We start from the raw sequence: 144,179 nt of genomic DNA, 5'->3' as shown, positions 1-144,179 counted from the left end.
CCTAGATCTCATTAGTGCCGAGTGGATCCATGAGAGAATGACCAAAGCAAAGGCATGCGAAGAGGACATCACCGACAAAGAATGGGAGTATGCACGAGGTTTAGTACTCATACACTTCAACCATAGTGCATAGTTTTTTCTTGATTTTATCTTTGTAATTGATTGCATAATTAATTCTATTCTATAGTGTCTTTCCTTTAACTCTATGTGGTCAAACTGTCGACACTTTTGTACATGCCACCATGGATTGTGGCATCATGGGTAACTTTGACACATATGGTGATGAAGCCAAGTATTATAGAACTATTGAAAGGATACTAAAGATCAATTTAGAACCTTTCATACCTTCATCTTTGAGTGCAAGTGGTTTGCATATGTGTTTAGATGACATGAGAATGGGCCCTACATGGTAGACTCTAATGTGTATCACACAGTGAGGTATGACAACTTGGTTTTGCCACGTGGTTGTGAGCAAGTGAGTATAAATCTTATTTACCCTTATTTACTTGTAACAAAATACCAATGTCACTCTCTTTGAACTTCTCTTCTATAGGTCGTCCATATCCCATCAATCCATCAACCAAAACTTTTTGCCCATAGTTCCCACAACACCTCGGGGAAGAACCATTTTTTCCATCAATGAAGTGGAGACCGTCTTTGACTCTCTCCCACCTATTACTTTGGATGAGGGGGAGACAGAAGAGAGAGATGTAGAAGGTGAAGACAGTCCCAACAGGTGGAATTGTCTCCTGGAAAGCCGAACTGTGGATCAATCACACAACAGAATTACCACGATAGTTAACACATTAACTTCTAGAAGGCTATAAATAGGACACATTACATGGTAATTGGGCTTCTTGCTTCTTACTTATTAGCTCTCTTAGTTTTAGCCTTCCAAGTATTTCCTGAGCTACAATCTCTTCGCCTGTAACTTCACCTTGTAATTATTACTGATGATGTTGTCATTTGAGCTTCAATCCATTATACCTTGTACTGGTTGTTCCTGAACTATGAATCTGAAACTACAAACACTTTTTCAGTTGTCCAGTTTGTCTCTCATTTCAATATACTATTTTAGTTTAGATAACAATTTGAGTCCAGTCTCTAGTCTCTATTCCAGTTTCACTGACTAAACTGACAACTCACCAGTAGCTCTAAATTCTAACACTGGAATCAGTTATCTGAAGAGATCAGCTCCAATTCCATTTTGGTGATAATGGTGGTTAGAGTTGTTTGCTTGTTGACCAGAAAACTCTTGTCCCAGTTAGAATTTTCAGTTGTAGTGATGGCGCCCAAAACCAGTCGTGGTTGTAAACCATCACACCGCATTGACCTTGTTCCTAAGGAAGCAGAACAAGACTCTGATCCTAAGAAGGACCCGATGACTGAGACTAAGGCTCAGGAGGAGCACAGTCATGCTGATGAGGCAAAGGACTCTTAGCACTCTAGTCAGTCCAGAAGGAGAATGGCTGAGAGAGAAGAACGCAAGGCCAGGAGTTCTCGAACCACACATAGGAATAGTGGCGCCAAAGGCAGCAAGGATTGTCGTCACAGTTCCAGTAGAAAAGCCAGAGAAGAGATAGAAACTAAGACTGACAAAGAAATTGATTGGGATTCTAATACGGACCATTATAAAAAGTCCTCAAGACGGAGTCAAGTTCAGAAGGTCAGAAGAGTCAAAGAAGATGCTGACCGGCATGATTATACCTCTTCATTGAAAATTTCTTTCCCAGTGTTCAAAGGTGGGAAGAAAGATGATCCAGATGTTCATATCCAAGCTTTTGAATAGTATGCTTAGTTGAAAATTATTAATGAAGATGACTGAGGTGAATACTTTCCTCAGACAGTAAAGGATGCAGCAAGGAAATGGTACCACCATTACCTAGCTTGCCAACTCGGATCATACAACACTGGAATATTCAGACAACAGAGGAGATGAGGGCATCCTCTATGAACTGGATAAGATAAAGCAGGGAAAATTATTAGTCAGAAGTTATGTTGAGAAGATCAAGGAGCTAACCAGGCAGCTACAGGAGCCACCATCAAAAAATAGGTTGTGAGCATGGTTTTTAAATGGGTTCCACAGTAAAAAGCTTAGGGAACAGGAGGTGTCCACACCAATAAATGATTTGGTGCAGCACGCCTTGAAGCTTGAACAGCAGGAAAAGAGAGGAGAGGAGTCACAAGAAGAGGAGGTCCAGTAGTAGCAGTTCTTCCACTGAGAATTTTGATCCCAGTAATACCTCTAGTAGCTCTAAAAGCAGCTGAGATGAAAAGAGCAAACACAAGGCCAAGAAGGGGTCTTGGTCCAAAAAGATTGATGAGATGGCTCGGCAGATTGCTGAAATCAGCCAGCAGACTAGGCAACCAGCTAGAAGAATGGAAACTTGGTGTTCAAAGTGTAAATCTAAAGATCATGTTTCCAATGAATATCCACAGTGTACCTATTACAAAGCATATGGTCATTTATGGAACAATTGTGGCATTTGCATTCATCACTTCAAGAAGGAAAAAAGATTTGTCTGTAGTGGCATTTACCAATGTTGAACCAGACAGAGTGGAGACTACCAGTGTACCCCAAGAAGAGAAATCAGGTACCAATGGTACTGGTACTGGGCGCGACATGTACCAGGGGGTACTAGCCACCGGGTCGTGGTAATTTCCAGAACCGAAGTCTGAACTGTTATACTTGTGGCAAGCACGGGCATTTTGCAGCTCAATGTCCAGAAACACCTACTATTGCAGCTACTGAGGCGAAGGCCCCAAAGCCAATTCTTGTATGAGCAGTTACATGCAGCAAAGGGGTGGTTATTGAGGAAATTCCAAATGAGCTGACAAAACCAGTCAGTCCTGAAAGTAGCAAATGGGCTTAGCAGAGAGAGGTGGAAGGAAAAGGGTAAAGAAAAGGTAGTTGATGAATGCCAGGAGCAGAGAGAACCGGCGGCTAAGATCATAGAAGATTTAGCCAAGAAGCTGTCAGAGCAGCCAGAAAGTTTTGATGCTCGGGTCATTCAAAAGATACCAGTCCAATCTTCTAAGAAGGCACAACAAGATCAGTCAGGGTCTGGGATTCCTAAGACTATGTTGGTTGCAGTTCAGGGACTGATGGAGGAATTAGGGAGCGTTAAATCAGATATAACTACAACAAAAAACACTGAAAGAGACACTGAAGGCACCAGAATAGAGGAATGGCACTGTGCAGATACTCCTGATTCTTCAAGTTCTGATAACAACTCTGATCAAGAGAGGGAAGAAATTCATGTCAAAATCTGTGACAGGATTTAGAAACTCACAGTTGAACTAGATGATATTAGAAAAACTTTGCCTGAAGTAGCGAAATTCATCACACAGCGAAGGAAGGCTGAAGCGGAAGCCAGAGCAGTTGACTTGGTTGATGTTAGAGATGATGAAGTGCCGCTGATCCAGGTAGACTAGAAGGTTAGTAAATAGTGGGAGCCATTGTCAGGTGTCATACTGGATGGAGGAGCAGGAGTAAATATCCTGGGGACACACCTTCAGCAAAGAATGGGTATCACAAATTTGAAACCAACACCTTTCAAAGTTCAAATGGTAGATCATCGAGTTGTGCAGGCAATTGGGATGATAGAGAGTATGAAGATAAGGGTAGGCAAGGAAAATTTCAAGACCAGTTTCCTAGTACTAGATGTGCAAGGCGCATATGGGATGCTACTGGGGCGCCCATGGTTGGGAACAGCACATGTTGTTCACGATTATGCCAATCAAACTCTGACAATACAAGGTGACAGTAGCAGAATTTAGATTCAGACAAACAGCACTAGGAGTTGGAGAAAGGAGTTGCGATCAGAAGAACTTTGCCAGAAGTATAAGGTGAAGAAAATTGAGAGGATGCTGGTGGCAATGAATATTTGTCCACTAACCGACATAGATCTCAATGTAGTATTATTGGATAAAGATCAGGCTAAAAAGCAAAAGAAGCAATTCCCAGATCAGTTCACTATTCTAAGGAACGACCAGTTCAACTAACTGGAAGGCCGGAAGAACCAGTTGATTCCAATATGCCAGTGGTTTCTGAACAAGCACACTCTAGAGAAGTTACTGAAAATCAAAATAACAGTTCAGAGCTCAGAGGACCGTCATGGGATTATGCTAAGAATTCAATCAAACGAAAGGGTGTTGGGCCTAACTGGTTGCTTCCAGATGATCAAGAAATAGAGGAATGGAATCTGGGATCTGAGGAAAATCCTCGATTGATCAAAGTCAACAAGCGTTTGAATCCAGTTATGAAAGAGAAGGCCCGACACATGTTCCAGCAGTACAAAGATGTGTTCGCATGGGAATATACTGATCTCAAGGGAGTAGATCCAGAGGTATGTCAACATCGCATACCATTGAAGCCAGATGCCAGAAAAGTGAGGTTGCAAAGATACAAAATAATCCAAATTATGCTAAGAAGGTCAAGGAAGATATTGATAACCTTCTGAAGGCTGGGTTCATTATTGAAGTAGCCAGTAGTGATGACTGGTTATTTCCTATTGTGGTAGTACCCAAGAAGAATGGAAAGCTTAGGGTCTGTGTGGATTATCAAAAGCTAAATGCTCATACCATCAAGGATCCCTTTCCATTACCATTTACAGACATGCTACTTGATGAAATTGCACGTTATGAGATGTATAGGTTTATGGATGGTTATAGTGGTTATAACCAGTTACAAATTGCTCCTGAGGACCGGAGTAAAACTACTTTTATTACTGAGTGGGGATCATTTATGTATCTGGTTATGCCATTTGGTCTTTGCAATGCTCCAGCGACTTTCCAACGATGTATGATGGAAATATTCAGTGAATTTCTCCACCAATTCCTTGCCATATTCGTGGATGACTTCACTGTATATTCAAAGGAGGATAAGCATTTACTTTTTTTGGAAATGGTTTTCCAGCGTTGTCAGGAAAAGCGGATCTGTTTAAACTCATTCAAATCTCTTTTCTTGGTCTAAAAAGGACAACTATCGGGACATGTAGTGTCCAGAAATGGTATAGAAATGGCTTATGACAAGATTCAGTGTGTCCAACAGGCCAAGGCGCCCCGCAATGCATTAGAGCTAAGTTCTTTCTTGGGATATATCAATTTCTATAGAAGATTTGTGCGTCAGTTTTCTTCCCAAACATCACAAAGAAGAACAGCAAGTTCAATTGGACTACTGAATGTGAGGAGAGCTTTAAGAATTTGAAGAATGTCATTATTAGTAACTCAGTACTTCGACAACCGAATCGGGATGTCATTTTTCATGTACATGTAGATGCTTCAGTACTGGCGATGGGAGCAATATTAGCTTAGTTGGAAGGGAGGACTGATTATCCAGTGTGTTTTACCAATCGGAGATTCAGTCAGACTGAACAAGGATATACCACTACTAAAAGAGAAGCCTTAACAATGGTTTTTAGTGCTACTAAATATCGACACTATTTGTTGGGCAAGCTATTTCATTTTTATCTGGATCATCATGCATTATTATTCTTGATTAACAAGGTCATTATTCAAAGCAGACTGATAAGATGGATGATGTTCCTGACGGAATTTTAGTTTCGCATTTTTCATAAGCCTGGTAAAACCCACTGTGGTGTTGATTTCCTATCCAGGAGTATGGATGGCTACTCTGAAGCATCCTTGAGAAATGAGCCAGTGGATGCAGAACTATTTCAGATAACAACTGAAGAAACAACTGATCCAGAGTTGTATGATGTATATCAGTTTCTTTCTAAGGGAGGAGTCCCATACAACTAGACTCAGAATCAGAAGAAGGCTCTGATTATTAAGAGTCTGAAGTTCACCATCCTTGGCGGATCACTTTACAAACCGAGAGTAGATGGGGTTCTTTGAAGATGTGTACCTATGCAAGGGAGAATGCAAGTTATTTCGGAGGCACATGATGGGGATTATGGAGGACATTTCTCTACTGATATCACTTACAAGAAGATTTTGTAGGCTGGATTGTGGTGGCAAACTTTAATATCCGATGTCAGAAGCTATTGCAAGACATGTGATATATGCCAGAGGATGGGTAGACCCACAACAGAAGATATGACTCCTCTAACTCCAGTCCAACCACTAAGAGTGTTTATGAAATGGGGTCTGGATTTCATGGGTCCATTCAAGAAAATTACTCCAAGGAAGAATAGGTATATATTGATGGCCACTTGTTATGTCACCAAATGGGTGGAAGCTAAGGCTCTTTCCGACAACACCGTGAAGTCCATTGTTGTATTCTTATTTGAAAATATTATATGCCATTATGGATGTCCTGTGGAGATTGTGTCTAATCAAAGAACATACTTTATAAATGATACTATGGACATTCTAATGGAAATGCTCCCAGTAAAGCATCAAAAATCAACACCATATGATCCCAGATGCAATGGGCAAGCAGAGAGCAGTAACAAAACTATCAAGACCATTCTCACTAAGATTGTGCAGAAGGAGCCACACTAATGGGATCTGAAGCTCCAGACTGCTCTCTGGGAATATAGGACAGCCTATAAGGTCACCACTGGACTAACACCATTCAGAATGGTGTATGGCATTGAAGCTATGTAGATTGTGATCATTTTTGGTCTCAATATGCCTCGTAATATGCTTTTAGTTTAAGCACAAATGTTGTTTTGTATAAAGCTTGAGCATGAGGTCCATCCTGGTCTGTAGCCTGTCGGCGTGTGCCGAGAGAGAGAGAGAGAGAGAGAGAGAGAGAGAGAGAGAGAGAGAGAGAGAGAGAGAGAGAGAGAGAGAGAGAGAGAGAGAGAGTCCCATCTTTGTGTGCTCAAGAGTGAGAGCTCATTTGTTGTAAGGGTTTTCTTCTATAAGAGCCGCCCAGTGTACGCGCTTAGGTTATGGGAAAGAGTGTGAGTGTTGTGTCTGGGTGTGTTTTCCCGAGCTCCATCAACATCAATCATTATTGTTGTACTCTATGATAATGATCTACTTAATATCACAGATGGTAAACCAACAAAAATTGAGTCCTTTAGAAAGGACATCAAGGCTACAGTTGACGTCAGAGATATAGGGTTACTCACCTACTACTTAGACATTCAATTCAAGCAAAGACAAGATGGAACCCAACTTCTTCAAATCAAGTGTATGCACCAACATCCTCAACAAGTATGTGATTAAGGTCCTTAAGCCTCTTCATATTGATGGTCGCAATGTTGGTTGAGGGCTATTGAGGATAGGGTAAAACCCCCAATAGAAAATCGGGTCCCTGTGTTGGGACCCGTCTACCCTCTTAATAAGTTGGTTTCATTCCAGTAATGGGACACATCAACCCCGATGGTGGACTGGTTACAGCAAGCTGCGATGAGACTCTCACCGTCGGATCTTGGATTCGAGGCGTGTTGCCACATTTTCTTGAATTAGGCCCCTCGATGTCTTCTTGCTGGTGGCCAAATTTTTTACACGCGAAATTTTGTTCCGCGGCCTGTTGCTGTGCGTCTCATCGCTCCTGATATCCTCTCTACCATAGATAGCCATAGCATTCAACTCTCGAACGCGCCATTCCAAGGTGAAAACAGTGCGGAGCAATGGCGGCAATTTGTGAGCTCTCTTAAATTGGGTGTTTTACCCTAGATTGAGTGGTGCCCTCATCATCATCTAACCCTATAGGAGGAGGATCATTGGCACAACTAGAGCACGGGCAAACTTGTTGCAGAGTGGACAAGTCTAGCAAACAAAGGAGTAGGAGTGGGAGGAGTTTCTCTCTCTCTCTCTCTCTCTCTCTCTCTCTCTCTCTCTCTCTCTCTCTCTCTCTCTCTCTCTCTCTCTCTCTCTCTCTCTCTCTCTCTCTCTCTCTCTCTCTCTCTCTCTCTCTCTCTCTCTCTCTCTCTCTCTCTCTCTCTCTCTCTCTCTCTCTCTCTCTCTCTCTCTCTCTCTCTGTGTGTGTGTGTGTGTGTGTGTGTGTGTGTGTGTGTGTGTGTGTGTGTGTGTGTGTGTGTGTGTGTGTGTGTGTGTGCGTGTGCGTGCAATCGTAGCCGTTCGAGCTTCCGCCCTCTCTATTCTATCAGCCTCCCTAGGGCCCTGTGGGGGGGGTTAGTGAGTAGGGCACCGAAGCAAGACAAAATGATGAAACATTGGAGCGTTGAAGCATTGGCGGACACTGTCTATGGTACAGCCTGTGAGACTAGAATGTCGCTAGGGTAGACTAACCCCCCCCCACCACAGGGCCGTGGGGAGGCTGATAGAACAGAGAGGGCAGAAGCTCGAACGGCTAGGGTTGCACACACACACACACACACACACACACACATACACACACACACAGAGAACGTCCTCCCACTCCTACTCCTTTGTTTGCTAGACTTGTCCACTCTACAACAAGTTTGCCCATGCTCTAGTTGTGCCAATGATCCTCCTCCTATAGGGTTAGATGATGATGAGGGCACCACTCAATCTAGGGTAAAACACCCAATTTAAGAGAGCTCACAAATTGCCGCCATTGCTCCGCACTGTTTTCACCTTGGAATGGCGCGTTCGAGAGTTGAATGCTATGGCTATCTGTGGTAGAGAGGATATCAGGAGCGATGAGACGCACAGCAACAGGCCGCGGAACAAAATTTCGCGTGTAAAAAATTTGGCCACCAGCAAGAAGACATCGAGGGGCCTAATTCAAGAAAATGTGGCAACACGCCTCGAACCCAAGATCCGACGACGAGAGTCTCATCGCAGCTTGCTGTAACCAGTCCACCATCAGGGTTGATGTGTCCCATTACTGGAATGAAACCAACTTATTAAGAGGGCAGACGGGTCCCAGCACAGGGACCCGGTTTTCTATTGGGGGTTTTACCCTATCCTCAATATCCCTCAACCAACATTGCGACCATCAATATGAAGAGGCTTAAGGACCTTAATCACATACTTGTTGAGGATGTAGGTGCATACACTTGATTTGAAGAAGTTGGGTTCCATCTTGTCTTTGCTTGAATTGAATGTCTAAGTAGTAGGTGAGTAACCCTATATTTGTGACGTCAACTGTAGCCTTGATGTTCTTTCTGAAGGACTCAATTTTTGTTGGTTTACCATCTGTGATATTAAGTAGATCATTATCATAGAGTACAACAATAATGATTGATGTTGATGGAGCTCGGGAAAACACACCCAGACACAACACTCACACTCTTTCCCATAACCTAAGCGCGTACACTGGGCGGCTCTTATAGAAGAAAACCCTTACAACAAATGAGCTCTCACTCTTGAGCACACAAAGATGGGACTCTCTCTCTCTCTCTCTCTCTCTCTCTCTCTCTCTCTCTCTCTCTCTCTCTCTCTCTCTCTCTCTCTCTCTCTCTCTCTCTCTCTCTCTCTCTCTCTCTCTCTCTCTCTCTCTCTCTCTCTCTCTCTCTCTCTCTCTCTCTCTCTCTCTCTCTCTCTCTCTCTCTCTCTCTCTCTCTCTCTCCAGGCTACAGACCAGGATGGACCTCATGCTCAAGCTTTATACAAAACAGCATTTGTGCTTAAACTGAAAGCATATTATGAGGCATATTGAGACCAGAAATGATCACAATTTACATAGAAAGCATTAAAAATCAACACCATATGATCCCAGATGCAATGGGCAAGCAGAGAGCATTAGCAAAACTATCAAGACCATTCTCACTAAGATTGTGCAGAAGGAGCCACACTAGTGGGATCTGAAGCTCCATACTGCTCTCTGGGAATATAGGACAGCCTATAAGGTCACCATTGGACTAACACCATTCAGAATGGTGTATGGCATTGAAGCTGTCGTGCCTATGGAATTTGTAATTCCCAATCTCAGGATGGCAGTAGAATATGGATTGGATTTTAACCACAATCTTAAACAGAGACTGGAGGAGTTAACATAGTTGGATGAGTTAAGACAGAGGGCTATGCTAGAACAAGAAATTGTTTAGCAAAGAAGAAAACACTAGCATGATAGACATATCAAAGTTAGGGAGTTTCAAAACGGAGATTTGGTTCTGCTCTATCAATCTAAACTGGGTCCTAGGAAACCAAACTTAAAGATAGCTTGGGCTGGTCCATATGAAGTCGACTAGGTGTTTTCCAATGGCACAGTAAGGCTGAAATATTTATCTGGATTATTGCTGCCAAATATGTATAATGGGGCCAAGATCAAGCTATATTATTCAGATGACAAAGAGACTTCCAAGGCTAACGATACTGGTATTCTGAGAACTGAAGGCCACGAAAATTCAGATCAGTTATTTTAAGCCTTTTTCATGTACAACCAGTACCAGAGCCAGAACGGGTCAAAAAAGTCTCAGCAAGACAAAACCGTGTCAATAGCAGAATCAGTAAAGTGTCAGAGCCAGTATCAATTTTTATGGGAAAAAGGGCCAGTCGGACTATCTGTGATAATCCTTTCAAAGAACATGGAGAGTATTAGCCAACGCATGTATGCCACATCATTGGCGGTGCACAGAACTCTAGGAACAGTAAGTAGTGGAGCTTTTATGGTGCAAAAACGTATAACAGTAAGGCGAGTGGGTATTTTTCCTCAGAAGTCTCCTGCACGATGTCTGCCTACTGTTACACATTCGCCATTGCCAAGCTCTGAAGCCTCTTCCCTACAACCACAAACTTCTTCATCAAAAGCAACTGTCGATTGTTGTTTGTCTATACCAGACACACCTGGATACGGATTTGAATATTCGGGTAAGTCTTCTTCTTCTTCTACAGTGTCATCGTCTTCACCTTGTATGGAAAAAAGAAAAATGTCGGAGAAGATGCAGGACACTATAGATGAAACTTTGGCACTTATCACCTCTATGAAAGCTTCTCTACCACTTATTCCTCATAGTAAGATACAGCGGTATGTGTTTACCGAGCAAGCAGAAGCATTGCTGCGACTATGGGATTTGCATGTAGTTGTGCAAGCCACAAGAATCGAGTTTGACATAGCTATCATTAGGCAGGTTCGTGATTCCTTCAATGTTGATGATGGCAGCGCTGTAGTATATGGGAAGAAAGTCTCAGCAACTCTAGATGGCATTGCTTATGCTTTCAAGATGCCAAATGAGCCAAAGCCGACTGTTGCAACTGCAAAACAGATAAATGCAGCTTTGAAGGAAGATGAAGCAGCCAAGAAAAAATGCAAGGCCAGTGCACAAGGGGTTCTAGTAGCAGGTATGGACATCCCCATTGCTTACCGGTTTGTAGTTGAAGCTGTGAGTCTGAAAAATAACCCCACATATATCTCAGAGAAATTGTTTGCTATGTTACTGGCAAAGAGATTAGATGCCACATCTTCAATCAACTTATGTCAAATTCTATCGCATAATGTGCTTCAGCAGACTTCCAAGTTGAAGTCTCAGAGTGTTTTCAAAGCCTGGTATGTCTGGCAATTTCTTTATTGGGCAACTTCTCCTGATGCTCATGACCATGTATGGATGGCTTGGAGTCCAAAACCCATCCCAACAACTAACAATGTTGATTTATCCTCAGATGAAGAAACCCGGGGTACTCAGTTGTCTCTCACTGGATAGAAGAGAAAGGCCACACAGGTGGAAGCTGGTAGTTCCAAAAGATCGAAAACTACATTGGCCAAGAGTAGTGCTTTCCTGAAGCAACTAGAAAGTCAAGTCAAAATTGTGTCTACTGAAAAATCTTCAACAGGAAAGACTTCAGAAGACCAGACATAACTGCTTCTAGTAAAGATTACTATTGGGACCAACTAGCAAGAGGGGTAGAGTCCAGCAAACACTAGTGGTGGAAAAGACCAGCCAGACAAGACCAGTGTTGATCAGTCGGCAGGCCACACTAATAAGAGAAAAGGTCCAGCACCTACTAGTCCAGTTAGTAAAATTATTATCCCTTTCAGTGAATTGGCTTTAGCCTTACCAAAGAAGTACATATTACAACAGCTGCAGACTCATCCTCTCGCAGGACGATTAGTCCTGCATAAACCTGACTTTACCACATTACCATATATAGCTCCTGTTTACAGTTTATGAGCTAGTTGCCTCTGACCCAATGACGGTCAATGATGGCTGCTCAGTGCTTATCCTATCATCTTGGAATATGATTGTCTATGCTTTATGCTTTGGGACAAATGTTGGATGCCTCAGCGTCTATTGATGAAGTGACCAAGTTAAAAGCTGACCTGAGGAACATTGAGCAACAAGTCAAGAAGTTGAAACAGGATATAGGGGCACAATCCTTGCGGCATAGTGTTCTTGAAAATCAATCAGCCAGGACAATTTAGACATTGAAAAGTAAGTTGTCAAAGCTTGAGTTTGAGATGAGGCAATTAAATGAAGAAAAGGTAGAGGCTGAGAGAGTTGTTGATAGATTCAAAACTATGTTGAGGATGAAGAGAGTTGATTTCAACTCATTACTGACCACCCACACTGCATTGAAAGCCTCTTTAATAGAAAGATACATATACAATAATTTGGCTAATATACTGAATCCAGAAGGCAATTCCATTTTCAATATAGATAATATGAAGGCGCTCATGAAAAAAATACAGAGTGATTTGCAGGATAAGCTTTTTTAATATAATAGTGCTTTGGCAAATCAAGCTATTCTTGACTATATTGATAAGCAAAATGACCTCAATGAGGATTCTGAGAAATCAAAAGAGAAGGATGAAGAGAGGAAGGATGAACTAGCAGATAAACATGATGATGATAATGACTCTCCTCCATCTCCGCCTTCAGGATCTGGTGCTGGTGGATCAGCTGCCACCCACAGGGGGCAGTCAGCCCAACACAGACCAGCCAAACCAGTATAAGTATCAGCAGTCAGGATACCAAGGGGCTAATGATCAGCAACCATGCAATACTAAAGATTCCCCAGTACACCAGTCCAGATGTGAAAGGGAAAGCTAAAGCTGTGACTGAGATTTTAAAAGGTGATGAGCAACATTCATTACAGCTCATCACATTGAACAAGAGGTGAAGACATCAGCAAGCTCCTATAACTAAGATGTTTCTAGAGGATGATGTTCTTCTTTCTGATCAGGAACGTTTTTAGAGACTATATGTCAATGTTGAGAAATGATCCAGCATTGGAAATTAGCCGCTTTCCATGATCAGGAGTTGTGCCAATTACCTGAGCATCCTAGCAGAATTCAGCTGCTAGAGAGAGTACCTGAATGGGCACTTACCTCTGAGGATAAGCTGGTCAATCCACACTAGCAGCGGTAGTCTATTGCAAATTGTCATTCCCCAGCCATTGAATTAGAGCTCCTGCTTGGGAACAGACCTACATATAAATGTATGAAAGAGGTCAGAAATCAATTAAAAGAAGTCCTACTGCAAATGCAAATTGCCAGAGGAGTTATGGGCTAGAAGGTACAAGCTATTATTGAAGATCAGACTTCCAGTAGTAAAGGACCGCAAACTCAAATGACAGTAGGGGAACAGACAACTGCTCTTCGCAGATTGTTTCAGCTGGTTCGAGTCACCGGGAAGATGATGCAGCAGGAGAACCAAGCTGTTCTCAACTTTTTAGAGTTTGTACCTAATTCCCAGTTCTCCTGTATGCATTGCCTGCTAGAGAGACTGAGCTACCTAGGTTTTTCCCAGCTTTGTATCCTCAACATCTAGAACCAGTGGATCAGCTCACATACTATAACATCACCGATGATCTTTAGGATTGGTATGAGCAAGCCACTGTAGAATGGAAAACCTGGCAAACACTGATCAATGATGCTCTCCAATTAAATGATGTTTTGGAACTGCAAGGAGAAGTACAGAGGATCAAGCTCTGTATGGGACAATGGAAAATCCAGCTTAAAGGTTTCACCAAGATCACAAATCAGCTGCTTCAACTTAATATGGAGTCCTCTAAGATTCTTGAAAAGGATATTACAGCTAAACCAGGCCAAGGGCCACAGTACAGAGAAATGGCTGAGATACTCTTTGAGCTAGGATTAGAACCAATCAGCCTCTCCCAGAAGGATGGATTCACACAGCTTCACATTGTCATAAATTGGCCAGATGCCGTCTGACAAAGGGTAGACGCACACTATATGATCCCAACACCAAAACATATAATCCTCTCATGCCTTATGAATTGGAGATGTCCACAGTAAGGAGGGATCAGCTTGAGTAGGAGGCCATTTATCAACTTATCCAAAAGGACAACGCTGGCACTGGAACTTCTGAAGCACTAGTACAGAAGAAGGGCAAGAGGAAGCGGGTTCAGTGGAAGGATACTGGGTAGTTCCATCTCAGAATCAGACGGAGGATTTTCCCAGTGAGGTGCTGGAATTTCTTTGGTTGGGCACCCTTGGAATTACAATTATAGGGGTGTCAAGCACTCAACAAGCATGAAATATGGCATAAAGCTAGCAATGCAGAAACAGCTAGCGACTCCAGAGGAGTACTATCATGAGGAACATAGGCCAAATCATGAGGAACATCGGCCAACTCAGCAAACAGACAAATGGGTTTAGGGTTTAGGGTTTGGACCTCAACCAAAAACCTAGATGGGTTCCTCAACACCATTTCAGAATCAGGCGGTGGATTTTTCAAAAAAATTGGAGTTATACCAAAATTCAAGAAAGGAGGGAAGGATGTAGAAGGTGAAGACAGTCCCAACAGACGAGAATTGTCTCCTGGAAAGCCGAACAGTGGATCAATCACACATCAAAGTAATTACCACAACAGTTACCACACTAACTTCTAGAAGGCTATAAATAGGAGCCATTACATGGTAATCGGACTTCTTGCTTCTTACTTCTTAGTTCTCTTAGTTTTAGCCTTCCAAGTATTTCCTGAGCTACAATCTCTTCCCCTATAACTTCACCTTGTAATTATTAGATTGTCTCCTGGAAGCCGAACAGTGGATCAATCACACATCAAAGTAATTACCACAACAGTTACCGCACTAACTTCTAGAAGGCTATAAATAGGAGCCATTACATGGTAATCGGGCTTCTTGCTTCTTACTTCTTACTTCTCTTAGTTTTAGCCTTCCAAGTATTTACTGAGCTACAATCTCTTCCCTTATAACTTCACCTTGTAATTATTAGTGATGTTGTTGTCATTTGAGCTTCAATCCGTTATACCTTGTACTGGTTGTTCCTAAACTATGAATCTGAAACTACACACACTTTTCCAATTGTCCAGTCTGTCTCTCATTTCAGTATACTATTTCAGTTCAGATAACTATTTTAGTCCAGTCTCTAGTCTCTATTCCAGTTTCACTGATTGAAGTGACGGCTCACCAGTAGCTCTAAATTCTAACATTGTAATCGGCTATTTGAAGAGATCACCTCCAATTCCAAGAGAGATCAATGATTCAAGTCCCATCGCCAACCAATCTCAGTGAGGATGATTTCCATGATGACTATGATGAGATGGAAGATAACAAGTTCGAAGAAGATGAAGTCAGCACATCCAAAAATGAAAATTCAATTTCTCTCTTTATTGATTTAGGATCCGTGGGTTTAGATTTAGATCAAACTCCTTGTAGAGATCTTTTGGAAGATGATTTATAAACATTTTGTATATTTTATTCTATGAAAAGTTTTTGTTGTGTCGCCCATTCATAGCTTTCTCTCACTCTCTAATTTTGTCAAGCATGATAGTTTATGTTAGTAAAATGGATGTGATTAATTTAATAATAAAATAACTATCATTTTTTGATACATTTTTTGTGAAAAATAACAAATTTGCATATTTTGGCTCTATATCATTGCGTAGTCATGCTAGAGGCAATAAGGCAGTTATAACCTCTCTCTCTTTCTAACAACCACCTTCACACAACTTTTTATGTTGTGCTCTAAAGAGTTATGGGTACAAGTAGCATTTTATTATGTGCGCAGTGCACGAGTGCCTCCGCTATTGAAAATTTCTTTGAAAAAGCACTCCTTTATTGTGCTCCTTGCTCAACACCTCTACATAGCAAGAGAGCTCGTCACCACCACTATGTAAAGCCTTTTAGAATATGCAACAAATGCATGGATGTAGTCACTCTGGTGAAATCGTGCATTGTATTTAGTGTAAGACTGTGAGCCTCTTCTATTTTGTATATGATGCGTGTTTTACTTGCGGCCCAACATTTATAACAAAGCAGTCATGTGCCTTGTGCAACCTAATTTATCTAAATAGCCATTGTTTCATGTTTTAATATCATTTTTGCCAATTTTTTTGAAATCTCTAATAAGAGAGTAGAGCTTGAGAAGGGACATAAATGTTGTTAGATGTTCGAAGGGATAGCTACTCCTATAGCAAAGATACATGCACAATAAAAAAAGCTCAAGGCGGAGCAAATTGTTTTGAAGAAAACATTACGTGTCAGCCGAGGATATCAACACTTCTATTGCTAGGATAACAACCCTAAAAGATTCCTTTGAATCACATGAGGTGGATGTGACCATGAGATATACATAGAATAATTCGGACATCTAGGGGTATGTGGCTCTAAAGTATCCCTTAGTAGCACATACCCTTACCTATTATGTACCTAAATTGCACAAATGATATTTACTTGGATATAAAATCCATGTCTAAGTTTCATTGTATGTTATCAAGGTACGTATAATATGTCAAGAATATTATAACACACCCTCAATTAAATGGACATATAATACGGTGCCACATCAGCAAAACCACCGTTTTGTTTCTTGGTAGTTCGATCGAACTATATTTTGATTGAAGTATATTGTTTTATATTGCAATGATCTATGAGCCTTTTATCATTGTGGGCTTCTTTATTGAAAAGGTTGCCTAGTGTTCAGTCTAATAGTGAACTCCCAAAACCCCCCCAAAAAAAAAGGTTTTGTTGAATGAGCTTTTAGCTAGAAATAAAGTTCATTTTAGTAAAAATGTAAAATTAAGTTTAAACTTTGATATTTAAATATATTGGCTATTTTATTTTTAGAACAAATTAGTCAAAGTAAATTTAGTGAATACCATGTGTAGAAAAAATCCACATTTGAAAGTAATATAATTTAACTTAAATTAGTGCTTACTTCTTTGTGTAGAGCCATGCTCACACTTAAAAGTAAGTTATATAAACTTAGTTCATGGTCGTCTGCCAAGTGTAGAGCAATCCTCACACTGGGAGTGATTTATGGAAGTATAGTGATCGCTTGCCTTGTGTAGAGTTTGACTCACATTTGGAAATGATTTGAGTAGAAATAAATAAAAATTACCTCTCACGTGTAGAGATTGAGGCACACTTGAAGGTCATTTAAATAGATTTAGGAGATTGCCTACCATGTGTAGGGTCTACTCACATTTGAAGGTTATATAGATGTAAACTAGGTGATTTTTCATCATTGTAAAGTAAAATCTCACGTTGAAGATGAATTTTTAAGATTTAATTAAAAATATATTATGAAATGTTAATGCTTATGTTTGTGGACATTGTAAATTTTTAAATAAGAAAGCAATGGTAATGATTTGATTTTCAAATAGAGTAGCAATGATATGTATAGATTGAAACTAATTTGACGTATAATGTTGATAGATAGTTTTTTTCATGTTCATAGACCCCTCTACACTATGGTGAAAGGATATGATTCGAGCTACGTAGATGAATTGATAGTAGGAAAGACCTCATCGAGGTTGAGGTGTAAGTGTCGTGGCCACAAATTTATTAGGAATGCACACAAGATAAAAAGAACATGTGTTCAAAATATTTGGAAAGGTGTGTTAGCCATGCCCACGAAGTTTCCAAGGCTACTATGTGGGTTTGTAGCAATTTTGGTGCTGAGGGGTACAATTGATCTGGGGGTTGTGAAATGGCATAAGAAGACTCCACCAAGATGATGCAAGAGCACAAAAATTGTATGCATCTGTGGTTTAGAATATTTGGAGATTTGCAGGTTACACAAAATTTGAATTGGGTGTGGTGAAGTAAATCTTCCCTATGACTGATTAAGATCCTATCCTTGATATCATTAGCAGTGCAACCAACACAACTAGCCATTATAGCCCTCCATTGTATCATGAATCCAATCAGATTATAGATGATAACTCCAATTATCAAGTTGGGGAGGAGGCTTTGATGATGCGGGGGGATAAAGGTAAAGAATAGATGGTCGTATGTTGTACAGGATGAGGAAGAGGATCTATCTAGGATCATCACAATCTCTGTCTCTCATCCCTCAAACTCTTATGTTTCAGTCCTTGTTCAAAGTTCATCTATACATGGATCTAGCTCAGATATCATTGCACCAAAAGATAAATTGGATATGCGTGGTCTAAGATCATTTGATGTAGCCACATTACCTAAGAATATCCCAGAGAATGATTTGAATTCTTTGTTACTTACCTTATCTGACCTGTTTGGTGGACATTAGACTAGTCCAAAGCTATTGGAGGTGTGGTCATGCCCATGGCAGACAACACCAATCACATTTTTTGAAGCTGACACCATCAAGGCATGTGAGGAATTGTTGAATCCTAGTCATCCAACTTTTCTACACAATAGGGACGTGTTTTCCATCTTACAAAACTAATTTTTTTCTATGAGAGTGGATGGAATAATTACCAATTCAAATTCCCCTCATACCTGTGATGTCTTCTACTGCTGTGGCATGCATTGTCGTTCAGATTTCACCATATGATCTATGATTCTTGTGAGCTACAAGGTTCAAGTTCCAAATTAAATCTATATTGAACTCTTATGCAGCACAGATGATTGGATGAGTGAACCTCACCACGTCCACAGTCACTTATATTGTTGGTAGTAGGTCTACAGTAGCTGCAAACCTTACGTCCGTGACCTACATCTTCTGAATCCATTTGGCAGGGGATCCAAACCTGGTTGAGAGCAAGGTCATGGATCCTAAGGAGGAGGAAGAAGTAGAGTTTGAAAGAGAGAGCTAAATGATACTTGCAGCATTGTGCCAAAAATCTCAGATTGGGAAAATCAGGGGTGTGCTCGCACAAAGCACATTGAGGTGCATTACCACTATGTCGGGGAGAGGCTCTCAACAGAAGAGATCAGCTTGGCTTATGTGCTAACACAAGACAACCTTGCAGGTCTTTTCACAAAGGCATTGTCTTGTGATGAGAAGTTCAAAGCTTTCCGCAAAGCTTTGGGCTTACTCCCCTTTGTGGAGTGATCATGTCCTCACAAGGCATGTCACTTCCCTTTGCTTTACATACTCTATGAGAAATGTGAGACAAAGGAGTAGGCAATGAGTACCCATATACAATTTGAAATGGTGATTTTCTTGTGAATGAATGAGGAGTGTTGTGGTATCCAATCAATGGATACCAAGAAGAACATATAAAAGTCCCAAGTGGTAGCAAAATTCGCGAGCATGGAGAGGGATTTTTTGCTTCAAAATTTTGTGTATGTGCCAACCATTATCAAGTAGTGGATTAATGTTTGTCTTGATCCTTGATTGAGTGTGGTGGATCCCTTTGGTTATCATGCTAGCATACTTGAAATTTTTTGTAGCATCTACAAAGGCCTTAGTTGTACTATACAACCACTTTGCTATAGATACACAAATCTTGAAATTGGGAGCTTACATCAGTGCATCATTCAAGACCTATTTTTGCAAAGGCAAACCGGTCAAGGCATGCAAATTTTTTGACACTGCTAGTCTGATGTGCCCTTCATGTTGCACCAGGAAGCAAGAAGTAGGAGATGCTCAAAGTGGGCTGGGTGAAGAAGGTCTAGATTGTAGTCACCTAATCTTGCATCTTGAAGGCATCCAAAGGCATGTGGTATTATGCATGTCCATGGGCTTTTGGTTGTTTTCATTGAATGTGAAGTGAGGGACTCTCTCCAAATAAGATTGCCTATGCTTCCATCTTGAAGGCATGTGGCATGTCACATCATGCAACACAATGTGGACAAATAATTAATGATGAGCTTGTTGCTCAAGGGTTGATAAGTTCTTTCCAATTTCCTGGGTTCTGAAGGTTGCATGTGGCAAAACACAGGAAGTCGGCATGGGTAAACAAACTCATTATGAGAATAATACTCAGATGGCTGTTGGAAAACAAAATTATGCTTGATAATGCTTTCATTGATTACAAATCAAGGATGTGCATACATGTGTGAGAGTGGGGACTCAATGCTTCTTTTTTCACTGCTTTCATATCTATCCCAAGAACGAGTCACACACTCAGAGCGTGAAACTACTTTATTGAGCAGTGATTTAAGACTATATTTGAATTTGATGATGCAGGCCAAAACATCTTGGAAAGCATTATCAAATAAGAATGTTGATGAAAAGAGTGTTACAAGCAGCTAGGAAAGAGCTGGCACTTTGTTGATGTAAGAAACATAGGCATTGATAACCTCAATGACGTGGGTGATATCCAGATTTTGCCTGCATCCGGCTATGCCAGAAGCTAAGCAAGGTGAACAATGTTTCAAATTTGGTGGCCATTGAAATGATGGTGGAGGAGGGCATCATAGGTGACATTGCAAATGCCAACACAAAGAAGTTGTACCCACCAAAAATCGTGATGCTAGGAATCCTCCAATGCTAAGTAGAAAATGACCAACGTGATGTGTGATAAGATGGCGTCATTAAGATTGTCGCCCAATTGGTAGTGAGGAACATGACTCCGCAGTGATACTTAAACACCCAGAGAAAGACTCCAATCAATAGGTCCCTCCTCTGTAAGTACGTATCCACCTCATCCAACAAAAGGATCGCATGCCAATTATATGCAATTTGTATTATTTGGATGAGCCTTGCTTCCCTAATCTGCTTCCTTTTCCCAGCTCGAAGGCACTTATAGACCACAATGCACATTGTGGACTCTCTGCTAGGGCCTCCACTATCAGAGCCTTGCCTATCCCTGGTGGTCCATGGCACATCACTAAAGATTCACGATGATATTGTTGATCAGAGGTTGCTGAAAAAGATGTCGTGCTTGTTGGCAATGCCTTGGTTTACATGTTTGCTAAATATGGTTCACTTCAAAGAGCACTAGAACTTCTCGAAAAGATTCTTGTCTTTAGTGTGGCCTCTTGGAATGCATTGATTGCGGGATTTGACCCATAGGGACAGTGTAGTTTGTTTTCAACCCATGCAAAGCATTGGCCTCTATCTTCATTGCAAGATTTTCTCCACAAAGGTAGCACTCGAAAGCTCTAGGCTGCTTCAGCAGATGCGAATTAAGGGCTCTAGGAGAAAGATGTCATGCTTAGGGGCTCTTGGAGAAAGATGCCATGCTTGGCCATGTTTTGATTGATATGTATCCAGATGGGGTGCCCCAAAGATTGCAAGTTTGTGTGTGTGTGTGTGTGTGTGTGTGTGTGTGTGTGTGTGTGTGTGTGTGTGTGTGTGTGTGTGTGTGTGTGTGTGTGTGTGTGTGTGTGTGTGTGTGTGTGTGTGTGTGTGTGTGTGTGTGTAGCAGTTCTAAATCTATATATATATATATATATATATACACGCACACGAACACTAACTGTTCACAGACCAACAATTCTATAAAAGTACAGTGGATTTGTACAATAATCTATTTGCAATTGAAAATAAATTTTGTACAAGGTAATGAAGATAACAGAATATAGCTCAAGAATCCTTAAACCCAAAGTCTGGGAAATTTTGCATCACAATAAGAGATCCACCATTTGTTAAGAACAGGACGTTTTAATCAAGGAAGGTAGCCCTCACCTGCACCCATAGCCACAAGAAAATAGTTCGTTAGCACGTGACTGTACACAGGTGATGTTGGCCATCCCAGTTGTTATCCATGTCACCATTAAAAAAACATAGTTCTTAACTTGTAATTTGTTCTTTTAGATAAAAAGGTTTTTTTTTTTAAACGAAGATCCTTGGCTTTTCTACCAATCTGATATAGAAGGTACTCAACCCCATAGAGCAGCCATAAATTCTAATTTTATTGTTTTTTTTATAAAAGGCATTTTTTACCAATCTTAAGATTTAAAGGAGTTAAGGAGAAATTCAAATTTTGACCAGAACTTTATCCCTAACTAGATAAGAGCAACTTATATTCCATTGATTTATGTATAAGCAATCTCAAGCCATACCTAAACTTACCACTTCCTTGTATATAAACAACATTTGGAATAGATCCTATTGTTTGGAACTAGTTTTATAATCAAGCTGGGATATCCCAAAAAAATTCAGTATTTACCACTTTTTTACCTACCTGAGATACCCCTTTCTTAGAAAAATTCATAACCATTATTCCCAAATATCCTAACTATTATGTTATGTCAATCATATTGCTGCCACATGCCAGCTAACAAATGTATACTACAATACATTGGACGACTCAGTCACACAAAGAGCCCACTCAGACTCAGTCCGAGAAATATAAAAAAGCCTTCGGCTAGCCTCAGATAAAGGGAACTATATGACATACTCTGCATAACAAGCACCACACCTTTTTTTTAACATACAAGAAGCATTTTGAGTTATATACTGTAAGATGTTTAGAAAAAGACCAGTTACCATATACTTTGAGAGGAAAAAATAAAAATAAAAATAAAAAACCAACAGTCACTGCCAACAAATATTATTGATTACTGGCAAATATTATTGACTATTCGAGGTGCCACCAAACTAAGGCTAGTTAAAATCAATGTGTATGTTGACTAGGTGAGCAGTCATAGGAAACATTTATTAATATTCTCCTTTAATGAAGTAATATGGTAAAAAAATCAAGGTATATTTGAAACCAGCTATCTACCATATTCCAGTATGATGCATTCATTCCCTATCAAATATCTGAAACTAGGGCAAAACCCCCGAAGTATTCAGTAAATCAGAGTATCCTTTTAGTTAAATCAGTAAATTAAATCGTCTGTTCTAAAAAATTCAGAGTAACCAGCCAAGATCCACTTAAGGACACTAGATGATTTACCCTATAGTATTGAGATCCTTTTAAACCAACCCACTAGAGGCGTTTTTTTTTTTTATACTGCAAGATGGTAGGTAAGGACCAGTGCCTATATACTTAAATGAGAATAAGAAGCCAGCAGAAGATGGTAAGCAAATTAAATTGAGTAGCCAAGGTTCAACCTAACCTTGGCCATCAGAAATCAGTCAACCCATTGAATTAGTGATAGGTTTACCGGAAAATACAACTACTCTTCCTAGCATATGATGAAAAAAACCAGTAGATTAAAAACCTGCTTTTATTCAACCTCGGTCCAGTATGTTCTGCCACACTAGTGTAAAAAACCCCGTTCTACACTGTGAGAGTATAACAAATTTTGGGTAAACTTTCCTATTCCTAATTTGTCTTAGAAGTCAATAAACTGGGTTTATTCTAAATGGTTGGTCATATATAAAACCCAAGTCGAGAGTATCATTTCCAGATTTAGTGGTCTTCAACTATTTTGTTTAAGTTAAATGTAAAGCCCGGTCAAACAGTCTACATCACCACAAGGTAAAATTAGATAGCATCAATTCCATAGTTACAGCCTGGTCTATAGACTCGTAGCTAGTAAGCTGTATCAGGCCTCGGGTATACATACACAGTAGGTATTTACACTTGCTATCCCAGCACTATATTAAGCTTCAGCATGTTGGAATTAGGGTTGCATAGAAACACACACAACTTGGAGAAGACGAAGGAAGCTCAAGGCACACAATAGAGAGTGTGTTACTTAGTGTGCAATGGAAAGATAGATAGCCCTAGAGTGATGGGCGTATATACAATGCACGGGGGAAAAAACCTCCTAAAGAGGGAAAAAATGCCCCGGCGGTCCTAGTGTGTTCACACACATCACTACCACATGTATATGGTAACAAATCCCCCCTGGAGCGATGCGGTGAACGAGAGCTGGCACATGAGTAAAGGGAAGTGCCATGCCCTGAGGACAGGATCAGTCCACAAAGGGGAGTAAGCCCAAAGCTTTGCGGAAAGCTTCAAGCTTCTCACAAGACAATGCCTTTGTGAAAAGATCTGCAAGGTTGTCCTGTGTTGGCACATAAGCCAAGCTGATCTCTCCTGCTGAGAGCATCTCCTTGACATAGTGGTAATGCACCTCAATGTGCTTTGTGCAAGCATGAAAAACTGGGTTCCTCGCAACTGCCAATGCGCTCTGACTATTAGTGTAGATAGTGTTGGCAGTGTCCTGTCCAACACCCAAATCAGCCATAAGGCATTTGAGCCATACACACTCAACCGTAGCTGTGAAGACTGCCCTGTACTCAGCCTCACAACTCGAAGTGGCCACGGTAGGTTGCTTCTTGCTCAACCATGATATACATGAACTGCCAAGCATGAAACAAAAACCACTTGTGGACACTCGCATGTCAAAACAACCAGCCCAATCTGAGTCCAAAAAAGCATGTAAGTCTGTCGGCAATGATCCCCTCTTGGGATAAAACAAGCCAAGATGCAAAGTGCCACTAAGGTAGCGGAAAATCCTCTTGACAGCTTGCCAATGCTTAGACCCTGGGCTATGCATAAATCTGCTGACCTTTGAGACTGCAAACTGAATATCCGCCCTCGTGTTGCATACATAAATGAGGCAGCCAACACCAGTTTGATAAAGAGTGACATCAGCAGGATCGCCAGCATCATGTAGACTCCACTTCAAACGTGTTTCCATGGGAGTGGCAATAGGTTTGCAATCCTCAAGTCCAAACTTACATAGAAATGTCTCTATGTAACTTTTCTGACACAAGGCAATACCACCATCACACTGCTTAAACTTTATACCCAAGTAATGATGCAACAGTCCCAAATCTTTCATCTTGAAAGTAGCATTCAAATCAGCCTTAAATTCAGCAATATGTCTCTCATTTGGTCCAGTGATTAGCAAATCATCGACATAAAGAACCACAATGAGAAATACATCATCATCACGCTTTACATACAATGTGCTTTCTGTTGGACTGTTACGAAAGCCTCGTTTAACCAAATGAGTGTCAGCTTTCTCATACCAAGCACGAGGAGATTGCTTCAACCCATACAAAGCCTTCTTACATCTGCACACTTTGGCCTCTTGTCCTTTTATGACAAAACTGTGAGGCTGCGTTACATAAACTTCCTCAAATATGTCACCATTCAAGAAAGCAGTAACAATGTCTGATTGATGTACATCCCAACCAAAATGAGCTGCCAATGCACATAGAAAACGCACAGTAGTCATACGAAAAGTGGGAGCAAAAGTCTCTTCATAATCTATGCCTTTTTGCTGTGCATAACCCTTTGCAACAAGTCGAGCCTTATGGCAATCGATCTCACCATCCGGCTTGCGTTTCAACTTGTAAACCCATTTCATACCAATCGCCTTTTGCCAGGAGGCAAATCACATAAAGTCCATGTGTCATTTTCTATAAGTGCATCATATTCTGATTGCATGGCAGCCATCCAATTTTTTGAATTCTGTGCTTCATCAAAAGACAGAGGCTCCTCAACATCATGTAAACTAGACACAGCCAAAGCATAACAATCCGATGCATAAGATGCATGGTGAGAGCCTGAACGAGTACGACTAGACAAAGGTGCATCCAATTTACTGTCACTCAAAGTGTGCACCAGCCATTTTGGCATACCTCTAGCCTGCTCATTTTCAGCCCTTTCCTCATCAAGTACATCATGTACATCTGCATCAGTAATAGGCTGATCTAAAACATTTTCAGAAATCCCCATAGGCTGTACATTTGCCTCATTGGAACCTACATTCGTATTTCCACCACTGAAAAGAGGCAACAAAGTGTCATAAATGTCCTGTGAGCTTACATTACTGTCTCTAGTACATGACAGCAAGGGCTGAACTGAATCTTCCACAAACACTACATCCCGAGAAACCAGAATATGTTTTGTTTGCGGATGATACAACCTGTAACCTTTGCTTTCAGCACTATAACCAACAAAAATACATTTGACAGCCTTATCATCCAATTTTCTGCGCTGCACTTGTGGCACCAAAGCATATGCCAAACAGCCAAAAACACGCATGTACTCAATAGAAGGCTTTCTATCATGCCATGCTTCATATGGAGTAATAGACTGCAAAGCTTTCGTAGGACACCTGTTAAGTACATAAGTGGCACACATGATGGCCTCAAGCCAAAAAGAATGCGGTAAAGCTTGAATTTTGACCATACATCGTGCCATTTCCGTCAGTGACCTGTTTTTCCTCTCAGCAACACCATTTTGCTGAGGCATATAAGGCATTGTACATTGGTGTTTTATCCCACGACTAGCCAGAAATGCATTAAATTCATGAGACATATACTCCCCCCCTCGATCGGAATGGAGGGTGCCCATAATACATTTCGAGACATTTTCAGCCATATCCAGAAATTGTTTGAAGCACATAAAAACTTTGGACTTCGCTTTAAGCGGAAATACCCATGCATGCCTGGAGTAATCATCAATGAAAGTCACGAAGTACAGGTAATTGCCCAAGGACGGAGTTTGCATGGGCCCACAAACATCACTATGCACAAGCTGCAACCTGCATGTGGCCCGAACTAAACCATCCTTTGGAAACTTAGAATGCTGCATCTTACCCAAAATACAGCCTTCACAAACATGTTTGACAGGTGCTTCAAGAGGTGGCAAAGAAGCAACCATATCAGATTTCTGCAAACGCAGCAAACTTTCAAAATTCAGATGACCAAAACGTGCATGCCAAAGTTTTGCATCTGAAATAGCCCTTGAATCTGCAACAGCATTTGCAAAATTTTGTCCACACTTGTCATACAAAGTGAGCTTATACAGCCCACGGCACAAAAGCCCAGATGCAACAATTTCATCACCAAAACTGAGATCATGAATTGTACATCTGTCATCCACAAATTTGACTACAAGTCCAAGTCTAGCAAGTACGGATATAGACAAGAGATTCTTCTTGATCCCAGGTACATAAAGTGCATCAACAAGTGTGAAGGAACTGCCATTAGCAGCAGTGAGCACAATCTTTCCAACTCCTTGAACTGGATAAGAGGCGTTGTTGGCACAAGTGACTAAATTCCCATGAGGGACAGACTCGAGAGAGATAAACAATTCATGATGTGAGGTAATGTACTTTGTAGCACCACTGTCAAAATACCACACATGTGAATCTGCAGCAACTGACAAGCATGCATCATGGACAGCAGGATTGTAAGTGCACTCTACGCTAAAAGTCCATTCTGCATCAACATCAGCAACACAGTCTCCTTTCACAGAAGACTCAACAATGGCTGCATTTGTAGTGGAACCAGCATTTGCAGCGGAACCACCCTCTTTCTTCTTAGCCTCTTTGGCCTTCAACTTAGGACACGACTTGATCAAGTGATCATTGGCTTTACAATAATGGCAACGCATCTTCTTTTTGCCCTTATCACCAGAATTTCCAGACGAATTGCTGCCAGCAAAAGCATTAGGAACAGAATTTTTTCCACTCGCAGCAAAACCATAAGTAGTGGCTGCATTGCTGTTACCACCCTTTCTTTGAGAAGCAATAAAAGCATGTTCAACTGCACGCTGTCTAGTCCTGTTTTTTCTGGAAAGTGACTCTTGCAACAGCAATGTGCATAATGCATCAAACTTGACAACTTCTGGAGCAGCTGGCGACTAAGCCCGGGAGGACGTGACCTGCTCCGATATCAATTGTTGGAATTAGTGTTGCAGAGAAACACACACAGCTTGGAGAAGATGAAGGAAGCTCAAGGCACACAATAGAGAGTGTGTTACTTAGTGTGCAATGGAAAGATAGATAGCCCTAGAGTGATGGGCGTATATACAATGCACGGGGGAAAAAACCTCCTAAAGAGGGGAAAAATGCCCCGACGGTCCTAGTGTGTTCACACACATCACTACCACATGTATATGGTAACACAGCACTCCCAATAGTGTAAAAAAAGCCCCTAGTTACAATGTGAGAGTAAACTCAATTCAGGCACACTTTCCTATTTCCAAATTGGTTTAGGAGTCAAAAAATGGTTTTATTCAAGATGGTTGGTCAAATATAAAGCCCGAGTACAGAGTATCATTTCCAGAGTTAGCATTCTTCAACTATTTTGCATCCTCGATGTATTATGGCCTACAATCATGACCATGTTTTTTTCATAGCAACTGTACATCTCTTTATGTCAAATGAATCTATACGTCAAGCAACATTACTCCGTTATGAACTTCATCTATTCCCGCAGTTAGAGCCTCTGTTTCCCAAACAAAGTGGTGGACATATCAGGACCGAGTGACACGAGTGACACTTTGGGGTCGTGAACATTTCAAGAATAATATCCGATTGGCGATGGTTACTGAAGCAATGGGCCTAGGGCCAAAGTATTATTACATCGAGCATTCAATAAAGCCTGGTTTTTCAGATCGGCTATATCTGCTAGCCCAGTTTCTACCTCTTCATAATATTTTCTTATACCGTAGTTATGGTCATCAACTACGAGGATATTTTAATTGTACTTACCACACTCGGGAGTATGGGGTAGCCTTGGCGACTCGTATCGTACCTTTGGCTGAGCGTCCAAACACTTGCTTCTACTGTGATAGATGTTTGTGTGATCATGTAATGGGCGGCATAATAGAGATGTAGATGCAGGGCTCCTGAAATAATCATCAGCTAAGCTATTTTGTCCCGTGACAGCTTTTGTGTGTGTGTGTGTGTGTGTGTGTGTGTGTGTGTGTGTGTGTGTGTGTGTGTGTGTGTGTGTGTGTGTGTGTGTGTGTGTGTGTGTGTGTGTGTGTGTGTGTGTGTGTGTGTGTGTGTGTGTGTGTGTGTGTGTGTGTGTGTGTGTGTGTGTGTGTGTGTGTGTGTGTGTGTGTGTGTGTGTGCCCACCCTTTCCCAGGCACCTTATCCTATGAGGTAGTAGACCCCATAGAATAGGGGCCTACCACCTCATGAAGTGTTTGTATTAGTTTGCAACATGCTATGCTGTGGTTAGATTCATTCTGATTTCAGTAGACTTATCAGATTTTGTAAGTCAAACTTAAGGTAGGTCCATTTGTGTTTTTCTAGGGATTTGCAGATGCATGCAACAAGGTCTATTTTTGTAAACCTGTTATTAATAAACTTGGTAATCAAAGTTTTGATCTCTTCATATGCTCTAAAACAGTCGGAAGAGGCATACATTATAAGAAAAAGCATTCCTAGACAGGTGTGTAGAGAATTTTTGTAAGGTCTATTGCTTTTTTTCTTTGTAAATTCAGAGGACACAAGCTTAAGCTTTTCTCTTTTCCAAAAAAAACGAGTATAAAAGTTTCCCAAAAATGGGGAAGTTAAAGTAAACTCAATATTCAGGAAGTGTGTTCTAGATATGATCCATTTATCTTGCCAGAGCACTCTCTCAGAGAATGTAGGTTCAATACTTAAGCAAGGTGGATATATATCATTAAGAGTAATCTCAAACATGGGGTTGTTGAGGCTACATAGGTCATCCATAAATCTGAATGAATGTGTAAAGTGTGTGAGTAACGAATTACTTGTTGGGTTATTTAATATTTTTAGGAGCCATTGATATTCGAAGTAACAGAGATATAGATTACACATAATCGGAGAGCATGCAAAACCCATTGGGATCCCTAGTGTTTGTTTGTAGCAGGCATTACCTAATTGGATACAACTGTTATTCAATAGCCAAAAGATATACTTATATAGATCTTCCTCTTTAAAGATGAAAGATGCATATTTATTCGATTTTTTTACCCATCCTTTATTCCCTTTTTGTGAGATGCATGTATACCCAAGCTCCTTTCTGTGGGCAATGGCAATCTTTATAAGACACGATAAGGTATAAACAAGCCCATATGGTCCATCTACAGGGATATTTTCATAGCATTGGTTATGTCTGCTGTGAAGATAGAGTAAATGCTTTCTGGGAGATTGATAAACACCTCAGGTGCGTTTTTTATGACCCAAAAAGGGCAATAATCTATATTTCTGAATCTCTTTATATCTCTGTGTTTGATGGCACAGATATCTTCGATTTCTAGTAGAACAAATTTAAGCAGTGGGTGATATCATTCATAACACAAGAGAACACGCTTTTGGAAGCGTCGGAAATCCATCTAAATTTATACTTATGATTCTTATATGTTGGGAAAAGTACATGAATTTTCAGAGAGTCGGGACTATAACCGAGTCCTGATAATTCATTGTTCAATGTTGTAGCTACGCAAAGCGGAGAGTACTCAAGTTTAAGAAATTCATTACTATTAAGTCTTGAATTGGCAGCCTCAAATGCCAATTTTTCACATATAAAGGATGCCGTATTTGAGGCTTTATCTAGGCCAACAATGAGCCATTTCTTTTTAGTATCAAAAATAGAGGTCTTCATTTTCGGCGTAAGCCAGGTAGTATCAGTGCTTAGCCATACTTGTAGCATACGACTGATCTTTTTCCAAAAAATTCTTTTGAGTGTTGAAGTAAGTTGGAAGTGAACTTCCTCCTCCAGTTGGAGTTTTAAGGCCAAGTCGGCCAGGCATTCAAGTAGTGCCAATAAGGCACTTTGAGGATTTAGTGGAAAAGGAGGAATATGATTCAAGCCTTTACTCAAGAGACTCCTTACTTGAGGATCTAAAATGATTTCTAAGTTAGATGTACAAACATGTAAACCAAAGTCAGTGAAGTTTTTACAGAATTTTTGAAATAGATGACAAGAGCAGATAGGTATCTCATTATTATGGAGAAACTCATTGGAATAAAAAAGATTCTTAATAGGCGGCGAGTATTTCCATCCAATCATCACATCTTTTAGTACTAAATTCGATCCAAAAATATGTCCAAAACATTCTGCAAAGATAGCTTGGGGAGTAAAGGAATCCAAAATCTTGCTCGTAAACAAGCAATGTGAGATAATCTTTTTACATACTTCTTCCTTTGGAGGTAGGTAACGTCTTCCGCAAGCAATCCTTTGATCCTGTATATTACATATCCAAAAGGTTTCTGATTGGTAGGTTTCTTCCCCTACCTCTAACATAACTTCTACCTCTCTCTCTTCCAAACACAGATTCACTCGAGGAGGGAGTTAAGAAAGAGGTGTAAGACGCCGCCGGAGAGACAAGAGTATTAGGACGTTTGGAAACTTGAGATTCATCCTCTTCAATATTCGGTTTGATTTGCCCAACCATACTTTTGATACCTTTAAAGCCCTTCAAGTGTGTCACGCATAATTGATATGTACTGAATAAAGGCAATTTGAGCTAAGAACAAATCCTTCACTTGTCCACCAAGCCAAGAGCAAAAGAGGGAAAGGTGAAATCCTTCTGCTTTATCACAAAAGATACTAGGCAGATTGTTGAGGGCATACCAAATAGCATGGTCAAACCAAATTGTGCTTGACTCGCAAGCAGCTTTGGGGTCTAAGAATCTGCAAGCACACTTAAGGTAAGGCCTGAACACATTCCACACTGTCTCGGTGTAGTAATCAGCATTGCTTTTACTAAAGGTCATCACTCCTTTAGTTCTTGCATATAAACCTGTATTCGAACTACTTTTTTTATCATCAAGGAAACTCATATTGAAAGGAGATTTAATCAGATCCCCTTTGTCCAAGAGCTCGATCCCTTTCAGAACTTTAAGTTTGCATTCCTCAATAGTAGCAGGGGCCAAGTTGGCAAGGAAGACCCAGGTTTCCATGGATATGGGTGCAAGAAATCCTTTATTCGGAAACATCCACAGCCTGTGCTCTACTCCCAAGGATTCTACTTGAACTTGTCATGACGGTAAAAAAGGAAAGTCCCTAGAGACTTTCGGTACCATGTCCAAAAGCAAAGCTTCACTGAGTGAACAAAGGTCTTTCTGAAATTCTGTTACTGCTTCTAATGCAGCTACATCTCTACAGAAGAGGCTATTCGGTGGAGGGACAATAGGCGTAGAGGGAGCTGTAACAAAGATCGGACTAAGCTGGCAAAATTTTCTAAGAAGATTGGACACTTCAGAACCTTTGGAAGATAAAGATGCTAAGTCCTAAATATGTGCTTTGGAAAGTCCAGCCAAATTCGAAGTAAATTCCATCAAAAGGTTGATACCATCAGATTTATTTTTAACAAGGATATCTAGTACTTTAACCCATAGGTCAAATGAAATCAGCTGGACAAGAGATAGACCAGACTCCTTTGATGCATCATAAAGTAGGGTAGAAGCTTCTCTATCTTGTATACATTTTAGTACAAGAAGAGAGGCAAGGGAAAGGGGTTCCACAGGAAGAGCCAGCCCTTGGGAAAGGGAAACAATCTGCAAAATTATCATTAGTTAGAACTCCATAGTCTTGGAAGAGGAGTATAGACCTGAAGATCTAACACAAAGAGTTACATCTTTTTGAATTTTACAGCCCTATGAAGATAAGGCCTAGTCCTAAGTGAGATACAAGGGAAGGTCTTTTCTATTTCTTTAGCTAGTCGTAATTTCTCTGAAATAAGAGCTCTTTTTTCTGGGTCAGAGCAAACTTTCATTCTTGCAGTGAGCTTTCCCACGACCTGGTTAACAGAAGTATTAGATCATGTAAATGATAGTATTTAAAGTAAAGTGAGAAACATGAATATAAAGTGGAATGGTAGTGCTAGCAACCTTTCACCAGTCAGGTTAAAAAAACCACAGAGACTGTGTGATAGCACCCCAGCCTATTAGAGTATAAACATTATACTATAATAGGCGAAAGTTTCTAGAGTCATTGTCTGAGAGAGAACAACTGTCAAGTCAATCTCTCTTTTGCGTTTATTGTGTGTGTAGCAGTTCTAAATCTATATATATATATATATATATATATATATATATATATATATATATATATATATATATATATATATATATATATATATATATATATATATATATATATATATATATATATATATATATATATATATATATATATATACACACACACACACACACAAACGAAGACTAACTGTTCACAGACCAACAATTCTAGAAAAGTACAGTGGATTTGTACAATAATCTATTTGCAGTTGAAAATAAATTTTGTACAAGGTAATGAAGATAACAGAATATAGCTCAAGAATCCTTAAACCCAAAGTCTGGGAAATTTTGCATCACAATAAGAGATCCACCATTTGTTAAGAACGGGACGTTTTAATCAAGGAAGGTAGCCCTCACCTGCACCCATAGCCACAAGAAAACAGTTCGTTAGCACGTGACTATACACAGGTGATGCTGGGCATCCCAGTTGTTATCCATGTCACCATTAAAAAAAACATAGTTCTTAACTTGTAATTTGTTCTCTTAGATAAAAAGGTTTTTTGTTTAAAAATGAAGATGCTTGGCTTTTCTGCCAATCTGATACAGAAGGTACTCAACCCCATAGAGCAGCCATAAATTCTTATTTTATTGTTTTTTTATATAAGGCATTTTTTTACCAATCTTAAGATTTAAAGGAGTTAAGGAGAAATTCAAATTTTTACCAGAACTTCATCCCTAACTAGATAAGAGCAACTTATATTCCATTGATTTATGTATAAGCAGTCTCAAGCCATACCTAAACTTACCACTTCCTTGTATATAAACAACATTTGGAATAGATCCTATTATTTGGAACTAGTTTTATAATCAAGCTGGGATATCCCAAAAAAAATCAGTATTTACCACTTTTTTACCTACCTGAGATACCCCTTTCTTAGAAAAATTCATAACCATTATTCCCAAATATCCTTACTATTATGTTATGTCAATCATACTGCTGCCACATGCCAACTAACAAATGTTTACTACAATACATTGGACGACTCAGTCACACAGAGAGCCCACTCAGACTCTGTCCGAGAAATATAAAAAAGTCTCCGATCAGCCTCAGATAAAGGGAACTATATGACATACTCTGCATAACAAGCACCACCCCTTTTTTTTAACATACAAGAAGCATTTTGAGTTATATAGTGTAAGATGTTCAGAAAAAGACCAGTTACCATATACTTTGAGAGGAAAAAATAAAAATAAAAATAAAAAACCAGCAGTCACTGCCAGCAAATATTATTGACTACTGGCAAATATTATTGACTATTCGAGGTGCCACCAAACTAAGGCTAGTTAAAATCAATGTGTATGTTGACTAGGTGAGCAGTCATAATAAACATTTATTAATATTCTCCTTTAATGAAGTAATATGGTAAAAAAATCAAGGTATATTTGAAACTAGCTATCTACCATATTCCAGTATGATGCACTCATTCCCTATCAAATATCAGAAACTAGGGCAAAACCCCCGAAGTATTCAGTAAATTCAGAGTATCCTTTTAGTTAAATCAGTAAATTAAATCGTCTGTTCTAAAAAATTCAGAGTAACCAACCAGGATCCGCTTAAGGACACTATATGATTTACCCTATAGTATCGAGATCCTTTTAAACCAGCCCACTAGAGGTGTTTTTTTTAAATATACTGCAAGATGGTAGGTAAGGACCAGTGCCTATATACTTAAATGAGAATAAGAAGCCGGCAGAAGATGGTAAGCAAATTAAATTGAGTAGCCAAGGTTCAACCTAACCTTGGCCATCAGAAATCAGTCAACCCATTGAATTAGTGATAGGTTTACCGGAAACTACCACTACTCTTCCTAGCATATGATGAAAAAAACCAGTAAATTAGAAACCTGCTTTTATTCAACCTCAGTCTAGTATGTGCTACCACCTTATTTCTATAGAATTTCCGAGATAAGGCAACATATCAGAAGCCAGTACTCAGTACATACAAAATAATATTTTAGCCAATTCAGTACAATAGGCAACCGGTAAAAAACTCAATCTTACTTGTAGGTGATGTATTATGGTAAAAATGGTCGATTCAATTTGCAAAACATTATTTACTCCTACAATCGGGTATGCGAAGCCATACATAACCTACTGTAATATCAGAAGCCTGGCCAACAATTCCGAAACCTGTATTCAATGACCTCTGAATAATCTTAAGTAGATTTAATAAAATAGGCCCCAGAACTAGTAACCGATTCAGTCCCGGGTCAGTCCTTTTGCCCAAAATACCTCAGCAATGTAACCAAACTATCCAACAAATCATATACATCTCATTTTTTGCGAACTTCTGGTTATTTTCAGATCTGCAATACCCCTTTCATAAGTACATTACCCAATTGAGTAGCAATATTACCAGAGTCAACCGTATATACATACCATTTCCTTTAAATACCCCACCATCCTCTTTTCCATGCAGCCATAAGATAAGAAATCATTCAAACCTGGCAATTTGCCTTTTTTCAAAAAAGTATAAAGGACAAATTTTACTCAAAACAACCAGTTTTACAACCCCTTTTACGGAAACCAGATTTATTACTTCCATCAAAAATTACTTGGTAGTTCCTCGTTTTTCATGAGCTTTTCACATAACCAGGAAGAGCCAGGTTCCTGAGCATGGCTACATATACTTTATACAGCAATATACATCATTAGTCGAAGCGAACCCCAATTCCCATCTGTCCCAAAGTAACCATACATTACCACATGCTTTTCGCCCCATAAACCATTAAGAACAGTCTCTGAAACAAGTTAATAATAAAGAAAACAATCTATTAACTGGGTTTTTTTCACAATTTCAGTCTTTGAGAGCACGAAAACATTTCCTTTTTATATATTCAAGAATTTTAAAAAAATAGATTTCTGTTAACCTCTAGATTAGGAGACGACGACGCCTCCACAATGGTTTTCTTCGATTTTTTCGGCATGTTGAGCCACAGCAACCAGTAGATAAATACACACAGTTTTGAACTAACACACGCAGAGAGGTGATAACAGAGCACGTAGCTATGTGAGTATGATTACTCACCTTATGAGCCTTATTTATACATTTGATGCTCCTCTGCAGAATACGCGACACCTTGAGTTGGACAGGTTAAGCCCACAACCGAGGATGTCAGCACAGGCACATACCACGGGATCCCTCACAGCCCAAGATCCGGAGGATTACAGACGAGATTCCGCCATATCTGCATCTTATACTCAAGGGAAAAGGGCGGGGAAGAGAGAGATAGCAAACCCACACCCCAAAACCTAAGCGGTGGCGTGCAATAGAGGCAAGAAGGACTCCATACCACGCTTACAGAGTAAAGATTATTACTATGACCAGAAAATGTAAAGCCAAGTAGGACAGTCCACCTCACCACATGGTAACTTAAGATAGCATTAATTCCCATACTCAAAGCCCGGCTTTTTCAACTAGAAGCGAGTAAACTGTATTAGGCCACGGATATACATACCCAATAGTAGGTATTTACATCTGGTATCCCAGCCCGACTTTAAGTTTTAGCAATCCACTAGTGTAAAAAACCCCGTTCTACACTGTGAGAGTATAATAAATTTTGGGTAAAATTTCCTATTCCCAATTTGGCTTAGGAGTCAATAAAATGGGTTTATTCTAAATGGTTGGTCATATATAAAACCCAAGTCCAGAGTATCATTTCTAGAGTTAGTGGTCTTCAACTATTTTGTTTAAGTTAAATGTAAAGCTCGGTCAAACAGTCTACATCACCACAAGGTAAAATTAGATAGCATCAATTCCATAGTTACAGCCTGGTCTATAGACTCGTAGCTAGTAAGCTGTATCATGCCTCGGGTATACATACACAGTAGGTATTTACACCTGCTATCCCAGCACTATATTAAGCTTCAGCCCTCCCAATAGTGTAAAAAAAGCCCCCATCTACAATGTGAGAGTAAACTCAATTCAGGCACACTTTCCTATTTCCAATTTTGTTTAGGAGTCAAAAAATGGTTTTATTCAAGATGGTTGGTCAAATATAAAGCCCGAGTACAGAGTATCATTTCCAGAGTTAGCATTCTTCAACTATTTTGCATCCTCGATGTATTATGGCCTACAGTCATGACCAGGTTTTTTTCATAGCAATTGCACATCTCTTTATGTCAAATGAATCTATACGTCGGCAACATTACTCCGTTATGAACTTCATCTATTCCCGCAATTAGGAACCTCTGTTTCCCAAACAAAGTGGTGAACATATCAGGACCGAGTGACACGAGTGACACTTTGGGGTCATGAACATTTCAAGAATAATATCCGATTGGCGATGGTTACTGAAGCAGTGGGCCTAGGGCCAAAGTATTATTACATCGAGCATTCAATAAAGCCTGGTTTTTCAGATCGGCTATATCTGCTAGCCCAGTTTCTACCTCCTCAGAAGATTTTCTTATACCGTAGTTATGGTCATCAACTACGAGGATATTTTAACTGTACTCACCGCACTCGGGAGTATGGGGTAGCCTTGGCGACTCGTATCGTACCTTTGGTTGAGCATCCAAACACTTGCTTCTACTGTGATAGTCGTTTGTGTGATCATGTAATGGGCGGCATAATAGAGATGTAGATGCAAGGCTCCTAAAATAATCATCAGCTAAGCTTTTTTGTCCCGTGACAGCTTTGTGTGTGTGTGTGTGTGTGTGTGTGTGTGTGTGTGTGTGTGTGTGTGTGTGTGTGTGTGTGTGTGTGTGTGTGTGTGTGTGTGTGTGTGTGTGTGTGTGTGTGTGTGTGTGTGTGTGTGTGTGTGTGAGAGAGAGAGAGAGAGAGAGATGGACGGAAAATATGGCATATTCAACCTACCTAAAGACCATGAACATCAGAAGTAGTGCATGTAATGATAGGCATGATAGTAAAAGTGATTCTGACATTTGACATGCTGGCAGAAATCATTGAAGGGATGATGATGACAGAATACATACTAGTCGGAAGGTAGTGGAACATTGTAAGGAAGGTTTAGGAGCCGATCCATCCAAGACTGTGCTTTGATACAGACGACCAATACCAAAGGTACACTTATATTCCATATTTGATTTCCTCTATGTGAACTCAAAAGCATTTAGATTACATCATGTACACATTAAAGCAATGAATTTACATAATTTTTTATTTGAAAGTATTATTGATCAAGGTGGCAAGGACTGAAGAATTTTTCTTATGCTCGACAAAGGGACACGTGTGCAATACACCTCAACATGGCAACATGGAATGATACATGTCTTGATAAAACATCAGTAATGATTTCTTCCTTGTACAACTCCAGTATTTTTACAATAAAAAAGTCCCTCCAACATTGGAGAAGAAGCATAAGTCCCCTTTCAGCATTGGAGGGGATAAAAGTGGCAGGGGAAGGGCACTTTCCCTACAGTATTGTTATAAATGTGGAGAACACTGCCAACTCCATTCCATACATATGTACGGTTTTCTTTTTATGGGCACAAGCATCACACTGCACAAAATGCATCTCTCTCCATCTTTAAATACTATAATGTGTTATTTTTGCCTCCATACATCTTTCAACGCAAAATCTCATTTGTGATGCAAGGTCATAGAGCTTTTGACAAAATCTTTGAGGATAGATGCTATGGAGCCATCATCACAAACTATGCCATGAGGTAAAATCCACATCACTATCACTTTTCTACTTCTTACCATATGCATAGTGAAGCAATCAAGGCAAACTAGTTCCCTTTAATGTAATCCGTAATCCTATCTTCAAGGATGCTTTGATGAGCACAACGAAGAGAGGATTTGTGGCACATGATTACAAGATGCATACAAAACATCTAGATAAAGTCAAAGCTTCATCAGAGAGCATTTTGAAGCTCACAATTCTTGAGTACATGCCATTGTATGGATATACAAGTGCTCTTGATGGATGGAAAAATCGTTAAAAAACCCTTGATGTGATGTTGATTTGTCTAAGGGGATCCATTTTCATTGAAGCAATTGATACATCCTTGAAAAAAAAAACAAGCAATTTTCTAGTAGGCATCTATGAGCATGCAATTCAAAAAGCTAGTGGACTCAAATTACTGCCATTGTCACAAACAATACATCTAACTACAAAGGTATAGGGGGAACAATTGAAATCAAGTATCCTAAGCTTACCTAGGCTCCATGTGTTACCCACACTTTGAATTTTCTTCTGAAAGACTTCGTAAAAGTGTCGTCAGTGAGACAAACTTCAATAGATGCTAATCATGTCGTCAAGTTCATTAGAGAGCATGCTTTTACTTACACTCTTTCTAGAACTAAATCACCTAGAAAGAATCTGTAGATCTTTTGTGAGATGCAATTTGCAATTCCATACTACGTTCTTGAAACATTGCAACAAGTTAAGCCAACCCTTTGTGAAATAGCTTTAGACATAAGATGGAATATTTGAATTGACAAGTATCTCCGCTATGCTCGTGGCCATTAAGTGCTTTCAACTTGTGAACTCTCTTGTACTTTGGAGAAATGTGGAGAAAAAAATCAATGATACAGAGTCTTTTGCGCATCTAGTATGCTTGGTTGATAAAGATGCGTGCCATATTTGGGCGGTCCTATTGGTACATGCATGAGGCTGTTTGCAAGCTAAAAGAGAGCGCGTTCTTTGCTATCTAAGAGAAAAACATGATAGTCTCTTTTGTTGAGAAACATTGGGATCAATTACACACCCACTTATATGAAGCAAGCTTTGTGTTGGATTCAAAGTTTCAAATGCACAATCAATAATGAGGTCATCAATAATGTAAGAAAGTGTTTGCAAAGTTATTGGGTGATGCAGATGGTAGGATAGCTTACATGTAGTAGAATACAGCTTACAACAACAGAGAAGGAATGTTCAACGATCCATGGCACATAGATGCAATCAAGAGAATGAGTGCACATGTTTGATGGAAGAAATATGGTGGGGAGAAAGTGGAGTTATAGCATGTGGCTGTCAAAGGCTTGTTAGTGGATTGACTCCTAAACGGGCTGCAAATTAAGTGTACGTCTTTTGCAATATGTGACTAATGCACAAGCTGGCAAGGATAGCTACACGAGCTACATTGCAAATCTTTGGATGTTTTCAAGCCCACAAAGCAGTTGCAAATGAATCCCAATCTGATGATGAAATTGAGTGGGATCTTGAGTATGTGGACCTCGACTATTCAGATGTGGAGGAAGTGGATGATATGGTGCTTGTGATTGATGCTCTAGATGTTGTTAAGCAACATATCCTTAATCAACTAAAGCCCTTGAGTGTCAGTCGTCTCTCTCTCTCTCTCTCTCTCTCTCTCTCTCTCTCTCTCTCTCTCTCTCTCTCTCTCTCTCTCTCTCTCTCTCTCTCTCTCTCTCTCTCTCTCTCTCTCTCTCTCTCTGTGACATCAAGTAACTTCATTATTTTGGTTATTATAAACGTGTGGGTTTTTACAAAAAGGGTAGTTACAAAAAAGATGGGCTTTGCATAAAGAAGATCTAGCTTAGATCATGGGTGTAATCTCTCATGATCTCCAATAAGTGAAACTCATCCATTCCCATGGATCAACTTGTCACTGCTTCCAATATCTCCTCTTCCAAGGGACCAAATTTTGGTTTGTGTCTTGCTATTTTTTGCTTCAATCCAACATTCTCAACTGCATCGAGCGTGCAATGATTGTGCAGTCTCTCCTTAGCTGGAATGTTCTATGCCTTGGTAGTCAATTGCTCAAGGATTCCTATTTTCTCGCAGAGGTAGGTGAAGCCTACCCAAGATTTTGACAAATAAGTAAAATAAATACCTAAATCCAAAATAAATATTGGGATCACAATGGGCTACACTTGAGATGCTATAACTTTAACGGGGCCACCCTTACATAAGTAGTTATTCTCATAACCACATCTCATAGCTGAACAGTACCCATGTTCTACACCAATTAAAAATTAGTTGAGAATGGTAATAAAAAATACTTCATTCTCTAAACTACTAAAATTAAGCCAGAATAGTTCATACTCTAATCTACCAAACTTATGATAGAAGGGACTTCACATGTCGATGCAAGCCCTCGGATCCACAATGGGGCCTGAATAATGAGTGTGTATGCTAGCATCCATCCACAACCATTTTGTGAATGTATAGGCAATAAAAACGATCCTTATCTAGCCTAACAAGAAGATAACATCAATCAATAATCTTCTAAAGAGAGAAAACCTGCTATGTCTAATGAGAATGGACTACTACGAATTCAATGAGAAATAGAAAACATGCACAATTGACATATGTCATATTTGAATACACACACACAAACAGGCTTGAAGGACACAATTTTCTATGCAATAGTTTACGTAGATGTGTGTACGTCAATATGGTAGATGTGACGATAGTGCAACACTCTTATTTCTTATTGAGTTTGTATCATTGCATTGTATTGAACAAGTAATCAATTACTTCCTTACAGCACTAATAAGTGTATCATTCCTCACGCCATCTCTATAGTGTGAGGTGGTGGTCTACATAGCTAGAAACACAGTGATTATTGAACCCTAAACCCTCTCTACGACGGAGACATGATGGTCTCCATAGCTAGAGATGAGGTATCTAACACTCCCTATACTCTCCCTACAGTACGCCCAACGGTCTGCATAGTCAGGGACAATGCTTGTAGTTTTCTAACCCCCTTGTAGTGTGACACGAAGATCTACACAACCAAGAGAAGGTACCTAAGCTAAACCGTCCCTTCAATGTGACGCTTTGGTCTACAAAGTCAGAGATAGCGTACTAACTTGCAAACTAGCCCCAAAGTGAGACTATGCTCTACAACAGAAGGGGTAGCAAAAAAAAAAAAGTTAATTTTAAATAATAAAAATTTAGAAAAAGTTTAATGATCACCTCAAGTAGCTAGCAAATGCTCTCTTAAGGGCTCTCCAAGTACTCTGACTAGTCAAAAATTGCGGTAAAAGGAGTTCGATCAAATTATAGTTCAATCAAAATATATTTTGATTGAGCTATACTTTAAACGTATGAATGCATATAATATGGGTATACAAAAGTTTATTGCCTTTTGTACGTATAAAAATGATTATACATGTGTATAAATGCAACTTAGATCCCTATGAGCTACATAGAGTACAAAAAACAAGTATGGTCAAGTGATCCTCTGTTACTGGCAAAGAAACCCGAGGGGTATTTATGATAATTGTATATGTACTTGTAAGGTTATCATAATATAGATGCACCTCACATAAGGTTCATATTGTTTAATCCTAATCTAAAATCAAGTGTATGTGCTATCAAAGTACTTGTGAAGAGAGTGTAGGTAAAGTACTTGCAAGACAATTAGTAATGGTAACATCAGCACTACATAAGTATACCAAGTAGTTTGAGAGTGCCTACATTCGGCACACAAGGTACACACTTTGAGCATTTAGCATGACGTGTGTGACTTTGTACATTTGACTACCTACACAAATCTTGTGAGTATTCAACATTTACGCCTATATAATTATCCTACATATTATAAAGTCCTTTGTGCATATGTTCATGAACTTAGTATATATGGCATAGTAACTCATGTAATCACCCCCAAAATACAACATCCACCTACACTATTTTCTCAAAATTAATGGTCCAAGAAGGGCCATAAAGACTATTTATAGGCATAAAGAATACTCACGAGAGTTGTGTAGGTAAATTCCAAAGTCACACACATCATGCCAAATGCTCATAATGTGTACCTTGTGTGCCTAGTGTAGGCACTTTCAAACTATTTGGTGTACGTATGCAGGTGCATAATGAGTACCTATCACCTTAGGAGCAAGGTGATAGGGACTTGACAAGTACGTACATGACTATCACAATACTTTAGAAGCACCACCTAATGCTAAGAATGAAAGGTACTCGTCATCATTTGTACTTTTCTAGTTGTACCTATATTCCTATCATAGGTACTCCAATCAGTATTTAATATGATGTAGCAACATTTTGTGCTTTGTGGTAAGTAGATGCAAAATATAGATGCATATGAAGTACGTATAGGTACATATGACATATGCATGTATATCTATGCTCTAGTCTACAACTAAAATTTTTTCCTAGCATGATTAACCTTGGAAACCCTCAAAATTCTTTTAGAAAATAAAAATCCCCTTCTACCTTAAAAAGCCCTGCAATGATCACATATATAATGGAATTCCTTACAGGGCAACCTTGTGTCAATTATTTATTTCCAAGTCAATCCAAAGAATGCTTCTTAAATGCAGTAATATGTTGTTCATGTCCCTCGCTACGTAGCATGTAAGTTGGCTTCAAATCTAAGCTCCCAGCTAGACCAACACCAAGCAACAAAGATGAAGCTACTCCTATTACAAAGTTTGCAAAGCCCCCAGTTCATGTACATTGGAGAAATCAAGCCAATGTGGCCTTGGAGGAAAAGGAAACTCTCAAGGATGAAAGATACACCACGTCACTCATTCCTCGAAAGAAACTCCAAGGATGCAAGATACAACCACAACATTTTCCAGAGGTGATGCCTCTAGGAGTAAGGTGCCTTTGCAAAGCTATAATTGGTGAGAGTATCTACAACCAAAAACAAGAGAGCAACGTTTTATGTAAGACTAGCTGGGAAAGTAGGTCTAGATGTCATGGAATGTTTAATGTCACTCAAAGGATGATCTTGCATGGTTAGACTCTTCAAGTGAAATATTTACGACATGCAAGAAACATTGTGGAGAGGTGGAGAATGAGATCCCATTAATGCTATTGTTTAATGCTTTGTTAGCCTTAGGCAATGTTATTTTTATTTTTCCTTTTCTAAGGAGCATCTCCAAAGAAAGTGTTGACTGATCCTTTTGAAGATGCACCCAGGAACCATCATGGTAATTTTTTCCCTCGATCAATGTTACCTTTGACAATGTCCTCCAGAACCTTTATTGTAATCTAAAACTTTTCATTGACACCTCCTTTGGACATAGCTGCAACTTTTTTATACCACGCTTCTTGCATTCTCCTATCAAACAGATTTTAGAATGAAACATAGCATCAAAGACTTTCAACAAAGTAGTTCTTTCCATAGCATGGTAGTTCCAATATAGCAACCATTGGAAACTCTAGACATTTTCTTCCCTTGCAGCAAAACCTTGTTTGCTCAAGCCTAAACACTCGCTGGAACCAGAAATAAATCTAGCTGACCTTCACGAAAAACCTCCTTGAAGTGCAGAACTGTTGAGGACAACCACCACCGATCTGGGTATAATACCAACGAAACAAAGGCAACAGAAGCACAAGAGCAGCCATTGAGAGATTTTTACCACAACTACAAGTCACAGACAGTCAATACAAATCAAAACCCTCACAAAAGTTTCATAAAACTTTGAAACATATGGATTCACCAAAAAGGCCCAATATTCCTCCCACATCCCATCACATTGATCACCTCAATAAACTGGTCCAAAATACAAAGACAACCATCACATTAATCGCCTACTCAGAGCAGTACATAGTCGGAGTTGGTCACACGCAAAGCAAAACCAATAATCCTAGTCGTAATTCTCAAAACAAGTCTTGCAATCAAGCACCGTTCCTCTGGTAAGCTTCCACAAAACATGACCTTGGCAGTCCGAAGACAAATGCAAGCAGAGCACAATGAGGGATACTAAACAACTTTTCTTTGCGCCTCAAAACAACATCTTATGGATACAATCACTAGACTAGAGCAAAAAAGCACAAACCAAACATCTCAGTACATCCCTGACATATTTTAATGGCAAAGATAAATAATGACCTTCATGTGGCAACACCATCTTTCTCCATAGGCACTATGAACCCATAAATTTTGAACGAGCACAGTTATTGACATTCGGACAGTATGGTTTAATAATCTTGATATCAAGGGAAGTCACTAGAGTAACCCTTCACAATAATATATGCAAATGCATAGTTCATGGACCTTGTTGTACCGAAGACCTGTTCAGCAAAGCAAAGTTGAAAATCAGTGTCATGCATAGTGCACATAAGGTTTTTTTCATAATATGCATATAACTACACAACAAAGTAAGAGAATGCAGGCCTGTATATTAGCTGAATACACAGGTCTTCTAAGAATAAAATTCTCTCAGATCTCCTAAAATATATATTCTTTGAGACCGAGAGTTCTTCTCATACTGTGCCATACTCATAGCAAGAGGATCATCGTCACGATCAAAAATTCCTGAAGGCCTGTGTATTAGCTGAATACACAGGTCTTCTAAGAATAAAATTCTCTCAGATCTCCTAAAATATACATTCTTTGAAACCGAGGTGTGGGAAAGTTCTTCTCATACTGTGCCATACTCATAGCAAGAGGAACATCGTCACGATCAAAAATCCCTTAAGGCACAGTAGAATCCCCAAGAACCCTAATGGGTTCAGAAGATACTGGTGATATCTCTACAGGAGGAGCTGGCACAGTAGAGTTCAAAAGATGCAGGTGGAATCTCGTCAAAAAAATGAAGCCTATAGGAGTGGATCCTGTGGTGGGTCCCTGCATCTATAAACTAGAGGCACCTCTCTCTCTCTCTCTCTCTCTCTCTCTCTCTCTCTCTCTCTCTCTCTCTCTCTCTCTCTCTGTTTCAGTTACATGGCTTTAGTATGGATCAGCTACCCCCATTTCAGTACTCTCTGGATGCACCCTCCATCTCCCTCACTAGGGCAGAGAATACCAGGCTTATCAGATAGGACTTGATTCGGTTGGATACGAAGAGGACATGGATATAGCCTACACATGAGTTGGGTACGAATATGGCTTTCTATAGAGAGCATCTTCTCGAGCTTCAGAGGATGGATTTGTGATCAAACCAGGATCCATGGATACTCATCTATCCGACGGGATACATTGTGCTATTGGTCAGATACGCATATCCTCACATGTCACGTGACACATCCAACCCGATGTGTCCGTGGACAAGCTACAGCATAACACGGTTCAGTCAGTCCAGTCAGTCTAGATTAGAAGTGATCTGGCACTTTTTGTGAGTCTAGGCGTAGACCGTGCATGCCCAGTCACTTAGCATAGATGCATATCCTCTGGTTGCACACAGCATGATCATCAGTATTCCCATCACAATCCATCAGATTCTATCAGGGGAATTTTCCAGTGCATTTAGCCTATTTTCCCTATTTTTGACAGTTTTCACTTATTAATTCAAGTGACTTTTCAACAAAAGTAGGTAGGGCAATTTGGGTAAGAAAATATATAAGCAAACCAAAGCTAGCACTATTTGGCAGAAGAGGCAACAGGAGCCAAGCTCAGCAGGCAACTTCTCACAAGAACCTTGGTGGACTTTCCCCTCCAAGCAGGGGATTTCCTTCCCTAAAGTTTTTAGAAGCATCTCCAAGCTGGCGTTTTCTGCATCATCACACCATCGCCATCATCCCCAGAGCTAGCGGTTTGCAACAGTTGTCATCGCCAGAAGACCACAGTTACTAGCGTTTTTGCAAGGACCCAGCCCTAGCGTTTTCTGACATCAGCAAGCCCTAGCATTTTTGACACTTCCTGGCATTTGCAAATTTCAGCCTCGGCCAGTTTTAAGCAGCGATTTCAGCCATGAAATAGTTGCAAATTCAAGCCGCGAAGAGTAGCAAATTCAGCCCCAGAAGGACCATCAGTTTTCAACCATGAAGAACCTCAGTTTTCAGCCCTAAACCTGCAGATTTTCAACGTCAAAGACCCACAGAAAAGAGCCCCCGAATCAGCGTTTTTGACTCAATCGCAGATTTCAGCCCATAGCGTTTTTGGACAGCAGAAGCAAGATTGCAGATTTCAGCCCTTAGGTCGACTTCGTCATTCCCGTCGTCATCGTCAACATAGCCTAGACTTGCATCAGTCTCATGCATTCTATTTGTACCAGATTGTGCAATCAATAGTAGACCACTCTCACCGACGAGAGTGGGGCCTTCGGAGGGTGTCGTATCTCTCTTCTCTCTCTATCTCTCAGTCTCATACACTTGCACGCAGAGTGTCCATTCACTTTGTTTGTGATCATAGCATTCTCTCATTAAGAACGGAAGGCTCTTACCTTCCATAAGAACAAAAGGAACCTTGAGCACAGTTCGGAGCACTTATCTTGAGCAAAGCGCAAACATTCATTCCGCTGCACCTAACATTGGTATCAAAGCTTTGGTAATGTTCTGTATCACTCAAGGAAAGAACCACAAGAATCACAAGAATTTTTTTTGCTTGTAGCGATCGCACGAACCCAAGTTCGCTTGGGCGTGTCGATTCCTAATCGTGTTTTTGAAGAGTGACAGGAATCCCAAGAAAGAAGAGCTTGTCCAACCTCCCCTTGTCTCTTTTCACTCGTTGAGAGCGGACCGTGCACTTAACGGCCGGCCAATCGACGTGAGGTGGGAAAAAGCAACCTTGTTGTGAGCGCAAGGCCGCCAAGAGGTGCGCCCACGGAAAGGAGTAGAACTCGGGTGAAGAGAAGATCCTTCTCAAACACGGTTTGCAAGCGAAAGAAACCCTCAAGAACCTCTAAGACCCTCAAGAACCCAAGTTCCTCGTGGACTTAAGAACCAAAGACCATAGTGCATGGTCGTCACCCAAAGCGGAATGGATACTTTGCATACAAGTGATGAGCATGAGAGAGGCGACGAAAAATTTTCCCCACCAGGAGATTTTTTCGACCCTCCCCCTTCGCCATCTACGCCACCAAGTGTACCAAACCCTATGGAGGCAATGATCAAGCAGATGATGGACATGATGGGCCAAACAAGAAGCGAATCGCCTTGCTTTAGAACGAGAGCACGACGAACGAAAAGAAAGAAAAGCACAACGAAAGGAGGAAGCGCCAGCACGAAGCGCGGCCTTGGAGGCCGAGCGTGAAGCTCAAAGAGTGGCCTTGGAGATTGAGCGTGAGGCCCAACGAGAACTACGCACTCGAGAATTGATTCGACAAGTACTTGCCTCGAAGTCCGAACCAGCCAAAGATCGTGGGAGTTCATCAAGTGGTGCAAGCCATGATGCAGATTCCAACCATCCAGTCACAAAGAAGTTGACTTTTAGTAAGTATGATGGTAAGATGGATGCTACGGTTATTCATTCTTGGTTGCATCAATTTAATGCTTATTTTGCGACAACTAAGAAGACAGGAAATAGCAAAGTTTTGACGGCAGTTATGTACCTTGCCGGTGATGCCATCAATTGGTACCACGCATGGCAAGAGGCATAGCTAGCCGCGCACCTAGAGGAAGCCGACGAACTCACGCCCCTTTCCTTCAAATGGGCTGATTTCCAAGACAAGCTCAAGGCGCGGTTTATGCCACCTCAGTACCTCGCACGATTGAAGGACAATTGGCGCGCTCTCAAGCAAAATGGTATGCCGGTTATGTCTTCTTCTAGTCGTGTTTTGCAACTAGGTACCCAATTACGCAAGTCGGATGATGAACGCAAAGAGGCATCCCTTTATGGATTGGACGAGTATATCAAGTACGGTGCTCGATCCAATCGATCTCAACAAGGCGGTAGCGATTGCTCTCGCACAGGAGATGAAGCACAACAAGGGAAAGCCTAAGGAGAACAAGACGTCCACAAGTACCTCGCAGACTTCTCAGAACCCTCAGAACGGTAAGAACGGTAGCTATGGTAACTCTTCTAACCAATCTTCCAACAGTCTCTCAGAAAAGAATCTTCCAATGAATCTAAGGGTAAGGCTAACACAATTGCTAAACCTAAGCTTACTCCAGATGAAAAGGTAGCACAAGGAATTGTAGGAGGATACATCACGTCGGAAGAGCAAAGCACTTATTCTAAGGAAGGTCGTTGTTTTCATAGTCACATTAAGGGTCACATGAAAAGAACATGTCCTAAGCTTGAATCGAATGAATCTAAAGAATCCACAGAATCCACTTCCTCTATTCAAGCAATTAATGATAACACGAGTGTGCCCCAAGTTTCTCATGACCCTTCCATTGATGATTCTCTCATTAAATGTTATGGTTGTATGACGGGGCAGCGTTTTGTCATATTGTTTGACCCAGGTAGTATGCATGATGTGATCAGTCCCTCTCTTGTTGAGAGAGCCCGCCTAGAAGTTAGTCAGAGATCTCCTATCGAGGTCTCTGGCTTTCTTCCCGGTATGGACGCTCTCATCACGGAGGAGTGCCTTGATGTGTTGTTTGCAATTCAAAAAGCTGCCTTCACTAGAAGATCTGTTGTCTCTTCTCTCTCAGGATGTGATATGATTTTGGGCATTCGATGGTTTCGTGATGCTAACCCTCTCATTGATTGGGAGGCTAACACTTTCACTCTCACTGCCAAAAGTGATTCTCCCATTGTCAGTCATGGAGAGGACATTGTTCATTCTCCCTCTCTCATTGCTTATATGCAGGACAAGATTGAAAGGATTCGGGAAAAGGAGACTCTTTCGGTCTCTTCTTCTCCAAAGCATGATACACAGGATTTGCATGATTGTGAAAAGCATGATGATTTGAATGATAATGATGAGCATGATGATTTGGATGCCAATGACAAGTATGATGATTTGCATGAAGAAGATGTGATTGTTCACAAGGATAATGTGTTAGTTGATGCTTTTGCTAGCGAAGCTAACCTCGTTGCAGATTCGATCAATCACGAAGGATCGATCTTGGCTCTCGAGCCTAGGTCCAAAGAACCCTCACAGGAAGTATTATGTGTTCGCATGATTGATACGCCCGCATTGTTCGAGTGTTTCATTCGTGATCGTTTCCTGTATTTTATTTAGCATCTTTATGTGATCCCTTTTCCTAGGCATGACATATTGTATGTTAAGCACGTTTCTCTCATGGATGAGCACGAATGTATGCGGATTTTTCATGAAAAGCTGAAAAGTATGTATGTAAGGAAGTCACATTCCATGTCTCTTCCTTGGCATGACATAGTTGTAGAAAGAGCACATGAAAGTATGAGCCCCAAGCATGGGCATTTCCGTTGTGAAATGCCACAGTTGATTGCTCTAGATCCAAAGAGAAAGATTCGATCTCATTGTTTGCGTGTGTGTGGTGAACGGTTTAGCACTCCATCTGTTTGTTCATCTACATTGCATGCACAGTCTTTGAGGAAGACAAGATTTTTTCCACTCACTTAACATGGAATGGGTATGTTCATGGTTTTGTGTTAGAAATGGTTTCAGGAATTTTCAGCCATGGAGATTCTTGAAGAAGAAAGAAGCATGACTCTCAACGAAGTTGAAGCATCGAAGGAGCCACAAAAGACTTTGTGTCGCTTTCGGTGCGGCCCAAAGAAGCAAGCGTTGCAGACCTTTATGAAGTTCAAGTACCGCACGACCCACACATCCGAGTGGGCCAGCGAAGAGTCCCTTCTAGGATTCCGGATGCTATTGGCGATCTCCCTCGATGCCATACAGTTCGGTACCAGTACCTCACTTTGAAAAGGAGGGGATGTCACGTGACATCCAACCCGATGTGTCCGTGGACAAGCTACAGCATAACAGGGTTCAGTCAGTCCAGTCAGTCTAGCTTAGAAGTGATCTGGCACTTTTTGTGAGTCTATTCGTAAACTGTGCATGCCCAGTCACTTAGCATAGATGCATATCCTCTGGTTGCACACAGTATGATCATCAATATTCCCATCAGAATACTATCAGATTCTATCAAGGGAATTCTCCAATACATTTAGCCTATTTTCCCTATTTTTGACATTTTTCACTTATTAATTTAAGTTACTTTCCAACAACAGTAGGTAGGGCAATTTGGGTAAGAAACCCACAGAAAAGAGCCCTCGAATCAATGTTTTTGACTCAATTGCAGATTTCAGCCCATAGCGTTTTTGGACAACTGTAGCAAGATTGCAGATTTCAGCCCTTAGGTCGACTTCGTCATTCCCGTCGTCATCGTCAACATAGCCTAGACTTGCATCAGTCTCATGCATTCCATTTGTACCAGATTGTGCAATCAATAGTAGACCACTCTCGCCGACGAGAGTGGGGCCTTCGGAGGGTGTCGTATCTCTCTTCTCTCTCTATCTCTCAGTCTCATACACTTGCACGCACAGTGTCCATTCACTTTGTTTGTGATCATAGCATTCTCTCATTAAGAACGGAAGGCTCTAACTTCCATAAGAACAAAAGGAACCTTGAGCACAGTTCGTAGCACTCATCTTGAGCAAAGCGCAAACATTCATTCCGCTGCACCTAACATCACATAAGCTAGAGATCGAGACAAGCAGATTTAGAGAAGTACTCGTTGAGTCCAGGATTTGTCAGGTGAGCCAGATAGGCCAGAGACAGAGCTACATTACATATGTCACTGCCCAGTATACTACGAGATATGAGGCCGCTTTCACTGTCTATTTAAAGAGGATTTTGGACCACTTTCTAGAGTCAATAGATACCAAGATCAGAGATGCCTCGGATTATACTTACTCTGGAGATTCGCAGACACTCAGAGGACCTCTTGAAGAGAGGCACAATGAGAGAGATCCAGCGACAACGGTAGATTACAGATTTCTTTGAGTCACAGACAGAGGAGTTCGAGCAGCCCCCACAGCATAGCAGCACCAAAGGCACCAGAGGCATACTGCTTGATTGGGCGATAGAGTTGGGGCGGTCCCGCCGCCCACGGATGAGAGGACCCTCTCGACATCGACGCACATTGCGACAAAGGATCCATACCATACTGGCGCGATATAGGAGCCGTCCCGACAAGAGTGCTTACCTTGGAGGACATTGAACCTCTATAGCCTTTTGGATACTGATGTGTATATATATGATGCCTCTACTATCAGAGAGCTCCATTGTATCAACTCACCCTTTGTATCCCCTTTGTATCATCTTTCAGCCCACCCCTACCCACTATTTTCTTTTCAATTCTTTGTACTTTCTGTACCTTGACCTGAAATTAGATTCACCACATGTAACCTTTTGGTCTCATAGGTCATTTTGGCCTTTTTGAAGACGTTAATATTACATTTCATCACACATCTCTCTCTCTCTCTCTCTCTCTCTCTCTCTCTCTCTCTCTCTCTCTCTCTCTCTCTCTCTCTCTCTCTCTCTCTCTCTCTCTCTCTCTCTCTCTCTCTCTCCATAAAGCAATGCAGAAGCCACCAAAGTGTCAAAGAGCCAGAGCTTCGTCCGAGGCTCCTGAAACTGAACCTGTGAACACATCCTTTCCAATCTACCCAATTGGCTCTGGTCAATCTAGTCTCTGCTGCCCTCCTCAATGAAAATGCTGGCCCACTAAAAACCACTCCAAGGTAAGTATAAGCATCTGTATACTCCATTTTCTCCTGGCCGTATGTGAATGCGGGCGCTGACCTCCTGATCCACTGTGATGTGGTATTAAATACCATGACCTTGGTTTTACCAAGGTTGACGGACAAACCACTTTCCTGGGCAAACCTATGCAAAGCATCCAAGTGACGTTGCATCCCTTCCGGAGAGTCGGAGATCAACACAATATCATCAGCATATAACAATAGTGGAATCCATGTCCCTGCCAGCTGTGCACCTCTATCACCATCTCTCTCAATGTAGTCAGAAACCTCATCCACATACATACCAAATAGAGTAGGAGAGAGCAGGCAGCCCTGCTTCACCCCAATAGTGGATAGACCCTCTGAGGTGCGTACATGGCCCACTACTGACCTGTATAATGCCATGACCCCCCAAATGAGCTCTGTGGGTACTCCCATCTGCTGTAATCTGCGCATCAATCTAGCTTTGGGCATTGTGTCAAATGCTTTGCGGAAATCCACAAAGCTACAATAGATCCGTCTCCCACGCAATCTGCCCTTCTCAATGATGGCTCTAAGTGTCAAGATATGGTCAAGAGTAGAAAAACCCCTCCTAAACCCTGCCTGCCCGGCTGCGCGTATCCCCTCTCTCTCTGCCCATCTACTCAGTTGTTGCTCAAGAATAGATGCGTACAACCTGCCAATGTGTGTCCAATCATGATAGTGCGATAATTCCCAGGCTCCATAGGGTCTCCCGACTTGAAGATAGGTACAGTAGTAGATAGGCTCCCAATATCAGGCAAGCCCTCACACATGGCACGGTTAAACATAATTGCTAGAAGCTCTGCTAGTAGATCTCTGGCATGCGTGAAATGCTCAGCCACTAAGCCATCATGATCATATGCTCTCCCAATCCTCATCCTGTCAATGACCTTCCTCACCATCTCAACAGTGAAAAAAGCACATGTGTGTGGGCATGGATCGGGGGGGTCGGGAAGGGAGGGCTGCTCAGGAACTGTGTACAGAGATGATGCGTGCTGGCCCCACGCCTCTGTAGAAGTGATGTCCGGGGGGGGGGGGGGGGGGGGGGGAGAGAGTGCTCATGAAAGAGCCGCCATGCCTCATGTGAGTCCTGACTCGAGAATAGTTGGTATAGATCCTGCTCTAGGTGAGCCAAAAATGCCCTCTTCTTCCGCCGGACTAGGCGTCGGAAGTCAATCTGTGACTGTCTGTGAGTGATGTCCCCCAAAAGCACCTCCCTCTGAAGTCTAGCTCTAGTGTCTCGGCATTCCTCATCATACCAACTGTTCTGGGGCATGCTCCTCGACCAGCGTCTCTGCTCAGGCTGGGTATGTGCGTATGCCTCTGCTGCTGCATCATGTAGTGTTTGTGTCAGTATAGTAGTAAGCTCCTCCAGAGGTCGCCCTGGCTCCTCTGTGCACAGGCGTCTGTAGATCCCATCTATGTATACAGAGTCCGTCTCCCGCGTGAAGGTGTAGCGAGTAGAGGCTGCTGCCCGTGGCTTGTGTGCTACACTAAACTGAAAAGAGGTGGTCAATGACACGAGCATAATCCACTGCCACACCAACAGGTCTCTGGGTCCAACCGTGAGATCCTGGATACTAGAGATGAGGCTCGGCTGTGCCATGACATAATCCATTGTGCTGGCTCCATGTCTGTGTGGAAAGCATGTAAAACCCCCCGTAGCGGGAAATCTTTGTAGGCCATTCAAGATGGCCAATCCATGTGCAGTCCCCATGTCTATCAAGTGTAGTCCATAGTGTGTTCCCCATTTTGTGATAATCTGGATAGGCCCGTCTCTGCAACATCCAGCTCTCTCAGCATCTCCTCTGAAGTATCATAAAATACTGTCTGATGATGGGCAGTCCTAGCATTGAAATCCCCTAGAATGATGATGTCACCATCTATAGACAACTCCCATATGTCATCATCCAAAATAGAAAGGGGGGACTGTCCTTTGGGTGGTGCATAAACTGACGTACTGGGGGAAGTAGCAAATAGCAATGTAAAGATATCAACCTGTCTCTGCTCTCAATCTCACCCACATGTACCTAGCTTGCTCATCCCTGCGGGCTATATGTTATCAATGGCTGCAACTCCTCCCTGAATAACACTGCCACTCCTCTTGAGCCCCGCCCTCTGTGCTCTGATCGTGTCTCCTATCTACAGGCTGTCTCCCATCTATATCCACTAATGTGAGGCATAGACTGCCCAGGGGCCTGATGTGTCTCAGAGTAGAAGACGATGTCTCTTCCTGTAAAACTATCCTCAAAAGAACCCACATCAAGGCACATAGATCCATTACAATTCCAGGTGGCAACTTTGAGTGTGGTCCCATAGGTCTCGCACCGTCATGTAGAGTGTCGCTCTACAATCACCACCCGACCATCTCTGTAGAAGGCCATCTTTCCCTTCTCCCTTGCCGCTTGAATCTCTCGCATTACCTCTCTCATATGCGCAAGCTGTGTGAGAGTGAGGTCATCTCCAAGGAATATGCCCGTTTTCTTTAGTGTAGACGCCTCTTCAAGAAGTCCTTCTTTACCTCCATGGATGGGAAACGGATGATTAAAGCTCTCCCTATTGAAGTCTCCCCATTGCCTTGTGTCTTCTTCCCTACCCTCCATGCCTTTGTATGAGTAGCCTCACTACCCATCATGTGGAGAAGTTCTTCGACTTCCCCTTCCACATCATCTCGGTCTTTTAGACCGGTTACTCTTATATGCAAAGCTCTAGTTTTCCTTCGTTGCTCTTCTTCTAGAGTCAGGTTGATGATTGTAGGAGTGGGGACAGATGTGGTTTCTTTCCCTTTCCCTTTCTTAGCGACTTCTATCCATTTCTCGGCCTCATCCGCCTTCTTCTGCGTCTTCGTGATCACATCCATCCACGAAGAGGTCTTTACCACCTTCTGTTTCTCTTCCTCTTTGATCATCCGTACCTGCTCCTCGATGACCTTGATTTCCTCTATCACCGAGGGCTAGAATTCCCCTTCCTCTAGTCCATTGCTTGCTCTATCAGCAAGCTCTCGCTTGAGAGCTGCCACTGGACACCCGGAAGAGTTACTACCACAGCAGAGCTCGTCACCTCACACCAGAGGCACACTGGTCGACCGAGCGACTAAGCTGGGGAGATCCAGACGCCCACGACTGCGGAGGACTACACAGCATCGACGGAGGCTGCATCAGAGGATTTGGATCACTTTGGCCCCGCATGCACGACGCCCGGTTAGACTACTGACCATGGAGAAGATTGATGAGATCCGCCAGCGACCGATGCTGGTCTCTTGTGATCTAGCTATCCTGGCTAGCTACTTAGTTCACACCTAGCAGTTTAGGATTCCATAGTATTTTATTTTGTCATTATGTCATTTTGTCATCTTGTTACTCTGACTTTGTATCAAATCCACCACATTGTAACTTTTTGGTCTCATAGGTCACTTTGGCCTTTTAAAGACGTTAATATAACATTTCATGTCATTTCATCTCTCTCTCTCTCTCTCTCTCTCTCTCTCTCTCTCTCTCTCTCTCTCTCTCTCTCTCTCTCTCTCTCTCTCTCTCTCTCTCTCTCTCTCTCTCTCTCTCTCTCTCTCTCTCTCTCTCTCTCTAACCGTCCAAAGACAAAGTACAAGGCTGCCTGAAGGGATAGAATCTTTGAAGAAGTAAGGCCTATATGGAGATTGAAAAACCTGAACACCCGTAGGCTGGAACATCGATATAACTGAAAAAACCATGGGGAAAAGTTAAAACCCCTCCTAATGAGGGTAAAAGTGCCCTGGGAACTAGGTGGAGAGCCAGGAGGAGAAGATATCCACAGATGCCTCTGGAAGATGGGCACCTCGTAATTGTCAAGCAAAGAGTCCTCCAACTAAGTGGTAAGGGGGCAGCGATGCTACCCAAGACAGCCAGGAAGAAACTAAACCAGCAAGGAGGATGATGGGCGGGAAGAAGCACCAACAGACACCCGAGAGAGCTGCTACCATTTCACAGTCCAAAAACACATCGAGGAAGTGAACGTCTTGGGGAAACTCTAGCTTGAAGAAGCAGCAGCACCGCAAAGCCAAGCAGGCACACACAACACACGAACATAGCAACAAACGCCCACACCCCCAAACCGAAACACACGCAGATAGACATGCCTGACACACACGCAAAGACAGCGACCTGCAAGCACACAAAGCACAGGCCCAACCCACGCACGAAACCCAAACACACAACAGACACACACGCACACATAACAAGCAAGCTCGCAGAAACACACACACAAACTCGAGGGCAGCAAGTCAGTGCCGAGAGATAAAGCTAAGCGAGGGAGGCAGAATGGCATGGCGAGGCTCAATGTTGGGGGCGGCGGCAGCGAGAAGGAGCAAGGAAGGCAACGGCAAGGGTGGCCAATTGATGAGAATAGGCAGTAATCGGGCGACGAGGCTGGGGGCATGAGGGCGAAGGGAGATGCCAACGAGGTGTGAGCAATGCAAGGGCACAGCAGGCAGCTAGAGAGGAGAGGGCGGGGCCATAACCCTCATGCACAGGAGCAGACGGGACACGGAGCATGTCACAAAGTGAAGACGTAGCGTGCCCAGCTGGAATAGAAATGGCCAAGTGGACTGAAAAGAATTAAGGATTTTTAAATCCTAGTCTTGCCAACTTATAGAGCACCGGCCAAGAGGCCTAAAGCCCTAAAAAAGTCAAAAGCTTGAACTCTAGGTAGGTTCTCGTAAACTGTGTTGATTGATGACGTGGTAGGCCATATAGAAGTACTGGCGGGGCAAGTTGTACGGAATTCTGTAAAACGCGTTGATAGTGCCGATGGCAGGCTGTACAGATTTCCGTAATTTGCACTGGCAAATTTGGCAGCTTTTATGTGAGGCTTTTTGGTACCAAAGCTTTTGGGGATAGTGATTTTGGAATCTGATGCTTTTGGACTCTGCTTTTGTGCATCCCTTGTACTGTTTATAAGTCCCCCCAGGGTCACTCTCCGAGAGCATCTAGACGCAGAGTCTCGAAGAGAGTTGACCCTCAGGGAGTTGTACTTTGTGAGCATAATAATAAAGAAGGAGCGAGATGGAACATTGATTTCTCCCGGTTTGTCACTCTCCGATTCCATCTCCGTGGTCCATACTTCTTTCAAAGTCTGTCTCAACTCTTTTCTTCATTGCGTTCCATTTTTGACATCAGAGGTTCTTTTCCTTTGGTCTTATCAGCCTTACACAACTTTGGTTTCATTCGGTTTTGTTGCTTTGAATGTTTCGTGCATGGATATCTTCCAATTATCTCGTCTTTTATGCAATTTGCACTTTTGTACCATCCACAACCTCAAATCTTCCAATAAAGATATTTTCTGGTATCTTTGTCATCTCCTCCTTTGATATGTGGGCTCTCTCATTCAATGAGATCTCCACCACTTGGTGGGGGAGCCTCGGGCCAGTGTATCTTGGCTCGGAACACCGTTGCGCCGTATCAAACTCTTCTTTTCTCTCTCTACCTCGTCAAGTTCAGTAATTTTGCAGTTTCTATTCATGTGTTGCTATTGATTTCTTGTCACAAATCTGTGACGTGGCAGCTTGCAGGGGAGCAGTGGATAAACACACACGCACACCCTTTTCTCTGGCTGCAGCTGAATGCTGACGTAGCAGGCTATGTACGGACAGGCCGGAAATGACTGACACGTGGCAGCTGTACGGATGCACGTGTTTTGCGGCGTAAATTGCGGAGGCTGAAATCTGCAGCAGTTTTGCTTTTTGGACAGTTTTTTTGGCTACGCAAATTCTGGCTGGAGTTTTACGCTGGAGCTTTTTGAAGGTTGCTTTATTTTATTAAAGCCTAAGAGAGAGAAAGAACCTTCACTTTATTTTCATGAAGGTTTTTAGAAACCCAAGCTTTTGATTTTTACCAGCTTTTGGGGCTCTGCTTATAGCATCCCTTTGTAATCTTTAAAAAGGTAGGCAGGGCCTCATAACTCAGAGCATCTGGACACAGAGTCTAAGTGTGACGCACTCTTGTACTTCAAACACAGATTAATACAAAAAGAAATACCGAAAGGAGCACTAGTCTTTGGGGCCAATATCTCTAGGCACGGAACTCCGCCGGGGGCCAGTGTCCAATCAATTGTGAACTGTGAACTGTTTGAAGTGAATAATTGTGGTGTCATGGTAGATTCTTGACTTGGAGTGTCCAAGTTTGTTACAGTGCTATCAGAGCACGGCCGATTTCTCTTCTACAGGAAATCTCATCCCTTTTCGTGGCAACTATGGCTTCAGGCAAAGATCAGTCAACTTCCTCTGCGTCCGGCGATGCGGGAAGAAATCACAACAAAGATTCACACGCGGAGTATGGCCCGCCTCGGCCTACTCAGGCGGAGCTCGAAGAGATGAAGCGTCAACGATTGATCAGCGACGCAACAAAGATGATGCTCAATTTTGCAAAGGAGCCAAAATTTGCAAAGTATATGAGCGAGACCTCTTTTGATGAGGTGTATACGCAATGGAAGAAGACCACAGAGCCACCCCTCAAACCGGCTCTCAAGAAACCTCCTACGCCCAGGATGTACACAGAGCAAGAATTAAGAGAGGTGGTTGATGCACGAATTGCTCAGCTTTTTGACGCACAAAACAATGCTAAATAGCATGACAAAAAGCAGAAGAAAGGCACTGACTTCCCGAGTTAACTGGGTCGTCAGTCTACTTTTGAAAAGGCAAGAAAGCAGAAGAAGTGTGTTCGATTTGAAGGAGTACCCAGTTCTTCTTCTTCTTCTTCTTCTTCTGACAATTCTTCTAGCTCATCTGACTCGAGCGAAGAAGACAGAAAAGGTAAAAAGCGAAGCAAAAAGCAAAGCTTCGGAAAGGGCAACAAAAAGGCAAAGAAGCCAAAATCTCACCCCGTGGTTGACAGTTCTACAGAGAACTCGTCTTTAGATAGTTCGGACTCTGATGACAGCATCTTTTACGTAAAGAAGAAGAATTTTTACAAAGCCAACCAGTATGACTTTCTGGAAGACAAAAGCAAGAAAGTCCGAGAGTTTAAGGAAGGTGGCCAGTCAATAAAATTTGACACTTTTTCTGGTTATAGAGAAGCTTGGAGGGCTCTGTCTTTTATATAGCAGTTTGACATTGCTTTCTTTGGAGGGCGTTACTCAGAGCACTCTAAGATTCGGAGAGATGCCTCTTACTTTAAGGGGAATGCTCGAACTTGGTGGTCCACGCTTCTATTAAGCAAGACTGCGCTAGTTAAATGACTGAAATTCAAGAGGCTTTTTATTTCTTCTTGGTTGACTCGAGAGTATGAACAGGATATCCGAACTGCTTGGAACCATCTTCGGATGACCAAGAAAGATACAGTGGACGCTTATTGCGAGAGATTCTGGAGCACTTTTTCTACCCGCCTCTTCATTTAAGAAGATCCCGTTCAAGGTACAAATTGAGCGGTTTACCTTGGGTCTACCTACAGAGATAAGAGATCACTGCTTGGAACAGAAGTCAGCTTCTATTCAGGAGTTGATGAGTCATGCGAAACGGGGTTTTGCCATCCACTCTCGCAGTCTGACTTACCCCACCGATGAGTCATGACACAAAGAGTTGAACACACTTCGGCAAATGAAAGTAGAAAGAGAAAGAGCAATTCAGAAAAGAAAGATGCACGACCCAAGCTTGCTCCTCTGGAGAGAGCTCGCTTCATCAGGGAGGGGAAGTGCTTTGGATGCGACGAACCTGGGCATATCTCCGCGAAGTGCCCTAAAAGGCACAAAAAGAACAAAATGACAAGGACGACGAGAGGCCTTAGAGTTCGAGAGCAACTGAGGAACGTGGAAGAAAAGGCAAGATGAAAACAAGACTCGTTCCAGATTGCATGGGTATCGATCCCAGCACGATGGACGAGAGTACAGAACTTTGCCGACCTTGGGGCAAAGTGAAAGACCAAGAAGCCCTGATCTTCTTTGATGGAGGAGCCAAGGCCAACTTCATTACACCGGAATTGGCGGTGCGGCTCGACATCACTCCCGATCGGATGGGACCACTTGCAGAGGCAGTTCTAGCGGCACCCGGCAGGGTCGCAGCCATTACAACTGTCATTGGCAAACTTCGGTTGCATTGTCAGGGGTATTTGGGGCATGAGGACTATTACATAATGCCTTTGGAAGGTTGTGATGTCCTCTTGGGAATTCCCTGGGCGAGGAAAGCGACATTGACCACAGAGAAGGGCAGAACCATTGTACTTGATATAAAACTTAAGGGCGAGTCTATCCCTATTGTATCGGCTTCGGCCATTTCTATATTAACGAAATCCAGTCTGTTTGTTTACTCGATCTTTTTGAAAGAGTTAAGTGATGAGGATAGGACAAATAATGAGGATAGGAAAAATATGTCTGAACTTGATAAAGAACGCCAAGATTTTCTCCACTCTCATGTCGATTGCTTCTCAGAGGGCCTACCAGGTGAGTTACCACCTGCTCGTCCTCAAGATCATACCATTGATCTAATACCTGAAAGCACACCACCGAACCGGCCACCTTACCGTGTGAGCCGAGCCCAGAACGAAGAGATTATGAACCAAATGAAAGACCTCTTGGAAAAGGGTCTTGTCCATCCTAGTACTTCACCGTACTGCTCTCCAGTGTTGTTGGTTTTGAAGAAAGACGGATCTTGGAGAATGTGCATCGATTCACCATCAAGAACAAATTTCCAATTCGTAGAATCAATGATATACTTGACCGACTTCAGGGATCCTCGTGCTTTAGCAAGATCGACTTGAAAAGTGGATATCATCAGCGCCGGGAGACGTCTACAAGACAGCCTTTTCGAACGACTTTTGGGTTATTTGAGTTTTTGGTGATGCCTTTTGGCCTAACCAATGCTCCTGCGACATTTAACCGGATGATGGACAGGATTTTTCGAGAGTACGGGCTATTTGTTGGCACGATATCATTGTTTTCTCAAAGGATGAGGCAGAACATAGAGATCATCTGCTTCAACTCTTTCAGGCATTACGAGATCACAAGTTAGTGATTAATGCGAAGAAAAGTGAATTTTTCCTACCAAAGATACACTTTTTGGGACATATTGTGTCAACAAAAAAGGAGTGCAGATGGATCCGCCCAAGATAGAGTCTATCCGTGATTGGCCCGATTTGAAGAATGTCCATGAAGTTAGAAGCTTCTTGGGATTGTGTTCGTACTACAAGCGGTTCATTCGAAAGTTTGCAGAGGTTGCTTCCCCTTTGCATGTTTTGACACAGAAAGGAGTCCCTTTCTCGTGGGGACCCACGGAGGTGACTGCCTTTCAGACATTGAACGAGAAATTGACTACAGGACTAGTTTTGACTTTGTCGGACTTGCAGAAGTCATTTGAAGTATATTGTGATGCTTGTGGTCGTAGTCTGGGTGCGGTCTTAATGCAAGAAGGCTCGTGTCATTGCTTACGAGCCGATTGTTCTCAAGGCCGGAATTGACAACACAGATTTATGAGAAAGAGCTTTTGGCGGTTATCCATGCTCTTACTCAGTGGCGGCATTATCTACTCGGAGGGGATTTTATTGTCTTCACAGACCATCAGAGTTTACGCTACTTCTTGTCACAAAAGCAGCTATCGGAAAAGCAGATGCGGTGGGCGAACATCTTGTCACAGTTTCACTTCCAGATTGTCCATGTGCAGGGACAGAAGGATTTGGTGGCAGATGCTTTGTAACTAAGTCAGACTTTGTAAATAATTAATTTATTTACGAGAAAAGAATTATCTAATTAGTTGTGTGCACATCAGAATAGATTTAGCAGTTCTGGGGCCTCACGTGCGCCCAAGTTTGGGCCAGTGCACCTCAGAGAGACCCTAGCAGAAAATACCCTGAAGCCCTAGCGATTGGGAAATCGGGTCTTCAATGAAGGGGCAGATAGTAGCCTCAGATTTCAGGCTCAGAAAATTACGCGCGCTTCTGCAAGCACAGGAATGAGATGGGGTCCTTAAAATAATAATCCTAAGGCCTGATTATTTTACGGCCTTAGGATAAGTTAGTTAAAAGTATTCTTAAATGATTTGCGCTGGACCAAATGGCCAGACAAGTGCGAACAGGTAATGCCAGAGCATTGCTGGCACGGCAATGCGCTAGGGAGAACTTAACCATTTCATTTGTTGCATCTATGTGTGCAGTTGTGCACTTAATTGCATATTTCATTAACTAGCATAGGATTTTTAAAGTCAAAAGTTGAAAGGTTTTTAAATTTTAAAGTAAGTGTGCCACTTGGCACACTTTCCCATGCAATCTCTCTCTCTCTCTCACTCCCTCTCTTCATGCTAGCGTCCCCTCTTCTGGGAGGCTATAAGAGAGCAGCCCCTCCCCCTCTTGCCAGGTTGGCAGTGCACTACCCCCCCCCCCCCCCCCCCCCCCCAAGTTGACCATCCTCTACGCAATGAAGCTCTCCATTGAAGCTTGAGAGCAGCACCTTGTGGTGTATGTGGAGCCTCTGAGCACCCATCACCTAGAACAAGGCCTTTCATGGTTGCATGCAGCTTTGGGAGAAGTTTCATCGCGTAAAGTAGTAGAAAACTCTCTTCCTCCCTTACCTAGCTGCTGCAAATCCCCTGTTTTCAGCCCCTAATCACTTGTATTAGGGTGAATTTCAGCAAAGTCTTAATAGAATATCATTCCCCACTACCTACTCTACACATACTCCAAGTTTGGAGCATTTCCATCACGAAAAGGACCTCCATTTTGGCATTGGAACGCGCTCAGGTAACAATTTCTGGTTATGTGCAGAAAATTACAGCAAGCGTGTGTGTGTGTGTTTTGCATGTTTCTGTGGTTGGTTAATTGCAGGAATGATTACGTCCAAAGTGGCACAGTTAGCGGAAGATAGACCCTCATTCGTGAGAGCTTCCAATGAGTTTTGTGGAAGGTAGACTCTCCCCTACCAGAGCTTCCCAAAATCTCGCAGAAGAGGAGAGATCCTCTCAGTAGTCAGAGAGCAGTTCTTCTACTCTCTCAGTCAGAAGCAGAAAAAGGCCAAGAAAGAATAGAGGACGGGCTTTCGCCCCGTTCCTGTGCTTGTAAAGATTCTCCCTTAGTAATAAAGATATTCTCTTTCTCGGGGGGACCAGCCCATCTTCTGCTCCCCAATGAACTGTCAAGCTTTCTCTCTCTCTCTAATTCTCTTGAGTATTTCAAGTGCAATTAAACGTCAGTTTACGCTTCCGTATTTTTGTGACAGTGGTATCAGAGCAAGGTCATCTCTCTCTTCCTTAAGGGATTGACGACTCTTGGCAGACTGCAGAAATGGGAGGACGCGAGATAGAGTTCTCTCTCCTTCAACAGCAGGTGGAAGAGTTGCAAAAAGCTCTCTCCCATCCAGAAGTCCAAAAGATTCTCAATACTCTTGAGAAAGGGAAGCAGAAAATGCCGAGGGGGTCAGGAGAAATCCCGCAGAACCCAAAGGCGCCAGAACCAAGGAAAGATCCTTTGATTGGAACCTCCCGCATGCACGAGAGGCAGAGGAAACCTCCAGAACGTCATGTACGGTTTAATCCAAAGGTTCAAGAGCAGGATCCCCCTGATTCCCCTCAGTTCTCTTTCATGAAGGATCTAGATGACATAGTTGCTCCGGAAGACATGTTTCTTGACGATCCGTCGCAACAAGAAGTGCATTCAAGGGAAAAGACTCCTGTCCATAGGGAGTCTAAGCATAGAAAGAAGAAGCACCATAACAAGAAGCACCACAGGCAGAAAACATTCAAGTCGGGAGACAAAGATGTGAAATTCGACACCTACAATGGGCGGCATGATACTGACAAAGCGTTGGCTTTCATCCGCAAATTCGAAGTTGCATTTGCTGAAGGGAATTTTAAAGAAAGATCCAAGCTTTACCATGTTAGTATGTACCTGAAAGGCACCGCCAGCAGTTGGTGGTTAACCCTTATCCTGGAAGATCGTAAACCCCATGATTGGACTGCTTTCAAGAAGGAGTTCTACGCACAGTTCCTTCCTCCAGACTATGAGGAAGAGGTAAAGAAAGAATGGGACCGACTTTCACAGTCAGAGAACGAAACTGTTCCATGCTATGTGGATAGGTTTTGGGACGTTCTCTTGAAAGTCACTCCATTCAAGAAGATTGACGATTCGGAGAAGATGCGCAAGTTTGAAGCAGGTTTGCATGAAGCCTTGCAAAAGGCTATGAAGCTTTACCCTCGAGGTAACTTGCAGATACTTATGGAATCAGCCCGCATAGCTGATGGAATACATGACAAAGGTACTCCCAAGAACATGGAGCAAAGCACTTACCATGCCAACCAAAAGGCTCTCCATGAGCAGCCTACCTCTACTTCTTCTTCTCAAAAGAAGAAAACAACCGCCTCCGAAGCAGAAGCAAAACCAAATCAGCCCAAGAAAGGGAGATATCTCTCTCCTGCTAAGTTGCGAACTTACATTAGTGAAGGAAGATGCTTCAAGTGTGGACAAGTTGCTCATATGAAGGGTGACTGTCCTACCAAACCTCCACAACCAACCTCTTCCAATGCAGTCCCAAATGTGCAGGGAAATACAACCAAGGATGGAAAAGAAAGAGCTCTTCTTAAAGCATGGGGTAGCATCAACAACCAACAGGCTCTCATTTTGTTTGACCCTGGCAGTACAGACAACTTCATCTCTACCAAGCTAGCTGATGACCTGAACTTGCAACCCAATCGTTTTGGAGTTTCTATTCAAGCACAATCCGCTTTCAAAGGGCAGAACTCAAACTCTACTCCAATCATAGGGAAGTTGAATCTAAAGGTTGACGACTACAAAGATCAAGAGTCTTTCTTAATAGCTTCACTTGAAGGATGCGATGTTATCTTGGGAATGCCTTGGCACTACAAGATGCATCCCATTCCTGACTATGTTCAGAAAACCATATCCTTTGCTCATAAAGGAAAGGATGCAAGTGATTGGCGTATCCCTATCGCCAATCACATTGCCATCAAGAAAGTAAAGAAAAAGTGTGTTTCAACGTACTTAATTTTTGCAAGAGAGAGAGATGTGTCTGTTTCACAACTTTCTTCCTCTATAGAGAAAAAAAGACTTAAGTTATTAGAAAGTTATAAAGATTGTTCCTCGGATTGACAACATTACTGACAAGTTACAAGGAGCAAGTGTTTTTAGTCGTATAGACTTGAAGAGCGGTTATCATCAAATCCACATAGCTCCTCATGATGTGCATAAGACTTCATTTAGAACAACCTTCGGGTTGTATGAATTCTTAGTGATGCCTTTTGGACTCACTAATGCACCAGCCACATTCAACAGAATGATGGATAGAATCTTCCACTCATATAGAAGCTTCACAGGCGTTTTCTTTGATGACGTCTTAATCTTCTCAGAGACGGAAGACGAACACTATAAGCATCTCGCCTTACTGTTTGAAGAATTACGCAAACACAAATTATTTGTGAATGCTAAGAAGAGTGAGTTCTTTTTATAAGAAATCCACTATTTGGGCCATATAGTGTCTCACAATCAAGTGAGGATGGACCCTCATAAAATTCAAGCAGTTGTAGAATGGCCTACGCCAACTACAGTGCATGATGTACGAAGTTTCCTTGGCCTCTGTTCTTATTATCGGTGTTTCATTCGAGCTTTTGCCGCGATAGCAGATCCCCTCCATGACCTGACAAAGAAGCGGATTCCATTCCATTGGGGGTCTGGACAAAAACAAGCTTTCGAAAAGCTTAAGTATCTACTCAGTCAAAGACATGTTCTCACCGTCCCTTATCTTCGCAAACCTTTCGAGGTATACTGCGATGCACCTGGAGATTGTGTAGGAGCAGTTTTGAACCAAGAGGGTCACGCCATAGCCTACGAAAGTCGGCGCCTTAGAGATGCAGAGTTGCATGTTTCCATATACGAGAAAGAGTTATTGGCAGTAATTCATGCTCTTTCCATTTGGAAACACTATCTCTTAGGAGCTGATTTTATTATCAAGACAGATCATCAAAGTCTTCGCTACTTTCTCACATAGAGAAAGTTATCAGAAAAGCAAATGAGATGGGCCAACTTTCTTTCAATGTTCCATTTTCAGATTTTACATACTTCTCGAACGAAGAATGCAGTCGCAGATGCTCTCTCCAGGCGTCCAAAGATCAATGCACTAACAACAATTTATCATGAGGAACTAGAATCTCTCAGCGAGATGTATCCTCAAGATCCAGACTTCGCCACAATTTGGGCGGATCTTCAAGCTGGTCACTCAAGGCCACCTTATTCCATTAGGGATAATACACTCTATTGTCAACAAGCAATATGCATAGCTCAGTCCTTACGACAGAAGGTGATGGATGAAGCACATAATTCTCCTTATGCCGGGCATCAGGGAATTGCTTCCACCACTAGAGCCCTCGAAAGGTATTTCTTTTGGCCAACACTCCGTGCGGACATTGAAAAACATGTACGTGAGTGTTTAGTATGCCAAAAATTAAAATATGACAGACATAAAGTTTATGGCAAGCTTCAACCGCTCCCTTAGCCTAACACGCCATGGGAAAGTATTGCCATGGATTTTATTACGGATCTTCCTAGATCCAAGAATGGAAATGATGCAATCTGGAGTATAGTAGACTGATTCAGTAAGCAAGCACATTTTCTTCCAGTAAAGAAGACGATCAAAGCTGATCACATGGCTAGAATATTTCTAGCTCAGATTTTTAAACACCATGGATTGCCAAAGACTATTGTAGGGGATACAAATCCTCGCATGACTAGACTATTTTGCCCGGCATTGTTCGAAAACTTGGGAACTAAGCTTGACTTTTCATCAGCTTATCATCCTCAAACAGATGGTCAAAGCGAAATCGCTAATGCCACTATTTTATATCTCCTCAAGTGCTATGTTTCGGAACGACAATTCGAATGGGAATAGTACTTACCAATAGTTGAGTTTGCGTATAATAATACCATACATTCCTCAACTGGTAAAGCTCCCTTCGAAATTATTTATGGGAAGCCACTCTTACTTCCTATTATGGTTACCAATGAAAACATCTTCGCCGCAGATGAATTTGTGCACAATATTGATATTGCCCATCAACAAGTAAAGCAAGCGCTTCTTCGTACTCAAGAGCAACAAAAGAGAAAAGTAGACAAGCACAGAAGGAATCTCAATCTTGAAAAAGGACAATATGTCCTGCTTCGGTTTGAGAAAGCTAGATTGAAAAAGCGGGTCGGCAAAGGGAAAGTTGTTAAACTTTCCCATAGATTTTACGGCCCTTTCAAAATTACAGATAAAGTCAATGACGTGACTTTGAGATTGGATTTGCCTTCTAACTGGCGCATCCATAATGCTTTTCATGTCAGTCTCCTCCGACCATATGTTGGACCTCCTCCAGTGGCGCCAATACAAGAAGATCCTCCAGAAGTCGAAGAGACTGAGGAAATCCTTCAACCTGAACAGATAATACACCACTCGGAGAGACAACTCAAGTCGGGGAGTCTACATCGAAAGTATTTAGTCAAGTTCAAGAATTACACTCCTTTAGATGCAAAGTGGATGACTGAGTCCGATCTTAAGGACTACCCAGACATCTTGCACAATTATGTTGACGCTCTACAATTGAGGTCAACTGTTTAGTACCAAGAGGGATGTAACTAAGTGCGACTTTCTAAATAATTTATTTATTTATGAGAAAAGAATTATCTAATTAGTTGTGTTCACATCAGAATAGATTTAGCAGTTCTGGGGCCTCAGGTGCGCCCAAGTTTGGGCAAGTGCACCTCAGGGAGACCCTAGCAGAAAATACCCTGAAGCCCTAGCGATTGGGAAATCGGGTCTTCAATGAAGGGATAGATAGTAGCCTCAGATTTCAGGCTCTGAAAATTACGCGGGCTAGTGCAAGCACAGGAATGAGATGGGGTCCTTAGAATAATAATCCTAAGGCCTGATTATTTACAGCCTTAGGATAATTTAGTTAAAAGTATTCTTAAATGATTTGCGCTTGACCAAATAGCCGGACAAGTGCGAATAGGTAATGCCAGAGCATTGTTGGCACGGCAATGCGCTAGGGAGCAGCTAACCATTTCATTTGTTGCATCTATGTGTGCAGTTCTGCACTTAATTGCACATTTCATTAACTAGCATAGCATTTTTAAAGTCAAAAGTTGAATGGTTTTTAAATTTTAGAGTAAGTGTGCCACTTGGCACACTTTCCCATGCAATCTCTCTCTGAAACCGGCCCGTAGGGCGGTAGGCGTTGGCTTTCACCCGAAATTCTTTACTTTAAACACACACACAGAGCACTTTGCAAGGAGAACCTGCGACGGGAGTTAACACTTGAATACACACACGGCTCGGAAGCTAGAATACTCCGAGCAGACGCCGACAACCTGTAGGCCCCAAAATTGGCGCCCCTTTCGGTATTTCTTTATTCTTTAGGAGGGTAAATTACAAGGTAAGGTCCTGGGAATCCTTCACGTGTATCCACCTAGATACCATTTGATTTGGCCAAATTTCAGTAGCATAACAGCCCCAAAACTTGCGCGAAACCAATTTCCCTGCTCGAACTCGCTTGCACTGTCGTATACCCTCTGATTCCTGTCCAAAAACAGTAAATTCAGCACGCTGTATTTACTGGTTTTTGCCCTGTTTTCAGCCCCAAACAGTCCCCTAACTGTCCTCTGCCAGTGGGCACGATTCCCAATGGTCCTGGCGTCCGTACGGCTGAAAAACAGTGAATTTACAGCGCATACACAGCGCTGATTTTGCACCTGTACGGTGAGGTTATGACCCTCACCAGTGCCTGCTTTGGAGCAGCAGTTAGCTACCCCTGTTCCTGCTCAAGGAGGCTCTTGCCTCAGCACAAAAGCATGAACCCACACAACTGTACATCAGTCAAATGAGTAGCCCTCTTGTGGGGCATCACATAACTGCACGTATGGGAGAGAGAGAGCAGTGTGTAGTGTGCAGGGCATCACTCCTAGCACCACACTGTACATGAGAGGGAAAGAAAGCACTCCATAGCTCTTAACCTGTGACAGGTTCTCAATGAAGCATCCTCCTAGCATAAATCGAGCGCCCCCTCTGTTGCCCTTGACCTGTAATGCATCTATGAACAAATAGATGCAAAAAGGGGAAGATTTCCATGGCTGCCAAAACCTGCGTATCGCTGAAAACGCAGCAAAACAGCCCTGTAAACACGCATCTGATGCCTTCCAATGCTGAAAATGAGCTCCTTGGACCTAGGCAAAGTCATGGGAAGCTCAAAAATGGAGAGAAATGGCTGAAAATCAGCATTAACAGCCTCCAAAACTGCTCCAGAAAGTCAGTTACGAGTTCTCTTCTCCCAAACTTGGTAAATTGACCAAAAAGTGCCACTTGGCACTCATGCATGCAATTTCCCCGCATTGGATTTCCTCCTTAAAAATCTCTCAACTGGTGCATCAGTTGACTTTGCAGCAGAGTACTAAAATGTTCCCTTGGTCATACCGAAGGTAATGACGCGAACACATTTCACGGCCCAAAATAGCAGTTCCCTAATTTTTAGGAGATGCTTCTGTCGGGCTCCCGCTGGTCTTCTGACCATCTATCCTCATTGGGACCGTATCCAAAAGTGCAATGTGGCCCAACTGTCGGATACTTTCTGCTAGTGATCCCACCTTGACTTTATGCCTTTATTGAGTTCACTTCCTAGTATCCACCAACTTGCTAAGTGCGACGGGGGGGACCTGTATGATCTTGCTCTGAGCCTAGACATCCTCTTACCATACGGATTCCAGTGCCGACCAACTTCCCGTCTGCGGGTGAAACTACCGTTCACATTGGCCATACAATGTCCGACCATTTGCAACTTCAAAAAGAGTGTCTCAAAAATTAAACAAAAATCATTGGAAAGAAACCAACAACTAAGGTTAGCAGTTGCCACGTCCTCGTGACTCTCTCTCTCTCTCTCTCTCTCTCTCTCTCTCTCTCTCTCTCTCTCTCTCTCTCTCTCTCTCTCTCCATGCTAGCGCCCCCTCTTCTGGGAGGCTATAAGAGAGCAGCCCCTCCCCCTCTTTCCAGGTTAGCAGTGCACTACCCCCCCCCCCCCAAGTTGACCATCCTCTACGCAGTGAAGCTCTCCATTGAAGCTTGAGAGCAGCACCTTGTGGTGTATGTGGAGCCTCTGGCACCCATCACCTAGAACAAGGCCTCTCATGGTTGCATGCAGCTTTGGGAGAAGTTTCATCGCGTAAAGTAGTAGAAAACTCTCTTTCTCCCTAAGCCCCGAATCACACTGACTACTGAAGGGCAGAGAGTACGGACCTCCGTGATTTGCATTGGCTGTACGGATTTCCGAAAATCGTGCAGACAGCTTTTGGGGCCTGATTTCTTTTAAGTTGCTGCTTTTGGGGGCTCTGCTTTTGGCATCCCTTTGTAATGTTTATAAGTGACCCAAGGGGCTCACTTCTCACAGCATCTGGACGAGAGTCCGAGAGCGAGCACCCGCGGGAGTTGTACTTTGCTCAAAGATTAATATAAAAGAAATACCGAAAGGGGCGCCAGTCTTTGGGGCCAATATCTCTTGGCACGGAACTACGCTAGGCCATGTCGACTTTTAAATTTGTGAAGTGTTTTGAAGTGAATCTCTACTGTGTAATGACAGAATCTTGACTTGGGGTGTCCAAGTTTGTTACAGTGGTATCAGAGCACGGCCGATTTCTCTACTACCGAAAAATTCGATCCCTTTTCTCGCGATACCTTTGGATTCCGAAAAGAATCAATCAACCTCTTCTGCAACCGTTGAGGTAGGAGGAGGCAATATGGCAAATTCAAGCAATTTAGCAGAAGACGAGTACGGGCCACCTCGACCTACACAGTATGAACTTTTGGAGATGCAACATCGACAACAGGTTGACGAGTGCACAAAGCAGATGCTTCAGTTTGCTAAAGATCCCAGTTTGCAAATTTTTGACCCAACAGTCCATGGCTGAAGTGCATACTCAGTGGCAGAAAGCCACCGAACTACCAATCAAACCGGAAATCAAGAAAGCTCCAACTCCGAGGATGTTTACAGAAGAAGAACTTCAAGAGGTGGTTTAGACCCAGATCAGTCAGCTTTTGGATACGAAGAATCAATCGAAAAAGCAATTGAAGAAGCGCAAGAAGGGGACTAACTACCCTGGTTACTTGGGCAGTCAATCTTCTTTTGCATTTGCAAGAAAGCAGAAGAAGCATGTGCATTTTGAAGGACTACCCAGTTCTTCTTCCTCTTCTTCTGACAATTCTTCTAGCTCTTCCGACTCAAGTGAGGAGGACAGAAAAGGCAAAAAGCAAAGCTTTGGAAAGAGCAAGAAAAAGGCAAAGAAGCTCAGATTCCCACCAGTTTCTAATAGCTCTACAAAGGAGTCATCCTCTGACAGTTCGGACTCCGACGACCACATGTTTTATGCAAAGAAGAAGCACTTTTACATAGCCAACCAATACAACTTCCTCGAAGATAAGAGCAAGAAGGCAAAGGAATTTAAAGAGGGTGGATAGTCGACAAAATTTGAATCCTTATCTGGATTTCGAGATGCTCCGAGGGCTTTGGCCTTCATCCAGCAGTTTGACATAGCCTCCTCTGGAGGGCATTACTCAGACACTCCAAGATCAGGAGAGCTGTATCATTTTTAAAAGAAAATGCTCGAACATGGTGGTCCATTCTTCGTCTGAGGAAAGAAGCCCCAGTCAAGAGGTTGAAATTCAAACGACTCTTTATTTCTTCTTGGTTGACCCGAGAGTACGAACGAGATGTAAGAACCGCTTGGAACCATCTTCGGATGACCAAGGGAGATTCTTTGGACGCATATTGCGACAGACTTTGGTATTCTTTTCTATCGACCTCTTCTTTTAAGAAGGTCACCTTTACAGAACAGATTGAGCGGTTTTGTTGCGGACTCTCTACAAAGATCCGAGATTACTGCCTTGAACAAAAGTCTGACTCTATTCAAGAACTAATGGGTCATGTGAAACGGAGGTTCTCGATACATTCGGGGAATTTGACCTACCCGACAGATGAAATCTTGACTCCGAGGACCAGTCAGACCTCAAACAATGAAAATAGAAAGCAAAAGGATCCCCAGGAAAAGAAAGATACACGACCCCAATTGACTCTTAGAGAAAGGGCTAACTATCTCAAAGAGGGGAAGTGTTTTGGTTGCGGGAAACAAGGGCACATCTCCGCAAAGTGCCCCAAAAAGGCACAACAAGGACAGATAGAAGATAGGCCAGAGAGTTTTAGAGCAGCAATCTGGCAGAAAAGGCAAGATGAAAGCAAGAATGGTACCGGTAACCAGATTGCATGGGAACCGACTCAAGCCAGATAGATGAAAGTACAGAACTTTGTAGAGCTTGGGACAAAGTGAAAGATCAGGAAGCCCTTACCTTTTTTGATGGAGGAGCCAAGGCCAACCTCATTTCATCTTAATTGGCGGTGCCGCTCAAGATTACACCCGACAGGATGGGGCCATCGGCGGAGGTAGTTCTAACGGCGCCCGGACGGGATGTAGCCATTACGCCTGTCATTGGCAAATTTCGTTTGCATCGTCACGGGTATTTAGGGCACGAGGACTTTTACATCATGCCTTTGGAAGGGTATGACGTCCTCCTAGGAATCCCTTGGTACCATAAGAACAACGCTATGGTCGACTATCGGGTCAAGAAAGCGACTTTGACAAATGAGAAGGAAAGAAAAATTGTACTAGATGTAAAATTGAAGGGCGAATCCGTCCCTATTGTATCGGCTTCGGCCATTTCAAAATTAATGAAATCCAGTCTTTTTGTTTACTCGATCTATTTGAAAGAATTGAATGATGAACATCGAACGAACATGTTTGAACTAGACAAAGAACGCCAAGATTTTCCTGCTAGGCGAGTTACCCCCATCTCATCCCGAGGACGATACTATTGATCTGATTCTTGGAAGCACACCATCGGACCGCCCACCTTACTGTGTTAGCCGAGCCCAGAATGAAGAAATCATCAACCAAGTGAAAGACGACCTTGAAAAGAGTCTCATCCAGCCGAGTGCTTCACCCTACTGCTCTCCGGTTTTACTAGTACTAAAGAATGACAGATCTTGGAGGATGTGCATCGACTATAGAGCTCTCAATAAAATCACTATCAAGAACAGATTTCCGATTCCAAGGATCTATGATATTCTTGACCGACTAAAGGGATCCTCTTGTTTCAGCAGGATTGATTTGAAAAGCGGATATAACCATATCAAAATCGCTTCAGGAGATGTTTACAAGACAGCCTTTCGAACAAGCTTCTATGATGGATTGCGGAAATAGCCGAGACGAAGGGCTTCCGAGACAATGCATCTGCCACTAAGTTTTTATGTCCCTGTACATGAACATGGACAATCTGGAAGTGAAACTGAAAAGATGTTAGCCCACCGCATCTGCTTTCCAAAAGCTGCTTCTGTGACAAGAAGTAGCCATTGTCACAAGACAGGCACCACGTGCCAATAGAAAAAAACAGACTAAACACACTTTTAACACTTCAATAACAACTCAACATAGAGAGAGAGAGAGAGAGAGACAGAGACGACACGCGACACGGAGTGGCGAAATTCCACCCCAGAGAGTATTGGCCCCAAACCTTGGTGCCCTTTCGATATTTCTTTATATGCATCAACACAGTACAAGCCGGTACTCCAGTCTCTACACTTCTACAGGAAGTATGCCAGAGAATGAGCCCTTAGCACATATTTAAAGGCCCTTGGCCTATGAAAAGCAGTTTACATGAAAAGCCTTCAAACTCAAAAGCTTCTGGTCCAAAAGCAATGCCAAAAAGCTACCAACGTAAATCACGGAATTTCGTACAACTGCCACATCAGCAGTCAGTGCAAAACGCGGAAATCCGTACAGCCTGCCACGTCAGCACTGACAGTGTAATTTTCAAAAATCTGTCACGTCATCAGTTTGCGCAAGTCTTTTGTGTGTGTGCGAGGGTCCAGCTTTATTTGAATCCTTTATGTCACTTGGGGCCCCATCGGACAGGGTCCCCATAAGTTGGTAGGACTTCTTCTTCTGTTACTTGTTCTTCTTAGGGTTTAGGCCCCTCGATCGGCATCTGTAAGTTGCGCCGATTCTTCAAGGCTTTGACACGTCAGCAGTTTGTGACATCTCCCCTCCTTAAAAGAGAGTAATCGTCCGCGATTACAACATATCTGCAAAACAACTCAAGTTAGCTCAAAAATTTCCGAGAGTCATACCGAGGGACAATCAGTTTGCTCTTTTTGTTAAGGAGTTAGCTTCTCCTTTCGGCTCTTTTGATCAAGGAGTTGGCTTCTCCTTTCGGCTCTTTTGATCAAGAAGTTGGCTTCTCCTTTCGTCCAGATCGGAACTCTTGATATTCCGACGTAGTAAAATTAGCCATCACACCCAGACCGCACTGATCTTCCACAGGTGTCTTGATGCACTAAAATTACATACCCAGGCAATCTCATCCAATTAGGAATATTCAGTGGTTGGCACATCACAATGCAACACAAATGCTCACATATGCATGTTACAAGACATAGAAACATAAAGCCGCCGATGAACACTCCTCCCACATAACCTAACAAGGTCCGAGCCGAGAGATATTCAACGACTCCCTCATTACTCCTCCCACATGACCTAAAAAGGTCCAGGCCGGGAGATAGAGGCCTTTTACAACCAAACGCCCCCCAGACCGCAGTCTGTGTCGTTTGGAGGTGATGAGAATAACACTGCTCAGACTTCTTAATACTCCTCACGCATAAATATCAAGGTCCGGGCCAGGAGTCACAACAACAATTATTTTACAAGCATACAACCCAACGCTCCCCAGGCATCGGCCTGCGTCGTTCGGAGGTTTTCTAGCATACAACGGAACGCTCCCCAGACATCGATCTGCATCGTTCCAAGATTTAAACAATACCAAACAGTATTTCTCACTTCTCCACCGGGGAGTAAAATCACCAATCAATGAAACCAGTATTAAAACCAGAGTCAAACATTTCAAATCGGCACCAAAACAGGTTCAAAACAGATACCATCCATTTCAAACAAGTTTCAAACAGGATCACCAAACAAGTTCTCAAACAGATTTCGAACTTAAAAAGAAATCTCGACATCAGTCGAGCTCGAAAAGTTGACTCACTTTCCATCCTGAAACCTGCACCAAAAATTAGAGTTAGGTTCATTCCGTAAGGTTGTAGCCGAGCACAGCATAGTCCATCAGCTCTAGGACAGACAGTGTTTCTTGGACAAACAGTGTTTCTTTGGTGGTGATCGTAGTCCCAAGACAACATTCGCACTGGACCTCCAAGGTCATTTGCTCGTGAAGAGACGTCTACTAAGAGATGTCGAGAAATTTCAAGTTATAATCTGCTAGGGTTTCCATGGCAAGCATTTCACGATACCCCACTCTGCCGGAGGTTGCACTCCAAAGCAAGATGTCAGAAACCATTTAACTTCGGGCAAAAATCTTCTTGAAAGCTTGCCAAGTCCTTGGAGTGTGCTGCTTGGTAGCTGTAGACATCAACATCTGCATAGCATTGCCTCTGAGGAAAAAAAAAAACAGCAGCTCGAAACAAATCTTGGGTTTTTCTCTTGCAAGTGATCTTTTTGGCTTATGCCTTGTAAGACATGACGTGAAGACGGGAGCGCGCTCGATGCCCGATGTATGAAGGGTGGGAGTGGCTAATAAGTCCGAGGTCGGGACCCGAAGATACTTCAAATAAAATTCCATTATTCTTTGGTTTTCTTTGTCTGCTCTTTGGTAGGACCGGTATGCTTTCAGAAAAGCAGATGCGGTGGGCTAACATCTTGTCACAGTTTCACTTTCAGATTGTCCATGTACAAGGACAAAAAAACTTAGTGGTTCATTCCGTAAGGTTGTAGCCGAGCACAGCATAGTCCATCAGCTCTAGGACAGACAGTGTTTCTTGGACAAACAGTGTTTCTTTGGTGGTGATCGTAGTCCCAAGACAACATTCGCACTGGACCTCCAAGGTCATTTGCTCGTGAAGAGACGTCTACTAAGAGATGTCGAGAAATTTCAAGTTATAATCTGCTAGGGTTTCCATGGCAAGCATTTCACGATACCCGACTCTGCCGGAGGTTGCACTCCAAAGCAAGATGTCAGAAACCATTTAACTTCGGGCAAAAATCTTCTTGAAAGCTTGCCAAGTCCTTGGAGTGTGCTGCTTGGTAGCTGTAGACATCAACATCTGCATAGCATTGCCTCTGAGGAAAAAAAAAAACAGCAGCTCGAAACAAATCTTGGGTTTTTCTCTTGCAAGTGATCTTTTTGGCTTATGCCTTGTAAGACATGACGTGAAGACGGGAGCGCGCTCGATGCCCGATGTATGAAGGGTGGGAGTGGCTAATAAGTCCGAGGTCGGGACCCGAAGATACTTCAAATAAAATTCCATTATTCTTTGGTTTTCTTTGTTTGCTCTTTGGTAGGACCGGTATGCTTTCAGAAAAGCAGATGCGGTGGGCTAACATCTTGTCACAGTTTCACTTTCAGATTGTCCATGTACAAGGACAAAAAAACTTAGTGGTTCATTCCGTAAGGTTGTAGCCGAGCACAGCATAGTCCATCAGCTCTAGGACAGACAGTGTTTCTTGGACAAACAGTGTTTCTTTGGTGGTGATCGTAGTCCCAAGACAACATTCGCACTGGACCTCCAAGGTCATTTGCTCGTGAAGAGACGTCTACTAAGAGATGTCGAGAAATTTCAAGTTATAATCTGCTAGGGTTTCCATGGCAAGCATTTCACGATACCCCACTCTGCCGGAGGTTGCACTCCAAAGCAAGATGTCAGAAACCATTTAACTTCGGGCAAAAATCTTCTTGAAAGCTTACCAAGTCCTTGGAGTGTGCTGCTTGGTAGCTGTAGACATCAACATTTGCATAGCATTGCCTCTGAGGGAAAAAAAAAACAGCAGCTCGAAACAAATCTTGGGTTTTTCTCTTGCAAGTGATCTTTTTGGCTTATGCCTTGTAAGACATGACGTGAAGACGGGAGCGCGCTCGATGCCCGATGTATGAAGGGTGGGAGTGGCTAATAAGTCCGAGGTCGGGACCCGAAGATACTTCAAATAAAATTCCATTATTCTTTGGTTTTCTTTGTCTGCTCTTTGGTAGGACCGGTATGCTTTCAGAAAAGCAGATGCGGTGGGCTAACATCTTGTCACAGTTTCACTTTCAGATTGTCCATGTACAAGGACAAAAAAACTTAGTGGCAGATGCATTGTCTCAGAAGCCCCTCGTCTTGGCTATTTCCGCGATTTATCATAGAAGCTTCGAGGATATGGTTGATCAATACACCACCAATCCAGATTTTCCCGTTGTTTTTACTCGGATACAGAATGGGGAGATGGTGCTAGGGTATTCCATACGGGATGGCTACTTGATGAAGAAAACGATGTTGTGTGTTACACAGCCGTTGAGGGAAAAGGTTTTAATTGAGTGCCATTGTCCACCTTTTATGGGATCGCCGCAGCATTGACACCACCTTGAAAGGTGAGGAGCGTTATTTCTTTTGGCCAAGACTCAAGAAGGATGTGGACAACTTTGTTCGCATTTGTTTAGTATGCCAGAAGGTCAAGAAAGATCTACAAAGTCTTCTTCTTTGGGCCACGCCGAAAGCGATACAAAGTCATCTTCAATGCTTTCACTTCGTTTAGAGTCATGCATCTACCTTCTTCAAGAATCTCATTGGCTGAAAATTCCTGAAACCATTTCCAACACAAAAACATGAACATACTATTCCATGTAAAGTAGCTCGAAAAAATCTAATCTTCTTTAAAGACTGTGTATGCAATGTCAATGAACATAGAGACGGAGTGCCAAACCGTTCATCAAACACACGCAAACAATGGGGTCGAAGCTTGACTTTCTGATCTAAATCAATCAATTGTGGCAAAACACAATGGAAATGCCGATGCTTGATGCTCAATCCTTCTTGTGCTCTTTCGAAAACTGAGTCATGCCAAGGAAAAGACATTGAATGTAAATTCCTTGAATACATACTTTTCAGCTTTTCATGAGAAATCCGCATACATCCGTGCTCATTCATGACTGAATCGTGCTCATCGTACAATATGGCATGCCTTTGAAAAGGAATCACATAAAGACACTGACTAAAATACAGGAAACCAAGAATGAAACATTCGAACAATGCGTGTTGACTGATCATGCAAACACATAATACTTCCTGTGAGGTTTCTTTGGACCTAGGCTCGAGAGCCAAGATCGGTTCTTCCTGAGCGGGTTCTTTGGACCTAGGCTCGAGAGCCAAGATCAGGTCTTCGTGATTGATCGAATCTGCAATGAGGTTAACTTCACTAGAAACAGTATCAACTAACCCATCATTCTTGTGAACAATCACAGTGTCTTCCTGCAAATCATCATGCTCGTGAGAAATCACATCTTGATCATGCAAATCATCATGCTTATCACTATCAAGCAAATCATCATGCTTGTCATAATCATGCAATTCTTCATGCTTATCATGATCATTCAAATCATCATGCTCATCATTATCATGCAAATCATGCGTGTCATGCTTGGGAGAAGAAGAGACTGAGAGAGTGAAACCGGCCTGTTCAATCCAAAAAGGGCGGTAGACTTTACTTTAAACCTTGATTTAGCTTTCACCCATTATTAGTCGTCTATTTTACCTGTACTTTCAAGACACAACAAAGGGGAGAGGGATACAGGCTGCTAGATTGCACCTGTATGAGTGGACAGACACCAGATTGGCCCCTAACTTAGGCGCCCCTTTCGGTATTTCTTTATTGTTCAAAAGAGGGAATAAACGTTGTGGTTCCCTACAAGCTGCCCTGCACAAACTCGGCTGAATTTCCACTGTTCCAGCCTGATTTCGGCAGCATAACTGTACTAGAACCCTTCACGGTCAGTATTCCCACGCATTGACCGACTTTCCCGACGCATACGGGCACTTTGCAAAACCTGGCGAGAATCTGCAGCACGCTGAATTCTCTGTTTTCAGCCCTGAAAATGCTCCAGATCGCCTGTACAGCGGTCCCCTTGCGTCCCCGAACCTCCTGGGGGTATTAGGGTCCGTTTAGGGCCAAAACCCTAAACCTGCAAAAATACACAGCAGGCTGTAATTCACTGTTTCGGGCTCCGTTTCGCGTGCCGGTCGCATCCCTAGCAAGTCCTCGAGCTCCCGCACCTGTAGGGCTACTTGCCCTTTGAATCGGACGAGATTTCTGGCGTGAAACCTCTCCGAATTCACCTGTACCTGCGGGGGGATTAGCCGCTAGCTAATCCAGTACCTGTGCAAGAGGCTCTTGCCTCGGCAATCGCGCATGAACCCACACAACTGTACATTGGTCAAATGAAGAGCCCACTAGAGGGGCATAACATACTGCCAAAGGGGAGAGAGAGGGCAGTGCGTAGCGTGCAGGGCATCACTCCTGGCACCGCACTGTGCATAAGAGGGAAAGCAAGCACTCCATAGCTCTTAACCTGTGACAGAGACTTGCAAAATGAGCCTCCCAGCTATAAATCACGTTTTTGCCTTCTCTATAAGTAGTAAACTGGCCTCAGAGTGCCAAGTGTCACTCATTTGTGCATTTTCCCGCTTTAGACCCTCGGGTCTAAAAATATCTCACCTGCAGCCTCTGTTGACTTGGCCACAGAGTAACAAAATGATCCCCATGTCAAACTGCACGTAATGACGCGAAGACATTTTCAGGTCCCAAAATAGCAGTTCCCTAAATTTTAGGAGATGCTGCCATTATATCTTTCTAGGTCATCCGACCCTCTTTGTACACTGTGGCCACATCCAAAACTGAAATGTAGCCTCTGTAGCAAAGGATTCCACTTTGGCTAGTCAATGACCCCACTTGGCTAACCATAGTCCTTGTCCAACCTTAGTGCTCTCTTGCCCTCAGGCCTGGACTCCCTCTGGACAGTTCCACACTAGCTATGCAATGCAGGGCAGTTAGATTTCCCGAGGGGTGTTTCCAAAAAGTGAAAGTAAATAGATAATAAGAAAGAAATCAACAAAAAGGATAGATAGTAGTCACACGCTGGTGACATACCCCCCTCTTGAAATCTCAAACGTCCTCGTTTGCATCTATGTCGTACATGCTTACTGTCAACACTGATGTATTCAACACCTGTCGACACATATACGACACATACATGCTCATTGTCAACCCTGGTGTATTCAACACCTCGTCGACTCATGTATTGCCTGCGTGTGAACCCTGTCCCAATGACATAGTGGTAGCTTCGCACTCTGCCATTGCTTTGAGTCACGAACTTTCCAATGACAAAATGGTAGCTGCACATTTTGCCACTGTCTTATAGTACACGTTGGATCCCGTAACACTTTCGAGCATACCCAAACCGACAGTTTAAGAATGCAGTTACACATGTACTCCTGAATAGAAGCAACCATTGTATCCTTGACAAACTGACAAGAAATACTCACTTCTATAGCACTAACCAAACTTTTGGACATTCCATAAGAGCAATTGCCAAACTGACAATCTGTACAGCTCTAACATTCATGTAACAGGTATTTGATTTGAGCTCACTTTAAATACCATGTACATCATTTGTTTCAGAAGCCATTGTCACACTGACAATCCATGTAGCTTTGAAACTCAAGGGGTCAAGGTAGGTTGCAAATCGAAGGCTTCCAGGTAAAGTGATAACACAGTTGGTGACTCTGCAAGTTCACCTTCTTCCATCCACTTAGCATCCATTGGTGGATAGTTTCTGAACTTTACCAAGTAACGCCTAGCAACCTTGCCTTTCACTTTCCTTTCTTTGTGTGCCAAAATCTGTTCAGGGACCAAGATCTCGTCAAGTTCCTCGACTTCCGGCTGATCTTCAGCTGGTATATCTTCTGGCACATCACCCACATAGGGTCTGAGAAGACTCACATGAAACGCATTGTGAATCTTCCAACTGTCAGGCAATTTCAGCCTATATGCAACATCACTGATTATGTCGCACACTTGAAAAGGCCCATAGTAACGCATGCTGAGCTTTGGAAACACTCTTTCCTTGCCCTTCATCTTCTTTAACCTTGCCTTTTCAAAGCGTAAAAGCACCCAATCACCAAGTGAATATACCACTTCACGACGGTGACGATCAGCTGCTTTCTTTTGCTTTGCCTGAGTCCTTTCTAAGGCCACTTTGACCTTCTTGTACATTTCATCCATGTCCTGAACATACTTATCTGCTTCAAATATCTTGTCCTTTGTATGCAGTATGGGAGGAACTTTCTTGCCACCTTCAACTATCTCAAAAGGTGCCTTGCCAGTTGATGAATGCACTGTATTATTGTATGCATACTCCACCAATGGCAAATACTGCTCCCACTTTCCTTTATGCTCTGACACATAGCACTTCAGCAGATCTAGGACAGTAGAATTTGCCTCTTCTGACTGTCCATCTGTTTGAGGATGAAATGACGAAGAGAATTTGAGCGTGGTACCCATATTCTCAAACAAGCCTTTCCAGAACAAACTAGTCATGCGTGGATCACGGTCGCTAATAATCGACTGTGGCATGCCATGATACTTGAAAATATTGCTCATAAACAAGCGTGCCATCTGATCTGGCTTTATCTTCTTCCTGACAGGAATAAAATGAGCCTGTTTGCTGAATCTGCAAATAATGGTCCAAATACCATCATTTCCTGTCTGCGTTCTTGGAAGATCAAAGATAAAATCCATAGCAATACTTTCCCATGGTTTATCTGGAATAGGTAGTGGTTGCAATAACCCTGGTGCCTTTTGCCTGTCAAACTTGACCTTTTGGCATATTAGGCATTCTCGCACAAAGGCATCCACATCCCTTCTCAATGTAGGCCAATAGAAGAATGTCTCTACCGCTTTAACTGTAGCATCGATACCACGATGCCCTGCATACGGTGGGACATGACTCTCTTCCATAACTTTGCGTCGCAATGGCTTTGTGACACACAATCTGCCATGCATCATCATGAACCCGTCTTTAAGAAGATAGTGTTCATGACGTTGTCCATCCATTAGTTGCTCGAAGACCCTTGCAAAATCTTCATCATTTGCATACTGTTCTCTCATATCATCAAGTTCATGATGATAAGGAATCGACACAGCTGAAATTTGTGGCTTCCTTGACAAGGCATCAGCCACAACGTTCTTCTTGCCTTCCACATGCACAATCTGAAAATGGAACATGGACAAGATATTTGCCCATCGCATATGCTTCTCAGATAACTTTGTTTGTGTCAAGAAGTATCGCAAGGTCTGATGGTCCGTTTGGACAACGAAATCTGCACCTAGCAGGTAGTGTTTCCAACTTAAGAGCGCATGAATCACAGCCAGTAACTCTTTCTCATAGACCTGCATGGTCATCTCTGGCCCTTGCAAAATTCTGCTCTCATAGGCTACTACCCTGCCATCTTGCATTAGCACTGCACCAATGCTACTACCGCAGGCATCACACTGGACCACAAATGACTTCCTAAGATCTGGCAACACAATGACTGGATCTGAAGTCATCTTTTCCTTTAAGAGATTAAAAGCTGAAATCTCTTTCTGTGTCCATCTGAAGGTGACTGCCTTCTTTTGAAGAGCATGTAAAGGTGAAGCAATCTCAGCGAAATTTCGGATAAACCTTCTGTAATAGGAGCATAGTCCCAAAAAGCTTCGGACATCATGCACCGTCTTCAAATTTGGCCATGACTTGATCGCTTCAACTTTTGCAGGATCCATTCTGACACCATCCTTTGAGACAATGTGTCCCAGAAAGTGAATCTCTTCCAGAAAAAACTCACTTTTCTTTGCATTGATGAGCAACCTATGACTGCGTAGCTCTTTGAACACAATGGCCAAGTGATGCCTATGCTCCTCTTCATTCTTTGAGTAGACTATCATGTCATCAAAGAATGTACCAACAAACTGCTGGTGTGGACGGAAAATTCTGTCCATCATCCTATTGAACGTAGCAGGAGCATTTGTGAGACCAAAGGGCATCACTAAAAATTCGTAAAGGCCAAACGTCGTTCTAAAAGCAGTCTTGTGCACATCCTCTGATCTAATGCGGATCTGATGATACCCACTCTTTAGATCTATCCTGCTAAACATAGCTGCTCCTTCTAATTTGTCCATAATATCATCAATTCTAGGTATAGGGAACCTATTCTTGATGGTATTCTTGTTCAGTGCACGGTAGTCGATGCACATACGCCATGAGCCATCTTTTTTCTGCACCAACAATACTGGAGAACAGAATGGAGATGAACTGGGCTGAATCAGCCCCTTTTCTAACAGCTCCTGTACTTGGGCCATTATCTCTTTCTGCTGAGCCGCACTAACCCTGTACGGAGGCTTATTTGGTGGGCTACAGCCTGGCACCAAATCTATCGCATGGTCCTCGGGTCTCTTTGGCGGTAATTGAGACGGTAATGAATCGGAAAAACAGTCACTATACTGTTGTAAAAACATTGACCTTTCTTTATCTAGCATAGATAAATTTGATTCATCACAATCTGACACTTCACGTGCAAAAACCAAGTACGCAGAAAGATGCGTTTTCATTACAGAAGTAATAGCAGAAGCTGATACAGTAGGAATAGACTCCCCTTTAAGCTTTACATCCAGAATGTGAGTCTTTCCTCTGCTCTGTACAGTGATCTTTTTGTTGTAGGCATCCATGATTCCCTGTACACGAAACAACCAAGGAATACCTAACAACACATCACATCCGTCTAGTGGCATGATGTAAAATTCTTCAGTATCTACATAGGACTGGATATGTAGACGCAACTTTCCAATGATGGGTGTCACAGCCTCTGTATGGCCAGGACATGCCAAACCTGCCTCTGCTGTATACCCCATCTCTTCAGGTCTGATTCCCAACTTTGAAGCCAATTCTGGGGAAATGAAGTTGGCTTTGGCACCTGGATCAAAGAAGATAAGCACTGTTTGATCCCTAACCTTTCCCCATGCTCTGCAAAGCTCACTTGCATCTGAATTTGGCTTGTCGCCCACCATATCTGGCACTAGACCAGCCATGGGCTTCTTTCCTTTCTTGTCTTCCTTGTCTTCAGAATCAGCTGGCCTTTTCTTTGTAGGACAGTTGTAAGCAATGTGGCCAGGCTGCTCACATATAAAGCATTTGTTCTCTGTCCTCAGGACCTTCTTTTGCTCTTCTGACTTGCGAGGAAAACGTCTTTTCCATTTCTTTGCTGGTCCTTTTTCTGATTCAGCCGTAGCTTTGTCTTTCCCTGTGTTGGCCGACTCCTGAGTCCCTTTAGGAGCCTCATTGGGAACGTGCTTCTTGGCTGAATTTTTCTTGCCTGATCCTGCCTTGACGCCAGTGTTAAATTCACAATCTTCTCCCTTGAGCAAACCATTGCCAGTGTTTGCTACCTCGATGAGCTGCGTCAAAGTAGTGACTTTTGTCTTCGTGCAGTATTTTCTCAATCCTTTGGGTAGGCCACAACAGTATTTTTCAATCTGTTCTGTCAATGGCACAAACCTATAGGAAGTTACTGGAAGTAGAGCTTTCCAAAACTTCCGATTGTAATCATCCAGATTTCTGCAAGTGGCAGCATTAAGCTGGTGCCATTCTGTCATGACATCTGCTTCGAAATCATCAGATAACCATGCTGCTGCAAAAATCTGCTTGAAGTAAATCCATGTGGACGGAGCTTGCCCTTGAAGCAATAAAGTTGTCCACCATTGTCCCGCATTCCCTGTCAAGAAAGTGGCTGCCTTGCGGACCTTTGAAGCCTCTGTAAAGTTTCCCCCTGCATAGGCCTTGTCAAACTGCTGGAGGAATGAAAGAGCCTTCTTCCTGTCATCAAACCCTGTAAAGGTCGTGAATGACACACCTTTGCCACCTTCTTTGTATGGAGTTGGCCTCTCCAGCGGCGTTAAATTGTCATATGGAAGTGACTGAAACATGGGAACACTATTAGGGTTCATCTGTGTTCCTTGGCCGCTATTAACTTGACCTGGAAATGCCATATTTGGCTGCTGATTTGTAATTCCAGCCATACCAAAATTTGCCTGTGGCATCCCAAATTGTCCCTGAGTGCTTTGAAACCCTGGTTGCATACCCATGACACTGTACATGGGGTTAGGCATCATCGTTTGAGCACCCCCAAACACTGTTCCTGGCGTATAAAACTGATTTCCAGGTGCATGACCAGCCATGCTCTGAAATACCGATCCACCTCCAAAATAGCCAGGGTGTACTGAAGGTGGTGGGAAGACCTGTTGCATAGCCTGTAAGTTGCTTCCCTGCCCATTAGAACCAGCTATAGGCTGCTGAAAGGTGGCGGGCTGAATTGGTACAGCTTGAAAAACTGGCATCTCAGCCACCTGTTCTTGCACCTTAGGCATACGTTGTGGAGACTGCATGTTCTCCGTCAAGTGTACAGGTGTTTCCATTGACTGTGCGGTATGAATCACCTGTGTTCGAGCCTTAACACGCTTTTGAATATGATCCAGTGACCCAACTTGCTGAGACGGAACAGGAGGTTGCAGAAAGGCTAAAAACCTTGGGTTCTGCATTACTTGTGTGAACATAGCCACAGCAGTAGCCAACTGGGTCCTGAATATATCATCATCAGTCTGTGGTGGTCTTGAGGACTCACCCACTTCATGTGTCTGTTGACCCTGTGAAGAGGAAACCTCTTCAGTCACATCATCTGGTCTGTCAGCCATAATTACAATTCCCTGTGTCTCGTCTATGATCCCCTGTGTCTTCAAGCCGAAAACTGCCCAAGGCTCACTTCTATGGGAAAAAGTGATTTAATCCCGTCGATGGAACCATGAAACCGGCCTGTTCAATCCAAAAAGGGCGGTAGACTTTACTTTAAACCTTGATTTAGCTTTCACCCATTATTAGTCGTCTATTTTACCTGTACTTTCAAGACACAACAAAGGGGAGAGGGATACAGGCTGCTAGATTGCACCTGTATGAGTGGACAGACACCAGATTGGCCCCTAACTTAGGCGCCCCTTTCGGTATTTCTTTATTGTTCAAAAGAGGGAATAAACGTTGTGGTTCCCTACAAGCTGCCCTGCACAAACTCGGCTGAATTTCCACTGTTCCAGCCTGATTTCGGCAGCATAACTGTACTAGAACCCTTCACGGTCAGTATTCCCACGCATTGACCGACTTTCCCGACGCATACGGGCACTTTGCAAAACCTGGCGAGAATCTGCAGCACGCTGAATTCTCTGTTTTCAGCCCTGAAAATGCTCCAGATCGCCTGTACAGCGGTCCCCTTGCGTCCCCGAACCTCCTGGGGGTATTAGGGTCCGTTTAGGGCCAAAACCCTAAACCTGCAAAAATACACAGCAGGCTGTAATTCACTGTTTCGGGCTCCGTTTCGCGTGCCGGTCGCATCCCTAGCAAGTCCTCGAGCTCCCGCACCTGTAGGGCTACTTGCCCTTTGAATCGGACGAGATTTCTGGCGTGAAACCTCTCCGAATTCACCTGTACCTGCGGGGGGATTAGCCGCTAGCTAATCCAGTACCTGTGCAAGAGGCTCTTGCCTCGGCAATCGCGCATGAACCCACACAACTGTACATTGGTCAAATGAAGAGCCCACTAGAGGGGCATAACATACTGCCAAAGGGGAGAGAGAGGGCAGTGCGTAGCGTGCAGGGCATCACTCCTGGCACCGCACTGTGCATAAGAGGGAAAGCAAGCACTCCATAGCTCTTAACCTGTGACAGAGACTTGCAAAATGAGCCTCCCAGCTATAAATCACGTTTTTGCCTTCTCTATAAGTAGTAAACTGGCCTCAGAGTGCCAAGTGTCACTCATTTGTGCATTTTCCCGCTTTAGACCCTCGGGTCTAAAAATATCTCACCTGCAGCCTCTGTTGACTTGGCCACAGAGTAACAAAATGATCCCCATGTCAAACTGCACGTAATGACGCGAAGACATTTTCAGGTCCCAAAATAGCAGTTCCCTAAATTTTAGGAGATGCTGCCATTATATCTTTCTAGGTCATCCGACCCTCTTTGTACACTGTGGCCACATCCAAAACTGAAATGTAGCCTCTGTAGCAAAGGATTCCACTTTGGCTAGTCAATGACCCCACTTGGCTAACCATAGTCCTTGTCCAACCTTAGTGCTCTCTTGCCCTCAGGCCTGGACTCCCTCTGGACAGTTCCACACTAGCTATGCAATGCAGGGCAGTTAGATTTCCCGAGGGGTGTTTCCAAAAAGTGAAAGTAAATAGATAATAAGAAAGAAATCAACAAAAAGGATAGATAGTAGTCACACGCTGGTGACAGAGAGTCTCCCTTTCTCGAATCTCTTGCATCTATGCCTGAACTTGAGAAAAGAGTCGCAACATTTCTTTCATGTGTCGGTCGTTCATTGCTTGTCTTGCTTTGTTCTCGCGATCAAATGCTGCTTGTCTTTCTTTGTTCTCGCGATCAAATTCTGCTTCTCTTTCTTTGTTCTCGTGATCCAACTTTCCTTCTCCTGCTTTGGCTTCCAAGCGTGCTTGCTCGTGCTCACGCTCTATGACTGCCATTCTTTCTTCGTATTCACGATCTATGGTTGCCCTTCTTTCTGTGGATTCACGATCTATGGCTGCCATTCTTTCTACTTTACTTGCTTCGCGTTCTAACTTCCTTTCCATAAAGAACTGCCTCAACTCCTCCATATGAGTTAGTGCAATCCTTGGCGTAGATGGGGAAGGGGGAGGGTCGGAAAAACCTCCTGGTGGGGAAAATTCTTCGCCTCTCTCATGCTCATCACCTCCAAGCGAAGTATCCATTCCGCTTCGAGTGATGACCATCCACTGAAGTCGTGGGTTCTTAAGTTCACGAGGAACTTGGGTTCTTGTGGTTCTTGGGTTCTTGAGGGTCTTGAGTCTTGAGTCTTGAGTCTTGAGGTTCTTGAGGTTCTTCTTTAGCTTGCAATCTGTGTTAGAGAAAGATCTTCTCTTCACCCGAGTTCTTCTCTTTTCCGCACACACACCCCTTGGCAGCCTTGCGCTCACACCAAGGTTGCTTTTTCCCACTCACGTGCACGGTCCACTCTCAATGAGTGAAAAGAGGCACAAGGGGAGGCTGGACAAGCCCTTCTTTGTTGTGCTTCCTGTCACTCTTCAAAAACACGACTAGGAATCGACACGCCCAAGTGGACTTGGGTTACGTGCGACCGCAACAAGCAAAAAAAATTATGTGGTTCTTGTGGTTCTTTCCTTGAGTGATACAGAACACTGCCAAAGCTCTGATACCAGTGTCAGGTGGGACGGAAGTGAATGTTGAACTTTGCTCAATATGAGTGCTCCGAACTGTGCTCAAGGGTTCCTTTTACTTACGGAAGGGAGAGCCTTCCGTTTTTTTTATGAGAGCGCGCAATGGACACAAACAAAGTGGCGAACACTGTGAATGAAGGTGCTGAGACTGAGAGATAGAGAGAGAAGAATAAGACACCAAAATGTTGTCAAACCCTCCTCTGAACGCCCCACTCTCTATGGCGAGAGCGGTCTACTTATGATTGCACAAATCTCTACAATGCTTTGGGCTTGCCGACGATGTCGACAACGATGAGGACGACGACGAGATGGGCTGAAATCTGAAAATGCTGATGGCTGAAATCTGCAAATCTTTATCTGCTGAATTCTAACTCTCTGTCGGTGATGATGTCGATGGCGACGATGCGACGACGACGCGCTGAAAACGCAGATTCAATCTGCGTTTTCCGGGCTAAAACTGCAAACTTCCCGAGATCTAACCGTGCGGCGAGGATCTTCTGAGGAAAGGTGAGATTTGCGAGGTTCAGGGCTTCTTCTGTGATGTCTGACTGCTGAAAACTGAAAACGCTGAGTCTAGGGCTGAATCTATTTCGAAGATCTGCAAAAACGTTGAGGTGTCTTGCAGATGCAAAAACGCTAGGGCTGAAAATCTTCCTACGGTGGGAATCTGCTAACGTTGGGGCTGATTTGATGTGGTTCTGTCGCCATGCTAATGCAGATGCAAAAACGCTAGCTGATCTGAGTTCTTGTCCAAAAAAAACTAGCTCTTCTGCTGTGGTGCAAAAACGCTAGAGATCTTGGGGTCCTGTTGAGAAGTTGCCTGCAAGCAAGTGCTCCTGCTGCCTCCTCTGCCAGAAAGTGCTAGTGTTAGGTTTCTTATATACAAACTTAGCAAAATTGCCCTACCTACTTTCCAACAAAAGTCACTTAAAATAATAAGTGAAAAATGTCAAAAATAGGAAAAATAGGTCTATGCACTGTAAAAATGCTCCTGATGGATTCTGATGGATTCTGATGGTAATGCTGATGATCATGTTGTGTGCAACCAGAGGATATGCATCTACTCTAAGTGTCTGGAAATGCACGGTCTGCGAACGTACTCACAAAAGTGTCAGATCACTTCCTATTCTAGGCTGACTTGACTGAATTGAACCTTGGTCATGCTATAGCTTGTCCACGAACACATAGGGTTGGATGTGTCACGTGACAAAAGACAAGATTTTTTAAGCCGACTAGTACACGAGGGACTTGGACACTGCTTTTGCCAAGGTCCGGGAGGCTTTAGAGAAATCTCAAGAACGACATAAGAATGCAGCAAATCGACATCGACGAGACTTGAAATTAAAGGAAGACAATTTGTGCGCTTACATTTTCAGAAGGCACACCTAAGGAAGCGAAAGGGAAAGGAGCGGCTTTTTCCAAAGCTTAGCATGAGGTATTATGGCCCTTTCCAAATTAAAGAAAAGATAAATGATGTCTCCTTTCGACTCAAGCTGCCCAATACAATGCATTCCATGTGAGTCTCTTGAAACCTTTTAAAGGTGAGGTGTCACTTGATGGGGAGCTTGATGAGCAACCCGAAGTGGAAGAGAGCGAGGAGATACTCGTTCCAGGACAGATTTTGGCACACAAGGAAAGAAAGATAAAAGGTAGATTGATTTGGCGGTTCTTGGTTAAATTCAAGAACTATCCGGCATTAGATGCAAAGAGGATGGAGGAGGAGCACCCGCCGGAGTTGTACTTTGCTCAAAGATTAATATAAAAGAAATACCGAAAGGGACACCATTCTTTGAGGCCAATATCTCTTGGCACGGAACTACGCCGGGCAATGTCGATTGTTAAATTTGTGAAGTTTTTTAAAGTGAATCTCTGCTGTGTCGCAACAGAATCTTGACTTGGGGTGTCCAAGTTTGTTACAGTCCATGCCAAAAGTTACAGGTTAAATCTGGTGCGATGCGGACTGCACAAGAGGGGGAGCCACTCCACTCCTTTGTCACAAATTGCCTAGATTGAATGAAGTCACTTATTTCTCTTTGAGATTTTAGCGGTACTAACATGTTGATAGTATTTTGCGGAATGACTTTATGAACACATGTGGACTGAATTGGAAATTTCCTTTATTAAATTGAAGACATGTGCCCTTTCATGTGTGTTTTGTTAGAGACATGTAGAAAGATGAAATGTTTGCAGCATTTTGTCTAATGAATGATTTGAACTTAGTGCATCTAGACATCTGTTATAGATCAGCGAGATCTGGATGTGATGCCTATCTGGATCGGACGACTGGATACAAGTGTAACTGCATCAAGAGTTCCTAAAGGGTGAGATGGTTGCACAGTGATCTAGGTGCATCAAGAGTTCTGGACGGAATGAGATGGCTAGATTGAATGATCGAAACACGATGTTCAGTGTGAACTAAGTGTATGAGTTTGAGAACTGCATGTTGTATGGTTGTACTGTCTTGTGGAGATGATCATGGGCATGGTTTGCTTGATTGAAATGTAACAAGAAAGGATACCAATTTGATAGTAACAAGATTTAGTAGATCAAAACATCCGTGAAAAGATCAGTGCGGTCTTGATATTATTGCTAAATAGGTTACAATCAAGATTTGTATATGAGACCCTCGACAGAAATGTGATTGATATATTTGTAGAAGTGCTGGATTAGTGGAGTCTGGTGCATTAGAACATAGGGTCCGTGTCTACTGAACAAAGTTTCTATCCGTTGACTCTTTTTGCGGGCATAATCGAGGGCGATTACAATTCTTTCAAGAGGGGGAAATGTCAAAGTGACGAGGTGACATGCCCAACTGGAAGAGAAATGACCGAGTGAACAAGAGAAACTGGACCCGAAGAACAAAGGAAATTCAAAACCAAGAAAGTATAGCCGAGGGGCCTAAAACTGAAAAGGATTAAGGAATTTTAAATCCTAGTCTTGCCAACTTATAGAGCACCTGCCGAGGGACCTAAAACCCTAAAAAATCAAAAGCTTGAACTCAAGGCAAGTTTCCGTAAAGCACGCTAATCGATGATCCGGCAAGCCGTACGAAAATGCTGACATTGGAAGCTTTACGGAATTCCGTAAAACGCGTTGACAATGCCACATGGCAGGCTGTACAAATTTGCGTGGTTTATTTACGCATGCAAATTTGGCAACTTTAGCCTTTTTGGGACGAGCTTTTGACGAGTATCTGGATGCAGAGTCTCGCTCAGAGTTGGACTCTCGAGGAGTGTACTTTGCAAGAATAATAATAAAGAAATATCAAAAGGGACGCCAGTCTTTGGGGTCAGTGCGTCTTCTCAGAACTCTATCATGGCATGTCAACTCTCCTTTTCTCTGTATCTCATCAAATTCAATAATTTTGTAGTTTTTGTTCGTGTGTTGCTATTGATTTCTCACTTGGAGTGTCCAAGCATGTAACAGAGCAGGAGTCACGGACATTATTGTCGCAAGCATAGCAGGGTATGAGTCCTACAAGACGCTGCATCACCTTATACACTCTCTCTCTCTCTCTCTCTCTCTCTCTCTCTCTCTCTCTCTCTCTCTCTCTCTCTCTCTCTCTCTCTCTCTATATATATATATATATATATATTCTCAAAGGACTGCAAGAAAATACCAGGCCACGAGTTTCAGAGTCTCGCCCGATTCTGGATGCTGAAAACGGACTGAATACCAACAATGAGGGCCTGAGCCACGCCGGGGGCGAGGTTGAGAGGGAGGACGCCCAGTGGGAGGAGGTCTTGCAGCATGGAGTCCACTTGCCCCGGCATGGGCGTAGGCACCGCTTCGGGCGATAGCTCTGGCGGAAGCGCCCACGCCGTCATCGCAGGGTATAGCGAGCCATCGTGCAGGTGCGCCGGGACCAAACCCGGCCACGAAGGCGCCATTGCTCAACAACCTCGGTCCTTTGTCACACACGGCCAGGCGGACAGGAGCCGAGCGGTGGACTTTGTAAGCCTTATATGCACCGGGGGTGGGGAGGACAAGCTCGAAGGGGGCATGTTGCCGGAAAGGTGGAAGGTCTCTTTCCCTAAGGATAGGAGAGAAACAAGTACAATGCACGAACAACTCGAAGAGTAAAACACGAACTAGTTTGCCTTGATTGCTTTACCATGGAAATGGTAACACTTCAGAAAAGCGATAGTGGCATGGCTTTTACCTCATGGCATAGCTTGTTCTATAGGTTTTCTAGTATCTCTCTTTGAAGCTTTTGCCAAAAGCCCCTCTACCTTGCACCACATCAGAAATTTGGCATTAATGGATGTGTAGAGAAGAAAATTTACTCATTATAATTTTCAAAGATTGAGTGTCGCGAAATCTAAGAGGAATAGAATACCACCATCATTTGAACATCATCATAACATTATCACATAACCATAAGTAGAAACTTAAAGAGAGAGAGAGAGAGAGAGAGAGAGAGTGCAACCCCTTACAAAAGCTTTCAAGAAAGCTAAATACAATCATGATACATCAACTTTCAATAAAGTAATCTTTTCATTTTGTCAACGTAATGGTCTTCTTTGATCAAGTCAACAATTTTCTTATTTTTGTTCCATTCAACAAGCCGATTTTTCGAGATTGGCTCTCTATCGTAAGATAATTTGAAAATAGTGTCACTAAGTCTCTTTTTGGCAGTTCAGCCACTTCTAAACCTTTTCATTAGTTCTTTACGTACTACTTTCCTCTTGAGGAGTATCCACCGCTCCTCCTTAAGAGGTATGTGTACAAGATAATTAGGGGTCCTCAATCCATGTTCAAGCTAGCCCACATCTCCTTTTTAGTTTTGATTTTTTTACACTTTCAAAAGCATTCAAAACTCGTTTTTAATTCATTTTTTATTTTGAAAAAAAAAATATTGGCACTTCTAAAAGTCGCATCATCCTTTTGGTATTGTAAGGTCTTGAGATGCACCGTATGCTAGTTGCATTGATAACTTTCAAGGTTGCCTCACCCTTTTAGAACCACAAGACCCAAGACTCACCTTACAGCCATTTTCATAATCTAGGTCCTTCCACTCTTTTTATTTTATCTCTTTAACTTGGTTGATTCTAAAGAGAGACAACCATTTGAGTAGACCAAAACTAAATTTGATGACATGGAGGGAGATGCATTTTGTGCATTGAGATGCTTGTATCCATCAAAAAAAAGAAAATACCATATGTATACACATATGTATGGTGTGGAGTTGAGACAATTCTCTACATTTATAATAATAATGTAGGGAACATGCCCTTTCCCTGTCACTTTTATCCCCTCCAGTGTTGAAGGAGAACTTATGCTTCTCCTCCAATGTTGGAGGGACTTTCTTCTTATAGAAATAATGTATTTGCATAAGAAAGAAATCATTACAATTGATTTTATGCATGCTTGTGATTCCAAATTGCAATGCCATGGTGTACTCTCCATGTGTGTCTTTGTTAGACATTGCAAAAGTTCTTTAATCTTTGTTTCAATAAAGATGATGTAAAATCGTTTCTTTAATGAGTACATAATGGAATCTAATCTAAGTACTTTTGATATTGCTTAGAAGAAATTGAAATACGAAGTTATTGCTTGTATACATCACAGCACTATCTTGGATGGATTGGCAAGTTGGATTGATCGACTCCTAGATCTTTCATTCACTATTGCACCACTTGGCCATCTAGTTTGTTATCATACCTCTTAGTAAACTTAGGTTAACGAAGAACTTCATACTTAAATTTTTCTCAACTTTAAGCAGTGTTTGTGTATCCAATGTTTTAATAGCAAAAACAAAAGATTTGAACATTCCAAAGAATACCAATTACAATTGTTGATAATTGTTACCATACATATGTTGTAGTGATGTGTGTGAAGACACTTAGGACCGCCGGGGCATTTTTCCCCTCACTAGGAGGTTTTTTCTCACGTGCATTGCATATACGCCCATCACTCTAGGGCTAACTTATCTTTCATTGAGCACTAAGCAATACACACTCTCTGTCGTGTGCCTTGATCTTCCTTTGTCTTCTCCAAGATGTGTGTGTTTCCCAGCACCCCCCCAACAATTGGTATCGGAGCAGGTTGCGTCCTCCCGGGCATAGTCGCCAGCACACGCCTGCTAACTTTCTGCGATTTTAGTGAGATTTCGTGAGCATCAGTAGGTTGACAAATACTCTGGGAGATCTCCTAGAGCGTAGTCTGCTTAGATTTTCCATTCGGGCTCATTTCGGCCTCCATTTTCACTACAGGTAATATTGTGCAGGTAATTTTGTCATTTTATGCAAAAAATTTGTCTGTGCCATTTGCTGCATAACAAATCCCTTATAGTTTTCTACGGGTTGTGCTATATAGCATGTGTTGGTCCCATTTCATTTCTCCTCTTTTTGGGTAGTTTTCACATCAGGTTCAGGCACTTGCCATGGCTTACAACAACACGGATGTGTTCAAGATGTTTGCTGTTGAGGATAAATTGGATGGGGACAATTATGTAATGTGGCTTACATGATGCAACATGTCTTATGTTAAAGGGAATTTGGGTTGTGCAGGGCATTAATGTACGCCCTGGTTCTGAGGATACATGCAATATTGAGGATGTTGCAGGTTTTGGTGATAGGGTTGTTGTTGCCAGAGCTATTCTGTCTACGATTGAGCAGGCTCTCTTGGATGTTAGAGATACGCAGGCTCATGCATTGATTGCATTATCTGTGAAGTGCACTATTACTCCTCACGTTCACTCCCTAAATCTGCAAAACAGGCTTGGGATGTTATGGGTGGTCTTTATGTAAGTCACAATGAGGCTAAGATTACATTATTGTGTGTAAAGAGCTGGAGTCAAAGATTATGCACAAGGAAGATGAAATGGACACTTTCCCTGCTGGTATCATAGATATTAATGAGCAACTTATTTCTGCAGACCAAGTCTTTTTTCACAGTTCCATCGTGCAGCATGTTCTTGATGCTTTGCCAGATTCTTACCAAACTTTTGCTAGTACTTGGAGACTTATGACCCAAGGAAATATTGTGTATTATGCACATCATTGTTGCAAGAGTCACTTTCAGGAAAAAACAGGGCTAAACAGCATACAGTTGAACATGCCTTTATTGCTGCTCAAAGAAAAAGTGGTAACAGCAATGTAGCCACTTCTCACTGTTCTTCGACGAGTGACAAATCACTTGTTTCCAATGCTTCTGCTAGCAACACCTCATCTGGAAATTCTTGTGAAAAGGGCAAAAAGAAGATGCGTTGTTATTATTGTAAAGGTAATGATCACTTGATCAAGCAGTGTCTAAAATTGGAGGCAAAAGAGGCTAAGAAGAAAGAGACCGGTTCCACTACAAGTGCAGCTATTGTAGAGTCTTCTGTGAGAGGACTTGTTGATGCACTTTATGTACCTGGGATCAAGGAGAATCTTTTGTATGTATCTGCACTTGCTAGGCTTGGTCTTTTTGTCAAATTTGTGGATGACAGATGTATAGTTCATGATCTTAGTTTTGGTGACGAAATTGTGGCATCTGGCATTTTAGTCACGGGTTGTATAAGATCACTTTGTTTGACAAGTGTGGGCGGAATTTTGCAAATGCAGTTGTGGATTCGAAGGCTATTTAAGATGCAAAACTTTGGTGTGTACATTTTGGGCTTCTGAATTTTGCCAGTTTGCTGCGTTTGCAAAAATCTGATATGGTTGCTTCTTTTCCACTTCTTGATGCACCTGTGAAGCATCTTTGTGAAGGCTCTACTTTGGGTCAGAATGCAGTGTTCGAAGTTTCCAAAAGATGGTTCAGTAAGGGCTACAAGAAGGTTGCAGCTTGTGCACAGTGATGTTTGTGGGCCCATGCAAACTCTGTCCTTGGGCAACTACCTTTACTTCATGACTTTCATTGATGATTACTCCGGGCATGCATGGGTGTATCCGCTTAAAGCTAAGTCCGAAGTGTTTACATACTTCAAGAAATTTTTGGTTATGGCTGAAAATGTCTCTAAATGTAGTATGGGCACCCTCTGTTCAGATCAAGGGGGGGAGTATATGTCACATGAGTTTAATGCATTTTTGGCTAGCCGTGGGATAAAACACCAATGTACAGTGTCATATACACCTCATCAAAATGGTATTGCTGAAAGGAAAAACAGGTCACTTACGGGGATGGCATGATGTATGGTCAAGAGTCAAGCTTTGCCACATTCGTTTTGACTTAATTCCATCATGTGTGCTACTTATGTACTTACCAGGTGTCCTACAAAAGCTTTGTAGTCTATGACTCCATATGAAGCATGGCATGACATAAATCCATCTATTGATCACATGCACTGTAATATTTAATGCACTAATAACTTGTGTGTAGCAGAAATTGATAACATAGTGAGCATTTCATTAAGAGCAAGTTCCTAATGAGCATAGAGAGAGAGAGAGAGAGAGAGAGAGAGAGTACTTAATTGAGAAATCAACATAGCAATTTACACCTAGCTAATTTGGCATTGACAATACTTGAAAAGAGAGAGAAATAGAACAATTGACAATAGTTGAAGACAGGTTTTACATGGAGCCGGTCCCCCCTCCATAAAGGCTTTGTATTATAGCTTCTCCCATCAAAGGAGACTTTTGTACAATACAATTCTTGTGTTCCTTGACAAAACTCGTTGGTGCAATGAAGATGGAAGCTTCATGCACCAAATTATGCTTGAAAATCACAGCTAGTGTCCCAAGCCTTAGTCCCAAGACCTCACACACCTTCAAAAAGGGTGAGAGCTAGCAGGGAATGAGGATAGATTGAGAGGAAGAAGAGGTATCTTACGAGAAATAAGTATTCTCCTCACATAATCACTCTAATAGCATAGCTTAGCTTAGTAATTAGCATGGTAGAGGAGGTGAGCATGCCATTGAAGCTTGGCTCTTGGTTGCATTTGCATCACGAAGCCAAGAGTTGTTGGTGTAGACCTCCCTTCTCAAAAGCTTGGAGAAGATGATGAGCTTTCCATTAAAGCTTGGAGAAGGAGAGAGAGTTCTTTGCTCCACACATGAGTTGTGTGAGTGTTTGTGTGTGTGTGTGAATGCCTTTGCAAAATCAACACCCTCTCTCTCTCTCTTGGTCGACCCCTCTTGCTATTTGCTCATGTTGCCATCATATTGGCCATTGTAGAGCTTAGCCAATGACAATTAAGAAGCATAAGTGATAGCCTTGTGACATGTGTCTCCCTTTCCCCTTTTGTGAGAGCTTCAAGTATTTAAATAATTCATCTAAACTCTGGTTGGACCTTTTTGTCTTTTGGCCAATAGGAATCAAGCAAGCCATTGGGCTGTCGAATGCTCATTGGACCCCTTGGTAGACTGTCCAATAGTCTTCTAGGGAGCTTAATTTTTATTGGTTCTTTTATCAAGAATTAGACTAAATTTACTATAGCCTAATTCTCATTGGTCACCTCTATGGCCATCCAATAGGATTTGAGGGGAGGTTGGGGGCAACTAGTCTAGGAACCTGACATGTGTCCAGTATTCCCTTTGTGATAAGGGGAAGCCTTGGAGAGAGTGTGTGTGTGTGTTTCTCTCTCATCCCCTACAAATTGGGCTTGCCCCCTCCTTTCTAGGGATGTGGGAAGACTTTGTCTTACCCATGACCATCCAATTCCCCTACACTTTGGCCATTGGATAAAAGGTTTAATTTTTGGAACCTTAGCCTATGGAAGTCTTAATGGATCTGAACCTTAGGTCTTTTAAGCCCCTGGTACTTCCCCATATTAAATGATCAATATAACATGAGAAAATCATTTGGGAGTATTAGATATTAGTTTTTATGACATGTGAATTTTTTGTTGCTTGGCTTATGCTTTGGTGCCACAAACGTAGCTCTAAATATTGGATGATAAGGTTATCAAATTCATTTTTCTTGGTTATAGTATTGAAAGCAAAGGTTACATGCTATACCATTTGCAAACAAAGTGTATCTTGGTTTCATGTGATGTTGTGTTTGTGGAAGATTCTATTCATCCTTCGTTGTCATGTATTAGAGACAATCATGTAAGCTCACATGGCATTTATGAGTGACAGTTTGTTGCCTCTTTTCAGTGGTGGAAACCTGAATGTAAATTTCAATGAGGCAAATGTACAGCCTATGGGAGTTTCTAAAAAAATGCTACGGATCAGCCTATTTACTATGCAAATGTACATGATGTACTTGATGTGGAAAGGGCTGAAAATGAGTAGGCTAGAGGTATGCCAAAATGACTGGTGCATACTTTGCATGATAGTAAATTGGATGCACCTTTGTCTAGTCGTACTTGTTTAGGTTCTCACCATGCATCTTATGCATCAAATGGTTATGCTTTGGTTGTTTCTAGCTTATGTGATGTAGAGGAACCTCTGTCTTTTGATGAAGCACATAATTCTTAAAATTGGATGGTTGACATGCAATCAGAATATGATGCACTTATAGAAAATGACACATGGCCTTTATGTGATTTGACTCCTGGCAAAAAGGCCATTGGTACAAAGTGGGTTTACAAGTTGAAACGCAAGCCGGATGGTGAGATTGATCGCTATAAGATTGGACTTATTGCAAAAGGCTATGCACAATAGAGAAGCATAGATTATGAAGAGACTTTTGATCCCACTTGTATGACTATTGTACGTTTTCTATGTGCATTGGCACCTCATGTTGGATGGGATGTACATCAATTAGATATTGTTACTACTTTCTTGAATGGTGACATGTTTGAGGAAGTTTATGTAACGTAGTCTCTTGGTTATGTCAAGAAAGGATGAGAGGATAAAGTATGCAAATGTAAGAAATCTTTGTGTGGGTTGAAGCAGTCTCCTCATGCTTGGTATGAGAATCTGACACTCATTTAGTCAAACAAGGCTTTCATAACAGTCCACCAAAAAACACTTTGTATGTAAAGCACGAGGGTGATGTACTTCTCATTTCTGTTCTATATGTGGATGATTTGTTGATCATTGGTCCGAATGAGACACACATTACTGAATTTAAGGCTAATTTGAATGCTACTTTCAAGATGAAAGATTTGGGGTTGTTGCATCATTACTTAGGCATACAGTTTAAGCAGTGTGATGGTGGTATTGCCTTGTGTCAGACATGTTACATAGAGACATTGCTATGTAAGTTTGGACTTGAGCACTGCAAACCTATTTCCACTCCCATGGAAATAGGTTTGAAGTTGAGTCTTCATAATGTTGGTGATCCTACCGATGTCACTCTTTACCAAACTGTAGTGCCTTATTTATGTATGCAATATGAAGCTAGATATTCAGTTTGCAGTCTCACAAATCATCAAAATTATGCATAGCCCAGCGTCTAAGCATTGGCAAGGTGTCAAGGATATTTTGCTACTTGAGTGGCATTTTACATCTTGGGTTGTTTTATCCCAAGGGGGATCATGCGCGCCAGACATGCTTTTTTGGACTCGGATTGGCCTGGTGTTATGACATGCGAGTGTCCATGAGTGGTTTTTGTTTCATGATCGGCAGTTCATGCATATCATGGTTGAGCAAGAAGCAACCTATTGTGGCCACTTCCAGTTGTGAGGTTGAGTACATGGAAGTCTTCACAGCCACATTTAAGTGTGTATGGCTCAGACACCTTATAGATGATTTGTGTGTTGGACAGGACACTCCCAACATCATCTACACTAACAGCCAGAGTGCACTGGCAGTTGCGAGGAACCCATTTTTCATGCTTGTGCAAAGCACATTGAGGTGCATTATCAATAATATGTTAGGGAGAGACTCTCAGCAGGAGAGGTCAGCTTGGCTTATGTGCCAACACAGGGCAACCTTGCAGATCTTTTCACAAAGGCCTTGTTTCGTGAGAAGCTTGAAGCTTTCCGCAAAGATTTGGACTTACTCCCCTTTGTGGACTAGTTATGTCCTCAAGGCATGGAAATTTCCTATACTCTATGTGCCAGCTCTTATTCACTGCATCACACCCAGGGGGGATTTGTTACCATACATATGGGGCAGTGACGTGTGTGAACACCCTTAGGACCATCGGGACATTTTTCCCTCACTAAGAGGTTATTTCCCCCGTGCATTGTATATACATCCATCACTCTAGGGCTAACTTATCTTTCATTTGCACTAAGTAATACATACTCTCTGTTGTGTGCCTTACTAGTTTTCGTGAACCAACTCTGCTAAAATTGGTGCTCCTCATCACTCTACACACGATGAATTTCTCTCACAATTTATAAATTGTTTCATGCATGATTTGCCTCCCAGAATATGACCATCGTGCCTTGAAGATCATAAAGTTGATATTATCCTGGGTAATGAACCTCCTTGTAGAGATCCCTATCACGTAAACCCAATCACACATCGGGAGATACCAAATCACATTAATAGACCTAGTAGTTGTCATACGGAGCTCCAATACTTCTTGTTAAGAAGAAAAATAGAACTTTTCATATGTGTATTGATTGTAGGGCTCTAAACAAGATCACCATTAAGATTGGGTTTCTTATTCCTAGAGTCGATGATCTATTAGACAAATTAAAAGGGGTAAACATTTTCAACAAAATTGACCTTAAATTGGGGTACCACCAAGTCAAAATGTTTGAAAAGATGTTTACAAAACCACATTCAGAATACAAACGGAGCACTATGAATTTTTGTTCATGCCATTTGGTTTGACAAATGTTCTAGCCACCTTCACGCACATAGAGAGTAGAATTTTTATTGACCTTCAAGATTTTTGCATTGTATTTTTTAATGATATATTGGTGTTTAGTAAATTTGAGCAAGAACATAAGCAACATTTAACACGTATCTTTGAACTATTTTCACAAAACCATCTATACTTGAATCTCGAAAAGAGTTTATTTTTCCAATATGAAATTGAGTATTTGGAACATATTGTATCAAGAAAGAGAATACATGTAAACCTCAAGAAAATTGAAGCTATTTACTCACGGCCTAGACCCAAAAATCTGCATGAGCTACGTTCTTTCATTGGTCTATGCAGTTATTAAGAAGTTTGTTCATAATTTGGCTTATAAATCTCATCATTTGACTCTCCTGTTAAAGAAAAACACCCCATATGTATGGATTGATTTACAAGATAGCTCATTCACTACACTCAAGAAAGCTTTTACTAATACACCTATGTTAAAATTTCCTGGCTTTGATTGACCATTCTTTGTTGTAGTCATTGATGCTAGTGGAAAAGGTATTGGTGCAATTCTTATGCAAGATAACCATCCACTGACAGCAAGATAACCATCCACTCACATTTGAAAGTCATAAATTTGAACTCTCTAAATCTAAGTTCAGTATATATGACAAAGAATTGATTGTTGTATTGTATGCTTTGAAAGTTTAAATACACTATTTCATGGTGTTGACTTGATAATCAAAATTGATCAATAAAGTATCAAGTATTTACTATCTCAAACCTTAATAAGTGATAGGCAGATTAAGTGAAATGCATTTATTCAAAGTTTTCAGCCCAACATTCAATACCAACCCAGTGAAGAAAATGTTATAGCTGATGCTTTGAGTCGAAGACCCTCATTTAATAATCTATCAACCATTACAAGTACTTCATTTAATTTTAAAATCATAGGTTGCATATGCTTTACAATTTTGTGCACACATTTCTCGAATGCAGTATACAAAAAAAAATTATTTACTTCAAAGAGAAACTATGTATCATAAACCCATTCCATATTGTATTCATTGAAGAATTGCATAAACCACCTTATGGTGGATCTAGAGGATTTATTGCCACTTTTAGAGTTTATGTTGTGATTTTTATTGGCCCGTTGTGAAAAGAGATGTTAAACAATATGTTTCATCTTATCTAGCTTGCCAAAAGACAAAAGCAACAAACAACTAAGAAATTGGGCCTTTCATACCCTCTCCCCATTCTTGAAAGACCTTGGGAGCACAATCCTATGGATTTTGTTATTGGTTTCCCATTAACTATTCATAAGCATAATTATATTTGGATTGTTAATGAGTTTTTTTCTAAGCAAGCATACTTCATTCCATGCAAGAAAACTCTCACAATACATCAAGCTATACTTCTCTTTTTTAAAGCTGTCTTTCTTCATCATGGTTTGCCAAAGGTAATGATATCTGATAGAGATTCCAAATTTTGTAGTGTTTTTTGGACTACACTTTTTGAAAATCTAGGTACTACACTTCCTTTGACTTCTACATCCCATTCCGAGTCTAATGGGCAAATAGAAGTCACTAATTGCACTAACATCATGGTTTGCTTATAACAATACCACTCACTCTACTATAGGTAAATCTCCATTTGAGATTGTGTATGGTCACTCTCTTCCTACTCATGCTTCACATCTTTCCAAGATTGTGTATGCCGCCGCTGATACTTTCACTATAAATTTCCATGACATGTATGAAAGTGTTCATTTTTCTATTAAGCATTCACAAGTACTTTACACTAAGCATGCTAATAAGCACTACAAAGCACATGACTTTAAAGAAGGAGATTATGTTACGCTTCAAATTGAAAAGCAACAAATTAAAAGTGTTCATAGAAATGTTGTTGTCAAGCTTGCTCCTCGTTTTTATGGTCTATTCAAGATTTCTACTGTAATATATGATATTTCATTTCATTTAGAACTACCTTCACACTGACACATTCACAATGCATTCACATTAGTTTGTTATGAACCTTTTGAGGATCCCTACCTACACATCACATATATGAGGGTCCACCTTCACTTGCAGATCAAGAAGAGAAACTCATCCCTGACCAAGTAGTTGATAATGAGACCACCACCACATGCACTAGCATGATCTACAATAGTTATCTTTTGACTTTTAAGGGCCACCCTAGAGAAGATGTCGAATGGACGTCTGATTTTTTTTTTGAGACTTTTAGATCTTCTCCATACATTTCATCACTCACAGTTCAAATGATTCTCTATTGAGCAACTAAGGATAGCTTCTATCCCTAGTGGGAGTGATGTTATGAGTTTGGGCACCTTCTATTGTACGTGGTTAGGATTACAATTGGAATAGCTAGCATGCAATGGTTAATTACGGTGCTATCTTTTATTTTTACTAACAAAGAGGTTGATGCTATGTAGATTAAAATTCTGAGAACTAAGAAGAAGGTGCCAAATAATATCTCTCGGCCATTTTCAATTGCATAGTGTTTTAGTTATTTTGCCAATAAAAATATCTAGTGAGAACTTAATCCACAAAGGGGCATGCAAGAAGTGATAGTTACCACTCATGGAATAAAGTGTAAAGAAGGACATCAAATACTTGGCACCTAAAATAGATTTCATAATAAAATTAAATACTCAACTCCACAAGAGTTTCCGTGGAGTTTGGACGCTATGATTTTATGCCATTCTTGTGCAAGATTCTCCTCTCTCACTCTTATGCTAAGTGTATGTGCAAAAATCATGTCTACATCTCCTCTCTTGCATGCTTTCAATATCTAGTCTATACTGTGTGTGTGTGTGTGTGTGTGTGTGTGTGTGTCCTTGTCTAGTTGTATGTACTTGGGTTTTGGAAGAGATGGTGAGAGGCTGATGGTTAAGTGTGTGAGAAAGATTGAATGATTCTAGCTTCTATTCTCCTGGTCTCCCAAAAAATGCCCTCTTTTTTGTGTACCCTACCTTACCAAGTGTGCCTTACAAAATGGATCCTTCTTGCACTTTGACATGTCATACGTAGAGATTACTTTTTGAGAGAGGTGCACTCTCCAATTTTTGGCATGGGATATTCCTATGAGTGATTCAAGTCCTTTGGGATGGAATCAAGCATGGTCCTTTGCTACTTCTCTTGCAACTCTCTCCTCTCTTTGACTAAAGTAGATTGTGTCATTATAGATCTCTAAACCAAACCGTCTAAATTCCTTACAATTTTCATAGGTGACACATCAATGGAGTACGTTGTTTGTCCTCTTAAGAAGGCTCTCAATTTCAAGCTTCTCTCATCAACACCATAATTGGGTACTCCTTCACATCGAAGATCCATAACGCTATTAGTTGCTTAGCTTTCTATCTCTTAGATGAACTAGTTCTCTTTAATGGTCACCTATAAGAGCCATTTTTCATCCTCCTTTGTGATGATAATCTCAAAGATCCTTTTGCGATTTGCTGAAGGTTGATTCATAGTAGAGGGATTAGATTCCTCATCCAAAGAGCTTTTTTTCATCAGTAGAAGATCTTACCCCATCTTTTGGTCCACATCCCTCATGGCAAGGTTAATTGTATAATCCCTTGGTGTGTGCTTGCCACCTATTGTGTCATGCTCATGACCCAAAGAAAGCTCACTGCACCTGCTCAAAACACCTTTAGCATGTAAAACCCTCATTTGGTCTTTGTCACAACATCAAATTTGCAGACCACACCATTGTAGCCTTGGTAACATGGTCTCTCTCTCTCTCTCTCTCTCTCTCTCTCTCTCTCTCTCTCCCCACACACACACACACACACACACACACACACACACACACATTTCTTGTGAGAGTGGATGGAAGCTCTCTCTTTCACTTCTATCTCAACCTACACTTTATCTCTGGTTTCTTATCTATATGAGCGAGATTCAAAACTAACCCCTCTTACATTTTGCAATCTCATCCAGTGTTTGTCATGAAAATTAATTTCTAAAATTATGAAACTATTTTTCATCTTAAATTGATCACTTAAGTCAGGGGAAAATAAAAGAGAACAAGTGAAATTGATTAAAGTGCTTATAGACTTGGTTCACTCAAAGACTTGGGACCAAAGGAAAGAAGTCTATAAAAGAGCAAGGATAATTGCTATTTAATTATCTCAAGTACAAGGCACAGATCAAGAAAGGATGAGTATATCCTGAGCAACCTTGATCAAAGGTACAAGACCAAGGGGGGTAATTAGACAATTATAAGAGTTTAGAAATAAAAATTAATCATGTAAACTTTAAGTAATCAAATTTACTTATTAGACTCCAAGTATGAAGTTTGGGAAGCCTTAGGGTAAAATTTAAACTTGCCAAAGATAGTCTAAATTTAGTAAGTCTAAATTTAGCAAGTTTCAAGGCTAGCTTCATGAAACCTTCCAAGGACTATGCTATGGTTTTTCACAGGAGGTGAAGCTCCAAAGCCCAAAGATAATCTTAATCTGTAACATTTAATGGCCTAAAATCTTATGTGTAGCGGAAATTAGCATGAACATAGTGAGCATTTCATTAGAGTTGATTCCTAATGAGAATTACAAGAGTGCTTGGGTGGAGAGAGCAACAAAAAGCATAACACCTAGTTAGATAGCATCGACAATACTTTCAAAAGAGAGAGCAATTAAGCTATTGACAACAGTTGAGGACCGGATTTGCATGGAGCCGGTCCCCCCTCCAAAAGGCTTTGTATTATGGTTTCTCCCATCAAGAGAGACATTGTACAATACAATTCTTTGTGTTCCTTCAAGACGAGCTAGTGCAATGAAGATGGAAGCTTCATACACCAAGCAAAACACTTAATCAAACACAACTTGAATTATCCCCGTTCTCAGACCCAAGACCTCACACACCTTCGAAGATGGTGAGAGCTAGCAGGGTATGAGAGTAGATTGAGAGGAAAAAGAAGTATCTTACGAGAAAGAAGTACATCTCCTCACATAATCACTCATATTAGCATAGCTTAGCTTAGTAATTAGCTTGGTAGAGAAGATGAGCATGCATTGAAGCTTGGCTCTTGGTTGGATTTGCATCCACATGCCAAGAGAGTGTTGATGTAGGCTTCTATCTCACAAGCTTGGAGTAGGTGATGAGCTCTCCATTAAAGCTTGGGAGGAGATAGAGTATTTTCCCTTCACACATGGTCAAGTGTGAGAGTGTGTGTGTCCATGCCAAGCAAAAATCAGCCCCCTCTCTCTCTTGGGCGAGCCCTAGCTGCTAAGTTAGTCTGGCTTTTGCCTCATTGGACCTCCCCAGGTCAAGCCAATAGGGATTAAGCAGCATAAGTGATAGCCTTCTGACATGTGTCCCCCTTTCCCCTTTTGTGAGAGCTTTAGATAATTAAATAATTAAACTAAACTCTCATTGGACCCCTTTGCCTCCTGGCCAATAGGAATCAGGCAAGCCATGGGGCTTCTGAATGCTCATTGGACCCCTTGGGAGACTGCCCAATAGTCTTCTAGGACACTTAATTCTTATTGGTTTCTTTTATTAAATGTTTTTAAATTAATTAAACTAGATTTACTCTAGCCTAATTCTCATTGGTCCACTTCAAGGGTCTTCCAATAGGAATTGGGCATACCTTGTGGGCATCTGGCCTAGGGAGCTGACATGTGTCCCTCATTCCCTTTGTGTAAAGGGAGCCTGTGTGTGTGTGTGGCTTTCTCTCTCATCCCCTAGCTTTGGGGCTCGCCCCCTCCCATGTAGGGATGTAGAAAGACTTTTTGGGCACACACTAAGCATCCAATTTTCCCTAAGGTTGACCTTTGGACACAACCTTTGAATTTTGGAACCTTAGCATTTTGGAAGTCTTAATGGGCTGAACCTTAGGGTCTTTTTAGCCCGTTGTTTCACATGGCTCTTTTGCAGATGGCCCCCCCTTTGGATCCCTATTTTCCCTCCTTTGGATCCCTACTGTGGCCGGTCTGCTAACTTAACCAATATTCTAGCTTTTTCTCCCTTGGCACTTCCCCACATTAAATGATCAGTTTAATATGAGAAAATCATTTAGGAGAATTAGATATTGATTATTATGACATTACCTCTCTCTTGAAATCATAGTCGTCCTCGACTACGGTGTAGAGAAGATAAAGCATATGCATGAGTCCTTTTCTTAGCGGGTAGAGGATCCCTATGTTACCCTACGACATCATTCCATAATGGATGACTAGTCCATTTGGCGCTTGAGAGCCTGAGGCTGCCGCAAGCATGTCTGCACATTAGTCCTATCAGTCTTCCATAGTAGAGTGACAAGCTCTACTTGGTGTTCGGGAGACGTCGTCTCCGCAAACTTGATCTAAGCATGCATACTACTTCATTTTTGTGCACAAATAAAGAAAAAGAGAGTCTTATAAGACAAAAATTTTTGTTCATTTTTAACATTTTGTACATTTGCTTACTCTTGGGAAGCATTGTAAGCATTGACAAGGTTTAGGTTATCCTTTAATTGTATGCCTTGCATCCATCTAGCATCTTCAAAAGGATAATTCTTAAACTTAATAAGATATCGTCGGATAGTCTTACCGCCTCTTAATACCTTGTCTTCATGTCGAAGAATGGACTCGGGCTGCAGCACCTCCTCGTGGTCCTCGATCTCCGGTGGGTCTTCAATAGTTGGTTCTTGAGGTGGCTCTCCTTTGTAAGGCTTTAAGAGGCTCACATGAAAAGCATTGTGTATGAGCCAATGATTGGGCAACTTAAGTTGATAGGCCATCTCATTGATTGGCCTAAGAATCTGGAAGGGACCATAGTACCTTTTTGCTAGTTTAGCATAGTACTTTTGGTGGCCCGTAGGATTCTTGCCCGTCGTGTGCCTTAATCGAGCCTTGGGAAACTTTAACAAGACCCAATCGTTTTCTTTAAAGGCTTGGGCTCTTCTGTGCTTGTCAGCAGCAGCCTTTTGCCTTTGCTGTGAGATAGAGATAGCATCCTTAATTTTTTGGAAAGATTCTTGTAGGTCTCGGCTATACTCATCTGCAGCGAAGATCTTCCCATGTACCTTAAGTAGCAAGGGACTTTTTGATCTTCCCTCAATTACCTCGAAAGGTGCTTTTCCTGTAGAAGTATGTACAGTGTTATTGTAAGCATACTCTACTAAGGGTAAGTACTTCTCCCATTGGGATCTTTGATCTACTTCCGTTACATAGGCTTTTAGTAGATCGAGAATAGTTAGGTTAGCTATTTCACTTTGGCCATCAGTTTGTGGATGATAGGCCGAAGAGAAGTTTAGCCTTGTTCCTAAATTCTCAAAGAGACCCTTCCAGAAATTACTGGTCATTCTAGGATCTCTATCCGACACTATGGACATTGGCAAGCCATGGTACTTGAAAATTTGTGAAATGAAGAGGGTTGCCATTTGATGGGCTTTGATAGTCTTTTTGACAGGTATAAAATGAGCTTGTTTACTGAACCTGTCTACTATCGTCCATATTCCCGTATTCCCATGGATAGACTTAGGCAATCCAAAGATAAAATCCATGGATATGCTCTCCCATGGTGAATTAGGGATTGGCAAGGGTTGAAGCAATCCAAGTTGCTTCCCTCTATCAAATTTTGTCTTTTGACATACCACACATTTGGAAACATACTCATGTATGTTCACTTTCATGGTAGGCCAATAGAAATATGTTTCAATTCCCTTTAGGGTAGACTGAATCCCTCTATGCCCCGCATATGGGGGAGCATGAGATTCATACATTACTTTCTCACGTAGTGAGTTAGTAACGCATAGTCTATTGCCATAGAGAAGATAACCATCTTGTAAAGTAAATGGTTCTTCTTTCTTCCCTAAGGCAAGGGCTGAAATCACATCTCTAAAATCGGGATCAATAGCATACTCATCTATCATTAAAGATAGATCATTGTGAGTTGCTATGGAAACCGCATTCACTCTCGGTCGTCTTGAGAGTGCATCGGCTACTTGATTATGCTTGCCAGCAATGTGAGCAATATGAAAATGAAATTGCGAAAGGAAATTTGCCCACCTCATTTGTTTGTCGGAGAGCTTGGTCTGCGTCATGAAGTACTTAAGACTTTGGTGATCCGTTCGCAGAATGAAAGGAGTCCCCAATAAATAGTGCTTCCATGAGTCTAAGGCATGTAGAACTGCAAGGAGTTCTTTTTCGTATATGCCTAGAGCTTGCTCAACAGGGTCGAGCCTTCGACTTTCATAGCCTATGGCGTGCCCTTCTTGGACAAAACAGCCCCAAGGCAATCACCACAAGCATCACATTGGACCTCAAATGGTTTTGAGAGATCCGGTAGTGTAAGCACAGGTTGAGAGATAAGCTTTTCTTTAAGCTTTTCGAAAGCATTGTTCTCCTTAGCAGACCACGTATACCTAACATTTTTCTTTGTTAGGTCATGTAATGGTCCCGCAATTTGTGAGAACTTTTCTATGAAGCGTCTATAGTATGCACACATACCTATAAAGCTTCTTAGTTCATGAAGATTCCTGGGTTTAGGCCATCCTTTTATTACCTCTAACTTGGATGGATCCATTTGGATTCCATCTTGAGAGATAATGTGACCTAAATATTGAATCTCTTGCAAGAAAAATTCACTTTTCTTTCGATTAACATAAAGTTTATTCTCTCTTAAAACTTGAAATATTACCTGGAGGTGTTGCTTATGTTCCTCTAATGAATTAGAGTAGATGATAATATCATCAAAGAACACTCCAGTGAAGGTTCGATGAGGTCTGAACAGCTTCTCCATCAAGCGGTTAAATGTGGCTGGTGCATTAGTCAAGCCAAAAGGCATGACAATGTATTCGTAAAGACCAAATGTAGTACGAAATGCGGTCTTTACAATGTCTTGATCAACTATCCTTATTTGATGATAGCCACTTTTTAGGTCAATCCTACTGAAGTAGGTCGATCCTTGTAGCTTATCAAATAGGTCTTCTACCCGTGGAACGGGAAACCTATTCTTGATAGTGATCCTATTTAGTGCTCTATAGTCGACACACATACGATATGTGCCGTCTTTCTTTTGCACTAATAGCACAGGTGAGCAAAATGGAGATGAGCTAGGCCTAACCATGCCCTTCTCAATTAACTCATGCACTTGCCGCATAATCTCCTCTTGTTGAGCTTGAGAAACTCTATAAGGAGGTTTGTTAGGCGGTGAACTTCCTGGAAGAAGTTCAATTGCATGGTCGTCATTACCTCGTTTAGGAGGTAGCTCAGAAGGGATGTCGTCAATAAAGACATCTTGAAACCCCTTGAGAAAATTGGATAACTCTAATTCCTTTTGGTTGCTTTTATTTTCTTTTGCTAAAGCATTAGGTTCATTTTGAGAATCTTTAACAAAAATCATGTACACGGAAATAGAGCTCTTTATTGACTTGTTGAAAGCTGGTGTATGTACAATGGGGATGGTGTTACCCATCTCCCTAGCATCTATATACATGTCCTTTTCCCTGAACTTAAAGGAGATTCTCCTTTCAGGAAATTTAACATGGGCAGCCAGACGGTCAAACCATGGTGCCCCTAGGATTACATCCTCATGCTTGAGAGGAGAGATAAAGAAATCCTCTTTGTCCACATAGCCTTGGACATGAAGCCTCAATTTCCCGATTAAGGGAGTGACTGAAGCTTCTTGCCCCTTGAAGGCACTGTCTGCGGGTAGGATATCTCCCATCTCGTAGGATTGTATGCCTAGCTTGGTGGCTAACTCCATAGATATGAAATTGTGAGTAGAACCAGGGTCAAAGAGAATAAAAGCATCATGTTCTCTTACCTTTCCCCAAGCATGGCATAGAGGAGATCCTTTGTGGTGAGTTTGGTGAATCTCCTCCTCTTGGATTTCAACCAAAGAAGCTCTAGGAGGATCTTGGCGGTTGTTCTTTTGGGGACAAGCGCGGTACGCATGCCCTTGTTCGCCGCACTTGAAACACCGGTTATCTTTACGATAACGCTCAAGCTCTTCAGGAGAGAGTTTATTCTTTCCTTTGTAAACTCCCTTCTCTTTAGCTTTGTTGGAATTGCCCTTAGGAGACTTTTGGACATTGTCCTTCCCCTTAGGCTCATTGGAACCTTTGTTTTCCGGGGGCTTATTATTTCTTTTACCCCCCGTTTGGAAATTGATTCGCGAGGCCACCATAGTATGGTGTATTACCGCCGATATGGTACGTGGCCTTTGGGAGTTGACATACTCCGCCATTTCTTCGGTTAAGCCCGCACAAAATTGTTGCTTTTGCTCTCCAAAATCCAACTTTTTGAAGACAGTGGCTTTGAGTTGTAGGTCCCAAAACTTGTCTACATATTTGTGGATGGATTCATTGGGAGAGAGCTTTAAGCTTCGCCATTCGGTGAGTACTTTGTCTTTGGCATCGGTGGCCAAAAACTGCTTCATAATGGAAGCTCTTAAAGCCTTCCATGTTCGTGGAGCTTCACCGTTGGCTCGTAGGCTAGACCACCATTGTCTGGCGGACTTTTGAAAGTGCATAGCTACATGGCGTAGCTTAGAGGACTCCGTGAAGCCCTCATCTCCAAACGCCGCATCGAATTGCTGGATAAAGGCCAAAACTTTGTCTGTAGCACCGAAGGTGCCATCATAGGTAAGGAAAGAGATGCTCTTCCCTCCCTCTTTGAATTTCTTCAGCTTGGACGACCTCTTCCATGCGGCATAGGATTTCCTATGGCCTCTTCTTTTTGATGGTTCAAAAGTTGCACCATCACTTTCTTCAGAAGATGAAGAATTTGAAGAAGGTGGAGAAGAGGGTGACCTCTTTCTCGCCTTTTTCTTGTCTTGATCTTTGTCGTCTTCACCATAGCTTTCATAAGAGGAAGAGGATAAAGAAGATGGAGAAGAGGGTGTCCTCTTTCTCGCCTTTTTCTTCTCTTGCTTTTTATCATCCCTCTTTGAATTATGGCGTGGAGAAGAGTGTGATGGTCTTCTCCGCTTTGGTGGTGATGGAGAGCGTTTAGCCCGCCGTCTTCGTGGAGCCATCTCCGCCGAGGTGGCGGGAGACTCGCTTCTTTCTCGTTCCTTCGGTGGAGGCTCTTGAGTTCTCCTTTGGGAAGGAGATGCATCATCAAGAAGTAAGTTCTTGAGCCCTTCATATGGATTCTCTTCTTCTTCCCGAATCGGAGAGAGACCTCTTTTGGTAGTCTCACAAGGAGGCTTCCTAGGTGTTCTCTCGTCATGGTGATGAGCTTGGAGAATCCCGTGAGCACGGAGCTGCCGTTGCACTTCACTTTGGAGAGATGGATTGCCCATGGCTTGTTGAAGCCTAGAAACAAGATAATTAACAAGCATTGAAGCATCATTAGTAGCTTGCTCATGAGCAAAATCAAAGTTATCAACATTAATTTCACTCTCTTTAATATTGTCAGCCATTCTAACAACTTTTAGGTGTAAACTTTTTAGGTGTACTTTGGCACTTCAAGCCCTAGTTGCTACTCCTCTTTACCCCTTTAGAAAAAGCACTCAAGCTACTGTACCCGCGGCTCGAATACCATTAATTGCAAGGAATAGAAGAGAGGGTCTTTCGACACCAAAACAGCACCGGCTCCTGTCAAGCTTCTAATAGCTCAATAGTGGTTAAGCCGTAGGCAAGCCCCGTAGGACTCCACTATTAAGACCATAGCTCTCGACGGTGATGCCCCGTTAACTGCACAAAGGCAGGCGCACTGCAAGGCTGAAAAATCCCTATTCTACTTACTCACAGGCAATTAATAATACCAACCATTTGTAGCTAGCTTGAGGACCTCCCTTCTTGAGCAAGAAAAGAGAAACCTTGAGCTCTGATACCAATGTAACATTTAATGGCCTAAAATCTTATGTGCAGCGGAAATTAGCATGAACATAGTGAGCATTTCATTAGAGTTGATTCCTAATGAGAATTACAAGAGTGCTTGGGTGGAGAGAGCAACAAAAAGCATAACACCTAGTTAGATAGCATCGACAATACTTTCAAAAGAGAGAGCAATTAAGCTATTGACAACAGTTGAGGACCGGATTTGCATGGAGCCGGTCCCCCCTCCAAAAGGCTTTGTATTATGGTTTCTCCCATCAAGAGAGACATAGTACAATACAATTCTTTGTGTTCCTTCAAGACGAGCTAGTGCAATGAAGATGGAAGCTTCATACACCAAGCAAAACACTTAATCAAACACAACTTGAATTATCCCCGTTCTCAGACCCAAGACCTCACACACCTTCGAAGATGGTGAGAGCTAGCAGGGTATGAGAGTAGATTGAGAGGAAAAAGAAGTATCTTACGAGAAAGAAGTACATCTCCTCACATAATCACTCATATTAGCATAGCTTAGCTTAGTAATTAGCTTGGTAGAGAAGATGAGCATGCATTAAAGCTTGGCTCTTGGTTGGATTTGCATCCACATGCCAAGAGAGTGTTGATGTAGGCTTCTATCTCACAAGCTTGGAGTAGGTGATGAGCTCTCCATTAAAGCTTGGGAGGAGATAGAGTATTTTCCCTTCACACATGGTCAAGTGTGAGAGTGTGTGTGTCCATGCCAAGCAAAAATCAGCCCCCTCTCTCTCTTGGGCGAGCCCTAGCTGCTAAGTTAGTCTGGCTTTTGCCTCATTGGACCTCCCCAGGTCAAGCCAATAGGGATTAAGCAGCATAAGTGATAGCCTTCTGACATGTGTCCCCCTTTCCCCTTTTGTGAGAGCTTTAGATAATTAAATAATTAAACTAAACTCTCATTGGACCCCTTTGCCTCCTGGCCAATAGGAATCAGGCAAGCCATGGGGCTTCTGAATGCTCATTGGACCCCTTGGGAGACTGCCCAATAGTCTTCTAGGACACTTAATTCTTATTGGTTTCTTTTATTAAATGTTTTTAAATTAATTAAACTAGATTTACTCTAGCCTAATTCTCATTGGTCCACTTCAAGGGTCTTCCAATAGGAATTGGGCATACCTTGTGGGCATCTGGCCTAGGGAGCTGACATGTGTCCCTCATTCCCTTTGTGTAAAGGGAGCCTGTGTGTGTGTGTGGCTTTCTCTCTCATCCCCTAGCTTTGGGGCTCGCCCCCTCCCATGTAGGGATGTAGAAAGACTTTTTGGGCACACACTAAGCATCCAATTTTCCCTAAGGTTGACCTTTGGACACAACCTTTGAATTTTGGAACCTTAGCATTTTGGAAGTCTTAATGGGCTGAACCTTAGGGTCTTTTTAGCCCGTTGTTTCACATGGCTCTTTTGCAGATGGCCCCCCCTTTGGATCCCTATTTTCCCTCCTTTGGATCCCTACTGTGGCCGGTCTGCTAACTTAACCAATATTCTAGCTTTTTCTCCCTTGGCACTTCCCCACATTAAATGATCAGTTTAATATGAGAAAATCATTTAGGAGAATTAGATATTGATTATTATGACATAATCTTTACTAGAGTGCATCCTGATTTAGCAAGTTCTAATGAGTAGACTCTAGCCCAATGTAGCTTCATAGAGCCTCCAAAGGATTGTGCAAAGGTCTTGCACATGAGCTAGTCAGATTGAAAGTAAGGTTGTGGTTTTTAATAAATAAAAGAAAAAATTAAAATACTAAGGTTTATATCAATCCTTCCCTATTTAAGAAGTTGACTCTAGTCCTTCTCTCAAGTAAGAGAGACTTTCTATGAGGCCTCTTAGTGAGACCTCCAAAAGAGGAACCTCTTTGTGTAATAAGACCACAAAAAACTATTCAAGAAGCCAAGACTTTTCAAGGGAGAGATATGGAAAATAAAACGCCCATTATCTCTGAAAGTGATGCAACCGCAAGAAGGCGACGGGCAAGGTGGTGACCTATCCCTCCTAAGAAGAAGAGAAAGTCATCCAAGCAGTCACCCAATCCTCCCAAGAAGAAGAAGTCATCATGCACTCCCTCGAATGCAACACTAAGAAGGGAAAAAACAACCCAAGAAGGAGGAAGTGGTCACCATCCTCTCCTTCTTCTTCTTCCTCTTCATCGTCATCATCTACTTATAAGGAGACAATGACTTGTCATCCAAGATAGCAAAGAGGAGAGGGAATTAAAGAAGCTATGCAGGATGAAGGAGGTCACACGAGCTCAAAAAGTGTAGAGAGAGAGAAAAGAACATCACTTTCCTTACCTACGATGGAACCTTTGGAGCAATTGATAAAGTGTTGGCTTTTATTCAACAATTTGACACGGCTTTTGGAGATGAAGATGTCTCAAAATCTTCAAAGCTACTAAATGTCTCCATGAATTTCCAAAAGTCATCCTGTCAATGGTGGGCAAGTCTACATGCCCCATGTGAAGCTCCAAAGACATGGAAGGCCTTGAGGATTTGCCATTATGAAGCAATTCCTCTCAAGCGATGCCAAAGACAAAGTCTTTATGAAATGGCAAAGCTTGAAGATAGAACCCTATGATTCTATTCAAAAGTATGTGGATAAGTTTGGGGAGTTACATCTCAAAGCCACTATCTACAAGAAAAAAGAGTTTTTGGAACAAAAGCGAAAAAATTGTGACGGCTTATCCAAAGAGATGAGCGAGTATGTCAACTCACAAAGGCCCAAAACTATCTCGAGAGTCATACATCATACGGTGGTCGGCTTGAGTTCCCACAAAGGTTTAAGAAGGATTCCAAGATTATGAAAGCCAAGGGACCAATTGGCCAAAAAAGAAAGAACAACGCGATGCAAAATTCTTCCACATCTATGGTAATAACAACAAAACAAAGCCAAAGGACGAGGGCTACAAAAGTAAAAACAAGCTTGCACACCAATGCGCTAGCCACCTTCGATCAAATGATGGAGAGACTCTTTAGACCTCATCAAAGCTTCACGCAAGTGTTCTTTAATGACATTATCATCTACTCCAAGTCTATTGAGGAACATAAGAAACATCTTTAGGTAATATTTCAAGTTTTGAGAGATATTAAGTTTTACGTTAATAAAAAAAAATGAATTTTCATAAAAGAGATTCAATATTTAGGTCATATTATGACCAAAGCTCCGAATGGACCTTGAAAAGTTGGAGGTAATAAAAGGATGGCCTATACCAACAAATCTACACAAATTGAGAAGCTTTATAAGAATGTGTGTGTATTATAGACCCTTCATAGAAAAAAATTCATTCATAGTAGATCCATTGTATGATTTAACTAAAAATAATGCTAAACTCACGTGGATTGCATATCTCTCAACCCGTATTAATATTAGTAGACCTCTCAAAACCTTTTGAAGTCCAATGTGATGCTTGTGGACATTGCCTTGGGGTTGTGTTGCTTCAAGAAGGGCATTCCATAACATATAAAAGTAAGAGATTGAATGACCAAGAAAAGAATCTATGCATACATGAAAAAGAGATATGAGCTACTTTATATTCTTTAGATGCATGGAAACATTATCTCCTAAACACTCCATTTATTTTGCACACATATCACCAAAGTCTTAAGTATTTTTTAACACAAATTAAATTAAGTGAGAAGAAAAATAAGGTGGGTGCTCTTTCACATAGACCAAAGGGAATGATGTATCAATAACTACTCACAATGATCTATATGTAATGCCAATATTGCACTAGGGAAGAAAGAGAAACCATACAATGTGCAAGATGGTTATCTTCTTTATGGAAATAGGTTATGAGTTACACATAGCTTGCATGAAAAATTTATGTATGAGTCTCATGCTCCTCCTTATGTGTGGGACAAAGGGAAACTCGAGCTACTCTTAAGGAAGTAGAAATGTAATTTTATTGGCCAACAATGAAGGCAACCATATGAGACTATGTTAACAAGTGCCAGTATTGCACTAGGGAAGAAAGAGGAACCATACAATGTGCAAGATGGTTATCTTCTTTATGGAACTAGGTTATGAGTTACACATAGCTTGCACAAAAAATTTATATATGAGTCTCATGCTCCTCCTTATGTGTGGGACACAGGGAAACTCAAGCTACTCTTAAGGAAGTAGAAATGTACTTTTATTGGCCAACAATGAAGGCAAACATACAAGACTATGTTACCAAATGCATTGTAGGTCAAAAGACAAAGTACGATAAAGGAAAGCAGTCATATATCCATTGATTTCATTTTTGGATTGATAAAGTATATTCATGGGAATACGAGAATATGGAAAACAGTAGACTGGTTTAGTAAACAAGCGCATTTTATACTTGTCAAAAATTCTATTAAAGAACACCATATGGCAACCCTCTTCATATCGTAGATATTTAAGTATCATATCTCACAAACATCCATAGTATCCTACAGAGTGTAAGATCTTCGATTTTTGAGTTTCTTTTAAAAATAGGAAAAAATAAATTTTTAGCGTACATTATTTTACTTTTTGATCTAGGATGCTTGTTGTGCAATGTTATGCAGTTTTAAAGTGGAAAGCAAGGTCGTTTTCATAATCTGGCAAGTCAAATGGACATTTAGTTCAATTTAGGAAAAAGAACGATTTTTAAGTTTTTTCTTGCCTTTTGTGCTTTTTTATGAAAAGCAAGACCTAATCCTTAATCTACAAGTCTCTGGGAAGCTAGGGTTCAATTCTATAAAAATCTAGTTTTTGAGTGCTTTTTGCACTTTTCATGCTTTTTGTGCTTTTCAATGAAAAGCTCTATTTTCTAATTTATGTAAGCTCGCTAAAGCCGTGATTCAATTTTAATTTTTTTCCTTTTCACACAGTTTTTTAGCTTTTCATGCTTTTCAATGTTTTCAAAAAGCAATGTGCTTTTTAAAATGGTCCAAATCCAAAACTATTATTTTTGGTCACTGTATGGGTGAAGAACAGACATATGATAGAAAAATGGGATTAAACAAATTTTTTACAAGGATTATTCTCGTAAAAAGTGGCACCATAAATACATCGACATGATAAAGTAAGTGTTGTGATTTCATCAGGGTACCATGGTGCGGTCTAGATCACTCATTGTCTCATAAGTTGCCTACATATTTATGGAGGTAACGTTCTTGAGGATTGGATCCAACGTACAAATGATTACTTTGATTTAGCTCATTTGTTCGCTAAGAACACAGCCATTATTGCCAAGTTCAAACTAGAAAAGACAGCCAAACGTTGGTGGAAGTACCATTGTGATGAGAATAATGTAAACCCTAACACATTGACTTGGGATTATCTTAAAGCACGATTGAAGAAGAATAATCATAATAAAGTGTATTACTTTGACTGCATGTATGAGTTTCTTGATTGTACTCAAGGAACCAGAGACTTATAGTCATACTATCAATATTTCTTGACCCTTGTGAATCCAAACGACCTTGACTAGAGGATGAGTCTAAACCTTCATATTCTGAGACTCAAGAAGCCATATTACATAGGAAGGCAATTAGAGATCTACTTTGCTGCAATTGCTTTGAACTTGACCATGTATCTTGCAATTGTCCATTTAATGGTCCAACAAACTATGAACTTGCAAGACACAATGATGCTAGAACTACATACACTAATTACATTAGGAACTTTAGAACTTCTCAGCGTAGACCTAATGCGGCACAACAGAACTTGTATCAGGATCAAATACCACCATGGAACCAAGGAAATTTCAAACTTGGGAATACAATCTTTACAAGAAATGGACCACCCAACAATAATAGATCACCTCGTTCGGGAGGAAATCAACAACCTCAAGGTGAAGCTCAAGCTAATAGAACTCAGAATGCTCGAGGTGGAGGTAATAAATCAAATGTTTGTGTTCATGAAACATTTGAAGATCAAGGAGCAAATGAAGAACTTTTGGTACCTTTTGGATTTGCTAATACTCCAAGATTATTCCATGTTGTCGCAAAACCAAAATCTCTCCAAGACAGGTCATAACTGAATATCTTATGGAATAGTCAATTTATTTTATATTTACAGAGGATTTCAACCTTACTTATTTGCTATTTATGTCAAGGTGAGGACATCTTGCATTTTTCAAGTATGGGAGGATCTAAGATCCCCAAATTTTGTGTCTCTTCTACAAAAAAAGAAAAAAGATTTCCAACGTATGTTACTTTAATTTTTGGTTTAGAATGCTTATTGTGCAATGTTAGGAGGTTTTAAAGTGGAAGCAATGTCTCTGGTAGGTCAGACAAACGTTTAGTTTAGTTTTGGTGCTTTTTTGTGCAAAGCACCAAATTTGAACCAAACGTCCGCCTGACCTACTAGAAATTGCTTTTTGTGTTTTTGGTGCTTTTTTGTAAAAAACACGGCCGAATCCTTAATCTACGAGTCTGAGAAAGTTCAATTTCATAAAAATCCTTTTTTTTGAGTGCTTTTCGTACGTTTTGACACTTTTCAATGAAAAGCAGGTCCATTTTCTAGTTCACGTCAGCTAGGTAAAGTCGCGCTTTAATTTTAAAAATATTACTTCTTTTTTTGCTTTCATGCAATTTTTAGCTTTTTGTATTTTTTGACATTTTTGAAAAGCAATGTGCTTTTTAAAATGGTCCAAACTCAAAAATATTATTTTTGGTCACTATATGGATGAAAAACAAAAATATAGTAAAAAAACAAAATTAAACATAATTTTTACGAGAATTATTTTTATAAAAAGTGGCACTGTAAATACATTGGGGTGGTACGATAAGTGTCATGATTATATTGGGGCACCATAGTGCAATGTAATTCACTCACAGTCTCATTAGTTACCTAGGTGCTATTTATGGAGTTAATTCTTGTAGGAAAAATTGATGGTTTTGGCCAAAGTTGACGTCCAAAAGCTATACCTTGCTTTTAGCTTAAAATTGAAAAAGCAGGGCTATTTTTGGCAGAAGAGGAGGTGCTCAATTTTGCCTCGGGAAGCACTCTAGCCTGTCGATTAGTTATAAAAGGAGCATTACTACCACTTAGTTTTCAGTGCCATCAATTGCATAGAATACAATAAAACTCTATGTATGTATTATATGGAGTGGTGCAAGCTCTCCATCTCCATCTTCATAAGAATATCTCTCTCATTCATGCAAAGAAGCAGAAGAAGAACCATCTCTCTCTACTTGCTTACTATATTCTCTTCTCTGTTCATGGTGTACGCACTCTACTTCAACTTTGTAGCGAAATCCTCTGTGTAGCTCTCATCACTTCTCTCTTGTTGCAAAGCAAGAAGCCTTTTGATCATCGATAATCACTTCTTGATCACGATAAGAAGCTCTAAACTCCATAGCCATCATCTCTCTCTCTCTCTCTACTTTTGTTTTTGGAAAACTTTGCTCTCGGTGGTTGTTTTTCTATGTACATGGATATGTATGGGCTTGTCGGATGTATACAAAGATGCTTCATGTTTGTTTCATCATGTTTAGCTTCTTGAAATATGCATAGGGTGTGTTTATGATCACATAAATGCATAAAAATTAACTCTTTGCTTTCAAATCACATAGGCTGTAAGGACATTGTTTTGGTGTATCTCTTTAACCCTTATGAGTCAAGCCAAACGCCTTTGAATCATAGATTGAAAAAATCATTTAGAGTGTTCTCTCTCTCTCTCTCTCTCTCTCTCTCTCTATGTGTGTCATGTGGAAATTCCGCTTGAGGGAAGACTTATGGTCAAAATACAGCTTGCTGCCCATTATACTTAGACAATATTTTGGACTCTAATTTCCTTGGAGAACAACTATATTGGTTTTAGATGATAAATCCCACTTAGAAAAATAAAAAACTTGATTATACATGCTGATTAATGTATTTAGATCATCGTTATCACTTCATGAGTGTGTGTTATTAATCGTTCTTGTACAAGTTAACCTATATGTGTAGGGATACTACCAAGGGAGGGAGTACCATATAGAGTCGATTTTGATGAGTTGTTCACGCATGTTTTATGGTTTGTTTTGATGAGTTGATTTTATGTGTTTGATCTCCATAAACTTATGTGTGGATATGTGGTCAGTCAACTCGAACTGTATAGGCAATTTTGCATAGAACTGCTTGCTTTTTGTGTCACGATTGTTAGCATGAGTTTCAGATGGGTGAAGTTATGTGATAAGGTGTTATTTTATATTATAGGTCTAAGCTTGATGCATTAGTATGACGTCAAACACTTTCTTTTGCATGTGAAAATAGAAAAAATTGTTTTGTACTTACACGTGAAGTTATGGCATATGGTTGATCAAAGTAGTGGGGCTCTTTTGCATCATGATTAGTTAGTGATTTTGTAGGATGTATGGAACCTCAAGGATAGGTTTGGATGTCTCATTTGCATGCATATATTGATTTCTACCCTTCTAGGTTAAAACTAGCTCCATGTGCAAGGGGGTGTGGTGCGGTCAGAGTACATTTTTTATGCATGGTTAAACACTTTCAAAATGGTATTTTGAGATTATATTCAATCATTGTTTGGAATTATTTTGATGAATAGGAATTTGTCTTTAAGGGTCATGTGTGATGGCTTAGTTTGACTATAGGGTGTTCAAGGAATATGGTTTATGGTCATGGACTGAAGATCCCTTATGGTTTTGCTTGCGATTTCTGGTTGTGGAAACCAATATAGATGTTGGGTCTTTTTTTTTTGTTCATGGTTGTACTGCCAAAATTTTGTAGCCATGCTATGTACTAAATTGGTTTTGTAGGATGGAAATGCATCACCCAGAGTAGGGTGGAGTGCTCACCCATGTGATGAGAATTGGATTATGGTTTGTGATTTTTGATTTTATTATGAAGTGATTTTGATTGTTTATGTCTAAGGTGTAAAGGTAGAGACAACGTACAACTTGATTGCCTTGGAAAGGATTGTCTGTGCATATGTAAGATGTTATCTTTTATGTTTCTCATGACAACATCCATATAGGATTAGGTCACCTACATTGCTTAGCATTAAACAAAAAGTTCGATGACCTGGGGCTTTGTTGATGAAGATGTGGGAGCTTAGATCTTCTTCTTCTTTTTGCTAGGTTCATCTACACGGTTAATACACCAAGGGTTGAATGACCTACACGACTAATACATCGAGAATCTTGCCTTGGCTTGGTCTAAACACCCAATGTGGCACCAAAGAGACATGTCACCTAAATGGTGTTGATTTTCTACCACCTGCTAGTATTGAAAACCCTCTAAGAGCTTGAGTTCATGGAGGGACAGAAGCGGCCTCGTCTTATGTGTGGCTCAATTAAGTTGGAGGTGTTTTGGCTTGCTCCCGACGAAGAGAAATTCTCTCTGTTTGTAGTAGTAAGAGCGGATGTGGATGGGTGGACCAATCGATCCCACAGAGGGTCTAGTCCTTCTACTTAGTCATTTACGGTTTTGCAGTTATGGTAATACTCAGATTTTGTTACTTATTAATTCATGATTTTCTTATTTAATTTAGATGGGACATTTAAAGATTCTTTGTTATCATTCTCTTGTGTCATCTATGCACCTTTTTTCACCCTGTACTCTCTCTCTCTCTCTCTCTCTCTCTCTCTCTCTCCCCCCCCCCCCCCCCCCCCCGCAATGCAGTGTGCACATATATTCACCCTCCACTTGGTCATTTTCTTGTGTACGCTTTCATTCATACACATGCAAGAGTAGGACTGGTTGATAGGTACCTCTGGATGCACTTTGGCTCATGGTTTAAATACCATGCTAGGTCGGGCATTGAGAGCTCCTCCCCTATATTATCTCTTTTGTAACTAAGGCATTCAATTAAAGGATAATGTAAACTTGGCAAATGTCTACTGACACATGTCAAAGGTAAGAACCATGCATGAAAAAACGTGTTTCATAAAGAATTTTGTCTTCTTTTGACTCTACGATTAACATCATAAGCTTTTTAAATTTTTATGCACACAATGAATCATGCTTGCACATATATGTTTCTCTCAAGCACCAAGGAGACTTGGCCAATCTACAATGGAAGATGATTAGTGGCTAGCTAGATTACATGCTTGCGGAAGCATAGTCTCTCACGCACCAAGAAGACTGTCAATCTACTCTCGAAGATGTAAGGGCTAAGTAAGGACACGCTTGTGATAGCTAAGTCTTCCAAGCACTAAGTGGAATTAGTCACCACTATGGAAGGATGTCGATGGGTAAAAATGGATCCTCTACCCAAAGTAAAAAGACTAGTTATGACTTTATTTTCGCTACATAGTCAAGGACGACTATGATTTCAAGGGAGAGGTAATGCTATATTCATTTTTTCTAAACTTCTAAAAGTATTTTTCATCTTAAATTGGCCACTTAAGTTTTGGAAAAATAAAAGAGAACAAGTGAAATTGATTAAAGTGCTTATAGACTTGGTTTAGTCGGAGCAAGGATAATTGCTATTTAGTTATCTCACGTCAAAGGTACATATCAAGAAAGAAGAATTATATCTTGAGCAACCTTGATCAAAGGTACAGGACCAAGGGGGCTCCAAGCATAAAGTCTGGAAACCTTATGGTAAAATTTAAACTTGCTAGAGATAGTCTAAGTTTAGTAGGTTTTGAGTTCAGGTTCATGGTACCTCTCAAGGAACGTGCTAAGGTTTTTCACAGAAGGTGAAGCTCCAAAGCCCAAAGGCAAGCTTAATTTTTATCACAATCCATCCTCATTTAGCAAGTTCTAAATTAGTAGGTAGACTCTAGCCCGCCGGTTTAGCTTCATAGAGCCTCCAAAGGATTGTGCAAAGATATTGCACATGAGCTAGTTAAATTAAAAGTAAGGTTATGGTTTTTCATTAATAAAAGAAAAAAATTAAAATACTAAGGTTAGATCATCCTTCCCTATTTAAGAAGTTGACTCGAGTCCTTCGCTTCCAAGTTTGATTAGGCCACATGTACAAAGTAGCTCCCACTTGCTTTATGGAAGTTGGACAAGTGTGCATGAGTTTGTGCACTTGCCAAAGACAAGTCAAAAGGAGGATGGGGCAAGTTTTTTTCAAGATAGCAAGTGGTTTACATGTGTAAGCCCATGCATTAGTTGCATTTTAAGATTTTTCTTATCATTGGTCCATGTATCTAGTATTCTACTTTGAGAATTTTGGCAAGTGTGGAAGAAGGAAAAAGACGGGGGTTTGTGAAACTTTTGCTCTCTTTCTCATTCTCCAAGAAAATCCGGTCCTCAGCAAGTTGTCAATCATAATGTGTTTTTCTCTTGAAGTTATGTGCATGATTTGATGGAATAATGTGTAAATGATGCAATGAAATCAGCCATGCACTATCTGCGGTTCTCGTCTAAGGAATCTTATTAATGGAAAATTCGCTTTTCATTGGTTAATTTTACTGTGCTTTCATGTGATTGTTTTTAAACTCTGACAGTGTCTCTTGCTATTTGCAACCTGCAACCTTCTACTTTTGTGCTCCCTTCAATTGCTATCATGACTCGCTCGAGTAATCATTTTGTGTTCTATTCAAAACAGAGAGCATATGACTTTGCCTCAAACCTCTTCTCCATATTAGTGAGATTCAAAACTTTGAATCCCTCTGATGTCTAGTCAATTCCATCCTGCTTCTCGATGTCAGAAGTCTATGCCTTAAAAAGATCCCGAGTCCCCATGAAAATAGAGAGCATATGTCTCTATGCACTTTTCCACATACCTCCTTCTCTATATTATCTCCTCATCCTACTTGCAACCTACAATATTCCTACTTTCATGCTCCCTTCAACTTTTTGCATGACTCACTCCAATACCCTACTCATGTCCCATTCGAAATAGAGAACATGTCTCTATGTACTTTGCCTTGGAGCATGCCAATTTCATCCAACTCCTGCTCCTCTTTATAACCTACAACCTTCTCCTAATGTGATGATTCGCTCCAATATCGTGTTTCACATCTATTGTGTGAGATAAAAAAACTGCTTGCAGCTTGCACAATGTGTTTTTCTCTATTTTTTCTCATTGCACTACTTAAATTAACTCAAGGCTAGACATTTTTGGACTTTTACTTTGACAAACCAATCACAGTGTGCCAAGTGGTACTATTGTTACAATGCTCCTCTCTTTGAATCGATCTTAGAAAATCAAGGTAAAGATCTACTTTGCACTTGTATTAACAAAAAGATTGGTTTTCACGAGAGAGTTCTTTGCGGCTCGCTTGTCATAGATGCTAGGGTACCCCTACCACTTGATATGCAAAGCTTTATGCCATTGATATTTTAAAACTGAATTTGAGTGTTCGTATTTCGTGTTATGGCTTTTGGCTTAACCAATGCTCCTGCTACCTTCTAAGGATTAATAAACATTGCTTTTAGAGAATATTTGAGGGAGTTTTGTGAAGCTTTCTTAGATGACCTTTGTGTTTATTCTTCTTGGAAATAACATCTATCATGCTTACAAAAAGTGTTTGAGAAGTGCAGATTGTATCGCATCTCCTTAAACCCTTTTAAATGCCAATTTTGGGTTAAACATGGAGTCATTTTAGGGCATATAGTGCCAAAAATGGGATTTTCACAGATGAGATTTAAAAGATATTATGATCCTTTAAGCCAAGAGGAGCTATGTGCCATCCATAAAAAGAAGGCAGCCAAGGCACAAACAGAATTGAAGAAGATACAAGCCCAAGCGGAGGCTAAGGAGAGACAACAATGCATAAGACGCCAATGAGAGACCAATGTTGGAGTTACACATGCATTCCACGTGGAAACATAAGATGATTGGTTGGACTCTTACACACCTCTATGATACCCTATTGAGTTAAATAACACCTATAAGAAAGTGCGTGCCTTGTTGGAAACGGGTGCTAAGTATAACCTGCTATCATATGGAGTGTGGTGATCTGAGAGTACTATCCAAGTCAAGGGTGTCAACAAGAAAAAAACTGCGGTTTTTGGTATCTGACACACTTTTGTGAGTTATGACAACAGGGTTGTAGCTCAAGACTTTTTGGTCATGCCTGCTAGAACTATGGAAGGTAATATACACCTAGGATGCACATGGATGATAGCGACCAAATGCATTATTGATTGGGGAACAGGGAGTGTCACAATGCAAAACCAACTCTTAGCCTTGTCACTCAAGCCATAGTCCTTGAAATGTTACCTCCTGAGGAAATAAAACCTAAAATAGTGCATGTCCAGGAGGTTGAACCATATGTCCCTATAGCCCAACTCTCTAAAGCTTCAACTTCTGTAATGGAAACAAAAAATGAGACACACAAGACCCATGGCAATATAACTAAGAAAACATACAAGTGGGTCCCTAAAGCTTCTTTAGCGACCATGGCTGATGCTAAAAAATAGGAGCCTTGTAAGAAACGCCCCACTCGCTCCCATAAATGTAAGAAAATGTCGCATTGGATTCCTAAACGACTATTGGAAGCCCAAGGCTACTATCAAGGAAATGATCAAATCTGGGTGCCAAAATGTAAATTGTGTTCTTACTTGTCACCTGGCCCATATGAGTCAAATCCTATGATGACAAAGCCGATTGAAGATTGTGGGAAAGGAAAGATCACACAACACTATACACCGGATCCTCAATATGGGTACCCAAGCGAGAAAGGCTTGTTTCGCTCAGCTCAACCATAGAAAAAACAAATGAAGCTTCTTGCTCTTCATGTAGTTCATAAAAAATAGAAGCTTCGACACAACCTCCACCTACCATTGTACATATCCATACAAACGAGAAAGAATTCACACCTCCCGTTGTAAGTTCACCACCTACAAGAATGTTGCAAATAAAATCATGGGAGAGTACCTTACCACCCTTCAACTATATGAAATGCCTAAGGCGGTCAACAACTATTGGTCATAGTCTTCACCCATGACAACTTGGAACAATTGGGTTCAAAAGGTGACATCATCATTCCAAAAGGTATGATCTACCCAAGGAAGGGGGGAGTGTTTTCTGACATCCATCATTCACTTGCTCCCCTCTTAACCTTCCTCCCTGAACTCTCAATCTTCCAATCTTAGGCAAATGCGCGTCGACCCAGTTAACATCCATGGATATCACATTGTTTTGCTCAGGGACCGGGCTTGTCGATCCTATAGGTGCTTGGGTGATCACTGATGAGAGGCATACCACATATCTCATTTGATACTATTTTTACTTTCACCGGCCACCGTGGGCGCCCATGTGTGAATGGGTCAAACTCTTATATAAGGTCCATTTGACCTAAAAATCCTTATTCTCTGAGGTGTAAGCTAAGAAGTGCTCTTGATGCATCTTTGACTCCTTCTCCTTCGTGTGCTCACATGTGTGTGTGTGTGTGTGTGTGTGTATGCATGCTTGAGAGAGAGAGAGAGAGAGAGAGAGAGAGAGAGAGAGAGAGAGAGAGAGAGAGAGAGAGAGAGAGAGAGAGATCGAGCATTGCTGCGGCATCGATGATGGCGAGGTGGTTGAGCGTGGCATCGACGACGGCTCCGTCTTCTTTGCAACACAATATCCTTCACGACGAAAGCATTGAGCGGTGAGTGACACACCCCTGCCCGTTTGAGCTTGCTAGGATCTTCTAGTTGTGTGTTTGTAGCCTTTTGAGGCTCGCACACAATGCACATGCAAGTTCCCAGCTTCGACACGTACGACAAAGCCTACACCCCTTCAACTAAGTTCCTGACACTCATGACACAATGAGTTTTTGGTACACTCGCTAACTGTGAGTTTTAGGTTTTCTCACAACCTGGTGCTACTTCTGAGCTACCATCATGTGGGGTTTTTGGTTTACGCCCGAACCTTGGGTTTAGGTTTACAAATTAACCTCATGAGAGTGGGATACAAAATAACTTGGGGCTTTCCGTAATACGTAAGGGAAGGTCTTACCATCGACTTTCTTTTCTTTTGTCGAGGCAGTGTCTACTCCCTTTATATCATCCTAATCATGATATTGGGCAATCATGTGTACAAGCATCATCAACAAGCCCATGTGTGAATGGGTCAAACTCTTATAAAAGGTCCATTTGACCTAAAAATCCTTATTCTCTGAGGTGTAAGTTAAGAAGTGCTCTTGCTCCATCTCTGACTCCTTCTCCTTCGTGTGCTCACATGTGTGTGTGTGTGTGTGTGTGTATGCTTGAGAGAGAGAGAGAGAGAGAGAGAGAGAGAGAGAGAGAGAGAGAGAGAGAGAGAGAGAGAGAGAGAGAGAGAGAGAGAGAGAGAGAGAGAGAGAGAGAGCATTACTGTGGCATCGATGACGGCAAGGCGGTTGAGCGCGGCATCGACAACGGCTCCTTCTTCTTTGCAGCACATGATCCTTCATGACGGAAGCATTGAGAGGTGAGTGACACACCCCTGCCCCTTTAAGCTTGCTAGGATCTGCTAGTTGTGTGTTTGCAACCTTTTGAGGCTCGCACACAGTGTACAGGCAAGTTCCCAACTTCGACACGTACGGCAAAGCGTACACCCCTTCAACTAAGTTCTTGACTCTCATGAAACAATGAGTTTTTGGTTTACTCGCCAACTGTGAGTTTAGGTTTTCTCACAACCTGGTGCTACTTCTTAGCTACCATCATGCGAGGTTTTTGGTTTACGCCCAAACCTTGGGTTTAGGTTTACCAGTTAACTTCATGAGAGTGGGTTACAAAATAAGCTGGGGCTTTCCATAATATGTAAGGGAAGGTCTTACCATCAACTTTCTTTTCTTTTGTCAAGGCAGTGTCTACTCTCTTTATATCATCCTAATCATGATATTGGGCAATCATGTATACAAGCATCATCAACAAGACCATTGTCATAGAGACATGATCATGAACATCTTGAAAAGGAGTGGGGTTTTGTGCCAAGATCATGTACAATCATGAGGAAAAGGGCTTCATGCTTATGAATTGGTGTGAACAATCTCTAAATAATAAAATATGTCAATTTACCTTTTGATAATAGAAGACCTCGATGGGAAAAAAAATTACGTGCAAATTGCTTCAACTCATCCAAGCATCATGAGAGCTTACAGGTTCCTTGGTTTTCCTCGAGCTACTTAAACCTTGCAGATGATGATGTAGAGAATGTGAACACGATGCGCTTCAAATGATGGGTGCCTTAGAGCATGACTTGAGCACATTCACAGTTTTGGCTATCAACGTAGGCTCAATACAACCCGTAAAGGGGTATTCAAATGAGAACTGGTGATGCATAGTGAAAAGCTTTATCATATCCATACACAGCATCATCAAAACCACCTTCCTCGAGCAGTTGTCCCCTCGCAAGCTTGTGAAGGGGAGGAGTTGAGAGCACAACAAAAGAGGAATACACACACACACACACACACACACACACACACACTCACACACTCACCACCATAGCCACACATGTAGGTTGGAGGGGGAGAGCCTACACGTATTGTGTGCCCCATTTCTTTCTTCTCTATCTTATGCACTAAGGCACAATACACATTGTACTTAGTGTTAGTGGCTAACACAAGTGTATAGTTGTACACTTTGGGTTAGTAGCAGTTAGTGATGGGCGGTCGGTCACATGGCCATTACACCTAACATTCTCCCTCTTGATGGCCAATGTGGGAGACCATAAGAATGGAAGAGAACCACTCTTCACCCAATGCCCATCAACTCATGACAATGCTGAAACTAATGGTTGGAGAGACTTTTAGTGAGTGTATCCGCTGTGTTCTCTGACGTAGGAATCTTCACTAAATCAAGGCTCTTGTTTGCCAGGAATTCACAATTGAAGTGGTAATGCACATCAATGTGTTTTGTTCTAGAATGAAACACTGGATTGTTAGCCAAGGCAATAGCACTCTGACTGTCACAATGAAGAACTGGTGTACACTACTCCAATCCAAGATCTTTCACTAGGCGAGCAAGCCAAATAGCTTCTTTGCATGCTTCACTCAATGCAACATACTCTGCCTCTGTGGTAGAAATGGATGTACAATCTTGAAGAACAGATCTCCAAGAAATAGCAGAACCAGCAAATGTGCAAATACAACCTGTTGTTGATTTATGACTGTCAACACAACCTGCATAATCACTGTCTACAAATCCCTGAATGGATGACTCTCCACGACCATAGCATAATTGTCTATCTGCAGTGCCACTCAAGTATCTGAGAATCGACTTGACATCATCCCAATTCTTTTTACTAGGGTTAGACATAAATCTGCTAAAAACTCCCATTGCATGTGCAATGTCAGGTCTTGTAGCCACCATGGCATACATGAGACTACCACAAGCTGAAGCATAAGGAACCTTAGCCATTGCAGCTTTTTCCTCAGCAGATTTGGGACAATCGTTCTTGCTAAGTTTCAAATATACAGGCAATGGAGTACTCAAGGCTTTCCCCTTCTGCATGTTGAAACGATCAAGAACCTTGTGCACATACTCTTTTTGAGAAAGGTACAATAACCTCTTCTTACGGTCACAAGCAATGCGCATACCCAAAATGTGATTGGCTTCACCCAAATCTTTCATGTCAAATTGACTTTTTAGCTTGGTTTTCAAGTCAGCAATGTCCTTCTTGGAATGACCAGCAATAAGAATGTCATCTACATAAAGGATAAGCATAATAAGCTGTCCATTTGGTTGTCTTTTCATGTAAAGACATGGATCCTCATTAGTGTGCTTATAGCCTAGGGAATGCATAAATGCATCAAACTTTTGATACCATTGTCTGGATGATTGCTTCAAGCCATAGAGACTTTTTAGAAGCTTACATACCAAATGTTCCTTGCCCTTTAGCATAAACCCTTCAGGTTGCTGCATATAGATCTCTTCCTTGAGATCACCATGTAAGAAAGTTGGAATGACATCTATTTGATCAAGTTCCATATTTTCAGTGGCAACCAAAGCAAGCAACATTCTCAGTGTGGTCATCTTGACCACTAGAGAAAACATTTCCTGGAAATCGACACCATATTCTTGCTTGAAACCTTTGGTCACTAAACAAGCTTTGTAATTATCAATATTTTTTTTGTAGACCCATTTACAAGGCAATGTTTTCCTACCTTTTGGCAATGGAAAAAGTTCCCATGTTTTTTTTATTTCAATAATGGACATCTCCCTCTTCATAGCATGTTCCCACTGAACCTTATTATTTGGCTAGCATAGCCTCTTTGTAACAAGAAGGCTCACCACTATCTGTCAGCAAAACAAAATCCACGCCTGGAACAAAACGTTCTGGCAGATGTGAGACTCTTTGAGATCTTCGCGGGGCTGATCAGAACTCGTACTAGCCTGTGTAGTAATTGGCTCGGGAGTTGTCTGGACAGGAGGTGATACATTGGAAAATGTCACTTTCTGGAATTCAACCTCTTTCACTGGCTGTCTATGCATCTTAGTCTCATTAAAGACAACATCATTGCTACGGATCACTGATTGACTTTCCGGATCATAAACGATAGCCAAATTGACCATCTACACCATAGCCAATGAAGATGCATTTCCCGGACTTAGGATCTAGCTTAGCACGCAACTCCTTGGGTACATGTGCATAAGCTTCACAACCAAATGTGTGGAGTTTTTAATAAGACAATACATGTCCTGACCATAACTCCAAAGGTACACAAAACTGTAATGAAGCATGTGGTGATTTTTTGATCAAGTACATGGTTGTGTACAATGCTTCAGCCCAAAACGCTTTCCATAAATTAGCCTATGATAGCATAGACATAATCTGCTCTTGGATGGTCCTATTCATTCGTTCTGCAACACCATTTTGTGCAGGGGTATAAGGAGTTGTAAACTCACGCTTAATTCCCCTACTTGAATAGAAGTCTGTAAACTCTTTTTCTCCACCATTGTCTGAGCTATGTTCAGACTGAAACTTATTAAAGCAAGAAAAGGTCTCATCTTTAGACTTCATGGCATAGACCCAAACATGCCGTGTTGCATTGTCAATGAATGTAACATAGTAGGACACACCACCATGGGATTTAGAAGGCATAGGCCCACATAAATCACTGTGCACAAGCTCTAAGGGTTTTCTTTCTTTGTCAAAAGAATGTGTACGATGTGTCCGTGTTTGCTTTCCATATTGACAAAGCTCACAAAAGGGAAAATAAAAAAATGACAAAGATGATAAGTAGCCCCAACGAGAGAGTGTCTCCATTCCTTTCTTTGACATATGTCCTAACCGGCTATGCCACAAGCAACGGTTGGCATCTCTGTTACAGAAAGAACACTGTTTTTATAAGATACATAAAGAGGATAAAGTGAACCAACTTTAGAACCATGGGCTATAATAAGATGACCCTTTGCAACACGCCAAGACTGCTGATGAAAAGTGACTTTGTAACCCAAGTCATCAAGACGTCCAACCAAAATCGGATTTCATGTCAAGGGTGGAACATGATGCACATTATGGATGATAAACTTCACCCCATTTGCCATAACCATGGCAATATCACCAACACCAACAATGTCACAAGAGTAACTGTCACCAAGTGTAATAGAGCCAATGGTTTCCTCGTATGTAGTAAACCAATGCCTATGAGATGTGACATGCAAAGGAGCACCTGAATCAAGAATCCATGTATGTGATACTTCACCACTGATAAGGAGTTCAACTGGCATAGAACTCTGCAAAGATAGAGTTTCTTGTGCATCATAAAAGACATCATTATTTTTAGCCAACATATTAATGTCTTGCGCATCATTGTCATCATGAACTATGTTCAATTCTTCAATCTTAACCGAAGTCTTTGGTTTCTCCTCTTTATGATAATAATCTTTGCCTTTACCTTTACCCTTCTCTTTGTCATGCTTCCAAGCATAACAATCCTTTTTTATGTGACCAAACTTATCACAATAATGGCACTGAACATTGCAGCGACCACGAAACTTTGATCTACCCTTTGATGCATCTCTATTGTCCTCTTTCTTGGACTCACGTTGCGAAGAACATCCCTTACGTTGCTTATCATCCCTTTACACATAATGAGCTTCGCCACCATGATGCGAACTAGTCATGGTCTTTTGACACATGTCCTCTGACAAAATTGCACTAGTAACATCATCGTACTTTAGTGTACCATTAGGAGCAGAGTTACTAATAGCTCTGCAAAAGATATCCCAAGAGGGTGGAAACGAACAAAGCAAAAAGATTGCTTTCATCTCATCATCAATGGTCATGCAATGTGCACGAATCTGTGCAAAAAGAGAATCAAAATCATTGATATGGCTGGCAATGCTAGCTAACTCCTTCATATGAAGGTTGAAAAGTTTTTGCATCAGGAAAACCTTATTGCTAGCCGTATCCTTTTCGTAAGTGTCGCATAATTTTTGCCATAAAGCATGAGCAGTTTCGCATTCTAACACTGAAAAGTACACTAACCCTCCAAGGTGCAGTCTAATCCTAGACTTGCATAGCTCATCAAGCTCCTCCCACTAAAACTGAGTCATGTGCATATCTTCAGTTCCAGCTGCATAGGTAATAGGCAACTTTTCCTTCTTTTGGACAAGCACATCATGCATTTGGTTCTTCCAAACCTGAAAATTAGTGCCATGAAACTTCTTTATGTCATAAATGTCACGGTCTTTGCTAACAGACATGGTGACAAGACTACCAAAAGATTTCGGCAAAGTCTCCTAATGTCAACTGAAATACGAAACAAAATGACCAAGTATGTCACTCACAAAGCATAAAAGAGGGCAATGCCTCTCAAAAGCACATTGTATAGAGATCAACTGAGATGCATAAATTGTAAACTGACCATAGACCGCCAACTCGGCATCAAAAGCACCTATACCACTCTATACATGTCCTATGGCGAGGCCACGTAAGGGATGCTCCAGCTACTTGTATCACCGAAGGTATCTCCACATTTGAGGATACCCCAGCTCAATGAAAACCTCACGCTATCGACCCTCAATAACGTAGGTTATGCAGCAAAACGTATAGCCAAGTTTCAGAAATGGCTATCTTCCGGACCAAGTCTCAAAAATGGCAGGGACTGCCGTACTAGCCAAAAGATGGCTCCACCAAAGCGTATAATGGCAATATCCACAAAGATGTACAAGTCTGTCAGGACGCTCAAACAGGCGTCAAAAGCATGTGCATGCAAATAAACATCCCTACGACGAGGAGTCAAACCACTCTCAAAGGAGCTCAAATACTGTCAAAAGTGTCAACATATGCATGTACGCATAAACAACTGCTCCCATTGGAACCATAATATCACAAGCACTGAAACCTGTAGCCTGTGAGTTGATGTCGATGTCATAGACGAAGCCATAATCAAGGTCAAGAAGCACAGAGAAAGCTAACCAAGCTGCTCTATGTACCTATACCTATACCTATACCTATATCTGTACATGTATCTGTATCTGTAGTCAAAGAAGACAATGCCATCAAACTCCCACTCTATGTGAGTGTATGAGGCCACTCCGAAAGAGGCTACACACACCCGAACGAGCCATGGGCTCTCGTAGATGGAAGAGACTGCAACAATGGTACCTGTAACTGGCTATGGAAGCTCTGCACCACAAATTACCAAAAGAGGGCTGAAAAATTCAGCTCTTGAACCGTAGCTCGAATGAGGTTTTTGATGGCTCAATTGATTCCAACCTGGTGGAAACGCTCTCGAAAAACTGAATTTGCCGATGCCGAAATCAAAATCCTGTTTGCACTCTTGAAAGTGCATGTGCACGCGAAAAAGATTTTGAAAATGAAACCGCTCTGATACCAAATGAAGGGGAGGAGCCGAGAGCACAGCGGAAGAGGAATACGCACACACATTCACACACTCACCACCATAGCCACACATGCAAGTTGGAGGGGGAGAACCTACACGCACTGTGTGCCCCTTTTCTTTCTTCTCTATCTTATGCACTAAGGCACAATACACATTGTACTTAGTGTTAGTGGCTCACACAAGTGTATAGCTGTACACTTAGGGTTAGTAGCAGTTAGTGATGGGCGGTCGGCCACATGGCCATTAAACCTAATAGCTTGCAACCTCTCTTCCATAAGGGTCATTGGGATCATGGACAGTGGCGTGCACAAGGTAGTTTTTTTCAAGCAGTGGCTTCATAATCCAAGTGCCAAGATGACCGGAGGCTCCAGTTACACAGCCCAACACCGAAGGCAAAGATATTAAGTCATTGAGGACAACACAGGGAGCCAGGTTCCTCCCCTACCTTTCTTTGCCTACCTCAAATAACCTTCTTCTTCTTCATTTATGCCTATTTGCCTCAAATGCCCTCTTGGACCTTGAATTGAATGCTTTGATACCACCTAAAGAGCCCGCATGGTGGAAGTCTACCACTTCTACCACTTCTCTGATAGACATGATGAGGAGACGGAAGCAGACGAGAGAGATGAGAGGATAAGGATAACAAACGACAGGTGGAGCACAAATGAAAAGAGAGAAATTTTTTATTAGCTTAAAAGACCTTTATAAGGTTAACAATATGTTCACACATCCTTGGCCGCCCAAGGTTGCGCCGACCTTAAGAGTAAGATCCCTAATTTCCAATATCATACCCAAAATAGAAATCTCCCATAGGGTAGATAACCCTCCTTTCATGTTATAAAATCCTTGAACATGCATAACAATATGAATAAAAGGAGGTAAAGTTGAAATAATGACATGCTTTCAGATCAATAATTTGACATCATTGAGGTTGTTGTGCATAATAGATTGAGGTTATATGTGCATATTTTGTGATGTTAGCATGTGTGTGTGCATTTGGCCTTCCCTATCAATCTCTATTTGTAAACCATCAGTTTGGGGGGGGGGGGGGGGGGGGGGATTTTGCATGATTGCTCTACATAGCTTATATGAGCGAATGTGTAAAATCCAACCGCACTATGAAGGAGAGCCTTATGCTCTCTATAAATGTGCAAACTAAATACACATCAATTGGCATTCTCTCTTTGATGAATTAGTTTGATGATGCAATGCAATATGTTTTCACGTAAGCACCATACATAGGAGTCTCCCTAATAAGTGTCCTTTCGCAAGAAAATTGAGAGGGGAAGTGCTTTGGTAGATTGGTATACACCTTGATGCCTTTTGTGTATTGTAGACGGTCATAAAGGACTATAGGCAGTAAGACTATTACTTCATAATCAAATGAGAAACATAATTTATAATGGACTTCCAATGCTCTCTTTCCGAAAAACCTTTTATCATGGCAGTGACACAAGAGAGCTAAGAAATACTTTCCTATTTCCAGGTTAGGTTTCTTGACATTGGATTGTCAAGAGATGGGAACTTGAAGCTATGTGAATCCCTCCCCCCGCCAACCCTTTAGGTGGCCCTTGAACAGCCTCCCCTCTTTGGTTTTCCATAAAAACTTCAAATGACCTCTTCTCAAACACCACATCAGAGGCATGAGGGAGTGCACTTTCATCTATCTCAAGCTTTTACTCCTCTCTCTTATAAATTATGAAAAAACCATTGCCAAGTACACACCTCTTGAAGCATCTAGAGCTACTATGGGCAATAGTGAGTTTCCATCCTTTGCTAGAAAAGGCTCACAAAAGATATACAAAATTTTGAAACCTTTTTTATGAGAGCATTGAAAACAAACCACATCATCATAATTGTTCAAATCAAGGATTGTGAGGGCTCCATTGATTAGCGTGTAAGCAAAGGGTTGAAAGATAGAGAAGCTAAAGAGAAGCCTGTAGTTCTAAAACTAATTTATTAGACATATATTCATGGTGTTGTATATAACTCCTCAATTATTGTTGTTGTAGATAGCACCACCTTCGGAGGCGATTGGAGTCCCACTCGTACACACACACACACACACACACACACATACACACACACACACACACACACATATATATATATATATATATATATATATATATATATATATATATATAGAGAGAGAGAGAGAGAGAGAGAGAGAGAGAGAGAGAGAGAGAGAATTATCATCCATGGACGTCACAATATGACCCATGGGACCGCAAACGCAACACCACAATGGCTTCTTCTAAGTGAACACATCAGATACATATCAGTTAAGGATCGAGAGTCCATCAAGAGGGTAAAAGGAAAGAAAATAAAACCTAAGGGGGTTCAAGTGAGGAGAGAGTTGGTTTGGGAGTTTAAAATTCTTGGATGACGGCTTTCCCACCTTGATAGACTATTCATTTTCCTTGCTTGTGGGCTTTGTGCATATTCTAGAGTTTGCTTGTGTTGGCGGATCACCGCAATCGGATGATGTAGCCTAGTGAGAACTATATGTCAATCCGAGGAAGTAGCTGACCCGACTAGTGCATGGAAATGTCAAATGCAATGCCCCATTGGCAATGCATTGAGGAGATATGTCACTCTCACGGAAGGAAGCAACTAAGTGAACAATGCCTAAGTCTCTTGTGCGGTCTAACTAACACTCAAATGGTCCTAGAGGTGTCAAATGAACTCCAAATGACATGAAACTTGAGATTGGGGGTCTCTAGGCTATAGGCAATAGGTTTCCAACAAAAAAACCTACAAAAGTCACAGTCAGGTAGGTGAGCAACCACAATTGTTTCCACCTCTCACCTTTACCAAAAATAATGAATGAGGGGTCGTTTCCTCCTACGGCCTAGTTACCTCTATCCCATGCTTAGTTTCAATTAAAACACCATCAACAATTCAAAACGAGCAATTAAACGCACTAGGAAACCTAGAACTAAAACCGCTCATTGCATCGCATGTGTGCACGTGTGCACGCACACACACACACACACACACACACACACACACACACACACACACACACACACACACACACACACACACACACACACACACACACACACTCAAACATCGCACATTGAGCATATACACATTGCCAAGAATATGAGGAAGAAACACATGAAGTTTCATTAGGAATGCTTGCCTGTACAAAGAGTAGTGAGCGTGCAAGCATAGGTGTACTCTTCACTACATGAGCTGCAAAATAAAAAACAAATGCTCTAATAATTACTAATTTTGGCTTATATACCCAAGTTTAAATCGTACATGTGGCTAGAAAGGGATAATTACTTCAAAAATGTGATGGACTTGGGCATCTAGCCTCTTCATTAAGTAAAAAATTGTTTGCAAATAATCAAACTCTTTTAGGTTTAGGATTTACAACACCGGCTTAGGCGGAAAATAAATGATTAAGGGGGAAAGTTTTGCTGGCCCGTCCGAGTTGGTGTGATTGGGTTCTTTGCTTCAACGCTCCCCCATCCTCGCTTCTTGTCGTCCCTAACAAGACTTCATTCTTTGAGCAGAGGCTTCCTTTGCTTTTGTTCGTCGATGTACTGCTACATCATTTGTTGTACTTAGTCTTCTTCCTGTGGCTTGTAGATTCTTGTTAAGGGGTTTTCTCGTTCGTGGAGGGTGTATTCCACAAACCTGAGTCTGACATCCTTGCATGTGGACATAAACATTGTGGAATCCATATCGAAGTAGCCCGTATAAAATGCTTCCTCGAAATTGTGCATGTAGTGGCTTGGGAGGAACTTGATTCTGGAGAATAAGCCATAGATTACCTTCATTTTGGGGGTATCATTCAAGCTGAATATTAGTCCTTTGTAGCCCTCCAAGAATAAAGTCCATTTTATTTTGGTGGCCTCTGTGTCTCTAAATGTGTTGATACATGCGGAGAGCATGTAACAGATCTTCAACATCATCTTGCTATGTCCAGCTTTCCTTAAACTAGGTTGACCATTTTCTTGATTGCCTTCCTCATGTAAGCGAGTGAGGGTGCCTCTCTAGGTTCGGGGAAGACCGGGTAGTTGAGCCATGTGGGGTGAGAGACAAGCAGTTTCTTGAAGTTAGCCCATCTTCGCCTCCTGATTATTGGGCAGTATGTTTAGTTGATTTGAAGGTGGGTTGGAGCAATAGAGTTTATTGTGATTGTCTTCTTGTTCTCCCCCATGAATTTCACTTTCCATTCTGGTCTGTATTCTTTAATCTGTTCTATGGTCTATTCTAAAAGATCAGCCTCTTTGTAACTTCCTTCGCCATCTGGTAGAATTGCTGGTAGTAGCTCTTTCTTTTTTTCTATTGTCAACCATTTGAATAGTGGATAGAACCTCCTCTCATAGCTGCTCTAGAGTAACGTACTTTAGTAAATCTGATTTCAATAAATGATGCTCATAGTGGAGGTTCCTGGCCACAACTTCCTTAGTCACTTCCCAATGTTCCTTTGGTAGATGCAAGTACTCCTGAGGTAATTTGTGGGGTTCAGTTGAAGTGACCACATCTATCAAGCCTTCAAACTATTTTTCCTCCTGGTTTGTCTCCTCTTCGATGTTCTCAAAGTCAGGCCATGTTTACAAAGGTCCTTTCTCTTTGGGAGGGAGGTTCTAGAACTACTCTACCGTTTATAGCTGCTTTCTTAAATCCTCCACTTCCTTATGAGCATCTCAATGCTTTTGTCTTTGGCTATTCCCTCTTCTATCATGGCCTTGCTCTTATTGTGTAGAGCTTCTCGACATGCTCTAATTATGCATCTCTTCTTTGAAGATCTTCTACTTAAACTGTGTTGGTCTCGACCAACTCTTTGTTTCAGTTCTTGTTTTGTCCATCTCTTGTTGTATGTTGACCACCGCTAATCTAAGATCGGCATTGTTTCTTCTTCTCTCTTGTATTGGAGACTTATCTGCATGATTTCCTTGTTTAGATCTTCAACCAACTTGGATAATGCTGCCTTGGCCATACTAAACATTGTTTCTTGGATGAGTGGCCCTTGAACAATAGTTTGTGTTGTTTCTGTGGTAGTTTCTCGTACAGACCCCTTGTTCTCATCTTTCTTGATAAGTGTGATTTTTGGTGAAGCGGTTGTCTCGATCCTGTGCTTTGATCTATCTCCATGCGAAGATTCTTTTAGAGTGTTTGGGCAAGGATTTTAGCCCTGCCCTATGGTGCTTTCTCCACAGTTCTTGTATCTTTATGACTGGATGAATGATTTGTTGTTGTTGAACTTTCGTTGTTGAATTTTTGATAAATTAGATTAACCAGCCATCCCGAGGTTTTCTTGTATTATTAACAAGCCTTCAGGCTTATCTACTCCTTCATGTACCTGTTTATTTTCTATTTCCTGTTCTTGATCAATCATCATGGGGTTTTCTTGTGTTTTTTGCAAGCTCTCTGGGTGATCATCTTCTCTTGTAGCTTGTTCCAGTGTCTTCAACTCTGGGCTGGGCTCTTTTAGGAAGGACATTGGTAAGTCCACTGGAGCTTGGGCCTCTTCTAGAATATAGCATGCGTCCAACAAATCTCAGAGACTCAGTGTCTTTTTGGCCTACTCCTCAACTATGAGTATTCTGTATGGGACCTCCACCTTTGTACTTTCTGTATGCAATTGGCTGGCGAGTTGCGACTGAAGACTCTTATCAGTGGGTAGTGGCTCCATGTGAATCAAATTGGTAGGCACATGGCTTGGTATCTTGGGTTCTTCTTATTATTGAGTTCCTTCTTGATGCCTTGCCTTGCTTGATCCTCCTGCTGATAGATACGGTCCATCATTTTGATAACATTGTCCTCTTGTGTTTTATCAAATGCTTCTTCTTTCGTAGTGGTTGTAGTGGTTTGTTGGCAATCCAATCGTCTCTTTGTTCTTAATTCTCTGGTGGAGTCACTTTCTTCAAGCTGATCTTGAGTCTTCATCCTTTTAGGCTCCTCCCCTTCTGATCCTTGTTCTGCTGGTCTCTTTGATGTTTGGCCCGTTTGTTCTTTGATCTTGACCCTCATCATATCAAACAAATTTTGGGCCTACTCCTCTTTTCTAGGATTTTTTGTATCTCTTTTTCTCTGAGCATCTTCCCTTTGTTTTTGATTCTTTTCTTCTTCAACCTTGTGCTTTCTCTCTTGTTCATCCTTAGCTCTCCGCTCTCTTTGCTCCACTCTCTTAGTGTATGCAGATGCTCGCTTTCTTTGTTGAGTCGTGGGATCTAATTGCTGGAGCTCTATCTTTTCCTCATCAGTATCTTATCCAACTGACTCAGAGCAGGCGTCCCCCTCATCCCTAACGTACTCTGTTTGCATTGTTTTCTTTACCCTTATGGTTCTTGCCAATGTAGTAGGTGTTGCTACCTTCTTTGCTTTGGGTTGACATACTTTTTTAGCCCATTCATTTGAATCTGGGGCATCCTCTAGTGAATCCCATTCTTCAACAAGATATGCTACAATCTTTTTCAAAAATTTGGCTCCCCCTAGGTGTGGAATGCTGGACTGCTTGGCCCGTTGCTTCTTTTTGGTTGTTACTACTAGCTAGATGAAGCCCCATTTATCTACGTCAATAGGTACATGCCAATGTTTCCATACTATCTTCTGTAGAGTTGATGCTAGATCTCTATCATACCTGGTATATCTGGTATGTCTATCAAAGTGTAGGTGCTAGTGCAGGACTCTCATTAAGTGCTTAGTTCTCCTTTCCTTAATGCTGCTAAATGTAGGAAACTTCATGGTATTGAAGTCCTCATCAGCATAGCCTTGTGGCTTTATCGGCTCTCCCCTTGGTAGCTTGCTGATTTTTGCTATCGCATATGGTGTGATTTACATGCTTACCTTCTCCCCGTCTGCTTTTGTGAGGGTTTCTGTCATCTTTTCTTCATCTATCTTTTGGAGAGTTGTGATATGCTTAGGAGCATGTCTGTAATCAGCTCAAACTATTGGCTCTGATAAGAAGTTCTTGATCCCTAATCTTGAGATGGCCCTATCGGCATTTTGCGGTGTATAAGCAATGGTGTTGAAATCTTTTGGCATATGTGGTAACTCCCATCTTTTACCTTGTTCGTCTTTTCACACACAATTGAAAACTCTAAGATTGTGCTACACTTGGATGGCCTCATCAGCAAAACAGGCTTTGGACCCTATAATGTAGTCCATGTCAGCTTGATAGCTCACTTTCCCTTCCACCTTGTAGAGACTTCGGTGCCTCATCTTTCTGGGAGTGTCTAATCTTGTGGCAAACAAATGACAAAAATCCAATTTTTAGATGGATAATCATCAAATGTCAGTCATTTTTGTAGTTATTTCCTTCATAGTTAGTTTGGTTAATATTTTGTGCTCAGGGTGTCCAATTTTGGCATACAGGTGTGATTGGGATCCCTTTGAGATAAACTTCAGCATGGTCTACTCCAGCCCCTCAAATTTGGCAGATGACAACAATCGATGTGATCGATGACAATAGTGCCACATTTGAGAATTTTTGCATATTTTGTATATTCATCTCTCCTTGATCCCATCCATGCTATGTATGATCAATTTGGACATCTAAAACCTCAAATTAGGCCCAAAAAGTATTTGGACCCTTTCTGACTTGGTTTTTTTGAGTTAAGTTGGAATTGTTTACTCTTGACCTGTCTTTCTGACTCCATTTTTGTATTCTACTCTTCAAGTGGGTTCTCTAGACTGGCAACATGCTACAGTTGTCATTTTTCCTGGCTCAAAGTCCCTTTTTAGGTCACCTGGCAACTATCGTAGTATCTGTCAAATGTGTGCATTTTTAACAAAAGTGGTACCATTTGACTCCCTTGGTGTGTAGAGTTTACTGCCACCACCCTGCATGGTCAATTTGGATCAAGTTTGGTCAAAATGTATTTTTTCTTGCTGAAAGTCTTGTTTGTTAAGCAAGCCCTAGTTGTGGTTTTGGAGTTGGGTTCAAACCTTCTTTGTAGCTTCTTATGATCGCTAATGAGCTTCTGGAGGGTTGGGTTGTAGACTTTGTCCCATGGGCTAGCCAATCTGCCTGTTAAAAAAAAAAAACACTAAAAACACACATTCTATGATAAGTTGAACTTTGACCTACTTTTTTCTCTATTCCTTATGGTAATGGGTTCCTTAGGGCTAGGTGGAGCTTATGGTCCAAAAATTCAAGGCTTTTGCACAAGTGTTGCCTAGTTTTGCAATATTTTGACAATTGGACTCTGAAATTTGTAATTCTCTGTGTGAAAATTCCCTATTGGATTTGAGCAAATGAAGTGTCTATGAACTCCTCTTCACGTGTAGAACCCGCTGATTCCACTTTTACTTGTGCTGAGACTTGTGGCAGCAACCGTGGTATGTGTCAAATGAGGCCATTTTGCACAAAAATCACTTGGATGGGTTTCTCATGCCAAGGAGATCCTGTTGGGATCCTGCACCCGTAGTTTGGAAACCTGTACTTTGTGTGAGGGAAAAATATGGGTTCTTGGGAAATTTGGTTGTTCTTGCTGAGTTTTAGGTGTCCATTTAAGGTAATCATAGCCTCATTAGAAACCTCTGGAGGTGGACTACTTGTTGGTGTACTCTGTTGTTGATTTGATGCTAGGTGGCAACTACCGCGACAATTGTTGTAGACTTGGGTCACATGTTTGCATTCCCCATTCTTTGGGGGTTCTTTTGATGCCCTGCACCTGTCATTTGGACTTCCCTACTTTGTGCAATTCTCAATCCTCTATGTAAGGTGCGATGCATATACCCTGTTTTTTGTGATTTTGGTGAGTGGATTAGTTTTTGGCATGCATGCACATGTTCTATAAGCATCATAGAACTTGCTGCTAGCTCCACTCAGCATGGGGATTCCTGATCTATGCGTATAGGCTTCCGAAGGCATGCATGCTCACTCGCTTGCTCTCTCTCGGAGGGTCGCTATGTGGAAATGACTAGGAAATCCCCCTAAGTTAGTATATGTGCTTAGTGCTTCCTAATACCCGTTTTATTTTTTATCCCACATTCCCTCTGCATACCTTGAATTTTCAACAGATCTTCAATTTCCACATTTGCTTCCAAAACTTTTTTGTGAGTCCCTTATGTTATTGTATTCTATTGTTATTGTTTTGGATTTAGATTCTCCATTGCTTTTTTTGTATTTTTTAATTAGATTTTTAGAAAAAATCCCAAAAAGGTACTTAAAATATTGCAATAAATAATTTTTTTAGCAAAATCAAGTAAAAAATTACCCAAAAGTATTCTAAAATTAGGTAAATTATTTTTGACTTAAGAAAATAAGCTTTCCTACTATGTACAAAGTGTTTAAGTCACCATTGGTCTAATTTTTTGTGCATTTTCTCAAATTTTGACCAAAGTTGACCATATAATTAGAAAAAAAGTACAAAAATATTTTGTGTATGGAATATATACAAGAGTATGGGGTTTCTTTTGGCCATGTCATAACCTAATCCTCCTTTCATTACTTTGCAAGCATTACTTAGCATTTTTTAGAAAAATCAAATCGCAATAAAGCACAACAAAGTTTAATCCATTGTGAGACAATGCTTGGTAATATATAAAAAATCCTTTTGCCTGCGTTTTTTCATGTCTCCCCCCTCCCATGTCTGAGTCCTCCTGGAAAAATTGGAAATTATGAGTTTAGAGTGGGCAGAGCACTATTTCTAGGCCCATATAGCTTCTGTTGGAGTAGTGCAACACGTGCTTTCATAGGCATCTTCAAAATTCGACAAGATGGGCCATGTTGATGACTTGCTTGGGCTGTTTTGGCTGCCATACTTGGTGTGTTTGCAGTTCTTTACCCTGCCTATGGATCTGATGTCTTTTGAGTGTTTCTGCCACTGGGATCCAGATCCAAAGTTGATGTTTTTGTGCTTGGCATAACTCTTTGGCTACCCAGACTTGCTTTGTTGACTTGGTTGGTTGTTGATTTGCTAAGTGGTGCTTGGTTTGTTTGTTTGGCCTTATAGAGAGATTCGGATTACTGGGCTTAGGAATCCAAATAAGCTCTTGTGTTTTTTGAGCTTGAACCAACTTCTTTGGCACCCATATTTTTGTGATTGTTGTTGGGGTGTTCCGTATGGGTATGTGAGATGATACTGAAGTCTCTATCGGCTTATGGGTTTTGAGTGACTCTTTTGCATATATTTCATCTTTCTTGACCCAAACTTGCTTTCTTTTGAGCTATTGCTTTGGTATCCATCTCTCTTTTATTTGGCATTTGTCTCATCAGATTTTTT

The 144,179-nt window shown here is 41.6% G+C and overlaps 1 long non-coding RNA gene across 1 annotated transcript; it reads right to left on the bottom strand.

Moving 5' to 3' along the window:
- Positions 1–44,267: 44,267 nt before the first annotated feature.
- On the bottom strand, positions 44,268–91,888 carry LOC147445218 (uncharacterized). The gene is made up of 2 exons (XR_015189760.1): positions 91,594–91,888; positions 44,268–44,496 (listed from the first exon to the last, which is right to left on the bottom strand). It is a non-coding gene; the product is annotated as an uncharacterized LOC147445218 (long non-coding RNA).
- Between the last annotated feature and the right edge of the window lie 52,291 nt (positions 91,889–144,179).

The sequence above is a fragment of the Adiantum capillus-veneris genome, chromosome 12 (genome assembly GCF_014529385.1).
Source record: "Adiantum capillus-veneris isolate H3 chromosome 12, ASM1452938v2, whole genome shotgun sequence".
Lineage (NCBI taxonomy): Eukaryota > Viridiplantae > Streptophyta > Polypodiopsida > Polypodiales > Pteridaceae > Adiantum > Adiantum capillus-veneris.
This window is presented reverse-complemented; position numbering and strand designations above follow the sequence as displayed.